The 144,179-nt window shown below is 32.4% G+C and overlaps 2 protein-coding genes and 1 long non-coding RNA gene across 3 annotated transcripts; 1 reads left to right on the forward strand and 2 right to left on the reverse strand.

Moving 5' to 3' along the window:
- Nucleotides 1–9,912: 9,912 nt before the first annotated feature.
- LOC127721082 (ubiquitin-conjugating enzyme E2 H) lies at nt 9,913–38,606 on the reverse strand. The gene is made up of 7 exons (XM_052227768.1): nt 38,451–38,606; nt 33,795–33,871; nt 31,373–31,447; nt 25,268–25,307; nt 18,511–18,563; nt 16,868–16,996; nt 9,913–15,687 (listed from the first exon to the last, which is right to left on the reverse strand). Exons 1-7 carry the CDS (start codon nt 38,501–38,503, stop codon nt 15,569–15,571), a joined length of 546 nt encoding a protein of 181 aa, XP_052083728.1. The 5' UTR covers nt 38,504–38,606; the 3' UTR covers nt 9,913–15,568.
- Nucleotides 38,607–49,742: 11,136 nt separating this feature from the next.
- LOC127721218 (zinc finger C3HC-type protein 1-like) lies at nt 49,743–85,770 on the reverse strand. The gene is made up of 9 exons (XM_052227902.1): nt 85,668–85,770; nt 69,445–69,595; nt 64,768–64,918; nt 62,256–62,339; nt 58,859–58,986; nt 58,099–58,220; nt 53,589–54,333; nt 52,115–52,336; nt 49,743–51,301 (listed from the first exon to the last, which is right to left on the reverse strand). The coding sequence occupies exons 1-9, from the start codon at nt 85,760–85,762 to the stop codon at nt 51,242–51,244; spliced, it is 1,758 nt and encodes a 585-aa protein (XP_052083862.1). The 5' UTR covers nt 85,763–85,770; the 3' UTR covers nt 49,743–51,241.
- A 43,860-nt stretch (nt 85,771–129,630) lies between these two features.
- On the forward strand, nt 129,631–136,424 carry LOC127721420 (uncharacterized). Its single transcript, XR_007991248.1, has 5 exons — nt 129,631–129,760; nt 131,090–131,455; nt 132,786–133,058; nt 133,854–134,101; nt 136,271–136,424. It is a non-coding gene; the product is annotated as an uncharacterized LOC127721420 (long non-coding RNA).
- The last annotated feature ends 7,755 nt before the right edge of the window (nt 136,425–144,179 follow it).

Consider the following 144,179-nt stretch of genomic DNA (forward strand, 5'->3'; position numbering starts at 1 on the left):
ACGGATCCTAAAAAAAGGGATGTAACTGTTGTACAACTAACTCATGAGCAACTTTTTGACCAAAATATGAAAAGAGATAATATTATACTACGGAATAAACATGTTCCACTGTTAACTGATAAAGAATTGGAACAGATAAAACATGTATTTGAAAATTCACCTATTGTATTAAAAAGATACAAGCTGATATTCTTTTGGAATGAAAAGTCTGGCTGCACATACTGGAAAAGTATGTTTCATTTTATACAAGGATTGAAAAGTGAAGATGTGCATACTAGTCATCTTCTATCTTATCTTGCACAATTCGATGACAGAGAAGTAACAGAGATGATGTTTGATAATTCTTGGACTAAAGCAGTATTTGTGAGAGAACCGAGAGAGCGAATATTGTCATGTTATCTAGATAAAGGATTTGAAAAGGCTTTTATGAAGCATTACTTTAAACGCACCCCGAAATCTTTTTTGGATTTTTTAAAGCTTATAAAACAATTTAAAGGTTCCCACTGGGAGCCTCAGGTAAAAATACCGAGGTTTTTATATAAGAATATGATGATTGGCAAAATGTCTGACATTTTTACCTTTACTGAACAGCTTCTTACAAAAATTGGAGCTTGGAATGAAGCTGTCAACGTTTGGGTGAATTCAGAAAAGATTAAAAAGAGAGCAAGGCCACATGCTACAAACGCTAAAGATAAAATGTTTCAATATTACAATGATACCAAAATTCAAGATATAATTTTTGAAATGTATGCTGATGATTATGATGTATTTAACTTTGAAAAAAAATATTTTGACTTTGAAAAAAAATCTTCAGAAACGTTAAAAACACTATTGGTAGATTGATGTGTAATGGATAACTATTTCTTCTTTTGTTGAAAAAAGTTTCATGTTTCTCATGTCAAAATCTTATTTCTAATTGCTTTTTTTTATAATGAAAACGGTCTAACAGACAATTTCTTCTTTCAATTAATTTTGCACAAATATACGAATAACTACATTAACGATTTTAACATTTTACTGCACCAGATGCCCATTTCGACAATCAATGTCTCTTCAGTGCTGCCCGTATCCGAATGATTTGAACTTTCAAAACCTATTACGAAACGACAAAGTTAATAAAGCAATCTACGAACGGAATTTATATTTAAATACATTTGAAATAAATTGATACTTTTATCTTTTACAAAATTCATATTTCAAAGATTCGATCAATTCCAATCTTATTTAAATTCTTTAAATTTCAGTTTGGTCTTGGGAGTTATAGGCATGACAAAATCGTATACCAAATGTAACATATTTTCAGAACTACATCAGTTGTGTTACTTTCCAAGTGTTTATCCTCAGAATTTTCCTTCATTGTGAGTGTTTATGTCTTCATGAAGTATCTATTACTATTTCAATGTAAAACAGTGGCCAAATTCGCCCACCAGACAACACAATATAATTTTAGATTTTAAAGTTACACATGCGCCAGCTGTCTCCCACCAGTTTCCCCACTGCACTAGTCGTTATCAACATTCGCTCACCAGATAACACAAGTCTGCGTCCACACCTGCTATTTTTTTACAACAAAAATTAATAAGCACATCGATAAATATGCACAAAACTTCCAACTGCGGAAAATTTCATAGGCGTCCTACTCAATCTTTTGGAGTTTATGAGTTTAAAAAAAGCATTTCACAAAATTTCTTGTTTATAACAAAAGCTTACTTTTTTCAAGATTGCTTACTAATGTTCACTAAACTAGAGAAGCAGGTATCACTTACTTGTCATATTTAGTAAAATTGATACAATGCAATTAGAATATTTCTGATAGTTAAAATACAAAATATCAACAAATGGGTACACATTGTCATTCAAGGACAAGAACTCCTTGAAGTCGACTGACGATATCAATTATGTTTACTGATTAGTAGATCTTGTCTTTATGATAACTATTGCTATTTATAGTCTCTCTCTCTCTATCTACTATAGTTTCTACTTAAAAATTGGTATGAGTTGTCTTTCGATGGCAATAACTCCTGTAAGGAGTCGTCTTTAAATTTTGGACATTTTGACTTAGTTAAAGATATTGTCCAGCTGATTATTTTTTTACAGTTTTTTTATATCTTCAATAGTTCCCAAACAAAAAAAAATATGGTAGAAAGTTCTTTCAAGGGCATTAATTCAAATAAGGAATCGTCTTATAATTTTAGCCACGTTGACTTTTTGTAGATCTTGTCCTGCTGATCATTTTTGTTGTTAAATTTTTTTCTGTATCTTCTATATTTTTCCAATGTTCTTTAAGGGTAACCACGTCTTTCAAGAGCAATAACTTCTATATGGGATAAAATGACCATTTTTGTCATGTTGGCTTATTTGTAGAACTGTACTGCTGATCATTTGTTATATTTATAGTGTATTTCTATCTTCTATAGTTCCCACAAGAAACACATCAACTTAGTGCAATAACTCCTACAAGGAGTTGTCCGACAGTTTTGGTCGAAATAAATGAACATGGCGTCGTATCCATACGTTTTAATGGTTTGCTTTTTTGAAAAATTTTGACGGACAAACGGACGGACTGACGAATAGACAAACGCTTCCTTAACATACATTTTAAGGATTTGCATTGATAAAATACTTGACGGACAGACGAACGATAAATCTAAAGGACTCCTGTATCCTTGATGCGGGGTCATGAAAATTTCTACGATTTAGAATTTATGATGGTTTCTGTAAATCAAGATATTGAGTTTGAATTAACAATGCCGACATTTTTAATATATCTACAGCTATATTCACAATCTCGATATTTAGAAATCGAGGTATTGCTTTTCAGCTCAGCTTATCCGAAGGATCAAGTGAGTTATTCTCATCATGTCCGTTGTCCGTTAAATTTTACAAAAAAATCTCCTCTAAAACTAAAGGGCTAATTGGAATCAAAAGTGGCGACAATCCTCATTTGGGTATATAGTTAAAATAATGGGTCCGATGATCCCGCTTGTCAACCAACATGGTCGACATGGCTAAAAATAGAACACATTGGTAAAATGCCAGTTTTGTCAATTTCTTTAAATCGTTTCAAACAGAGGATATCTAACAGAACAGAAATGTCCAGAATGATTAGATCTACCTACTGTCTATTACTTCAAAAATGTCAGACGACTCATTAAGGAGTGAACGTCCTAAAAGTACTATTTTTGCCATTTTTCATTATTGCCTACTATTTTGAAAACTATAATAGATAGAGAGAAACATCAAATAGCAAAATTATAAGTGATCTACAAATTTGTCAACTTGGATGAAATCGTCGGTCGACTCCCCTAAATGACGAATTTTATTAACATTGGCGTTTTAGTTATTATCTTGCAAACTATAATAGATAAAGAGGAACTTAAGAAAGCAAAAATGATCACCTCGACCAGATCAACAAAATCGTTAAAAGATCAAAACTTTAGTAGATAAAGAAAACCTGTGATCACCAAGACAAGATTTACAAATAAGTCAGCATAGTAGAAATTGTTAAGGTCAACTCCTTATAGGTGTTAATGCCTTTAATGGTGATTTTACCCATTTTTTTATGTTTTTGAACTATAGTAAATAAAGAAAACTGTATTCAGCAAAATGTGGTATCCAAATCAAGATTGAAAGCGAAACTGTAAACAGCAAAATTTATCACCAAGACACAAGATCTACAAATAGGCCAACAAAACAAAGTTCTTTTCTTGTAGAAGATATTGATCTTGAATGAAGTTATTTACCCATTTTCGTTTAAATGCACTTATAGTGAAATTCTGTAAAATCTATACGATATAATCACATCTTATAACATGTAACAGTGAATTTTTTTCTCACAAAAAATGCTTATTATAAAAATAAGATACAGAATGATTCCCAATTATCTAACAGAAAATAACAGGTGAGGATGTAAACAACTATTATGTTCCTCATTTGGGGCATTTAAGGGTTAATATTTAGAACATTACCTTCCTTGTATTAAATTAAACTTAAAATTCCTGTACCACAGCTTTGTGAAGTCACAGATTTGACCAGACGTCATATTTGACCCTGAATTATCATCAACATCATGTTTTGACATTTTTTTTTATCACAGAACGTTTTAAAACATTTATGTTCTGAATAAAGATAACCCTAAAATGAGATAAACAAATTATAATGTTTTCAGTATATAGATATTGTTAATTCTCATTTGCTCGACATGGTATTCGCCCCCAAAAGCTCTATATTTACTTATATTGATATCACTACACACCAGTAAAAGTCTGAAATGGCCTATATCTGTACTCGACTGTACTGATTTTTACTCGACCAGTCTGAATTGGTCTGAAATTTACTTGATATTACTCGACTGTAGTCTGAAGCATACTTAACAGTCTGAACTTGTACTCGACGTTTACTCGACCAGTACTTAACCATTTTATATGAGTCTGAACCATACTCGACATAGTCTTAACCATTCTCGACCAAGTCTGAACCATGCTCGACCTAGTCTGAACCATACTCGACCTAGTCTGAACCATACTCGACCAAATCTTAACCAACCTAGACCTGTTTTTTTGTATCTATCTATTGTATTTCATCAATTTAGGAACTGCTATACATACATATATATATATACAATGTATATCACATTTAAAAAAAATAAAACAAGATGATCAAAGAAAGTAGTTTCTGGTTGAATTAAACAGATATCATGTAATAATTTAAGTTTTCATCAAATGAATTTTTATATACATAATATCATGTTCACATTGCTTTATGTACATCAAAAATACCAGAACTTTCAACCATTATTCAAAATCTTAAATGTTATTCAAATTTTTTTTATCAAAATATATAAAAAATAGTATATAAAGCAACTTAATAAATGTTCACATTGACACCTTTTTTTTTGATAAACCAAGAGTTTAATATAATAATAAAAGTAATAAAACTTTCATAGCATTCCTGGATATCCTTTTAAAAAAGGAAATGTATTCCAAAGTTGCAGTAGAAATTTATGTTAATTAAATTTAAATATGTTTTGTCAAAATTAAAGACTTGGCATACAAGAAGCACTTTAATAAGGTTTAATTACCTTAGTACAATTGTGTTTTACAGGTAAAAAGAAACTCCTATATTTCCTAAACTCGTGTATTACTTATCTAGTGAATTCAAAAGTCCTTGTGATTTAAGTTTTACAGGATGTTGTAATTTTCAATGGATGTAATTAAAAATGTATTACTCTCTGACCAGGTGTGATCTTTTTAATCAGTGTGCCCCAAGCAGGATGTATTACTTTATAGTTTACCCCTTATCAGAAGAATTTATTCATTTCTTTAATTTTTTATCCCTTTTTAAAATATATATATATATCCCAAATTATATTAAGAATAGATATATTTCTGATATATTAAGATTAAACAATGTCAGTGACTTTGTTGGCTGTTGTTACCTCATTAAAAAGATAGTTATATTAGTAGTATATATATACATGAAACCTATGTAGTTTTATATAAAAATTTAGGAAAATCAAGTTTTGTTTAAAAAAACATATGCCAAACAAAAAGCACATTAATAAGGTTTTATAACCCTCAGTATAGGTGTGTTTTCAGGTAAACAAAGTTGTTCTATTTAACAAGACTCCGACTTTAAAATTAGATAATTTAACTATCTCGATTTGTTAAATCTGAGAATCATGTAAGGATGTAAAAATCTGTTTTTATATATGTATATTTTTTTATTTTATAGTGGCTTGTCAGTTAAAAGGAAAGTTATTTTAACAATTAAAATTATTAAAAGTAGAGGTTATTTGGTCGAGTATTGTTCAGACCTTTGGTCGAGTATGGTTCAGACTGAAAAATGAGGTCGAGAGCTGGTCAAGTATTGGTCGAGTACAGGTCGAGAATGGGTTAAGACTGTTTCAGACTGGTCGAGTAATCGTTCAGACTATTTTCAATAGCAAAGATAAGGGTTAAGTACAAATCAGTACAGTCGAGTATGGTTAAGACTGGGTCGAGTAATATTAAGTAAAATTCAGACCAATTCAGACTGGTCGAGTAAAAATCAGTACAGTCGAGTACAGATATAGGCCATTTCAGACTTTTACTGGTTTGTAGTATATAGTATTGCATCTATTTTCAGAATAGACCTAAGTCTCAAATAGCTGGGTTGCACATGATGTTTCTTAACATCTTTAAATCAAAGTGCTTGTGGGCACTGAAGGGTAAAGATTGCTTCATTTTGCATTTTTTCAAAATAAACCATTGAATTGTAAGTAGATAGGCAAATAATAAATTTGAGCTGAAGTTATCTTATTTGTTGATGATTGTACATTTGTAGTGTCTATTTTTATAACAGATTCATACACCATGAATTACTTATGTATTTTTCAATAAAGAAAGTTTTCTTGACAAGTATGGCAATTCAAATACATATCATATTGTAACTTGAATATCTCATTAATAAATCGAATGACATTGACTGGAGGATCTAAAGAATGATCACTTCACTGCACCATTTTGATTGAACTTTCATAGGTGGTGATAAACCCAGGAAGGTTTAGATATAAGTCAGTACCACAGGGTTTTGATTGCAATTCATACAATCTTTACCAAAAAATGAAGAATGGTCTATACTGAACATTTTAAAAATATATGGACATTTAAATGGGCAAAATGGGTGGAAATCTTTAAACAACTCCATAATGAAAGTTGCACAACCTCAAAAGGTTTGCAAACATTCCGTGATGTTGATAACAAAAATTTTGTAAATATTGTTGAAAAATTAGTCTGAAGTGTAGAAAAATTTGAAAAATTCCCGAAACAATTCCATAATAGCAGGTGCACAATTTCGATAATTGTAAAACTCATTCTGTGAAGTTTCAAGGATCTGGGTTGAAAATTGTAGGACTTGATTACACTAAATTCATTGGTAATGTCTAATGTAAATTTTTGTTGAAAAATTACTAAGTTCCAAAGTACGGAAATAAATGAGGAATGTGTCCATGGGACACAGATGATGCCCCCGTTTGCATATAACGTTATAAAGGGACATAACTCAAGAACAGTAAAAGTGACGCTACCCAAATTCGTACTTTATCTGAGTTTTGTGGTAATAAGCATTGTGTATAAGTTTCATAAGATTTGGTTGAAGCAATACAGAAGTTAAAAAAAAAATCAAATTTTTCTTTGGATGCTTTTTCTTGATCTTGAAGATTAGCTTCTGTCCAAGTTTCATAACAATCCATGAAGGTTTACAAATTTATCATGTAAAAAAAAAAATTATCCCAGACTGTCTGTAAATGTTAACTGTAAAAACGAAGTCCATCTATCAGAAAAATACTAAAAATGAAAAAAACATATTTGCAAAGGTTTGCTTCAGACATTATCTCTTAATCATTAAAGTTTCATAAAACTCTATGAAGGTTTGACAAAGTAATTGATGTGTAAAAAAAACTTTAACCCCAGACTGTATTTACTTGTTAACTGTATAAAAACTAAGTCCATTTATCAGTAAAATATTTTCAAAATTTTGGATACTGTATTTTGGTCATAAACAAGCTTCTATCCAAACCAAATAAATTTCCATGAAGGTTTGACAAAATTATGGATGATTGAAAAACTTTAACCTCGAGACTGAGCCTGAGCCTTAACTGTAAAATAAACTGTTATCACAGAGATATGTCTCGCCTTTTTGTAATTTTGATAATACAAATGTTGAAATTAAAATAGCAATACTTTAACATGTAAGTTATGCAAATATTCAAAGTCGATGAACCATGACTGAAGGTACATGGCTAAACAATCTCCATGGAATGAGATGTGCCAATGCTAATACAACTGCATACCAAATACCATTGACTTATTATAAGTCTTTCCCTTTAAACAAACCTAAACACAAACATTAACTTGTAAACTATGTAAAAGTTTCAAAGTCAATGAACCATGATCAGGGGTGGGGCTATATAATCTCCATGGAAACGAAACTTGCAAATGCCAATAAATTTGCATACCAAATATCATTGACTTAACATTAGCAGTTCATCTTAAACTGATCTAATCACAAACTAATACATTTAGTATTAGGGTGGGGGACCAAATAATCTCCATGGAAATGAGATATGCCAATGCTTATACAACTGCATACCAAATATCATTGACCTAGCACTAGTGGTTCCCCATAAATTGACCTAATCACAAACTAATACATGTAAACTATGAAAAGTTTCAAAGTCAATAGACCTTGACTGAGGGGGCAGGGCCAAATAATCTCCATGGTAATGAGATGTGCCAATGCTAATACAACTGCATACCAAATATCATTGACCTACCACTAGTGGTTCACCATGAACTAGACCTAATCACAAACTAATACATTGTTGACAACGCCGCCGACGCTGGAAACAGCATACCTATGTCTCGCATTTTGACTCCGTCAAGGCGAGACAAAAACTTAGTCCATTATCAGTAAAATATGGAAAAATTGAAAATAAATATTTTAAAAATTTTGCTCTGAATACTTTATTTTGGTCATAAACAAGCTTCTGTCCAAATTTCATAAAATTCCATGAAGGTTTGACAAAGTAAATTTTATGGACACAATCACGAGTTGGTTGACCGTTATGGAATAACCGTTTCACAGATGATATCAGATATGTTCCTTATGTCGTAACTACAATACTCATCCCTTTTCACGAATGTGACCTACCGAATTAGACTATTTACCGGATTTGTAATAACATTAGCAACACGACGGGTGCCACATGAGGAGTAGGATCTGCTTACCCTTCTGGAGCACGACAATTGTTATCAAAAGTGAACCTTGTACTTAATATTTACCATATGGCAAAATTTGGAGACTTTGCTAATTGGCAAAGCCGTCATGTTGTCTTAACACGAGGACAGCTATTATAATAGGATTATATCCTTTAACTTTATGTTCCGCTATATAGATGATGTTCTCTCACTAAATAGGATACTACAAATACAGTCAAGTCTGCCTCATATCTTGACTTACATCTAGAATTTGACAATGATGGTCGGTTGAAAACAAAACTTTACGACAAAAGAGATGAATTCAGCTTCCCAATTGTGAACTTTCCATTTCTATGTAGCAACATTCCAGCAGCGCCTGCATACGGATTATATATCCTCCGATTGATACGATATTCCCGGGCTTGTATTTCCTATCATGATTTCCAAATGGTGAAGTTGAAATCATCCCTTCGTAAATTTTACGGACGCCATCACGAGTTGGTTGATCGTTATGGAATAACCGTTTCACAGATGATATCGGATATGTTCCTTATGTCGTAACTAAAATACCCTTCCCTTTTCACGAATGTGACCTACCGAATTAGACTATTTTACCGGATTTGTAATAACATAAGCAACACGACGGGTGCCACATGTGGAGCAGGATCTGTTTACCCTTCCGGAGCACCTGATATCACCCCCAGTTTTTGGTGGGGTTCGTGTTGCTTAGTCTTTAGTTTTCTATTTTGTGTCTTCTGTACTATTATTTGTCTGTTTGTCTTTTTATTTTTGGCCATGGCGTTGTCAGTTTGTTTTTGATCTATGAGTTTGACTGTTCCTCTGGTATCTTTCGTCCCTCTTTTATGGATGACTGAAAAACTTTAACCTCAGACTAAATCTGAATGTTAACTGTAAAAAAAAAACAAGGTCCATTTATTAGTAAAATACAGAAAAATGAAAATAATCACTTTCAAAATTAAGTTCTGGATACTGTATTTTAGTCATAAACAAGCTTCTGTCGAATTTCATAAAATTCCACGTAGGTTTGACAAAGTTATTGATTTCTAAAAAAGTTTTGAACCACAGACTGAACCTAAATGTTGACATAATCTAGGATCGCTATGTCTCTCTTTGGCGAAATAAGTTTTGCAGGCTCAACAAAAATGACAAGAAACAGATTTTTGTCTTTTTATTTCTTTTTCATATTTTTCTTCCATAGAATAAATATACATAATATCAATAAAGATATAAGACTAAAACCAATCACTCTACATTTCTATATTTCACAGACACCTGTATTATCTGATGGAAATGTTTATATTAGATATATACAAATCTTAAATAAAATATTGCTGGATCCATAATCTGATATCAATAAAATAATTTAAAAGGCTAAGATCAAAGCTCATAAATTCAATAATTCCTGTAGCTAACCAATAGGTATTGTATAAAGGCTGTGTTTTATATAAAAATAAGATGTGGTGTGATTGCAAATAAGACAACTCTCTTCTAGCTGGAGATCACAGGACGAGGATGTAAGGAACAATGGTTTTTGTGAAATGCCCCATCACAGCAACAATTAAAAAGTGTTCACAATTGCTCAAGTAATCTAGGTTTTCCAAATATTTCAATAAAACTAAGTCCCCATTTTATATTTGCCTAATAAATCTAAAGTCTGCAGTTATATTCATTCATGTCAAATAATTTAGAAAATCAACAAATTCTTGGTGACTTCTCAATATTTTTGTAGAATCCTTCAGTTTTGGAAAATGGGTAGAAACTAATCTCAAACATCTATATTGATACATTCTAATTTCAAATGATGTCAAGGAATAATATACATTTCTTAAAAAATCAACATGAATACTGAAAATTCATCTATCAATGTGCTGTTTTTTCTTATCAATAATAATAGTTTTTAATATATTTTTAGGTTAAGTCAACTTTAAACACTTTTTATTTATAAATCAGCATATATTTATTCCGAATTTATAGTATGCAAATCTTTGATTGTTTAAAAATCATTGTAAGTTTTGTACTTCTGTATTGAAATCAGAAAATGGTCCAGCATGAATCACATAATTATCAATATTAAATCGCAACAACATGACCTAATCACTATTGGCTACTCTCACCAAAATATGTATCATTGTAACAAAATCTTAACAATAGGCAACATGACATTAAAAACAAGACTTAACAAAAATAAGGAATTCTCACCAATTTGATACAAAACATTCAACATGGCAAAACGAGTAGGAGGTATTTTTTAAGAATTAAATACATCTGGAAGCTTATATTCATACTTCTATCATAAAATAACAGACATAAAGTATTATTGCTTTATACAGTTTATATAAACTATTGTTGTACATGTTGATTTACTTTCACTACATTGATCAATTTTGGAGAGAAAAAATCATTTTTGTACAAGTTCTCTACTGGTTTCCTGTTTCTACAGGTTTTCTGGTAAAACAGAAACCAGTTCTATTGGGTCACACTTGCAAAATTTATCAGAGAGAAATACTTTAATATCTTAAAAAAATTTTTTTTACTGTAATCAAAATTATTTTAACAAAGCTTCTTATACATTGCTTTCCGTAATATTGATGGAAATAACAATATCATTTATCCAGATGGCCACAACTAATATAATTTCATGGAGGGAATAATGTTTTACAACATATTTATAACCTACTAAATCCATAGACTCTGAAGCCTAAATAAAGAGTCTTTTCTCCTGGAACAAATGTACATTACACAATCTTCTACACAGTGACAGCAAAACAAATGGTATGCAAGCACAAAAAGCAGAGATTCTACAGGAAAAAGCATGAAATTTCATATGACAAGAATTTTGTTCATTTCAATGAAGTTAAGTGTATAAGTATGACTTTATTTTTGCTGATACAAATTTTCATGGTTTGATAAAAAAAATATTGGGATCTTGATAATCTATTCTACCAAGACAATTGAAAATAAATAAAAGGAAATGTGGGGTATTACATCAATGATATAGCAATCTTTATTTATTCATGTTTGTGTTTTTAGTTTTTAAAATAGCTAGGAGTATCTAAAATGTTTGATATCAACATGATTTGATATATTCTACTAATTTGTTGATATAACAATTAGATTCCTTTTTAAAATTCACTAAAAAAAAAGCTTTCAAACAGCATTTTTCCCCTACATCACACGGTCTTTCATGGTATGCGTGTCTTAAATTCTATGGCCTAAATTGCATGAAAAAAAAATCTATTAGCCATAATGTTTCCCCATTCAGCAAAAATATTGTAAACTTAACATGATAGCATGAAAGGCATCTGCTAAAATAATTAGAAATGAAAAACAATTGGTATTGGAAATAAACTGATGATAAATTCCTATGGCTGTTACCTACCATTATTTTAACCTTGCACTTTTGAAAATTTTGATGGAAACAAGATTTAAATTGTTAATAATACAGACAAACCTACCACTGTATCAAACAGACAATTTATACTTTTTTAAGTTGAAATGACCTTAAGCTAAAAAATTCTGACTTAAAAAAAAAAAAAAAATTCTAGGACTTACTCCTCTTTAGTTCATGTCTTACATGATGTTTTACATGAATTACGCAAAAATAATTATTTTCAAATTCATTACCTAATTAATCATAAATTAATAAAACCCAAACTCTTGATTTGCTTTTTCACAACATAACACATACGAAGTTAATATAAGGGCAGTCTTTTTTTTTTTTAAACTTCTATATAAATCTGTTTAACTTTGGTAAAATTCATAACTTTTCATTCTAAACCATGTTTCAAGACATGGTTTGTCACTGAACATAATCAATAATAAGTAAGCTTGACTCAAGTCTAAAGACATTTTTTGTTTACCAATCAGAAACAACCACAGAATTATCCCAGTTTATAAAAAAAAATATACAAATATACTTGTATAACACATCGAAACTCAAAATTGAAAAAAACTACATGATAAATATGATTTCTAAATTCATGATAAAATGAACCAATATAGCTCACATTAAGTCATTTATTAAATTTTCAACTATAAAAAAACATTTACTTCAAAATAACAATTACTCCACATCCATTCATGACCAGCTTAAAATGTGCAAAGACTGTCCCGACTTTTTTGTTAAAATTTTCAGAGATCTTTGTTCTTAGCATGAATAATAATGCTTTCAATGTAAATATTATCATTGCTGTCTAGACATTTTGAGTAACTGAGTAACTGGAACCAGTTCTTTTTTAATGAGTGACAGTTCTATTTAAATCCTAAAGAAAATATAACAGTCTTCTTTTTTCATAAATCCAAGCAGATATAACATTATTTTCCCTTTTCCATATACAATGTCAGAGAACCTTGTTTTCAGAATATGATGTCAAGAAATCTTATTTTTAGAATCTAATGTTAAAGAACCTTAATCATAGAACCTTAATTTCAAAATCTAATGTCAAAGAACCTTAATCATAGAACCTTAATTTCAAAATCTAATGTCAAAGAACCTTAATTTAAGAATCTAATTTTCAAAGAACCCTATTTTCAGAATCTAACAGTTTTGCTTAAATTGTGTATGGGCTCAAACTTCCACTTAAATAAAAGTTCTGGCATAGTATTCAAATATTTAACGATTATCATTACAATATAACTTTGTTTACCTTTTTTAATTATAAAATTGTTATGTAAAAACTGACACAGCTTTTTAATATCAAACCAAAAGACTGAAAATTTTAACAATTAGACAGAACAGCTTTCTGTGAAGTGACATATGAGAGAAAAAACCTGGGAATCAATATTGTAACAAACCAAATTCGCAATTCAAATGTTTTCATTTCTTCTTACTAATATCAAACTTTATATGTGCGGTCAAATCCTCATTCTTCCAAATTTGAGTGATTCAATCTGTTATGTAAAGAGATCAATGTTACACTGTTAGCGCATAATAACATTTTATCAATACATAATCTTTTGTTAAAACTTACTAAAAAAAAATTATGGAAAAAAAGTGTTTTTTAAATGATATCAAATTTTTGTCATTCCTTAAATTTTATCTTCATGTATTTGTTCAAATTAAGTGCAGTAAAAATAAAATAAGCAATATTTGCCCTATCCAATACATCACTATTAAATGCTATTACTATTATTATTTCATTCAATAATTTCTCTTGTTGTTTTATGCATCAAAATTTAGACAAAAATACTGAAAAAAAGTCTACATATCATAAAAATTCATTTCATTAAAATTAAAAGATAAAGGTACAGTATTAACTAATAAAACTTTGTAAAAATCCAAGTTTAAAGTTTAAACTTTCAAATAAGAAAATATTAAAGTTGAAATTATTTCTACCCTTTTCAACACCTGATTGTTTTATTCTAATAATTACAAAGTTAATTTTGCAATTGAACATGTACGTTACTTTGCAAAGTTGAAAGACAAAAATCTTTTAACAGTTTTAAGTTTTGGGGGACATTTCAAAGCACTAGTTCAAAACATTTATCACAGCATAATTATATCAAATGAAGAAATTTAATACTATCCATCAAAGCTTACATAGGCCACACATAAAATATAGTGTTTGCATCAAAAAAATGTGCGAGTCTTCCAAGGAAGGCATGTGATGCCTGTCAATCACCAAATAATATAACTAGAAATGGTGAATTCCATGTTTTTCGTAAGGGGAAACCTCAAAATCACTCAGATTAAAAAATTCAAATAGAAGATGCACGACTTCATATCCTGTAGAAGAATATGTGTATTGTGTAAGTTTGGTGGAATATTGTTGTGCCATTTTCAAGGTTGTTTTGGTATGGGAAACCCCCATTATTAAAGTGTGACGTGGATGACGATGACCCAAGATGACATAAGTTATCCCTATGTTTTCTTTTTTCCTACAACTTTGATGTACAGCGACACAAACATGTTGCTAACTGTGCTCAGAATTTGAAAATTTACAGAAATATTAAACATTATTATTTCAATTTTTTTTTTAAGACTGCTATAAACAACTCAATTTTCCAGGTTTTGTTGTTAGATATGAACTAAAATATAAGAATATTAAAAGGAGTAAGAATCTTACATTTCGTATTACAATTATACTTCATTCAAAACATTTCCTGAAGACCTGCATAACAATTTCCCAGGTTAACATGTTCTAAAAATAACACCAGGTCAGATAACATCCCCTTGTTTATCATTAAAAATGGTACGAATGTTTTCAAAGCACAATTTATGTTTATTATTGATGGATTAAAATAACAGGGAATTTTTTAGTTAGTTCCATCATTATAAAAAATATGCATTTTTGTGCAATTATCAGAAATTATTATTGTTTTATAAAGAGCTTTCCTATATAGGAATTTATATGATTTGTGAAGGTTTAACTGTTAATACCCTAGTGTCCAAAAAATGTTGGTTTATTTCTCAAATAAGAATGGTGGAAGTTGGTTTAATAGAAAAATAAATATATTGTTAACCATTCACAATAACTTAAATTTTTTCAAAGTGAATAGCAACAAACCAAAAATTCCTTATTACAATGCTGTAATGGAATGGAAAAAACCTTGTTCGTGTATAAAAAATCTGAATTTGGAGAAGCCTGCTCCAATAAGATGTCAAAAAACATTTTACACACATTGTCATAATAACAGCTGAAAATAATCTTTCCATCTATCAATAAATTCACCATCTTAAACAACAACAAACAACATATTATATGAAGCAACAAGGGGGACAAGCAATAAACAGCATTTTCACTTTCACTTGGTGTTAAATTTAGAACTGATGCAATATGGGATGATGAAATCTTATGACAAAGCTATGGTTACAGTTCCATGTCTTGAGCTTCATCTTCTGAGAAATCACTCATAGAACTTTCACTAGATGATGACTGGTGTTCATGTTCTCTTAATGCTTCTTCTGTTGCATATTTCTTTACATATTCTGAAAATAGAGAAAATTGTTGTTTTTTAGTAGAATAATTTAGAATCTAATAATATATATAGTACCAATCTTACTGCACCAGATGTGCATTTGGACAATTAATATCTCTTCAGTGATGCTCGAGGCCAAAATATTTAAAAATCCAAAACCTAATACAAACGTTGAGGAGCTATAAGTACCAACAGATTTACACAATTTCACAACAGTCAATTTTTATTAAGACTGATTCATTGTAGGTGTTTAATGCCACTTTTGAATATATCATGGCGGTCAGTTTTATTGGTGGAGGAAGCTGGTGTGCCCAGAGAGAACCACCAAGTTCAGCAAGAAAACTGACTATCCTATTCAAATAAGATTGGATTGGAATGCACCTCTGCCTCATGCAAGATTTGAACTTATACAACCTCAGTGTTGGCATGGTAGTGATACAGTAGATGGACAACTTAAGACCATCTTGCCACTGAGACCCCAGCAGAAGTAAGAGAGTGCCAGGTAATCCCTGAACATTGATAAGAACATATAAATTCTATCACATACTGAATATACATGAAAACTGTGTGTATACTATACAATCTTTCATTAAATTGAAAACAACTATTTACTTAGACGTTGGAACATTCACACTATTTCACGAGGAGTACCACCAAAAAACAATTCTTATCATTTGATCTTAATCCTCTAATAATAAAAAAGAGATTGATTTTAGTGTTTTACTTAAACTGAACCTATATAAATGATAAGGACCAAATTTGATTTAAACTTGTTACGTTAAGTTAAACTTGTTAAGTTATTTATGAGGTTTTTTCTATTTAAAGTTTACAAATGAAAGCTGGGCAATGACAGTTAAGTGGTAGCAATGATCAAAATTGAATCTTTGCCTAAGTTAGGATTAAGTAGAAAAGACCCCTTTATATTCAGTAAGATTAAAAGATAGAATATGTTGCGGAGGTGATTTCAGGTAAGGATCTAAGAAGCATACAAATCTGGTCCCAGATATTTAAAATAATACCATAAGAGACTTTATTGTACTGCTACCCCACTCAGCCATTTTTCTTTTTAGATTGTACTAATTCTAATTTAAATTCCATTATGCTGGATGTTCTGATCTCACAGAAGCTATTCAGAGCTCTATAGCAATTGAAAGTACCAGTAGACAGTTCTAACATTTTTTTCTACAAACCTGCAACCTTCTTCTTGTATTCTTCTGGTTTATGTAAATACATTGAGGCAGCATCACCATTAAGTGGATCGGTAGGGTTAGGGTAAGTTAACAACTGTGGGAGAAAAGACTCGAAGATATTGGACAGATCTGAAAAGACAAACATAAAAGTTAAAAATATTTAAGTACAAATGTGTTTTCATTTTTTGTACTAATCTCTAGATTTTTTATATCGATATTTCAATAATAATTTTATTTCTGATTTTTATATTTTAGACATAACTTTCAAAAAAAGGTTTGCTTCAGAGTGATATAAAATAAATGATGCAATGCTACAGAGACTGGAAACCTTTACTCTACCAAGAGGTATGCCTGTAATGATTTTAATTAAGGTTGATACTAGAGTATAAGTCAATCTACTTGTTAGTGCTAGATCTAAGAAATTTACCAGCTGGCCATAGATAAAAATTTTAAGATTATCAAATATATAATAGGCATTTATTTTTTATTTAAATGTTTCTGAATAAAATGATAATAAAGATGATTTTCTTTTTTAACTTTCTTTTGATGTACAGGTTAACTTTATTTTATATACTTTTTTAAAAATGATAAATTGATCAAATATTCAGCAGAATTCAATAATTCAACAAACAACATGATTCAACTTTGGTCTTTTCTGTGATTGTGTCTGGACCTATGTCATATGGTGTTGTTTTGAAAAACAGACTTCAGCGCCAAAAACATGAAAAAATTCTTATCAGTAATATTTTCATCAGTCGTCACATTTGCAACCAAACAAAATGCATGAATATGATAGCAGTGTCAATTAGTTCCCTTGATAGTTCAGAAAATTCTCATGACTTCAGATATAAAGCAATGATATTAGTAGAGAAAAATTCAATTAGGCCACACAGATGTGTACTTTTACCTTGAGAATATAAGTGATATAATTGGAAGACAAGCAGAGCAGCATTTATTTGCACTTCCACAAAAGTGTACAAGTAACTGCAGAAAATTTTAAGTAAAAATTTCCATTTGGCCAAAAACTAAAAATTTGAATTATGTTGAAGAAAAACTGTTGCAGTTATGCACAATGCAAAGTAGGTACATGTATCCTATATATCATTCCTTATCAATAATGACTAACTTCAACATGTGAAAACCTCAGGAAAACTAATCCAAATCTGTCCAAATACGGAAGTGCACCTCTTGAATCTGTACATGCAATAACTGTCCAAAGTTTAAATAATGTTGCCAGATAACAATATTAGAGCAAAGCATGAGACAAACAAGGTTTGTTTAAGATGACTTTGGCAGAGAAAGAGAGAGAGAGAGAGTTAAAAGAGAGAAAATCTTAGTAATAGTACAATGAACTGGAAATTTACAGACCAAATGTACATTTAAAATTTGCACATACTACCTGGGAAATAGTAACCACAGTGATCTTATGTCCAGCAGTAGTATTACAAGAAACAGATGCTTTGAATGATTTAATTGCCATAACCTTTTTGTCGTTTCTGTACATCATCTTAGAATTTTCAATCCAAGTACACTTAATCAATTCACCTCAGTCTCAAAAAGCCAGATATTTACTTACATTACTTACAAATATAAAATAATTATTTTTAAAACATTATGTACCCGTAGTATAAATCTTATCTTACCATATAAAGCAGTCCATGCTTGGTTAATGACATCTAAACATACAGAGCCAGATCTATAATATAAAATAAACTGTTAACACAAAGATATGTCTCGCCTATTTGTTATTTTGATAATGCAAATGTTGAAATTGAAATAGCAATACTTTAACATGTAAGTAATGCAAATATTTAAAGTCAATGAACCATGACTGAAGGTACAGGGCTAAACAATCTCCATGGAAATCAGATGTGCCAATGCTAATACAACTGCATACCAAATACCATTGACTTTTCATAAGTCATTCCCTTTAAACAAACCTAAACACAAACATTAACTTGTAAACTATGCAAAAGTTTCAAAGTCAATGAACCATAATGATGGGGTGGGGTTATATAATCTCCGTGGAGATGAAACTTGCAAATGCCAATACATTTGCATACTAAATATCAACGAATTAACATTAGTGGTTCCTCTTAAACTGACCTAATCACAAACTAATACATGTAAAAGTTTCAAAGTCAATAGACTGTGACTGAGGGGTAAGGACCAAATATACTCCATGGAAATGAGATGTGCTAATGCTTATACAACTGCATACCAAATATCATTGACCTACCACTAGTTGATCCCCAAAAACTGACCTAATCACAAACTAATACATGTAAACTAAGCAAAGTTTCAAAGCCAATAGACCATGACTGAGGGGGCAGGGCCAAATAATCTCCATGGTAATGAGATGTGCCAATGCTTATACAACTGCATACCAAATATCATTGACCTACCACAGTGGTTCACCATAAACTATACCTAATCACAAACTAATACATTGTTGACGCCACAGCCGGAAACAGCATACCTATGTCTCGCTTTTTGACTCGGTAAAGGCGACACAATAACTACCTAAAATGACAGGACAAAATCGCACAAGCCTTTCTTCAATCTTAAAACCATCTTTGAAAACTTGGTAAAGCTTTTCATTTAAAAGTTACAAACCTAAAAACTGGTTTGAAACTAAACCATTCAATTAGTAAATGAAAACAAACTTTCAAAAACATCAATATTGCAAACTCACTGTATACAAATTTTCCCAAAGCTCTTTAAATATAATAAATGGAGAATGTGTCCATGGGACACAGATGATGTCCCCACTTGCATATAACATTATAAAGGGACATAGCTAGAGAACTGTAACAGTGACACCACCCAATTGGATTTTGATCTGAGTTTTGTGGTAATAGGCATTGTGTATAAGTTTCATAACATTTGGTTGAGGCAAACTAAAGTTAGAGAATTGAAACCAAAAATTCAGCATTTTTTCCATTTGTAAAGGGACATAACTCTAGAAAGGTAAAAGTGACGCCACCTAAATTCAAACTTGATCTGTATTTTGTGGTAATAAGCATTGTGTGTAAGTTTCATACCATTTGGTGGAGGTAAACTTAAGTTAGAAAACTAATTTTGGGATGTACTTACCTATGGATGGACATACAGACAGACAAGGGTAACACTTAATGCCCCCTCTGTGGCAGCAGAGGCATAAAAATAAGGTATGAATGCCAATGAGCCAACTATCTGCTAGAGTTCAAATGAAGTGGATTTATGCAATTATAGAGAATTATAGGGAAAAGTCTGATGTTTATATGTATTTTAAGAAACAAGGTAAAAAAAGGGGAATTGGGCCCAAATTTTAGGAGGCTCCTCTTTTTTTTTATCATGTAATAGGATTAAAACCTTTTGAACTTTTTCAACCCTGATTTATAAGAACTCCTGGATCTGCTCTTGTGTATAATAGTTATAACAAGCATTCTGAGAGTCCCCTACCAATTAAAAATTCATTGTACTGGAACAAAATATGACGAAAAATAGTGAGGAAAACTGATTATTTGAGTGAATTTTCTAATTCCAAGGACCATATCTCTGCACAAAATCATCAGACAAGAACAAAATTCGAAATTTATCTGTAACTTGTCATGATAAAACTATATACCAATTATTAAATAAATATCTTCAAGCATGACGAAAAAAATTAGAGAAAACTGATTATTTGAGTGAATTTTCTAAGTCCAAGGGCCATAACTCTGCACAAAATCATCAGACCAGAACAAAATTCGAACTTGATCTGTACCTTATCATGATAAAACAATACACCAAATATCAAATCAATATCTTCAAGGAAGAAGAAAATAAAATGCTTCGCTGGGCGCAGCTTGATACGACCGCAGAGGTCGAACCCTGAACAGTTGGGGCAAGTATGGACACAACATTCAAGCTTGATACAGCTCTGAATTTGGATTGTGATTAAATATTTGACACAGCATAGGTTCTGACACAGAAAGAATGTGGTCTAAGAACTTCAATTTTTTTAATTTACCTATTATGGTCCAATGTCCAAAATCAAAATACATGGTTAGATTCAGCATATCAAAGAACCCCATATATTCAATTTTTGTTGAAATCAAACAAAGTTTAATTTTGGACCCCAACTTGAACAAACTTGAAAACTGGTCCCATAATCAAAAATCTAAACACATGTTTAGATTCAGCATATCAAAGTACCCCAAGAATTCAATTTTTGTTAAAATCAAACTAAGTTTAATTTTGGACCCTTTGGACCTTAATGTAGACCAATTTAAAAAACGGGACCCAAAATTAAAAATCTAAAAACACGGTTAGATTTGGCATATCAAAGAACCCCAATAATTCAATTTGATGAAATCAAACAAAGTTTAATTTTGGACCCTTTTGACCTCAATATGAACCAATTTGATAGCGGGCCCACAAAATAAAAAATCTAAATACATGGTAAGATTCAGCATATCAAAGAACCCCATATATTCAATTTTTGTTGAAATCAAACAAAGTTTAATTTTGGACCCCAATTTGGACCAACTTGAAAACTGGGCCAAAAATCTAAAATCTAAATACATGTTTAGATTCAGCATATCAAAGAACCCCATATATTCATTTTTTGTTGAAATCAAACAAAGTTTAATTTTGGACCCCAACTTGGACCAACTTGAAAACTGGTCCCATAATAAAAAATCTAAACACATGTTTAGATTCAGCATATCAAAGAACCCCAAAAATTCAATTTTTGTTAAAATCAAACTAAGTTAAATTTTGGACCCTTTGGACCTTAATGTAGACCAATTTAAAAAACGGGACCCAAAATTAAAAATCTAAATACACGGTTAGATTTGGCATATCAAAGAACCCCAATAATTCAATTTTTGATGAAATCAAACAAAGTTTAATTTTGGACCCTTTTGACCTCAATATGAACCAATTTGATAGCGGGCCCACAAATAAAAAATCTAAATACATGGTAAGATTCAGCATATCAAAGAACCCCATATATTCAATTTTTGTTGAAATCAAACAAAGTTTAATTTTGGACCCCAATTTGGACCAACTTGAAAACTGGGCCAAAAATCTAAAATCTAAATACATGTTTAGATTCAGCATATCAAAGAACCCCATATATTCAATTTTTGTTGAAATCAAACAAAGTTTAATTTTGGACCCCAACTTGGACCAACTTGAAAACTGGGCCCATAATCAAAAATCTAAACACATGTTTAGATTCAGCATATCAAAGAACCCCAAGAATTCAATTTTTGTTAAAATCAAACTAAGTTTAATTTTGGACCCTTTGGACCTTAATGTAGACCAATTTAAAAACGGGACCCAAAATTAAAAATCTAAATACACGGTTAGATTTGGCATATCAAAGAACCCCAATAATTCAATTTTTGATGAAATCAAACAAAGTTTAATTTTGGACCCTTTTGACCTCAAAATGAACCAATTTGATAGCGGGTCCACAAATAAAAAATCTAAATACATGGTTAGATTCAGCATATCAAAGAACCCCAAGAATTCAATTTTTGATGAAATCAAACAAAGTTTAATTTTGGACCCTTTTGACCTCAATGTGGACAAAGTTGATAACGGGGCCCAAAAATCAAAAATCTAAATACATGGTTAGATTCAGCATATCAAAGAACCCCATATATTCAATTTTTGTTAAAATCAAACAAAGTTTAATTTTGGACCCCGATTTGGACCAACTTGAAAACTGGGCCGATAATCAAAAATCTAAATACATGTTTAGATTCAGCATATCAAAGTACCCTAAAAATTCAATTTTTGTTAAAATCAAACTAAGTTTAATTTTGGACCCTTTTGACCTTAATGTAGACCAATTTGAAAACGGAACCAAAAATTAAGAATCTAAATACACGATTAGATTCGGCATATCAAAGAACCCCAATAATTCAATTTTTGATGAAATCAAACAAAGTTAAATTTTGGACCCTTTGGACCTCAATGTGGACCAATTTAAAAACGGGGCCCAAAATCCAAAAACTTAATACACGGTTAGATTCAGCATATTAAAGAACCCCAAGAATTCAAGAATAAAACCCCATTGAAATTGATCAAGAAATAAGCAATTTATACGAAGTATCTTCTTTTGCACAATACTGTGCAATTGAATATTTCTTGCTATTGTGCAATACTGTACAATTGACAATTTCTTGCTATTGCGCAATATTGTGCTATTGGATATTTCTTGCTATTGCGCAATACTGTGCAATTGAAGATTTCTTGCTATTGCGCAATACTGTGCAATTGAAGATTTCTTGCAATTGTGCAATACTGTGCAATTGAAAATTTCTTGCTATTGCACAATACTTATTATATAATAATTTACACATCCTGTTTGGTGTGTATCTCCTACCATATCATTATTATTTGCTTTTAAATATTAATCAGAAATAACCAACTTAAAATGGAAAATTTTAAAAGAAAAAAAAAGGAAAAAAAGAAAAAAAAAGAAAAAAAAAAAATCCCCCCCCCCAAATTTTTTGAACCCCCTTATGATTCATCACCCCCAAACTCAATCCCAGCCTTCCCTTTGTGGTATGGTACCTTGCAGTACAATTTCAGAGAGATCCATACACTTGAACACAAGTTATTGTCTGGAAACTAGAAAAATGCTTATTTTTGGCCCCTTTTTGGCCCCCAATTCCTAAACGTTTCGGGCAATAACCCCCAAACTCAATTCCAGCTTTCCCTTTGTGATATGGAACCTTGTAGTACAATTTCAGAAATATCCAAACACTTACACACAAGTTATTGTCATGAAACTAGAAAAATGCTTGTTTTTTGCCCCTTTTTTGGCCCCTAATTCCTAAAATTTTGAGGCAATTACCCCCAAAATCAATTACAGCCTTCCCTTTGTGATATGGAACCTTGTGGTACAATGTCAGAGAGATCCATACACTTACACACAAGTTATTGTCTGGAAGTTACAAAAATGCTTATTTTTGGCCCCTTTTTGGCCCCTAATTCCTTAACTGTTGGTACCATAACCCCCAAAATCAATCCCCACCTTCATTTCGTGGTATTGAACCTTATGGTAAAATTTCATGGAGATCCATTCACTTAAACTAAAGTTAGAGTGCGAAAACCAATGTGTCTTCGGACGACGACGACGACGACGACAACGACGACGACGACGACGACGCCAACGTCATACCAATATACGACCAAAAAATTTTCAATTTTTGCGGTCGTATAAAAAGTGTGGAAAACTGGTTTGCTGGACTGACGGATGGACAGACAGACAGAGTACAAACGTAAAGTCCCCTTCGACTTCGTCGGTAGGGGACTAACAAGCATTCTGTGAGTATTGCCTGGCAATTCATAGTCCCCTACCAGTTAAAAATTCATTGTACTGGAACAAAATGCTAACTTGATCTATAACTTATCATGGTGCAAACTATATAACAAATATCAAGTCAATATCTTCAAGCATGACCAAAAAAAAATGTTGAAAATTTATTATTTGAGTGAATTTTCTAAGTCCAAGGACCATAACTCTGTACAAAATCATCAGTTCGGAACAAAATTCAAACTTGATCTGTAACTTGTCACGATAAAACTATATATCAATTTTCAAATCAATATCTTCAAGCATGATGAAAAATAGTGAGGAAAACTGATTATTTGAGTGAATTTCTAAGTCCAAGGACCATAGCTCTGCACAAAATCATTAGACTGGACCAAAATTCGAACTTGATCTGTAACTTGCCAAGTTAAAACTATATACCAATCATCAAATCAATATCATCAAGCATGACCAAAAAAAAGTGTGGAAAACTGATTATTTGTTCAAAGACCATAACTCTGCACAAAATCGTCAGACCAGAACAAAATTTAAACTTAACCTGTAACTTGTCATGATAAAACAAGACACCAAATATCAAATCAATATCTTCAAGCACGAAGAAAAAAAATGTGGAAAACTGATTTGCAGGACTGACGGATGGACGGATGGACAGAAAAACAGAGTGCAAACCTAAAGTCCCCTTTGACTTCGACAGTAGGCGACTAATAAACTATTTACAAAGAGATATGTCTTGCCTATAAGTCATGCATGTTTTTGGATACTATGGTTCAAAAGTTGAAATCAAAATGGCAACACATGTTAACAATGCAAATCTTCAAAAGTCAATAGAACATGAATAAGGCCAGTGGGGTTGAGCCAAATGATCTCCGTGGAAATGACATGACAATGCTATTTTATTCAACTGCATACCACATATATAAAACCATAAAAGGTTACCTGTAAGCTATATGTAATCTGTGACAAACTTCAACATGTAAAATATGCAAAACATTCATGGTTAATAGAACCAGACTGAAACCAGGGAGGTTGAGCCAAATAATCTCTATGAAAGTTGAACTTGTCTGATCTTAAATATTACTTACACTTCATCTATATTGGGATGAAATATCCTGTTCATAAAACCTGAAAAATATTAACTTTGATTAAAATTGGATTATTCAGCAATAAGTTTAGGACAAAATTGAATCTTATAATAACTAAAAATAAAAACATTTCTCACATATCAACATCTTTATACAATAATTTTTGGGGGTAAGAGGATTGATCATATTTTAATCTTAATGCAAAGGTCTCCAAATATTGAAATTTCAGCAGGGTTTATGTAAAAAGTTCAAATGCTTCATAAACTGTAATACAAATATAACATTGTTTATAAGCCTTTGAATTTCTAGAAATGTCAGAAGATTTTTTTCCTTTAAAATGCAAGAAGTTATATAATTTAAAGACTTTTAAAAAAGTTATATATGACCAAAATACAATTCATTTTTTATTAACATCTCCAAGACTAATTTGTGAACATCTGAAAGATATCATATGTATCATAAATTTACAATACTTAGGTGTAGGAGCCAAAAAAATCAATCATACCATGTTTGTCAAGTATCTTATAATATTAATATATTATATATTATATATTAAATATATATAATTTGGTCAGACATTTTAAATTTAATGGCTATTCATTTTTCTGTGTACAATTTTTTTTGTTAAAAAGAACATCTTTTTTTATCTCAGATATATATTATAACTATTCAATAAGAAAATCATTCATAAATATGGTGTGTCTGAAAGCACTTTTCTTGATTTACCTTCATCAAGAACGCTCAAACTCAAAAATTTGAAAGACAAGGATGTATAAATGGTTGAAGAATTTAGTAGCTTTATAACAAGAGACTTAAAACAAATACTGTGGATTCATTATTTTTCGTTGGATACCAATTTTTGTGGATTTCGTGGGTACAGGTGAACCACGAATTTAAATGTTCAACGAATTCCAAATTTTCCATTGGCCTGTATGCAGACTATGGTAAAACCACGAAATTAAATATCCACGAAAGTGTGAGTTTTTCACAATCCACAAAAAATGGTACCCACGAAAATAAATGAATCCACAGTAACCAAATCCACTCATAAGTATAAAAACTAGAGGCTCTCAAGAGCCTGTGTCGCTCACCTGATTCTACTTAGGTTTTAGAAATCATGTAAAAATAGATTAAAATCATAACAGATACCCTAATAATGATGAAGGCCAAATTTGGTTTAATATTGGCCCTGTAATTTAATCAAAAGCAGAAGAATTTTTGTAAAGTTTACAGAAATTACCAATAAATTCATTGAAATTGTAGAAAATAACTTTATAAGGACAATAACTCCAACACGATGTCAATTGACAATTTTGATCATGTTGACTTATGTGTAGATCTTCTTTTCTTGATATTTTTGCAGTTTACAGTATATCTCAATCTATGAAGATACATGTATTAAGGTCTTCATCAGCAAATCATAAGGAACATTTATGGCATGTTTGGTTTCATTCCATTCAGTGCTCCTCTAGAAGACACATTTGTATGTATTTCCCATAGGGTCTTGTGTTAAACTAAGTCCCCTGCTGGCGGCCATCTTGGATGATGGTTCGGCTACAATGTAACAACACTTGGTCAGCACCTCGTTAGGAACATTCATGCCATGTTTGGTTTCATTCTATTCAGTGGTTCTCTATAAGAAAACACTTGTATGTATTTCCTATAGGGTCCTATGTTAAACTTACTCCCCCTGCTGGCAGCAATCTTGGATGACAAATCAGCTACAAAGTAACAACACTTGGTCAGCACCTCAAAAGAAACATTCACACCATGTTTGGTTTCAATCCATTAAGGGGTTTTCTAGGAGAAGACATTTGTATGTATTTCCCATAGGGTGCTTTGTTAAACTAAGTCCCCCGTTGGCAGCCATCTTGGTTGATGGATTTGCTACAAAGTAACAACACTTGGTCAGCACCTCATAAGAAACATTCATGCCCTGTTTGGTTTCATTCCATTCAGTGCTTCTCTAAAAGAAAACATTTGTATGTATTTCCCATAGGGTCCTATGTTAAACTAAGTCCCCGCTGGTGGCCATCTTGGATGATTGATCGCCCACAAAGATACAACAATTGGTCAGCACCTCATAAGGAACATTCATGCCATGTTTTATTTCATTCCATTAAGTGGTTCTCTAAAAGAAGAAATTTGTATGTACTTCCCATATGGTCCTATGTTAAACTAAGTCCCTCTCTGGCGGCCATCATGGATAATGGATCTGCTTCAAAGTAACAACACTTGGTCAGCACCTCATAAGGAACATTCATGCCATGTTTGGTTTCATTCCATACAGTGGTTCTCTAAAAGAAGACATTTGTATGTATTGTCCATAGGGTCCTATGTTAAACGAAGTCCCCTGCTGGTTGCCATCTTGGATGATGGATCAGCTACAAAGTAACAACACTTGGTCAGCACCTCGTAAGGAACATTCATGCCATGTTTGGTTTCATTCCATTCAGTGGTTCTCTAAAAGAAGACATTTGTATGTATTTCCCATAGGATCCTATGTTAAACTAAGTCCATCTGGTGGCCATCTTGGATGATTGATCACCTACAAAGTTACAACAATTGGTAAGCACCTCATAAGGAACATGCATGCATGTTTTATTTCATTCCATTCAGTGGTTCTCTAAAAGAAGACATTTGTATGTATTTCCCATAGGGTCCTATGTTAAACTAAGTCCCTCTCTGGTGGTCATCTTGGATGATGGAACGGCTTCAAAGTAACAACACTTGGTCAGCACCTCATAAGAAACATTCATGTCATGTTTAGTTTCATTCCATTCAGTGGTTCTCTAAAAGAAGACATTTGTATGTATTATAATTGTCCATAGGGTCCTATGTTAAACAAAGTCCCCTGCTGACGGCCATCTTGGATGATTGATCGCCTACAAAGTAACAACACTTGGTCAGCACCTCATAAGGAACATTAATGCCATGTTTGGTTTCATTCCATTCAGTGGTTCTCTAAAAGAAGACATTTGTATGTATTGTCCATAGGGTCCTATGTCAAACAAAGTCCCCCGCTGTAGGTCATCTTGGATGATGGATCAGCTAAAGTAACAACACTTGGTCAGCACCTCGTAAGGAACATTCATGCCTTGTTTGGTTTCATTCCATTCAGTGGTTCTCTAGAAGAAGTTCAAAATGTAAAAAATGTAGAAGACGACGATGACGGATAACTGAGGCCAAGTGATGAGAAAACCTCACATGGCCCTTTGAGCCAGGTGAGCTAATAAGGAGATGAGGTTTGATTGCCAATGAGACAGCTATCCACAAAAGTTCAAGTAAAGTGGATGTAAGCAATTATAGGCAACTGTACGGCCTTCAACAATGAAGTCAACTAAGTCAAAGGGAGTTGGAACTTACTAATTTCTAAATTTATCAATGGAGAATTGAAGAAAGGGATAAAATAAATCATGTTAGTACCCAAGCTCTGACTAATGAGCTGATGAAACCTTTGGGACTATAAGTTTCAGTGCTAGACAATGAAAAGAACACTTTGTAAACAGTCTCATACTAGTAAATGTAAAGATCACTTTGTAAACAGTCTCATACTAGTAAATGAAAAGATCACTTTGTAAACAGTCTCATACTAGTAAATGTAAAGATCACTTTGTAAACAGTCTCATACAAGTAAATGAAAAGAACACTTTGTAAACAGTCTCATACTAGTAAATGTAAAGATCACTTTGTAAACAGTCTCATACTAGTAAATGAAAAGATCACTTTGTAAACAGTCTCAGTGCTAGACAATGAAAAGAACACTTTGTAAACAGTCTCAGTGCTAGACAATGAAAAGAACACTTTGTAAACAGTCTCATACTAGTAAATGAAAAGAACACTTTGTAAACAGTCTCAGTGCTAGACAATGAAAAGAACACTTTGTAAACAGTCTCATACTAGTAAATGAAAAGAACACTTTTTAAACAGTCTCAGTGCTAGACAATGAAAAGAACACTTTGAAAACAGTCTTATACTAGTAAATGAAAAGAACACTTTGTAACCAGTCTAATACTAGTAAATGAAAAGAACACTTGGTAAATTTCAAAATAATCCATGAGTAAGTTTATAAATATTATAAACATTTCAGACTTTATGTACATGTATAACCCAAAATGTATTTTATGTCTCCAATCTTAAAGTGCAGACATTTAACATTATGACTGATGTAAGCATAAAATATGCACCAATAAAGCAAGGATGTATAATATGTAAATGAATAGCTGTCTATTATATCATGAAATATAAAACATACATACATTATCTAATAACAAACCCATAAAAAATGTATATGATGTTAAAATCAAATACATCGTTACATGTGCAGATTTCATAAATTCTAAAATCAGGAAGTTGTTACTTATAGCAAACAAATATATATATATGTATACATGTACAGCTTTAGTGCCTATTTTTAGCTGTTACTTAATAGGTTAAAAATTATGTCAAACTAATTAGAAAAAAATATATATGGGCTTCCTCATTTGTGTCTGTAGCAGCTTATTTTCTTGTTTATGTTTATTTTTTCAGGATCAATTAAATTCAATAAATAAATTATTTAAACAGAAAATCATTTCTGAAAAGATGATAAAACACTAGAAAAACCCTTCTGTTTAAACATTTGAACAATTTTGTAAATCTGACATCCTGCATGGCTAAAATTATATTTTACAGAAAAATGTCATTATTTCTCAGCCCCAAAACTTTAAGTGTGTTCACTGTTGATTAACGAACATATGTGGCTCAGGCTAGTAGATTGGCAAAATATTTTGGTTCTACAGTAAGAATTGGAATCACAGCTTTCAAAATAAACTTGAACAGTATATTGTAAAGACATCATCAAACTAACAACAATAAACAGCTGCGCCATGAGCGCATGATACGCCCGTCGTCTTGTGTGTGAATTTTTATGCAATAATCATAAATAGTTTCTGACATACAGCGCAACATGCGAAACCCCCCCCCCCCCTTTTTTTTACAAAAAAATCAACATCTCTAAATTAAAATTCTGAATCAATACCAAAAAGTATACAGATCTTCAGATTAATATAACTGAGAAGTGTGTAAATTTTTAAGCAATAATCATAAATCGTTTTTGAGATATGGCGCAACATGTGAAAAACCACTCCCCCTTTTTTTACAAAATACTCAATAACTCAAAAACAAAATTTTGAATCATCACAAAAAAGTTTACAGATCTTTAGATTAATATAACTGAGAAGTGTGTAAAATTTTAAGTAATAATCATAAATTGTTTTTGAGATACGGTGTGACATGTGAAAAACCCCTATCCCTAGCTTTTTTTACAAAATACTCAATGCGACATGTGAAAAACCCCTACCCCTTTTTTTACAAAATACTCAATAACTCAAAAATAAAATTTTAAATCATCACCAAAAAGTATACAGATCTTAAGATTAATATAACTTAGAAGTGTGTAAAGTTTTAAGCAATAATCATAAATCGTTTTTGAGATACGGCACGACATGTGAAAAAAAAAACACACACCTGTTTTAGTTACCAAGTCCTGTAACTCAAAAAGTTTTAATCTTATTTTCACCAAAAAGTATACAGATCGTTTGACCATCATAAGAAACAACTATTTTAAGTTTCATGAAATTTGGATAAGTTGTTCTCAAGTTACGGTGTGACATGTTTACGCTGGACAGACGGACAGATAGACAGACGACATTTGTATACCATAATACGTCCCGTCAAAATTTTGACGGGCGTATAAAAACAAGGAAATGAATCCATGCCTTATTGCATATGATTGTTTCTATTTGGATTTGATATAGGTCTTGAGCTGTTTTTAAAGAATATATGTGTCGAAATCAAAATTCCTAAAGTGTAGAACTCAGGCATACATGGATATAAATAACTACAACTTGAATTTTTTTGTATGAGTATTATAATTTCCATACCAGCAAATATTCAAAAAGTGCTATGTAAAATTCAAATTGAGTTAACCACTTACAAAAGGTTGTATGAGTTAGGGTGTAATATCATATCATGCTTACCAATAGAGGGGGACTTAAATTCAAATTGAGTTAACCACTTACAAAAGGTTGTATGAGTTAGGGTGTAATATCATATCATGCTTACCAATAGAGGGAGACTTAAAAGGGTATTTCTCTGGTAAATCTACTCTCACTTTCCACACTCCTCCTTCATATGGAGCTACAAATACACATAAATAATTTATTCAAATAAAAGATATCAGATATATTTTTCTTGTAAGATATATACTCTGCTACATTTTGTTTGTTTCATACTTTTCCATATCTTAACTTTAAAAAGTCTGCAATGCAATTTGATTTAAATAGATCCTGTGTTCAATCGCTCAAATTGTTTCATGGATCTGACAACGCTTCATTGAACTTTCTGTTCTGGAAATTATTATGTTAACCAATGAATTATTTTACCCCCTCTGAAATTTTAAAAGACGTATAAATTAAGACAAAACCTGAGTTTCCTGTAACAGTCTTCAAATTAAAAGAACAGAACAGTGAAATTAGATCCTTGTAAACAAGCATGGACATAGGATATATATCGTCGCTGGGCTTCAAAAATGTTGTATATGATTTATTTTGCTAAAACTACTTTTTTACACAAAATGGCTTGGCGGGAGGAAATCTCTGATGTTCCAAAATATTATACATTGAGAACAATCAAAACATTTGAAAAAAGACATGTGACAAAATTGCCAATCTCATTTTTTTGTGAAGTTTGCTTCCAAAATGTTGTATGTAAACTTGAAATTGTTGTATAGTGGCTTTAGGAATCTTTAACTTTTACATTTCTTTATTTTTGTGAAAAGAAGGTTAGTTTTTGTGTTATCCAGAAATATCCAAGTTTTTATTTCTCAGCCAGTTACAAAAATGTGCAAGTTCAAATACGACATTTTGGAAACATGCATTTTAACCAAATTTTCAAAGCCTGTTTAGGAGAAATTTTTTTGTTGAAAAATTTGTAATTTACTACATTTTGGAAGCCCAGCTACCATATTGCAATCAAATATGTTTTTATCTTACCTCCAATACATTTCTAGGAACATGATTGGTTAAAAGCAATTGCGTGGTGACCGTGTATATTTCATATGGGGTTAGTAGACGAGGCATAATTCAATACACGGTTAGTAGTGGTGTTACGTCCCTTTACAAAAACAACACGGTGTTTAGGAAAAATCTATATGGTTTCAACAGACGAAGAAATTGATGATGAATGATTGAAATAAATTCCTTAAACACATTTAAAACTAACAATTTGTTATTGTTTGCATTTGTTTTTGTATAGACTAATTGAAGCAGGTTCTTAATACTAAGTACTGAAGACTTGATCACTGTGATAGGCCATTAGTCTAGATACCACATGTTAAGATAGTCGGTAAGATAAATTCCTTACACAGTGTGCTAGTGACCTAATACAATATATAAGGTCACTACCACACTATGTAACTAATAGTATTAAAGTAATCTTCATATACATCTTTAATATTCTAATTAAACTTTAATTTGATACACATTTTTCTTGGAATGTCAGTTAACTTGTATTTTATCTTTAAATACATATTCTATTTATTAATACACAGGTTTGTTTTAATTTTTCATGGATTATCAATCAATCAATCAATCTATACATTTATTGTCAAATGAATTAACCATCTGTGTATTTTTGGGTTAACCTATTTTAAAATGACACAGATCGTTTTATTAATAACTCATTTTTATTAATAATAACATCTATATTTAAAATCTGTTTTTCTGTTAATCAATACACATGGTCTGTTTGATGAATTCAAATATGTAAAACTATCTATTTCGATGTTTTTTCTATTGTTCACAAACACAATCAATATTCACAGTTTTGTCAATAATAAGTTTACTTTTCAACTATTTTTAGGTGCTTTTAAAATATTTCGGAAATTTTAAGTCTTATGAAAAGATACCAAAGAATATTCTACAAGTTTTTATCATTAAAAGAAACTTAGCCATAATTTCAATTCCAAAATATTGGTGACATCTTGCTTGAAGTTATTTATTACCATCAGACCAAAATTAAATCATCAACTCATTTCCACAAAACCAATCTTCTAAAATATATTGGGTTGGCACTGATAGGCCACTACATTTTTTTTAAAACTGCATAAAAGATCCATGTTAGAATGGCCAAAGGCCATATAAAATTTTTTGTTACAAGTAGGTCATCCAAAACAAAAGGCTAACTCCCAATCAAATACTAAAAAGAAAATATTTTTAACATATCTGCAGGCATTACAAAAATAACAAGTTCCAACAACTGTTGGGTTTTGGTACTAAAAGATGGACAGACATTGGTAACATATTATTTGCCAATCTCTGGCAAAGCTTGAGTGGCAAAAAAAGTACATTTGTACAAACAACACTTAATACATCAACTTGCACAAAGAAGGGGTGTAACAATCTAAGCTGATTAAATCTCATGCCAAATAATGCTGACTTAGCTGATAATGACAATGACTTCAGATAAAAGCAACATTTATACTCACTTCCACTAGGTCCATAAAACTTCACGATGAACTCGTTCAATCCTCCTAGTATTGTCACCTCATGCTTGCTTTCAATACTGATGTTGTTAAAGAAAAATTACCAGAATGCAAAACATGTCAAATTGTTAGCGGTAAGAATGATTTAATATCTATAGAGAGGTCAAAATTTAATTTATATTGTTGTATCTCTTAACAAATTATACCATTTCAGAAATTTAACTAAATACGTATACTGATTTGTTGCAATAAATTTCAGAAATTTAAAATGCAGCTCAAGTTTCTTAAAAGGAAGTAACATGAACTAAATAGTTTCGGGACAATGGACATGACACTGCAATAATGCCACACTGCAGATTAATTATAGAATTACTATTCGAAGAATTTAAATATAGAAAAATATTTAACAAGTGACAGAAGAACACCCATTCATATATGACATCACAGGAGTGAAATTATCAGATTTATTTCACATGTGAAAATTTTGGTTTTTATTTCACTGGGAAATCACGGTATTTCATTGCAACCAATGTAATAAACTTTTTTCAAATATAATAAAGTCTTTTGAGAGAAAAAAAAAAAGAACAGAAGACATGAACATTTCAGTATATCTTATGATCAATTCTAATCAATTTTTTTTTTGGAAAAGATCCACTGATTATTGTTTATGTTTCATTGATCTGCCATGATGAAACTTATGAAAAACACAAGTTTAGTCTCAAAGGATTGCAATAAACATGATAAACTCAATTTAATTGGGTTAATGCATTCTTTGTTGTTCTAGCTGGTGTATTACAACAATTGTTTAATAAAAAAATAATATCACTTCACCAAAAAAATACTGCATTGTATTGCATGGCTAAAAGGGAAATTATTTGTTCCAAATTATGCTGAATGAAGCAATCTCACATTGTTAAATAAATAACCAATCAAAATATGATAAGTGGCCAATTTACTTAGTTGTATCTTAATAATGTTAATATGTGATAGATCATGTAACAAATTTTCATGTGTGAATAGATTATGTAATAAATTCTCATGATGCACTTTTAAGTTCTGTAAAACTTGAATGTTGGCTTTTGATGAAGAAATAGGTTGTTACCTTCATAAGAAATTGGGGAAAATGATACATGTATATTCCATTCGTTTATATTTTTTTTTACTTTCTTTGCTATCATTATGCAGAACAACATTTATAAATGGTGGACTTAATAACACTCACAGGAGATTTTTCAATATGATCTTGAATAAGATTTCTGATTCTGTATCTTAAAGTTTATATAAACCATGATAACCACTGTTTTCCTCAGGGCCTATTAGCATCATGGTAACGTGATGCTATATTTCATGAATATGCTGCTATCTGAAAGGATTTTCTTTTAATTTTGTGGTGAATATGATACTATAGTTTCTCAAACAAAAATGCAATTTCGAAATTTCCAGTTTTCAAAGATGTTGTAAGAAATTTGAGGAGAGGATAGCAACTTATAAACGATACCTAGTTTTCTCCACAATACATTGTATATCTAAAATAACACAATAAGATCTTAAAAAAGCACTGTTTCCCTTAAATTACAGAATCAAATTTATCATACATTCTATTATAGAATCTAAATATATAGAACCATGGGACCATTTGCTACTAAACACTAAACAGCCATCCATCCTTTTTGCATAAATGAATAAATTGCCACCAGAACAGGAAATAAAGGTTTCTCGTTACATGAATGTCTGTAGGATCACAGGTGGAAAGTGGGGGAGGGGAAAGAGTTTGGTATCAAAGTTTAAATCATTTATTGTTTACAGATGACATGGAGTCAGTTGAGATGAAATCTGATTGATTGATTGATTTTTGGTGTTTTAACGCCACTTTCAGTCCTATATAGCTTGCTGTTCGGTGTGAGCCAATGCTCAGTGTTGAAGGCCGTACCTTGACCTATAATGGTTTACTTTTATAAATTGTTACTTGGATGGAGAGTTGTCTCATTGGCACTCATACCACATCTTCCTATATCTATAGGCTATTTCATGGCTCCCAGTTTTTATTGGTGGAGTAACCTGAAGTGTCCAAAGAGAACCACAACCTTTGGCAGAAAACTGACAATCCTAGTCAATTAAGATTGAAGTTGAACACACACGACAACTACTAGATTCAAACTCACAACCTCAGTGTTGACAGGCTTAAGTTATACAGTAGCTGAACTTCTTAGACCACTCGGCCACCAAGGCCCCTGTGGTTAAATCTGATCAAATTGCTTATTATGTACTCTGGAAAGTTCAGCCTTGGTGTATTAATCTAGGACACAAAATCTTATATACACACTTAAAAAAACCAAAGCAATAGAAATGTACTTTTACTGCTCTTCACCTAAACATCACAATGAGGCTTTCAAAACAGAATAAAAGCTTGCTCACTCCTCACTGGCCAGTCACTGCTATTTCACAATGACCCCTTGCACCAGTTTTGCAAAATTCTTTGTTCAACATTGATAATACTAAATCTGTGCATTAAAGAACAATAATAAATGATAGATGTGGAGTTTCATGCACAAATTACTGACATACTACAAGCAAAGAAATCCAACAAATAATATCATCATTTGTAGTTGGAAACAAGACTCAAATGTTTTTTTTTTACTTGTTCTGCATTGAAATTATATACAAAAAAAGATTGGAAAGATACCAAGTTGGCAATAAAAACCATAAGTCAAGAAAACATAAAAAAAACCAACACATTAAACCTACATTTTTGTAACACAGAAAAGCTGAAAACCAAAGATTTAGCATCATAAACCCACCAAAAACTCTGGTACGCTGCAAAGGTAAGCAGTTCATGCTATATTAGTATCCCTAGTCCTGTTGCTCATGGGAAGTAAATATTAAATTATAAGTCCCATTTGGTGATTTAACAATCAAGGAAAAGAGGACTGGATTGTAGCTACAACAAGGTGAATATATCCATGCATGCTCATACACGTTTGTGACACAGATTTCCGTAACAGTAAACAAATGGTAAATTGAATTTATTTTAGCTTATGTACAACTTAATCCGGGCTTCTATAGTGTTTATGACTTTGGGATCAGAAATCAACTCCAAAGTAAAGCTGGAGATATTTGAGTGTGACTTCGTAAGAGCCAATTAAGTACTTTGAGCTTGTTTTCAGTAACTGCAAGTATTTTTTTTTACTTTTACCAGTGATTATTTTATGTTAAATCTATTTTACCAGTATTATACAGATAATAACATTTCAATGTTGTTTTTTATTGTCCATTCTTTTGTTATTCCTATTGGGAAAATACATTGATGCATGGTACTTGGGGAATTTAAACCCTATATCTTGGGGATCTAAAGGCAGCGATCTTACAGAATGAGCCAGAGAAGATCTACCCTAACGCAACCACTTAGACTCCTTTTATACTTCCAATTATACAACTCTCTTCCCCCTTTTCTTTTTCCAAGCTGCATACATGTACCATCCATTTGAGTAGCTGACAAGTCCACCAGTGTATAAACCCCAAATTTCTTCACTTGGAACTCTGGCTTGTTACTAACATGTCACAGTCATACCTAATGATCTGGTCATACCTCATGACCCTATCTATTTAACTGCTAGGTACTCACTGACACTTGTATGTAAGTAGATACATGGATGGTCCCTGCATGATTCAACTCCTCAATCTCAGGATCTAAAGGCAGCACGTACTCTAATTACTGACTGAGCTTAAGATGATCTTTGCTAACTCAACCAGTTAGACTCCCTTTATACATGTATCTCCAATTATACATCAGTGACACATCTCGTTACAGCAGTCTTTGTGCTCCACCACAGGCCTGTAAAAATACTTTCGGCACTGTAAAAATCGTCTCTATACAGGCCAACAGGATAAACTAAAATTTTCGTAAAATTCAGCTTCGAGCCTGTAGATTCAAAAATTTATCGTGAAGACTGGAACTTACTTATTTAGATTAAAAGGGAGAGGGATCAGTGTTAACAAATAGTTAAATCCTGCCATGATCATGATGAAAGCTAGGTTCCTGTGTTTTTCAAAGTCAGGAATCTTATCTTAGATAGTGAAATCTTGATGTGTTTTGTTTTTTGCCTGTGAGGGATTTTTGTGTTGATGGCATAGCCTTATCTTAGGCTTAGCCATCATATTAAAGCTCCTTTTCTTTTATCAAAGATCTAATCTCATAAGTGGACTACATTGTAAAGAAAATTGTTATGGCAATTTCATTTTTTTTCTTTATCTATTTAAGAGCATACTTAAAAATTAATTGATACGACACATTAAGTTTTTAATATCTTCGATAACAAAAACGTGAGAACTTTGAGAGTCACACACCCAGCACTTCAGTATTTGTTTACCTGGTTTACATAAAAATAAATTTTGTGTAAACGTGTGTAATGCATGCCAAATCAGGTCATTGAATTCTTTCTAACATATTGTACATTATAAACCTACTTAAAAATTGAAACTTAAACTTTTATTTTGCAGAAAGACTTATTTACACATTGCAAAACTGATATGACTATAAAAGGTAAGTGATGAAATGTCCTCAACGAAACCAAACCCTGGCCAGTTGCTGGCGACTTTTAGACAGCGGAAATATCTCGAAAAATATACACATCGACACAAACAATGAACATCTAAGGATACAGCTTCACAACATCAGTGTCCATTCTTCTCTTTCCTGGGCTTGGTGAAGACATTTCGTTCAATATAACTTATTTTCTGGAAAGTTTTATTCGTCTGCAATCTGTCCTCAAAACAAAAACAACAATGATGGCGGATGTGGAAATCTATGCATGACGATAGGTCACATGGCCATCTTAACTCCGCCCGTATTAGATAGTTATTTTTGTTATTCACACTTTAGAACAATAACTGCGTCTATCAATTTAGTTTAATTATAAAAATTTATTGTAAAATTGCTATATAGAACTTCGATTGTCTTTATTTCTTCAGAAACCGTGAAATCCTAAAGGTCATAGGTCATTATTTTGTTTGACGTTTATCACGTGACAACATTACCACGAGGTTATGGCGATCAGCTGTTCGATGTAAACAAACAATATGCATTATTTTTCGATCAATTTTTTTGAAACACATGGCAGATAGAATAAATGCTGTTATGGAACATGTTAAAATTATCATAAAATCATTTCATTTAAATAGAAATAATTATTTAACATTGAAATCTATAATTTTCAAGGTGTGTTCCCAAATCTATATTTTTCAAGGTTTGTGCGCACGTAAACTTTAACTGGTTTACCTCACTATATGTTGTGCCTATGTGCGGATATTTTAACAATTAATGTGTTGTTCTTTGTTGGGTTTCTTTGTCGGACAAATCATTTCTTGGTGGCTGATGTGGCCTGTTGTACTGTCCTGTATTGTTGGAAGTTCCAGTTGTCATTTTTACAATGGTCAAAATCAAAAGTTACTCCCCTTGCATGTTTATTTTTCCTTTGTTCATTTATTTAATGGTCAAAGGATGGAAACTATACTGAAAGTTTCAGCAATATAGCTATTTTTACTAAGCCTTAAACTATTAAATCACCGAGCCCATGATTGAGCTGTGTAATCTTTCATATTTACAACATTTATCAGTGGATTGATTCAGAGACATATATAGTACCATATATGTCTCTGATTGATTTTGTTTATTTTGTTTTTCTATTTCCATCTCAAATTTCGTACTGAAAGGTGTGGGCTGTTATCAAATTACATTTATCAACATTTTTAAACCATTCAATACTAAAATTAAAATTTCTATTGAAAGTAATTCCGTTTTGAGTTGTTATTGGCTTGGAACTAGCTTTCAGTAACTATGAGTACTCTCATATTGTTACTTTGTATCTTTAGCGTTTTTGTTAGTTGCTTGTTTTGCTTTGTATCGATCTGATAATACTTCCATGTTCTTATGTTGTGTTGTTATATCACTGTGAGTGTCCCAGGTAAAAGGGAGGGTTGGGCGCCCGGAAACATGTTTAACCCCGCCACATTCTGTATGTGTCTGTCCCAAGTGAGGAGTATGTAATTCAGTGGTTGTTGTTTGCTTCTTTATATCATTTTTGTTTTTTAACATAAATCAGGCCGTTTGTTATCTCATTTGAATTGTTTTTCATTTTGTTGTGTCGGGGCCTAAAGTTTGTATTACATATACTCTTTCATATTCGAATTCTAAGAGCTTTTTAATCATGATGGTATGTCGGGGCCTTTTATCATGATTACATATACTCCTTCATATTCGAATTCCAAGGGGTTTAACCAACTTTCTGACTTTGACCCTGCGAGTAAAATAAAAAAAAAAACGGGGGAAATTGACCCTACCTCTTTTCATTCTTATGAATGTTATTGAAATGTTCATTTATAGTACTAAGACTTTAAGTTTTCAATTTTGCTACTAAACGAATTGAACTTTAATTTGTGCAGTTTAAAGTTTTTTACCGTCAGAAATGGATGTGCTTTTGTCGTACTAATGCTACTTACCGGTTTCATATATTCAAATGAAAGCACCCGATGATAGAAAGTTTGATTTTCTATATCAACTTTCCGACTCAATTTAACTTTGAACTAGAAGCTCTAATGACACTGGCCCCTCTCCAACATTAAATACTAGACTACAATTCATGACTGTTGAGCTATTTTTACTTATAACATTTTCTGTTTTCAGTTTCTTTCTATCTACTTTATTTTTTGACCAAAATACAAAAATGGGTAAAAATCGTCATTCAAGGACAATAAGTTAAGAGGACCTACAATTTCGACAATGGAGACTTATTCTTATATGTTGTCTTGCTTATCATTTTTGCTGTTTACAGTTTTTCTATTTCTGTTATAGTTTTTCCAAAAAATTGAGTAAAAATCAATCATAGACAATAGATCCTATATTAAGGGAGTCGTCATGAAGGAACAATAACTCCTATAAGGAGGCAACAGACGATTTCGTCCATGTTGACAAATTCGTAAAACTTGTCAGCTGATAATTTTTGCTATTTAACATTTCTCTTTATTTATTATAATTTTCAAGATAAAAAACAAAAAACGCAAACAAATGGTAAAATATCATAATTAAAGGGAAACAATTCCAAAAAGGAGTAGACCCACGATTTTGGTCATTTGACTTATATTTGAAGATCTTGTCTTGCAGATAATTTTTGCAGTATTAAAGTTCTGTTTATCTATAATATATAGTGTTCAAGGTAATAGGCAAACATATAAAACAATGGTAAATAAAAGAAAATCACCATTTAAGGGCAATAACACTTAATATAAGGACTCGTCTAACAGCTTGGATGTATACGGACAGTTGGTAAATCTCAACATTTAGAACATTTCAGTCCCAGCTAGATTTTCACTATTTATAGCCGTCTTCATGATAATAGACAAAATTTGCATTTGACCCCTATGTTCTATTTTTACCCATGTAGGTCATGTTGGTTTGAAGACGAGATCACTGGACGTATGTTTTAAACGAGATATTCATATGATGATTGAGACCAAGTTTGGTCCATTTGGCCCAGTACAATTAGAGGAGAAGATTTTTGTAAAAGTTAACGGACGACGATCGACGACGGACGCCAATGTGATGAGGAAAGCTCACTTGACCCTTTGTGTCAGGTGAGCTGGAAAAGAAGATAATAAAAGGCAAATATAACAAAAATGTATGCTAATAGGACATCATGCCCCGCTCACACTATGGCACTATTCATTGAACCGCAAATTCTGGGTCAAAACCCTAATTCGGTATATTTTTAAAAGTTCACATTAGAATGAACATGTGTTTCAATTTGATGACACCACATCTTCATGGTAAACTACTTTAAACCAAACTCTAACCTACCGTAGGATTAAACTTAAACTTTGCTGGCCATACATGAGACGAAAGAATGACCGCGATGGATCACAGACCGGATAACATAATGAACCCTTCCTGTCGCAAGTGGGGCATAAAACATAAACATCTTTTTTAATCTGATTTTTTATCTTGCATGATCGTTTCATCCTCTCTTATGTTTTTAAACTATCTATGTTCCGTACAAATAAATTAACCAATGTGAACAATAACTAGAGGCTCTAAAGAGCCTGTGTCGCTCACCTTGGTCTATGTGCATATTAAGCAAAGGACACAGATGGATTCATGACAAAATTGTGTTTTGGTGATGGTGATGTGTTTGTAGACCTTACTTTACTGAACATTCTTGCTGCTTACAATTATCTCTATCTATAATGAACTTGGCCCAGTAGTTACAGTGGAAAATAATTTGTAAAAATTTACAAAAATTTACAAAATTTATGAAAATTGTAAAAAATTGACTATAAAGGGCAATAACTCCTTAAGGGGTCAATTGACAATTTTGGTCATGTTGACTTATTTGTAGATCTTACTTTGCTGTACATTATTGCTGTTTACAGTTTATCTCTATCTATAATAATATTCAAGATAATAACCAAAAGCTGCAAAATTTTCTTAAAATTACCAATTCAGGGGCAGCAACCCAACAACGTGTTGCCTGATTGGTCTGAAAATTGGTTTCAGAGATATGAGCCAAAAACTGCATTTTACCCTATGTACTATTTTTTAGCCATGTCGGCCATCTTGGTTCGCGGGCGGGGTCATCGGACACATTTTTTAAACTAGATACCCTAATGATGATTGTGGCCAAGTTTGGTTAAATTTGTCTTAGTAGTTTCAAAGGAGAAGATTTTTGTAAAAGATTACAAAAATTTACGAAAAATGGTTAAAAATTGACTATATAGGGCAATAACTCCTTAAGGGGTCAACTGACCATTTTGGTCATGTTGACTTATTTGTAGATCTTACTTTGCTGAACATTATTGCTGTTTACAGTTTATCTCTATCTATAATTATATTCAAGATAATAACCAAAAACGGCAAAATTTCCTTAAAATAACCAATTCAGGGGCAGCAACCCAACAACGGGTTTCAGGGCAGTTAGATCTTGACCAGATTAACAATTTTACCCCATGTCAGATTTGCTCTAAATGCTTTGGTTTCAGAGATATAAGCCAAAATCTACATTTTACCCCTATGTTCTATTTTTAGTCATGGCGGCCATCTTGGTTGGTTGGCCGGGTCACCGGACACATTTTTTAAACTAGATACCCCAATGATGATTGTGGCCAAGTTTGGTTTAATTTGTCCAAATAGTTTCAGAGGAGAAGATTTTTGTAAAAGTTAACGACGACGGACGACGCCGGACGACGACGACGGACGACGGACGCCAAGTGATGAGAAAAGCTCACTTGGCCCTCTGGGCCAGGTGAGCTAAAAAAGGAGAGATTTTTTTGTTGTTGCTCCGTGTTGGAAGCATCACTGTGACTTTGAAATGGAGAACAGCAATAAAAGCGCTGTTCCTTTGCCTTTTGTGTTTTTGCTGTGCATGTACTGATTTTGTGCCATGGATGGATACCCCATATATGCATTCTTTTCTATTAATAAAAACATGAGTATGACCAACCAAATTTCAACAAGACAAGACGAGTGTTCACAAGAAGGTTATGTTCCTTCATGATTTATTTAATAGAATACAAATCTGAAATGTCAAACGATTTACCGAACACAAAAACTACAAATAAAGACCATTGTGTTTAATTTTACAGTTTATTTTTTTTTCAACGTGGTAATGGATTGCGCAGAGTAAGGAAATCAATGTTGTGTCAAGCTGTAATGTAGTTCAAATCTTGAATTTTCCTTGAAAAAGTCATCCTGCAATATCTTTTGGAAATCCTAGTTGAGCAGTAAAATGCATTTTTGATACTCCGCTCTTCAAAAAACAACTCGCAGACCATCCTTTTGTATCTTTAAAAAAACTATTTCTGTCATATAACTGTCCACGAAAGCAAAGCGACTTTCAGAAGGAACATAGCTTTCCCAAAACTTAAGAAATCCTAGTAGTCGATTGATTTCGTCAAAAACAGACGCAGTAATCTTACAATAATGGACACAGAACCCGCAACAGATAAAAGATATGTATGTGTACAAACACGAAAACATTAATGACAAAATTGAAATCGAGCAAATATAAGAAAAGTGAGTATGATCAGAAGTCCATTACTAGGGCTCTAGTAATGGACTTCTGGTATGATATAATAAAAGGTTAGTTAAGTTTTTATAAAGTTATCAAAAATTCTAAGAAAAAAAAATCGAACGAACGCATAATATTGAATGAAATAGCCTTCAGTGCAAGAAAAACTGTCCAAATAAAGTTGATCAACAAGGAGAGGTTTATAAAATTATGCCGTTTAATATCCTTGGTCAGTTCGGCCTTAATGAAAATACCAGAGACGTCCAAATTTTTAACCACAATGATGAACCTGGCTGCAATTATAGGATAACGTGAGCCAAACATATATAAATTATGTCGCGTGTTTCATAATAAGATGTGACTGAAGTACTTGATAATAATCAAAAATACGAAAAGGAAACATAATTCTTTTTTAAATTTTGGTTCAATTATATGTTTCTGAGTTTAGTGTGACGTCCATTTTTGCTGAACTAGTATACATTTTTTGTTTAGGTGCCAGCGAAGAAAGCCTCCGGATGCGGGATTTTCTCGCGGTGTTGAAGCCCCATTGGTGACCTTTGGCTGTAAAATGGTAAATTCAATTAATTTTTATACTTTAACGAACATGTATAAAAATTATTGAAAATTGATAAATATTATACAAGCTATCTACTTTAAAAAAGACATTTATGATTTTCAGTATGCAAATTTCAGCTATATGACGTACAATTTTCACGTGGTATTTGACACTACTTCATCTCACTGGACAACTTTTGCTAAAGCAAGTTAAGATCACATTTTTAGCGCTTTTGCGCTTCATGCAAAATATGATGGTCATTTGCTTTCCTTTCGAATCAAATTGAAAGAAAAAACAGCATTCAGTTATACAATATTTTTGTTCACTAGGGGAGCAGCAACTGTTTGCCCTCTTCCAAAGTATCTGGGTTTGTTTCGGCTTTCTATGTTGTATATAAGTTAGTTTATGCTTTGTTTCTGTCCATTAAAATTTCTCATTTCTCATGAAAAAAATTCGTATTCGTATTTCAAAATATCAAGTTCAGTTGTTTTCCAAAGAGTTGAATTTGATAAGGTGGGCTAGACAAACGATACTAAACAACGAATTATCCTTAGTGACTCATCATATGATGTTACAAAGTTTCACACAATACAAAAGGGTCAATAAAATATTAAAAGTTGAGGAAAAAGTTATAATATTATTGCAAAAAACGAAAAATAACAAAAGACAAACAACAGTCTACAAAACACTAAACAAAAACTAAAGACGGAGCAACACAATCCCCACCAAAATCGAGGGTGATCTCAGATGCTCCGGAAGGGTACAACAATATCCTTTTCAACATGTGGCAACAGTCGTTTTGCTCATGAAAAGTACAAATCGGTGATGTCACTATCAAAGAAAAGAGGTCAAGATTGCGGCCAAGACGATTTGAACATATTCATGGTCATCTGTGACACATATTCAAAAGCAGTCAATCAAATCATGATGGCGTCCGTAAAAAATTCAAAGGAATGGCTAACTTTACCATCATGAACCCATGGGCTAGTTACACTCATGGGTTGCTTTTAGTCCACCAGCAGTTTCATCAACCAGTTATATCAAAGCAAAATTATAGAATACCAAATTCAATTTGCTAAACCATATTCATATGGACATTTCAAAACTAATCTCAGGTTGCTTAGCAGTCTGAAAGTTGAAGAGTAACGAATTGTAAATAATTAGGACAGAATAGGATGCCAAGACTCTCTAAGCAACACCTGTAAAACATTGACATATAATCCTTTTCTTAAAAATTGATTCATAAAATGAAGGGATATTCTATCATGCATAAAAGTTGATTTAATTGTCCCTCCAAAAACAATGAGCTTGGTGTCAATCTGAAATTCAAGATGGCCACCATAGGGATTGGAACATATTATTAGTTGAGAAATAAGAATTATACAAATCCTCTGTATTGGAGACATTAGAATCATTCATAAAGTTTGTTATTTTAGTGTCATTCTGAATTCAAAGATGGCCACCACCACAGAAGATTTTACCACACGTTCATGGTCCATGGAATGGCTGTAATCTATATTCAAGAAGTCTTAAAGAGTTCATCTGCATGTCAATACACATATTGTTTCTGAAATTTTTTTATTTAGACATACACAATTGATTCAGGAATGAAACAGTGATGACTTGTAATTGATTCAATGGAGCTATTTTCATTTGCCAACTGATTAGCATTAGGTCTTTTAAAAACTGTAAGTAGCTCGAAGTCATCCTTCATAATTTCTCCTGTATTTATATATCTTTGGCTTTTCACTTTTTTTTCTTGGTCAAGTTTGGGAAAACAACATAATGTTTTATTGTATAGAAATAATTATTGGTTGGTGCTTTCAAACCAGTTTAAAAGCCAGAAGCCTGTAATTCAGTGGTTGTCTTTGTTGCTGTGTAACATATTTGTTTTTCATTCATTATTTTGTACATAAATTAGGCTGTTAGTTTTCTCGTTTGGAATTGTTTAACATTTGTCATTTCGGGGCCCTTTATAGTTGACTATGTGGTATTGGCTTTGCTCATTGTTGAAGGCCGTACAGTGACCCATAGTTGTTAACTTCTGTGTCATTTGGTCTCTTGTGGAAAGTTGACTCATTGGCAATCATACCACATCTTCTAATTTTTATATTCAGAGCTGGACCATATGATATGTGTTTGCTGCTTATATACCAGGTACTCCTTACAACGTTTCTACTCACAATTACTGTAAATTCAGAAATTATTGCGAGGTTTTTATTAATGCGAACAATGCGACTGGGTCAGTATCGCAATAATAAGAACTCGCATTATAATATCTGATGCATATATATGTATGCAGATTTTTCTGAAATGGCAATAATTAATCTCGCATTGGTGTCCATTCTTAAAAAATCGCAATAATAAATGCACGCAATAATTTCTGAATTTACAGTATCATTTATCATGTATGGTAACTTAGCAACATATTTTATCCTTGAAACTTAACCAGACTACTTGAGGGTAAATGAGTTCAAGGTAGACTGACAATTACTAACTAACATGGACTCCTCTAAAACAAACTCAATACAAATTTTGGTTTCCCAAGTTGAAAGTTTGGATATAAATATATATAAATATTTGTAGTTGGTACTGCCCTCATAACTGCAATTAAAGTAATAAACAAGGTTTGTGTTGTCCTAAATTATTGTGAAGGCAAGATAATGATACAGATTGATCGATTGTTGGTATTTAAAGCCACTTTCAGCACTCTTGTTTATATTTGTTGGTGGAGGAAGCCAGAGTGCCCAGTGAGAATCACCGACTTTCAGCAGTAAAATAGGCAATCCTAGGCAATTAAGATCAGAGTCCATCCCACCAACACAAGCAGGGTACAAAATCACAACTTCATTGTTGACAGGCTAGCGATGAATGACAATGAACTACCTTTTGTAGTTTTTCTTATGTTGTACTGTTACACCACTGTCCCAGGTTAGGGGGAGGGTTTGGTGCCTGTAAATATGTTTAACCTCGCCACATTCTTTATGGGCCTGTCCTAAGTCAGGAGCCTGCAGTTCAGTGGTAGTCATTGGTTCTTGTCTGTCAAATTTGTATATCGTAAATTGTTTTGTTATAAATTAAGCTGTTAGTTTTCTCAATTGAATTGTTTCATATTTTTCATATCAGGGCCTTTTATAGCTGACTATACAGTATGGTTTTTTTCTCATTGTTAAAGGCTTTATGGTTGCCTATAATTGCTTACATCCACTTCATTTGAACTTCGGTGGATAGTTGTCTCATTGGAAATCATACCACATCTCCTTATTTTTATACTTAGATTCATCGTCAACAGATGTCCCGACAATGATTCAGAGAGTTTTGTGTTTACCTTCTCTTTTGTGATAACAAGATAAATATAAAAGCTGACTAGAACAGCTCTAGATAATATCCATCTAGTTTGATAACAAATATACTTTCAAACCTAATTACTTTCCAGATATAAATGAGCAACAGCTTTAAACGAAACCTAAAAGTCATCATATTCATATTAGAATTGAAACTAACCATGCAATCAGGATACAATTATCAACTAGTAAATAAATATAGTAGGGTAATTATAAATTTATAGCATCAAGAAAGTTTGACTCTTACAGTAGACAATTTAAGGATGTTTGCTCCTCTTGTTTTTGAATTTTTGCCAGATATTCAGAATTCTCTGATTTTATCTATGTAGTGCCATTAAATTTTGCCTGCTAACCCCTACTTTTCTTTTCATTATTTTATTACATAGTTTAAAAAGCCATATTTGAAAATCTTATAAAATCCTTGTTATTTTTTTCGTAGTTTTAGAAAGAAAAAAGGTGCCAATGCTAAATGTATGAAAAATCTAGAGAGAATCATTTCCCGCCAAATTTTCAATGGCTTTTATCTCAAAAACAAGCACGCGGACCCTTCATTTTTTTCTGCTATTTCAGTTCATATATTTAGATACTTTCTATTTATAAGTCTTTTCAAACAGAGTAGCAAACATCCTTAAGACCTTTTAATATTAGAAAGTATACCATAAAAATAAAAGTAATGTGGCATTCTTTTAAGTGAAATGCGAAATAATGGCACAAAAGTGTACTAGACTTCACTCATACAGAGATTATATTGTTCATATTATATAATTACATGCTTATAAAAGCCTGTAGTTCTCAGCTGCCATCTCCATGCTTTACATTTTTTAGCAATTTAAAAGTCAATATCATATAGCAATTTTATCTTATTGATAAATACTGATATCCCCTTTAATTCATAAAAGACCTAATACATGTGTTTTTGTTCAATTTTAAATAAATGGAGAATGTGTCCATGGGACACAGATGATGCCCCCGCTTGTATATCATATAAAGTTATAAAGGGACATAACTGAAGAACGATAAAAGTGACACCACCAAAATTCAAACTTGATCTGTGTATTGTGGTAATAAACATTGTGTATAAGTTTCATAACATTTGGTAGAGGCAAACTAAAGTAAGAGAACGGAAACGAAAAAAATACAGCAATTTTTTCCATTTGTAAAGGGGCACAAGTCTAGAATGGTTAAAGTGACCCCACCAAAATTCAAACTTGATCTGTGTTTTGTGGTAATAAGCATTGTGTGTATAAGTTTCACAACATCTGGTTGAGGTAAACTAAAGTTAGAGAACGGAAACCAACTTTGGGACGTATGGACGTACGTATGGACGTGTGTACGGATGTACAGACGGACAAGGGTAAAACTTAAATGCCCCCTACGCTACGGTGGGGGCATAAAAATTGATACAGACATGAATTTTAGGGCTGTTTTTCTGCACACATTTTTTACCTACCTTACATTCCTGTTCCCAAATCTCCTTCCCACTTTTTCCCAGATCCTTCTTTTTTGTACCTCCTTTATCCCACATCCCCACTTTTTTAACCTATATCCCACATCCCCACTTTTTTAACCTCCTATATCCCACATCCCCACTTTCCCCCCTATATCCCACATCCCATAAGCGTGTCACCCCCTCTAAGATGGTATATAGCTATATAAAGGATTTATAATCTAATATATGTCCTTGCTATAATATATCAAAATAATTCACATTCATCTATTGCACTAACAGGGTTTTTCAACATGGAACTCAGGCATGTTAAAAAAAGACCTGACATGGATGGTAAATCATTCTGTATTTTCCTAGAAAAGTTTTATAATTCCCATTTCTTTTTTACAGGACGATATTGCAATCTACAATCCCTTATATATCTTATGGAATGCCTTTTCTGTACATACAACTTACAAATATTTAAAATTAGAATGTTGCTTTCACAATGGATCAAATACACATCAACAGTCATTACAGTATTAAAGAGTGTAATAATTCACTAAAAAGTATAGATTAGAAATTTATTGTTGATATCAAAATACACTTCTCCTTCGGAGACAATTTCTACACAAATTGTAAAAAGATATACAATCATCATTAATGCATTGAAATCAATACCACTCCTTAGTGTTTGACATCCACCTCTTGTTTGAAAAGACCTCAAAGTAAAAGAATCTTCAAAGATTTTTTTTTTTCATTTCAGCTACTCAGTACTGTATGTATATGACATCTATGGAAAGTATTACAAAATGGCATCTTTTTTTGAACAGAAAAACAAAAGTAAGTGATGACACTGAGGGTCTTATCTAATAAATTTATAAGAACAGAGCTTTTGAAACCCTGTCCAGTGTTAGACCTGTTCTTTTCTGATTTAAAATATAACCTATGGGAAAAAAAAGGAACGCCTATATATTCCATAAATCTTTTAGTGACTCATAAGTTACATGAAAACAGCACGCCTAGTAGACACTGTAAAGTAGATTAAGAATTACATTTGTGACCTTGACCTGTAATCTTAACTCATGAGTCATGACTATAAAAGTTACATCATCATCCATCAACATATTCACCAACCGTGCAAGGGCTGTATAGCCAGTCAAGGTCGTTAAAAACCTCCATATATATCAACATATCCAAACATTGTGTCGGTATTTAAAATCTTCTATATTTAGACTCAGGGCTAACTACATAAACTTAGACTGTGACCATGATGTTTGTTTTTTTTTGTTCGACATTAAAACCGTAATTATTTACTTTGACCTTGGAGGTACATAGGTAAACTTATCAATCTTTACAACTTGTGTTATGCAATAATGGGCTGGGCATTAATTAATTTTGTAAGCTATTGGATAGGAAGAGGTATAAAAAGTAAACATAAATGGAGTTGATGGAACATTATTATTTTAACATACTGTGTATTTATTTATATTTGTGGATACCAATTTTCGTGAATTGAGGAAAACTTGTATTTTCGTGGATAATTCATTTGTGGATCTGCCATAGTCTATTTACAAGCCTTTAGAAATGTGTACTTCTTTCTACATTTAAATTTGTGGTTTACCTATGTCCAACAAAAATTGGTATCCCATGAATAATAATGATCAACAGTATTCATAATGAAATGTGCTCCTGACTTACAAAAATATTGCCAATTTGCTCCCGAATGACAAAAATATGGCAATAACAAAATATCTGAGAGTTTTTAAATAACAAAGTCATATAATGAAATTGAGATGATTTGAAAAATAGCACTAAATTATGAAATACACAAATGGCACAAGAAATGTATGAAAATGCTGATATACAATGAATTCTAAGCTAAAAAAAGTGTAAAATTGTCAGTGTACAAGATAGTATTTTTTTGTTGCAAATTGTACATACAACATATAAGTATTATGCCTATTTTTGTTTTTTTTAAATCAGTCAATGCTTTTAATTACACAACCCAAAATCAAATCCCTCAAAAGATCCAAACTGCACCAGTAGTAAATGTCTTTTCTGTTAAATCAATTTGACCAGTCTTTCATCAACTTTCTAAGCTGCCTCAATCCTGCTACTGGAGAATGCTGTAAAATACAAAAGAATTTAACTGAAAAATATCAGCAGGTATGGTTATTGATTAGTTGACTATTTAGAAAGACCTAAAAGTTTTTTTTTGGTTCTCTTATGTGTGAAAAGGTTATTTTTCATGAAACAACAAATAACAAAATATCGTTTCCCAACTTTCATATGTATCAAAGTTTGTATATTTTTCCATTTTGACAGGGTAAACCTGTCAGAAGCAGGAAACAAAGACAGATGACATTTTCAAGCATTTTGAAGTACAATCTGCTTCATTTGTTTATCTTTGGAATTTTACACAATTTTTACAAAAATGTGGAAATACATTTAATGTATACTATAGTTGATTACATGCCGATCAAAGGACAAATAATAAGGTACATGTCAACGAGTACTAGAGTATCACTTGGTAGTACAGAGTATTGATTGATTGAATATCTAAATGATACTTGACTAATCAGTTTTCTATTAGGATATTATCCCCTTCTGTTCTTATTTTTTTAATCTCTGATTAATCACAGTTAAAATACCTCAAAAATCGTTCGTTTGGAAATACTTAAATAAGTCTTTGACAGTAAAATTGTAAAATGTCAACTTTGTGAAGTTGAACTGACATTTGTAGGTGAACTAAAATCATATTGCACTATATCAGAGAAAGACTGTTAGTAACAAAGTTTTTAACATTTATCTTAGTACTACACCGAAACCTTTTCATTTTTTATGCTTCCCATTTTAAGTATATTTTTAAAGATTTCATTATTCATTATCATATGATTATGCAGCTAAATAATCAATCACCATTGTTACATGTAACTTACTTGCTTGAAATGTTCCGACATGGAATCTTCCTGAGGCACATCAAAGAAGGATGGACATATTACTTGCAAGACATGTTCCCATGGATAGCTTGTTTTTCCTCCTTCACTTTGGGACACTTCTGAAATCTTCTGTGGAGAGTAACTTATTTGTTCTGGTAATTTGTTTATCCAAGGACACCAATACCTGTGTTCTTCCAAAGGGTTGAAATGATCCTTTTTCACCTGAAAAAAAATTATAGCTTCTAGAATTCTAAACAAATGCTAAATCAAAAATAAATGACGTTCTAACACATAAAAACTTTTTATTTGCATTCTCAATACATCTCTAAATAATCATTACTGTTCATTATTGCTTACTTGACTATCAATGACTATGAAATTTTCTTTTGTTTTTTGTTTGTTTGTTTTCTTTTTTTTTTGGGGGGGGGGGGGGGGGGAGTGAAACATGGGAAAAAATAAGGGCATAGGTTACAGAAAAGATCAGTTGTTGATTCTTCCTTAAAAATTTACACAAAGCCAACTTTGATATATATGTTATATTGAAATATGCAATAAAAATATACCTTCATGACTTACTTGTCGTGATATTTTAGTTCTAATTTTGTGTGTTGTCTGTTTGAGGTAATAGTTCTATACTTAGCCGTAAAAATAGCAAAACATTCAAATTAAAATTAATTTTCGATAGTTTTATTAGGTGGGGGGATGCTTACATCATGTACATGACGATGGGGCATTAACATTAACTATTTAAAAAAAATAGGTTTTCTGCTTTTAGCCAAAAATCAAACTTATGGAAACTCTTTTGAAATCAAGAGATTTTTCATAGTTGCAAGAAAAATGTAAGTTTTTCTTTGTGACTTTCTTTAAATTCATGCAACTAATTCGATAACATCAGTGTTTTCCAGGAAATTTGGATGCTTAATATCATTCATTATGAGCAATCATATGCCATCAAGGATCTTGAAAATTATAAATAAAAAAATTCAGCAACAAGACAATTAATCATTAGATGACAATAATTGATCACGTTGATAAAAATTAACTCTTCAATTAATTAAAGACTGAACAAGAATGTGTCCATAGTACCATGTAGTACACGGATGCCCCACTCGCACTATCATTTTCTATGTACAGTGGACCGTGAAATTGGGGTCAAAACTCTAATTTGGCATTAAAATTAGAAAGATCATATCATAGGGAACATGTGTATTAAGTTTCAAGTTGATTAGACTTCAACTTCATCAAAAACTACCTTGACCAAAAACTTTTACCTGAAGCGGGACAGACGGACGAACGCACAAACCGAAAAACATAATGCCCCTAGGTGGGGCATAAAAATCCTGCAATTTTTCCATTGGTGATAACAGTTGTCTTGTATTGCTCTAAATATTTTAAAAATAATACCAAAGATTTTTAGATACATAATTCTACGGTTCATTCATAGATGAAAATAATTTATAACCATTCAACCTACTATTTTCAATTTCTTCCTTCTAGGCTGGCTTTCTGTGTCCTGTACTGGACATTGACCATCATTCTGGGCAGATAGATTGTTTCTTAAACTAATTGAGTCTTGATTTGTTTGACCTGTCGATTTCAGCGTTAGTGCATCGTCAACTGAATAAGAGTCCTTGCATTTTTCATTATCCCCATCAAGTTTTTCACAACTTAATGTTTCTACACTTTCTGCCTTTGCAGGACTTCCTAAGTCTGTTTTCACCGGGCTTTCCTTATTTTCACTATTGCACTTAACATTTGTATCACCAAGACTTGATTCATATGTATCCATCTCATTAACATGATTAAGATCTTTAACAACACAGCTTGGCTGCGAAAAAATATACTGATTGTCGTCAAATAATAATGGCTGTAATTCAGAACTGGCTGAAGGGTCCAAAAAGTTTGGCTGTGAAAAATTAAATCCACTCTCCAGTGATTGCTGGTCACCCTGATGACTAACAATTGGTTGATCATCAGCTGAATTTCCATTTGTTCCAGTAGCTACTTCTTCATCTGATGAAGATTTACTGTCTGTTTTACTAGATATTTCATCAACTTTAATTCCATTAGTCTTTGTTGAATTTGTTGCTTCCACATCAGACTCTTCACTTGAAACTGAATCATCTATATAACTGTCTTCAGCATTTTTACATGCATAATTCCATAAACCTACTTTTCGTCTACAAAAATGACAAACTATAAGTCCTGTCTTTGGATCACTGAAATAAAGAAAATAAAGTTAACTTGCATAAAATTAGATAATTGTTTTAAAGAGGGTTTCTGATTGAAAAAAGGCCGGAGTCTTTTCTGTCCTAAAAATTGTCAAGTAAACTTCCCTTGAAAAGAGAAATTTTTAGGACAGGAAACATATACTTTAAAAAATAATAAAAATTATGCTTAAAAAAAATTTCTGGACTACAAAGTCGAAATAGTAATATTTATATAATATTCAAAACAGTACTTTGCACACAGTTCATGTATTTACACACCAAAGTAAAAAAAATTGTTTACTTCCTGCCTAAACACTGAATATATGACTTCATTACTAAAAGTTTTTATTGACATGAAACAATAATAAACAAGAGGCTCTCAAGAGCCTGAATTGCTCACCTGTATTTCAGAGGAGAAGATTTTTAAATGTTAGCAAACTTGATGAACAAATTGTGTAAAATTGTCTTTAAAGGGCAATAACTCCTTAAGGGGTCAATTGACAATTATGGTCATATTAACTTTTTTGTAGATCTTACTTTGCTGAACATTATTGCTGCTTACAGTTTATATATATCTATAATAATATTCAAAATAATAACAAATAAACTGCTTCGCCGAGTGCAGCTAGATACGCCTGCAGAGGTCCAACCCTGAACAGTTGGGGCAAAAATGGACACAATATTCAAGCTTGATTCAGGTCTGAATTTGGATTGTAATTAAATATTTGACATATTATAGGTTTCTGAATAAATGTAGTCAAAGAACTTGAAATTAGTTATATGAATTGAATTTATATTCAATTAAAGATTTCTTGCTGTTGTGCAATAGTCCCCAATACTTAGTAAATCTGTTGTCAGACTATAAACAAATAAAGTTCAATTAATTCTCAATGTCATATTAGAAATTTATGGAAATAAAAAGGGGGCTTACATCAATAGATATAAACAATTCACCAAAGTTTCATGAGAATTGATGACAGCATTTTTGAGTTATTGTCCGAAAACTGGAAAATCACCCCTTTTTTTTAATGAATAAAACCCCATAACTCAGAAATGTAAAATGTAAAATTTATAAAATTCTAAAGGGAGCTTACATCAATACATACAAACAATTCACCGAAGTTTCATACGAATTGCTGAAAGAATTTTCTAGTTTTTGTCCGAAAACTGGAAAATCCCCCCTTTTTTTATGAATAAAACCCTGTAACTCAGAAACGTAAAATCTAAAATTTATAAAAATCAAAAGGGAGCTCATGTCAATAGATATAAACAATTCACCACAATTTCTTGCAAGTTGGTGAAAGCATTCTTGACTTATTGTCCGAAAACTGGAAAATCCCCCTTTTTTTAATGAATAAAACCCCATAACTCGGAAACGTAAAATCTAAATTTTATAAAAAACGAAAGGGAGCTCACGTCAATAGATATAAACAATTCACCAAAGTTTTATGCAAATTGGTTAAAGCATTTTTGAGTTAATGTCCGACATGTTGACGACGGACAGACAGACGGACGGACGGACAGAGGTATACCATAATACGTCCCGTAAAAGGGCGTATAAAAACAGCAAAATTTTGTTAAAACTACCAATTCGGTGGCAGCAACCCAACAATGGGTTGTTCCATTCTTCTGAAAATTTCACAGCCGATAGATCTTGACCAATTAAACAATTTCACCCCTGTCACATTTGCTCTAAAAGATTTAGTTTTTGAGATATAAGCCAATAAACTGCTTCGCTGAGCGCAGATGGAAACGCCCACAGAGGTCCAACCCTGAACAAAATGGGGCAAAAATGGACACAATATTCAAGCTTGATACAGGTCTGAATTTGGATTGTATTAAATATTTGACATATTATAGGTTTCTGAATAATTTTAGTCAAAGAACTTGAAATTGGTTATATGAATTGAGTTTATATTCAATTAAAGATTTCTTGCTGTTGTGCAATACACTGTGCTGTTGCGCAATACTTAGTAAATCTGATGTCAGACTATAAACAATTAAAGTTCAATTAATTCTCAGTCATATTAGAAATTTATGAAAATGTAAAGGGAGCTTACATCAATAGATATAAACAATTCACCAAAGTTTCATGAGAACTGCTGACAGCATTTTTGAGTTATTGTCCGAAAACTGGAAAATCCCCCCTTTTTTAATGAATAAAACCCCATAACTCAGAAATGTAAAATGTAAAATTTATTAAATTCTAAACGGAGCTTACATCAATAGATACAAACAATTCACCAAAGTTTCATAAGAACTGCTGAAAGCATTTTTGATTTTTTGTCAGAAAACTGGAAAATCCCCCTTTTTTTATGAATAAAACCCTGTAACTCGGAAACGTAAAATCTAAAATAAATAAAAATCAAAAGGGAGCTCATGTCAATAGATATAGACAATTCACCACAATTTCTTGCAAGTTGGTGAAAGCATTCTTGAGTTATTGTCTGAAAACTGGAAAATCCCCCTTTTTTTAATGAATAAAACCCCATAACTCAGAAACGTAAAATCTAAAATTTATAAAAAACGAAAGGGAGCTTACGTCAATAGATATAAACAATTCACCAAAGTTTTATGCAAATTGGTTAAAGTATTTTTGAGTTAATGTCCGACATGTTGACGACAGACGGACAGATGGACAACGGTATACCATAATACGTCCCGTAAACAGGCGTATAAAAACTGCATTTGACCCTTATGTTCTATTTTTAGCCATGGCGGCCATGTTTGTCGATGGATACAAACTTTGGATACAATTTATAAACAAGATACCCTAAGGAACATTTAGTTAAAGTTTGAAGGTAATTGGCCCAGTAGTTTCAGAGGAGAAGATTTTTAAATGTTAGCAAAATTGTGTAAAATTGTCTTTAAAGGGCAATAACTCCTTAAGGGGTCAATTGACAATTATGGTCATATTAACTTTTTTGTAGATCTTACTTTGCTGAACATTATTGCTGCTTACAGTTTATATATATCTATAATAATTCAAAATAATAACAAAAAACTGCAAAATTTTGTTAAAACTACCAATTCGGTGGCAGCAACCCATCAATGGGTTGTTCGATTCGTCTGAAAATTTCAGAGCTGATAGATCTTGACCAATTGAACAATTTTACCTCATGTCAGATTTGCTCTAAAAGCTTTAGTTTTTGAGATATAAGCCAAAAACTGCATTTGACCCCTATGTTCTATTTTTAGCCATGGCGGCCATGTTTGTCGATGGATCAAAACTTCGGATACAATTTATAAACTAGATACCCTAAGGAACATTTAGTTAAAGTTTGAAGGTATTTGGCCCAGTAGTTTCAGAGGAGAAGATTTTTGAAATAGTTTACGACGACAGACCAAGACGATAGCGACGGACGCCAAGTGATGGCATAAGCTCACATGGGGCCCTTTGGGCCCCGGTGAGCTAATGATGAAAGATTAACTAAAATTCAAAGTGTCAAAACAAGCGAATGATTAAATTAATATCATGCAAATGTTTTTAAAATCATTTGCATTAAGGAATTGATGAAAATATTACTATTGACGCCTACCTGAATTGAATTGTGTATGTTGACCTAATTTTGTACCTTTTGGTCACCAGGTAAATTGTCTATATGACACTCTATGGAAAATTGAAAAGAATAAGTAACTTTAATATTTAATCCTATCTTTCAAAAATAATAAATCAATCATTAGAATAGATCCACAAGTCCAGGCAACTGTTTTTCATCTTTAAATTATTTGTATAATTCGTCTAGAGAGCTTGTTATGAGACTAGTGACTTACCTAACTTTCCATCCAGTAATGGCCATACTAAATGTTCCTAGATCAATATTGTCTAAATTATGGTTTTCTAAATGTTTCTCTGCAGTACACTTCATCTCTTCCAAATGATTTGCTGATAAACCCTGCAGGAGAAAATAATGAAGTTATTAGTTCACACTGTTGATTCAATATTATTTGTGGGGTTCTAATTTTCATGGATTTGTGGGTAAAGGTTAACCACAGATATAAGTGTTCCACAGAATACAGAATTTCTAAGGGCTTGAATGCAGAAATTGTTAAAACCATGTAAGCCACAAAAAGTTTCTTTAAATTATTATATATGAACCCACAGTTCATTATAGGGTCTTGGAAAAGTTTTTTCTTCTTTTATATCATTATGATAATAGACTTTGTATTTAACTTATTTCTCAATTACCTTTGTAACATTCACAAATTTGCTACTTTCTATCATTTTATTTCTACAATTCTATAAATACCTATCTTCTTGTTTTATTTTTTCAAAATTTTGCTCAGTAATACCTTGGAAACAGTTAAAGAATTATTTATCTTTTGCCAATAATGACTTTTGGATTAACTGGTTACATTTAGCAATGTTAGAATTGCACCTGGGATTACACAAGATTTAAGGACAAGATTACAGAATGGTAAAACAGTAAATGAATAATCCTTTTAAGGGAAAAAAGGGACAAGATTGGAACCTTTTAACACTTTTTTGGGGGTGAACAAGAAAACAGTGTTCTTATGTTAGAAAATAACAAACCTTTTCTTCAAACGATTTCAGTGAGATTTCAGGAAGACGACCTTGAACTTTTTGTAGACTATCTATGTATTCTTTTATACAGCACACAAGTTTTTTTCTGTCTTTGATTGGAATATAAGAATATCTTTCTACAAATAAAAAAAAAAGTTTATTATTACTGACACACAAACTCTTAAAATCTGTAAATTCCTATTTGTTGAACTGAGATTAGACATGATTCAAAAAATGGATTCTTCCACCAAATTCTAAAACTGAGGAATATCACAACTGATAATAAGTATATATATACATGAAAAATATGCTCCCACCAGCCTCTTATTTTTACCACCACAAAACAACCATCTGTTTGTTTTGGTATATTTTCAAATTGATTAGTTGGCAACATTGTAATGCTATATATACTAATTATACAGTTGATGAATAACTGGTGTTTCCTGAAGTCAAGAACATACATACTTGTGCAATATGTGAGTAAAATGATTGCTTATAATGAGGAACAGTAAATGGGCTTTGTCACAGATTTTGGTAAAATTTTGCATACAACTTGGGCTCGTTGAATTATATCTGAAAATTGAAAAAAAACTAGATATCATTGAGATGGGAGCTATCTCTGTGGGCCCCGCTGTGAATAATGTGTGGTAAAAATTTGTATCTTTATCATTGGACATGGGGTTGTCAAATGAAGTTTTTGACCTTGACCTTTGACCTAGGAAGTTGTACATAAATTATGACACATCCTCTGGTGTTGGTTTATATACATATCAAGTATAAACTTTGAAATCATAACGGTTCTCAAGATATAGAGCGGACACGATCTTTACCATAGGACATGGGGTTGTCAACTAAAACCAAAGTTTTTGACCTTGATCTTTGACCTAGGAAGTTGTACATACATTATGACACCCCCTCTGGTGTTGGTTAATATACATATCAAGTATAAACTTTGAAATCATAACGGTTCGCTAGATATAGAGCAGACACGATCTTTACCATAGAACATGGGGTTGTCAACTAAAACCAAAGTTTTTGACCTTGACCTTTGACCTAGGAAGTTGTACATACATTATGACACCCCCTCTGGTGTTGGTTAATATACATATCAAGTATAAACTTTGAAATCATAACGGTTCGCTAGATATAGAGCAGACACGATCTTTACCATAGAACATGGGGTTGTCAACTAAAACCAAAGTTTTTGACCTTGACCTTTGACCTAGGAAGTTGAACATACATTATGACACACCCTCTGGTGTTGATTAATATACAAGTCAAGTATAAACTTTGAAATCATAACAGTTCTCTAGATATAGAGCGGACACGATTTGTTACGGACGGATGGATGGATGGACGGACAGACGGACAGACAGACTGATCACTATAGGGCGGCCGCCATTCAGCGGGGCCCTAATAATACCTTTATCTCTATTATTTTCTGAAATATTACTGATTGAATTCTTTCAAAATAGATGAACATTTGTATAGGAAGTATATGAAATCAACGAAAAATGTTCATAAATTTACTTAAAATCATCAAATTTCCAATTTTTACAACAGAGATTTTTCTTAAACAAGAGTGCACACGCTGAAATGTCTCGCCTTCTTTACTAATCATTGATATTATGTTGATAGTCATAAATATAAAGCTTTATTACAACTGTCACATAAACTTAACATTAACCAAGTAAACTAAACATTGACCAATGAACCATGAAAATGAGGTCAAGGTCAGATGAACCATGCTAGGCAGGCATGTACAGCTAACAATTCTTCCATACAACAAATATAGTTGACCTATTGCTTATAGTTTAAGAAAAACAGACGAAAACACAAAAACTTAACACTGAGCAATGAACCTTGAAAATGAGGTCAAGGTCAAATAAAACCTGCGTGACTGACATATAGATCATAAAATATTTCCATACACCAAATATAGTTGAACTATTGCATATAGTATTAGAAAAAAAGACCAAAACTCAAAAACATAACTTTGACCACTGAACCATGAAAATGAGGTCAAGGTCAGATGACACCTGCCAGCTAGACATGTACACCTTACAATCATTCCATACACCAAATATAGTAGACCTATTGCATGCAGTATTAGAAAAAAAGACCAAAACTCAAAAACTTAACTTTGACCACTGAACCATGAAAATGAGGTCAAGGTCAGATGACACCTGCCAGGTAGACATGTACACCTTACAATCATTCCATACACCAAATATAGTAGACCTATTACATACAGTATAAGAAAAACAGACCAAAACACAAAAACTTAACTATAACCACTGAACCATGAAAATGAGGTCAAGGTCAGATGGCACCTGCCAGTTGGACATGTACACCTTACAGTCCTTCCATACACCGAATATACTAGACCTATTGCTTATAGTATCTGAGATATGGACTTGACCACGAAAACTTAACCTTGTTCACTGATCCATGAAATGAGGTTGAGGTCAAGTGAAAACTGTCTGACGGGCATGAGGACCTTGCAAGGTACGCACATACCAAATATAGTTATCCTATTACTTATAATAAGAGAGAATTTAACATTACAAAAAATCTTAACTTTTTTTTCAAGTAGTCACTGAACCATGAAAATGAGGTCAAGGACATTGGACATGTGACTGACGGAAACTTCGTAACATGAGGCATCCATATACAAAGTATGAAGCATCCAGACCTTCCACCTTCTAAAATATAAAGCTTTTAAGAAGTTAGATAACGCCGCGGCCGCCGCCGCCGGATCACTATCCCTATGTCGAGCTTTCTGCGACAAAAGTCGCAGGCTCGACAAAAACTATATGTTGTTGATACATAAATTTCCGTTTTAATGATGTAAAATAATCATTTGGTCATCGAATTCGTTTTTTGTGTATTAACCAATCCGTTACTTGTAGTTAGTGAAAAACGTCAAAAATCAACGTTTTACGGTCTACCGATGACGTTACGATTATTTCAATGTTTTTGGTAAGTTTTCACTTAGTACACCACTTTGAATGATTTTTACCGTAAAAATGAAGTTGGTAACCCTATTATTATTTTACATCATTAAAACGGAATTTTTTGTACAAACAACATAGTTTTTTAAGAAAAATCTATGAACTTAAAATTTGAAATTTGATGATTTAAAGACAAATTTAAGAACTTTTTCGCTGATTTTTTGTGCTTTCTATACAAATGGGCGCCTATTTTGAATGAATTCAGTCAGAAATATTTCAGAAAAAAAAGAGATAAAGGCATTATTTTTTCAATTTTCAGATACAGTTCAACGAGCCAAAGGTGTATGCAAAATTTTAAGAAAATCTGTGACATAGCCCATTTACTGAAACTTGGACCTTTAATGTAAGATTTTCAATATGGCTAATGTTTTTATTTCTCAACATATAAATACCTGGACTTGGATAAGCTGGCCAAAAGCAAGACTTCAGATGTGCATTTCTGAGATTATCTTTTAGCTTCATGCAGCTTTCATGATCTGGAAAAAAGGTTTTGTTACATTATTAAACAATGAATATGAGGGCAATGGAAAAGATGCTTGAATCTGCATTACTTGTACATATGAATCCAGACGTATTCAGAATGTATGTGTTTTTTTATTTAAAACAATCTCTTATTGGTAGATTGGTAGCCTGTGGTCCTTCAATGTGGTGACACAATTAACTGTCAAAGTAGTGATTTCAAAATATACCTGTAGAGTGACCTGTAACTGCTTAAATCCATGTTATTTAGTCTCTTTGGGATAGTTGTCTCATTGGCAATCATAACACATATCCTTATTTTACACTGGAGTACTATTTTTTTCAGCTATTCTTTCCAGCATTTTCCATGTACGACATCTCTAATCAAAATTTTAGAAATTGTTGAAAATTATGCAATATTCATATGTTCTAATATTTTGAAGTTTATAGTAAGCATGCAATTATTTCAAGAGTTCCATATATAATTCATTACTAAACGGTAAGTTTTCTTAGGTATACTTTTAAAGAATAACTACTAAAAATATTGGCTTATACTGTACTTATTTTTTGCAAAGAAATCTATGGAAAATGCTTGGTATTAAATTATATCATAGAATATATTAAATGTGCACTAACATTTGGTTACTCTCAGTAGGAAACATTACCCTCAATGATTGCCATAAAATACAAAGGAGGGGAATTCATCATTTCTTTCAATTTTATATTAGTTTAACAGATAAATGAAAATCATGATATAATCTAGAAACTGTACAGAAATGTCCATTGTAAACTCACTTTGAAATTTACCAAATTGACCTGAAATGACAATTTTACACAGTTCTTGGTAACATCAATAATGAGCCAAGGTCTTTACCAAAGATTTTTTACCCACTACTCTGTATGACATCTTGTTGTAGCAAAATGTAATTTTTGGACATGGCTGATGTCTAAATATTTATTACAAGCTCTCAATATAAGGATACATTAACAGTTTTTTCTGGTTTTGTATTTAAAGAAAGAAGTGTGTAGCCCTAAAGCAAATAGGTCAGGCAAAAATTTGCAAATGAAAATACTGATATCTGACAAACTTTATATGTCTTACAGTCTGTGCCAAACTCTTTTGGTTTCTATCTTGACATTCGATCAGACATTGTTGTAGATTTTGTCTGACCGAACAGATTTTTGTCTGTCCGAAAAAAAATCAATCAATTCAGCTTGTTGTGTTGTTTATGTTTTTAAATGTACTGTGTTGTTTTATGATGATATTCATGGTAAAAATTGCATTTCAGGAAAGCAGTTGATAAATTTATTAAATAAAAATATTTGTTTCAAAGTAATATTCATATTAATAAAACATGACATTAAGACAACCCGTTTATAAAAATTAAATTAAATGTATGTAAAGAATGTATTTATACAAGTTTTGCAGTTTTGCTTTTTCCCCCAGAAAATATTCATTATTTTAATAAATTTAAGTGGCACTCCAAACTCAGCTATTTATCAAATTGAAATCCTTAACTGGCTATAAATAACTAGATACAGTGTAAACAGTACTGGGATTTCCCTTATTTTCCCGCCAAAAAGCACATAGCTGTCAAAAAAGTAAACACACAATTGTTGCATGTGATCATAGTTTGTTTGTAACATTCCTGCTTTTATTGATTTAATTTGGATATAGATATTCAATTTAAGGTACAGTAACAGTCAAGCATTTCCATTTATTGGATAGTTTGCATGCAATTTTTTTAATAATTTTCAACTGGAACAAACTTGGCCATCCGACCTTGTTCACCCATGAGAGATAATGTAAATAACTGCAGTCTCCCATTTAAGTAAATATTTCCTATTTCGATCGTCTTTTTCATAAACTGTTTAGTTTACAAATTCTGGAGTTATTTAATTTGATCACTTTGGCCTTAGGAACGTAACTGTTAAGAAATCTTCCATTTTAGATCATTTTAACTTTTATAATGTATTTCTAATAATCGAAATCTCGTCACCGATGTAACTTATTATTTGGACCAAACAACATCATGGTCATGGGATGAGAACTCTTGAAAAACGTGACTTGATAACTTGACAAATCAAAAACATGCATAGCGAACTCTTGCAAGCGTGACTTGATATTTAGACCAATCAACGCAACGGGATCTCAACCAAATCAATTATCAAATAAGTTATTTATAGTAACAGAACTGAGACAGTGAAAACAACGGACATACGGACCGGAATTGACATATGATTTGACGGACCTGCGTCTTTTTCATCGGTCATGACCGTCAGACCGACGACGTTTGGCACAAACTGATCTTATGAGAACATTTAAAGGATGGTACATGTACATGTATTTCATAGATATATCTCTCTTTGATTTTTTAATTAAAAGTGGACTTGTCATACCTTTAACTTATATATAATACAACTGAAAATATGATTATGAATTACATATAAGACTGTTAGCTCTTTTTGGTAGCTGACCACACAGAACTGCTTTACACCCAACACATTGCAACATGTCTGTTTCTTTATTCTTCCATCCATATCTTGAACAAATCAGCGGAGATAAGTCTAATGGCTTGGCAAACCATGACATCATCTGACATTAGTTAAGAGAAATATCATGTAAATAAGTCCATTTTAATAATAAAATGCTTCGCTGAGCGCAGCCTCATACGACCGCAGAGGTCGAACCCTGAACAGTGGGGGCAAATTTGGACACAATATTTAAGCTTGATACTGTCTGAATTTGGATTGTAATCAAATTTTTGACATAATATAGGTTTCTGACACAAAATATATGTGGTCAAAGATCTTATAAATCCATTGCGCAATACTGTGCAATTGAACATTTCTTCTTGAAACTTTTCAAAAATTCGAAATTTTAAAAATTTTGAAAAAAAAATATGAATCCCTTTAAAAAAATTGGAAAACCCCCCCCCCCCCCCCCCCCTCTTGGAACAATAACCCCAAAACTCAATCCCAGCCTTTCCTTTGTAGCATGGAACCTTGTAGTACAATTTCAGAGAGATCCATACACTTACACACAAGTTATTGTCTGGAAACTAGTAAAATGCTTGTTTTTGGCCCTTAATTCCTAAACTGTTGGCCCCATAACCCCTAAAATGAATCCCAACCTTCTACTTGTGGTATTAAACATTGTGGTTCAATTTCAGAGCAATCGAAATACTTATACACAAGTTATTATCCTGAAACTAGAAAAATGCTTGTTTTGGGCCCCTTTTTCCTAAACGGTAGGGACCATCATCCCCAAAATCAATCCCAACCTTCCTTTTGTGGTATTGAACCTTCTTAAAAAATTTCATAAAGATCCATTCACTTAAACTAAAGTTATTGTCAGGGAAACCAATGTGTCTTTGGACGATGACACAGACGACGTTGACATCATACCATTATACGATCCCAAAAATTCGTATAAAAATAGAAACCTGCATGTTGAATAACTTTAATGTGTTCATTGAAAGCCTGTTGCAAGGGATAATTTCATCCCTATCCAAGACACTTTGTAAGCAATACTATTTTGATACGGACTGAATGTTGTTTGCATCAACACTCTCATGGGCCTCAAAATAAGGAACACATTTATAATTTGTACACAAACAATCTCTATACCATGATATTAAGATTGCAATTTTAAAGGAATTGACTGAACTTTACATCATTTGTGCTGTTCCAAAAGTTAAATCTGTAATGTCTTAAGACGTTAAATTAAGGCTTATAAAGGAGAGAAGCCACACTACAAGTTGGTAGAAGAAAAAATATATTGCTTCGTGCCCATCTAATCAAGACTTTTCCAAATAAATTTTACTGTTTGTTTTTATGTTGTGCTGTTACAAAACTGTCCCAGATTAGGGGAGGGTTGAGCACTAACAAAGATATTTAACACCTCCACATTATATATGAGCTTATCCCAAGTCAGAATTCTGTAATTCACTTTATTCAGAGGTTGTTTTTGGTTCCTATGTATCATATTTGTTTTTCATTTATTGTTGACATAATTCACTTATCTCAGGCAGTAGGTTTTTTCATATGAATTATTTCACATTTTGTCAAGTGGGGACATTTTACAGCTGACTAATCAGTATGAGTTTTGCCCATTTATGAAGGCTGTACGGTATCATGTAGTTGCCTTAATCTGCTTCATTTGGACTCTGTTGGATAGTTGTCTTATTGGCAATCATACCACTCAGTGATCTCCTCAGGCCATTTCAGCGTTGCGGCACCGTGACGCTATAATTATTTTGAGGATGCTATTTTTTCTTGTCTCTATACAGCAAAACGATGCCCTTTTTTTTGAACTTTCATCTAATTACCGCTTGTGATCATAAAAATTATATCACCTTTAACTGGTAATCCCTTCAAGTCGGACAATAGAGGCAATTAAGAGTGATTAAATAGGTGTTAATTGCCCTTTGGGTGATAACTGTTTGGATACGAATACCCCAAGCTGACACTTATGACTTGACTAGTAACACATGGTCCAATCGCAAATTTTGACGAGAAAATGTAATCAGAAAATCATAAACAATTCAATGTTTGCATCATGGCATAACCGTCTTCTAAGAGAAGAAATCAAAGCATCGTTGATGTTGTGATCCAGCCATATTCATAGCTAGTCTGATATTCTTTCTGACCATACTTTTTTCTAAATTTTTTTCTCTTTTCATTTCCAATCTTACTGTAAAATTTCTATGTTATTGTCCAAAAGTAGGGAATTTCGCAATATTGAAGCAAATATAAATATATATACTGATCTTTCAATTTTAGACTCTGTCAGATATTACTTTTGACAAGAATGGAAAGGAAAATCGTCAAACATGTAATATATTTTTTAAATGCCATTAATAATGACAGGTTTAATAATTTCCAGAAAGAGGCCTTATAAATGCAGTTTCTCAACAACAAAAATTAATAACTATTTTTTATCTAAATTGGTGTTCATTCTTCATTAAGAAAAAATACAATTCCTGTATTCAAATCTGAATGTACAAATACCTAATGCTGAGATATTTCCAATTACTGTTAAATAGCAATATAATGGGATATAAATGTAAAACAAACAAATTTTATTGCAGAAAATGCTCAGGTAAGAGTTATGCCATTTTGTTTAATATTTCAACCAAATTTCTGATAATTGTAACTTATTAATTAGAACTTGATTATTGACTTATGTCAGATGATAATGGCACTGATTTTACAAGTAAAATCAAATTTGCTTGCATTTTTTATACATATTTTTTTCATTTTAAGTATTTTCTTTTAAAAAAAAACACATCAGATTAATCATTCAGCTAGCTAGCAAAATTAACAGAATATTTTAATGCAGTGTAGATCAAAATAAATAATACATTTGTAGGTTTACTATTGAGGTCAAGAATGTGTGTATTCAGTTAGGTGTGTAGTAAATTGTGTTTATTTAATTATGTAACATGTCATGAGATATTAACTGTTTTGAATTAAGCCAGGGGTTGTTTCTCATTAATACTTAGTTGAAAATCATGACAGTTAATAATCATTCTGACTCTTACTTGCCTATGGAAAGAATTGGAGTAATACCATTTCAAAAAAGTGTGGAAATCAACTTAGATATATTAATACACATGTTGACATACGTTTCATTGAATAATAATTTACACAAGCACAAGATACTAATATAATACTTTCAAAATTCTTATCAACTGATTCAATTGATGTACAAATACTTTTTCAAATTAATTCATAAATAGTAAATCATCATAAATTTTGATTTAGAAAGGAACTATATGCAAGTGTATATCTAAAATAAAGTCACTATTCGACCAATCTTTTCTTAATTTAAGGGCAAATAACATGTCAAAAGTTTGCAGTTGATGATTAAATTGGTGTAGAAAGTTTCTGCAAGTCATAAAAAAACCATAATTAGTTTCATGATATGTCTTCAACTTAGCATTCTGCACCATCTCCAAAACCAGAGTGATCGCACAGATCCAGCATGGCTGAATCAAAAACTATGCGGGGTACGTCGATGTTGACAAACTGGCTGACTAAACCAAGTTGTACAATTAGGCAATTGTTTACATGTCGTTTTAACAGCAATTTTTCATTTATAAGTAAAGAAATTTAAAGATATAAACGATTTATTTCTTTAGAAAAGAGGTTTGTTCGTATGTTATTTCAAACTAACAACTTTTAAAAGAAGTATTATCTTTCCCTTCCGCAAGTTCCGGTACTTGTTACTCGAGAGCATATATTAAACATTTTGATTTTTGGCAAAATAAGTTTGATACTTCATTAGAAAGTGATCAAAATTGTCTTTAGTTAATGTTTCATCCATTTATTGCATTAAAAGCATCATATTCATTCCTAATCGCTTGTCAAACATTGTTTATTTTCGTTACTTTTTCTTCGACTGCCATTGAATTATTTGTAAAAACTATGGATCGGATGCGGGATTCATCGGAATCGGACCAGCTATGACCAAAATCTGCATTTTTACGATAATAACTACAGACACACAACTGGCACAGCTGACAGAATAATAATGATCAAAAAAGAGAAAACTATGCATTCCACACGCATTAACAGACTATTTGTTAGATCTCCTTGCTAAATGTATTCATTTTGTAAATGCATTGTTTCAATATACTGATTAAAGTAGCTTAACTTTGTTAAAAATATGTATCATTTTTATAAGAAACAACTGGGACTAATACATTGAGTCCCAGGAAATAATGAATTTCATAGACATGATAAACAGAATAGTTTTTTAATTGAAATTTTATTGCTATATGATACTTTCTCTTCCTTTTTGATATAAAAAACAGTCCTTTTTTGTACTAGATATTTAGTTGGTAGTTTCTGACAAGAGGAGAAATATAATTCTGTAACTATAAATGAATATAGAAGACATAAACTGAAACAACTGTTATACTTTAATTGTATTCTCAGTTATGAATTGAACAATATAAACATAACTTAAAGAGAATAGAGCATATATAGCCACGATGCGACAAATGACATTGAAAAGAAATACAGTTTTTTTACGCCAAATATGATGCTATCTAAAATTTCTGGGGAGAAAAGTGGCACTTCTTCTTATTTCATATTGTTAAACATAAAGGATACATCATATGATTCAACCCTCTCGAAAAAAGCTTCCTCATCTTGGGAATCAACATTCTTCCTTTTTTCTCCAGATGGTGCACACTGTGGAATTTCTTTATCATGTGAAGCAGCAACACTGGTCTCCGTTAACTCTTCTGTGAAAGATCGCTTTCTGCAAAAGTAAAAGTATCAATGTAACTGGATTTTGCTGTGCACTTTTTTCCTCCCTGCAGAAGAAGATAAAATTAACAATCACTTGAGCTTCATTTGATATGGTCCACTCAGTGACACAGTTTTAATAAAATGCTCCACTGGGCACAGCTTGATACGACCGCAGAGGTCGAACCCTGAACAGTTGGGGCAAGTATGGACACAACATTCAAGCTTGATACAGCTCTGAATTTGGATTGTGATTAAATATTTGACACAGCATAGGTTTCTGACACAGAATGAATGTGGTCTAAGAACTTAAAATTTTTTAGTTTACCTTTTATGGTCCAATATTCAAAATCTAAATACATGGTTAGATTCAGCATATCAAAGAATCAAAAGAATTCAATTTTTGATGAAATCAAACAAAGTTTAGTTTTGGACCCTTTTGACATCAATGTGGACCAATTTGATAACGGGGTCCAAAAATCAAAATACATGGTTAGAATCAGCATATCAAAGAACCCCATATATTCAATTTTTGTTAAAATCAAACTAAGTTTAATTTTGGACCCTTTGGACCTTAATGTAGACCAATTTAAAAAACGGGACCCAAAATTAAAAATCTAAATAAATGGTTAGATTCAGCATATCAAAGAACCCCCATATATTCAATTTTTGATGAAATCAAACAAAGTTTAATTTTGGACCCCAATTTGGACCAACTTGAAAACTGGGCCCAAAATCAAAAATCTAAATACATGTTTAGATTCAACATATCAAAGAACCCCTAAGAATTCAATTTTTGTTAAAATCAAAGTAAGTTTAATTTTGGACACTTTGGACCTTAATGAAAACCAATTTGAAAACTGGACCCAAAATTAAAAATCTAAATACACGGTTAGATTCGGCATATCAAAGAAATAAATGTGGTCAAAGATTTTACAAATCTAATGCGCCATACTGTGCAATTAAAGATTACTTCTTGATATTTTTCAATATTTGAAATTTGAAAAATGTTTAAAAATTTTTTTTTAACTGTTTAATAAATATTGGAAAACCCCCCTTTCAAACTTTTTGAATCTCTCTTGGATCATTAACTATCAAACTCAATTCCTTTGCAACCATAACAGCCCATTTAAATACATCATAAAGGTATTAAAATAGAAAATGACATCATAGTCATGGCTAGAAATAAACAAAAAACCTTAATCAGCAACATTTTACAGTAATATCTAAAAATAAAATTCCTTTGTAACCATAAAAGCCCATTTAAATACATCATAAAGGTATTAAAATAGAAAATGACATCATAGTCATGGCTAAAAATAAACAAAAAAACCTTCATCAGCAACATTTTATATTGACAAATTTCAAATGGAGTTTATTATACTAAAGTTATTGGCAAATTTCCAATGGAATTTATTAATACTAAAGTTATTGGCAAATTTCCAATATACATAATTTAAAACCAGTGTAGCTGAGATATTCAAATGAGTTTGAATTACAACCCCAATAAATTTGCAACCATAAAAGCCCATTTATATACATCATAAAAGTATTAAATAAAATGCTCCCCAGGGCGCAGCTTGATACGACCGCAGAGGTCGAACCCTGAACAGTTGGGGCAAGTATGGACACAACATTCAAGCTTGATACAGCTTTGCATTTGGATTGTGATTAAATATTTGACACAGCATAGGTTTCTGACACAAAAAGAATGTGGTCTTAGAACTTAAAATTTTTAAATTGGACATTCACCTATTATGGTCCAATATCCAAAATCTAAATACATGGTTAGATTCAGCATATCAAAGAACCCTAAGAATTCAATTTTTGTTAAAATCAAACGAAGTTTAATTTTGGACCCTTCGGACCTTAATGTAGACCAATTTGAAAACGGAACCAAAAATTAAGAATCTAAATACACGGTTAGATTCGGCATATCAAAGAACCCCAATAATTCAATTTTTGATGAAATCAAACAAAGTTTAATTTTGGACCCTTTGGACCTCAATGTGGACCAATTTAAAAACGGGGCCCAAAATCCAAAAACTAAAATACACGGTTAGATTCAGCATATTAAAGAACCCCAAGAATTCAAGAATAAAACCCCATTGAAATTGGTCAAGAAATAAGCAATTTATACGAAGTATCTTCTTTTGCACAATACTGTGCAATTAAATATTTCTTGCTATTGCGCAATACTGTACAATTGACAATTTCTTGCTATTGCACAATATTGTGTTATTGGATATTTCTTGCTATTGCGCAATACTGTGCAAATGAAGATTTCTTGCTATTGCGCAATACTGTGCAATTGAAGATTTCTTGCTATTGTGCAATACTGTGCAATTGAAAATTTCTTGCTATTGCACAATACTTATTATATAATAATTTACACATCCTGTTTGGTGTGTATCTCCTACCATATCATTATTATTTGATTTTAAATATTAATCAGAAATAACAAACTTAAAATGGAAAATTTTAAAAGAAAAAAAAAGGAAAAAAAAAAAAAATCCCCCCCCCCAAATTTTTTGAACCCCCTCATGATTCATCACCCCCAAACTCAATCCCAGCCTTCCCTTTGTGGTATGGTACCTTGCAGTACAATTTCAGAGAGATCCATACACTTGAACACAAGTTATTGTCTGGAAACTAGAAAAATGTGTTTTTTGGCCCCTTTTTGGTCCCAAATTCCTAAACGTTTAGGGCAATTACCCCCAAACTCAAACCCAGCTTTCCCTTTGTGATATGGAACCTTGTAGTACAATTTCAGAAAGATCCATACACTTACACACAAGTTATTGTCCTGAAACTAGAAAAATGCTTGTTTTTTGCCCCTTTTTTGCCCCTAATTCCTAAAATATTGAGGCAATTACCCCCATCATCAATCCCAGCCTTCCCTTTGTGGTATGGTACCTTACAGTACAATTTCAGAGAGATCCATACACTTGAACACAAGTTATTGTCTGGAAACTAGAAAAATGCTTATTTTTGGCCCCTTTTTTGGCCCCCAATTCCTAAACGTTACGGCAATTACCCCCCAACTCAATTCCAGCTTTCCCTTTGTGATATGGAACCTTGTAGTACAATTTCAGAAAGATCCATACACTTACACACAAGTTATTGTCATGAAACTAGAAAAATGCTTGTTTTTAGCCCCTTTTTTGGCCCCTAATTCCTAAAATTTTGAGGCAATTACCCCCAAAATCAATCCAAGCATTCCTTTTGTGATATGGAACCTTGTGGTACAATGTCAGAGAGATCCATACACTAACACACAAGTTATGTCTGGAAGTTACAAAAATGCTTATTTTTGGCCCCTAATTCCTTTACTGTTGGTACCATAACCCCAAAATCAATCCCAACCTTCCTTTTGTGGTATTGAACCTTGTGGTAAAATTTCATAGAGATCCATTCACTTAAACTTAAGTTAGAGTGCGAAAACCAATGTGTCTTCGGACGACGACGACAACGCCAACGTCATACCAATATATGACCACAAAAATTTTTTTGCGGTCGTATAAAAATTTAAACACATCATAAGGCTATTAAAATAGATAAACTGCTTCGCTGAGCGCAGCTGGATACGCCCGCAGAGGTCCAACCCTGAACAGTTGGGGCAAAAATGGACACAATATTCAAGCTTGATACAGGTCTGAATTTGGATTGTAATTTAATATTTGACATAATATAGGTTTCCGAATAAATGTAGTCAAAGAACTTGAAATTGGTTATATGAATTGAATTTATATTCAATTAAAGATTTCTTGCTGTTGTGCAATACACTGTGCTGTTGCGCAATACTTAGTAAATTTGTTGTCAGACTATAAACAAATAAAGTTCAATTAACTCTCAATGTCATATTAGAAATTTATGAAAATGTAAAGGGAGCTTACATCAAAAGATATAAACAATTCACCAAAGTTTCATGAGAATTGCTGACAGCATTTTTGAGTTCTTGTCCGAAAACTGGAAAAGCCCGCCTTTTTTAATGAATAAAACCCCATAACTTAGAAATGATAAATGAAAAATTTATGAAATTCTAAACGGAGCTTACATCAATAGATATAAACAATTCACCAAAGTTTCATAAGAACTGCTGAAAGCATTTTTGAGTTATTGTCCGAAAACTGGAAAATCCCCCTTTTTTTAATGAATAAAACCCTGTAACTTAGAAACGTAAAAATCTAAAATTTATAAAAATCAAAAGGGAGCTCATGTCAATAGATATAAACAATTCACCACAATTTCTTGCAAGTTGGTGAAAACATTCTTGAGTTATTGTTCAAAAACTGGAAAATCCCCCTTTTTTTAATGAATAAAACCCCATAACTCGAAAACATAATATCGAAAATTTATAAAAAACGAAAGGGAGCTCACGTCAATAGATATAAACAATTCACCAAAGTTTTATGCAAATTGGTTGAAGCGTTTTTGAGTTAATGTCCGACATGTTGACGACGGACGGACAGACGGACGGACAGACGGACAACGGTATACCATAATACGTCCCGTAAACGGGCGTATAAAAATGACATCATAGTCACAGCTAAAAATAAACAAAAAACCTTCATCAGCAATATTTTATATTGGCAAATTTCCAATGAAGTTTATTATACTAAAGTTATTGGCAAATTTCCAATGGAATTTATTAACAATAAAGTTATTGGCAAATTTCCAATGGAATTTATTAACAATAAAGTTATTGGCAAATTTCCAATATACATAATTTAAAAGCAGTGTAGGTGAGATATTCAAATGAGTTTGAATTACCAACCTTACACTGCTTTTAAATTATGTTTTGTACTTAAGTAATTGTCTATTAACCTGGAAACCCTTGTTTTCCCCCTTATTCTTTAAAGGTTTGAGCCATAACCCCCCAATGCCATTTCTTACTTTCCAATGGAGTTTAATATACTAAAATTATTGGCAAATTTCCAATGGAATTTATTATAATAAAATTATTGGCAAATTTCCAATATACATAATTTAAAAGCAGTGTAGGTGAGATATTCAAATGAGTTTGAATTACCAACCTTACACTGCTTTTAAATTATGTTTTGTACTTAAGTAATTGTCCATTAACCTGGAAACCCTTGTTTTTCCCCCTTTTTTGTCCCTTATTCCTTAACAGTTTGAGCCATAACCCCCCAAAGACAATTCTTACCATCCCTTTTGGTATGGAAACTTGTGGTATAATTTCAGAGAGATCCATACACCATTCCACATGTTATTGTCTGAAAACTAGAAAAATGCTTATTTGGGCCCTTTTTTGGCCCCACATTCCTGTTGGGACCAAAACTCTCAGCATATCAAAGAACCAGGGCTTCCAAAATTATTTTTAGCCAGCCGGACATTTTATATTTTATCCCGATTTTAATCCCTTAAGACTAAATAAACAAAAGGCAATTATGGTAATCAGTTGCCGAGTTGGCCATCCCAATGATTGATATTAAATAAAAAAACGATATTAAACTTTCTTTGATTCAAATTCGAAGTTCTGACGTAAACTGTTAAATTGGCAGTGCATCATTTGAAGTGTGCAACATCAGCGTACTTATATCTGCCTAAGACTCTTTATTTGTGCAAAATAACGTTGTCAAAAACTTTACTTTCGTTTTTATACCGGATGTTATCTTGACAATGGTAAAACATGGACCAGAGACGGATACGTAAATTCCGTGTACGTTTGCAAAGCGTGAATGAGTGGAAGTAGCTCTTTCTACGTTATTTCTTCAAGAAAATATTCGAAATAAACGTGAGATAAAGGTATCAATGACAATTTAAGCATCTTTTGAAGAAATTAGGATGCATAATTAAATTTCACACCTGCGCACATGCGCACACGTGTACTAGTTCAAACAGAGACATGTCTCTAGGTTCAAACAACGTGGTTATGACGATTTTTCATTTTCACCTTTTTTATTTTTTCATCAAATCATATTTGTAAACGTATTTCTGATAATTTAAATCTTTTTGACTAAATTAATTAGATGCAAACCGCTGAAACTTAAGAAAATAACTTTGAATAGACCGATCAATGTCCGGTTCAAAATAGTTTACCTGTCACCTGAACAGGTAAATTTCAGCTGTTTGACAACTAATTAGCCTTGATTAAAATGAGAAGGTATTAAAGTAGGGGTTGTTTTGATAGTACTTAATGATCATGTCACTTTTATGACCGGAAATGTGTGGCTGTTAAAGGCAAAACGTTGGGTCAAAAAGATCGCGAATTATGTTAAAATGACCGTCTCTTAAAGCCTTGAAAACTAAAAAGTAGATGACCGTTTCATGCTTTGCCCAGCCGGACTTTTACCGGACATTATACAAATGTCCGGCATATATGACCGTTTTGGAAGCCTTGCAAAGAACCCCCATGATTCAATTTTTAATGAAATCAAACAAAGTTTAATTTTGGACCCTTCACATGCCCTTCAAACCTCAATGTGGATAAATTTAAAAACGAGGCCCAAAATCCAAAAATCTAAATACACGGTTAGATTCAGCATATCAAAGAACCCCATATATTCAATTTTTGTTGAAATCAAACAAAGTGTAATTTTGGACCCCGATTTGGACCAACTTGAAAACTGGGCCCATAATCAAAAACCTAAATACATGTTTAGATTCAGCATATCAAAGAACCGCAAGAATTCAATATTTGTTAAAATCAAAATAAGTTTAATTTTGGACCTTAATGTAGACCAATTTGAAAACAGGACCAAAAATTAAGAATCTAAATACAAGGTAAGATTCAGCATATCAAATTTTTGATGAAATCAAACCATATCATTATTATTTGCTTTTATATATTAATCAGAAATAACCAACTTAAAATGGAAAATTTTAAAGAAAAAAAAAAAAAAAAAAAGGAAAAAAAAATCCCAACCCCACAAATTTTTTGAACCCCCCTATGATTCATCACCCCCAAACTCAATCCCAGCCTTCCCTTTGTGGTATGGTACCTTGCAGTACAATTTCAGAGAGATCCATACACTTGAACACAAGTTATTGTCTGGAAACTAGAAAAATGCTTGTTTTTTGGTCCCAAATTCCTTAATGTTTAGGGCAATTACCCCCAAACTCAAACCCAGCTTTCCCTTTGTGATATGGAACCTTGTTATACAATTTCATAAAGATCCATACACTTACACACAAGTTATTGTCCTGAAAATAGAAAAATGCTTGTTTTTTGCCCCTAATTCCTAAAATTTTGAGGCAATTACCTCCAAGAATTGGCAGACCTTTATTCAGTGGGATTTTAACCTTTTTCATAAGTGGGGCGATATGGCAGACCTATATTCAACGGGATTTTACCTTTTTTCATAAGTGGGGCGAGTTGTCATGGATTCTCATTTACCCTGTATTGCATAGCTAAACCCGTATTTGCCGTTTAAGAATCTAACGCATTATAGGTAATATTTTCAAAAGCATACACCAAAATGTTGTGATTGGTTTAAAACGTTCTAAACAATGGAAATTCAACCAATGACCTAACGTTATTTTCAATTTGGTGTACGAACAATGAGATTACCCATAGTACTTTAGATTTCTGAAAAGGTGAATTGCATACCGGGCATGACATCATTCGATGTTGGACATATGACGTCCAGTTGCTGTACTTCCTGGCATGATACTAAATGTAACCACATTAATTAGAATTTCAGAAATATACTTGCAAAAGAAAATGGGTCATTTATGACACTGATTCAGACTAGAAATTTTCATTTTGGAAAATGATCAAAAGACCCATTCTCTCTTCACAAGTATTTTGTTTAAAAGTACATGTATGTGTGTTAACTTTGGTTCAATTGAAATGAGGAATCTATAAATTACTATTCTATAGCATTTGTATTAATTAGCAATACTTCATGTATGTGCATTGATACTTTTCTTAATCAAAATGATCAAGGGTTTTAATAGCAATGTTCACTTCAAAATCCCAATTATTTTGAATAATGCAAATATTAAAAGTGGTGTTCAAACGAATTACATACATGTACATGTATCAATATGAGGTTCCAAATGAGAAAAAAGAAATTTATAAATTACATTCATCCAGAAGAGGGTAGAAAAGAAATTGTGACACCAAATACTTTCAAAACAAAATGAGTCATTTATGACAGATGAGGACTAGAAATTCTAATGATGGATTACTTTTACAAATGACCAGATTTCTCTTTTGATACAAGTATTAAACCTGATGTAGTAGTTATTTTTTTTTTTTTGTTGTTGCTGTAATATGATCCTTGATGTAATATTATTATTTTGTCAGATTAAAAATAAAATGGTGTTATCTGAAATTTTATTCATTAGTATCAGCTTCAGAATTTCATCTCAGCACTCAGAGTAAATTTTGTAGTGTAAAAACAGCCATTTTAGCAAAAGGGTCCACATGAAACTTAAGAAATTGTTAGAGACAAGTGTTGAAGTGAAAGTGCGCTGTGGTTAGCAATACATATTATTCCATTCAATTCTTTCCAGTATGTTTCTTGATAAATCCGCTTAAAAAGAAGGAAGGACAGATATCTTTTGGAACTCTGTTCATATTTTGGTTTAGAAATGAATGATGACAACAAATTTTTCAGTTTTTTGTCGGGTTTTGCAGTGTCGATAGTCTCCATTTTGAAAATAAATATGTATAGAGAATCTACAACGAAAATAATTGGACGAAGTCAGCCAATCGACAGATGTTTGACAAAACTTTATTTATAACATACCGAACAAGTCCGACAAGTTTGCGGGAAAATATCCATCGATCACACCAAGGGCGTGTTTTTTTGTTCTTCGGTAGTGAGCCAGAAGAGGTCCATTTCTGTTTTTTTGAATAGGGAAGATCTTCTGGCTCTCTTCCACCTCTTCTTTTTTGATAGGTAGTTTAGACGGCAGAGTCACATAACAAACATGGCGTCGTTTAGTCTAAATGACATTAATAAATTTGTGAATTAGAATGTGAGCTGTGTTATATTAGAATGTGAGCTGTGTTATATTAGAATGTGAGCTGTGTTATAAACGTTTTTATGGTATGACAGTCTTAGTAGGACATCCCTGTAGGACGATAAGCTGGATAAATATAAGAACTACACGGACAATAACAGTTAAGGGACGACTATTTGATATTCTAGGGAAGGGATTTTGATTGATTGGTGTTTAACGCTAATTTCAACACTAAGTTGGGCTATTCCGTGGTGGTCAGTTTAAATTTATAGATGAAGGATGGGGAAGGGAAGAGGGCATTATTAACTTTTTTAATCTGTCGCTAATTATGCCTATTTTTCAGCTCTTACCAGGCAACCATATTCATATATGAAATCCTCCTGTCCACCACCCCAATAAATGAATAAATATCAAATAGTTTTTCTTCTTATTTAACACAAGTTTAAATTGATTGATTGTTTGTTGCTAATTTTTAACGCCCAGTGAAAAATATGTCATGCATGTTTAGGACTCGGTTCAGGAAAACACGAGTTTAAAAGTCAGGTATATAATATAAAAACGAAGAGATGTATGATTGCTAATGAGGCAACTATCCACCGGAGTTCAAATATGAAGTGGATGTAAGCAATTATAGGCAACCGTAATTAAGGCCTTCAACAATGACAAAACCCGATACTGTATTAAAAGTCGTCTATAAAAGGCCCGACGTGAAAAGTGTGAGAAACAATTCAAACGAAAAAACTAACGGCCTAATTATACATAACAAAATAATTTACAAAATATCAAATATGAGTGGAGGCATAAACCAACGACAACCACTAAACTACAGGCTCCTGACTTGGGACAGGCACACAAAGAATATGGCAGGGTTGATATAAAAACGAAGATTGCCAATGAGACAACCTTCCACAAGAGACCAAATGACACAGCAATTAACAGCTATAGGTCACCGTACGGCCTTCAACAATAAGCAAAGCGAATACCGCATAGTCAGCTATAAAAGGCCCCGAAATCACAAATGTAAAACAATTCAAACGAGAAAACTAACGGTCTAATTAATGTACAAAAAATGAACAAAAAACAAATATGTAACACAGCAACAAACGACAACCACTAAATAACAGGCTCCTGACTTGGGACAGGCACATGACATACAGAATGTGGCGGGGTTAAACATGTTAGCGGGATCCGGCCCAAAGATCGGTACGAGACACACAAAAAAAAACTTACATATAGACAATAGACACAAAGCACCGAAATAAGAGTATTTGCAATTACTGGAAGTTTGTTCAAAGCTAATAACAACTAGTACTGAAATAAATCTCGTTCTCCCAGACTGAAGTATCAATTAGTACACAACCAACGGATTTATTAAAAAAAAAGAAAAAAAAAACCAGTCTGAGAAATGTCTGGTATACATTGTATACTTGCATATGGGTCTCACTAATAAGCGACAAGAAGCGACAAGAAGCGTCAAGAAGCGACAAGAAGAATAATTTTAGCGACAAGAAGACTATTTAGCGACAAGAAAACATTTTTTATTATTAAGATTACTTATTCCAAATAAATATTAAAAAATATGCATTTGATTTTTTTTTAATATATGGGCAGGAATAAATTGATATTTTTTTTTTATTATTGATAGATGAAGAAATTAAACATTTGTGAGGAAGAAAGGGATTGTGTAGTTTTTTTTATTATATTGATAGATAATATGCATTTATCGAAGATCGAGTCGTAACCTTTTTTCCCTTGCCCAAAGGGAAATCGAAACCCTGTACCAAAGGGTTTGTTTGATACTGCGCAGTACCAAAGACGTACAAAATATACTGATTTATTAATCAAAGGTAAACCAAGATGCGTTTCGGATTCTAGCAATTTCACAGAGCACGTACTTTTGCAAGAATAAGACTGAAATGCTGACAATTTACTTTATACAAAACATAAAAGTTGAATGGCTTCAGTCAGCTAGAGCAAAGGAAATGCACACGCTATAAAATAGAAATAAAAACAAAGATTTTTCAACTTTCCTTTGAAGAATTTATTGAAACAAAAACATGAAATATTATTTCCTTTCTAACAGTACAATTCATTGTTCTTGATAGGAACAACATTAGATGTGGCTTCACCCTAATGTTATAACAGTACACACAATGTGAAACATCAAATGAGATTAACGAGGCGCGTGTCCCTTGTTTTATTGCTACAATAACATCCAATTTACACCTTCAACTTTGTACACGCGTCAGACTATACAATAACACGCGCCAGAATATACAATCATTGTAAATAGTGAACACCTGTTGAAAACTCAAGATTGTCATTAATTTCCTTTAATCTTCAATCAACATTAAACTATTCATAAACATGATAAATATCGTTAAATGAGGCAATACACAAAATAAAATGATGAAAAATATTCACATTAATGTTTTCCTCTTGTTTGATTTCAGTTCTTTGTATTTCACAATTTGTGTCTGTATTTTCTGGACAATGATGCACAAATAATGCATTTTGCAAATTTATTATATAGTGTACAAAGAGAGTTTTAAAAACAAATAATTAGATAAATATATTATTGTTCTAAAACAGAAGTAAAATAATTAAGATTCAGCATATCAAAGAATCAAAAGAATCAAAAGAATTCAATTTTTGATGAAATCAAACAAAGTTTAGTTTTGGACCCTTTTGACATCAATGTGGACCAATTTGTTAACGGGGTCCAAAAATCAAAATACATGGTTAGATTCAGCATATCAAAGAACCCCATATATTCAATTTTTGTTAAAATCAAACTAAGTTTAATTTTGGACCCTTTGGACCTTAATGTAGACCAATTTAAAAAACGGGACCCAAAATTAAAAATCTAAATAATGGTTAGAATCAGCGTATCAAAGAACCCCATATATTCAATTTTTGATGAAATCAAACAAAGTTTAATTTTGGACCCCAATTTGGACCAACTTGAAAACTGGGCCCAAAATCAAAAATCAAAATACATGTTTAGATTCAACATATCAAAGAACCCCTAAGAATTCAATTTTTGTTAAAATCAAAGTAAGTTTAATTTTGGACACTTTGGACCTTAATGAAGACCAATTTGAAAACTGGACCCAAAATTAAAAATCTAAATACACAGTTAGATTCGGCATATCAAAGAAATAAATGTGGTCAAAGATTTTACAAATCTAATGTGCCATACTGTGCAATTAAAGATTACTTCTTGATATTTTTCAATATTTTTTTAACTGTTTAATAAATATTGGAAAACCCCCCTTTCAAACTTTTTGAATCTCTCTTGGATCATTAACTATCAAACTCAACTCCTTTGCAACCATAACAGCCCATTTAAATACATCATAAAGGTATTAAAATAGAAAATGACATCATAGTCATGGCTAGAAATAAACAAAAAACCTTAATCAGCAACATTTTACAGTAATATCTAAAAATAAAATTCCTTTGTAACCATAAAAGCCCATTTAAATACATCATAAAGGTATTAAAATAGAAAATGACATCATAGTCACAGCTAAAAATAAACAAAAAACCTTCATCAGCAATATTTTATATTGGCAAATTTCCAACGAAGTTTATTATACTAAAGTTATTGGCAAATTTCCAATGGAATTTATTAACAATAAAGTCAGTCAGGGGTACTACTTGTACAAGTAATTTTTATTTACTTGAAGAAGTAAATAAAATATACTTATACAAGTTAATTATATTGTTTGAATAATCTCCCCTTAATTTTCTAAAAAATTTACTTGTATAAGTAAATTTTTTTACAATCCCACAAAAATTCTCAAGTTTTGAGATGTAAAATCATGCCTTTAATAATTTTCCTCAGGTTAGCTCATAATTTTTGATAAGAGTTCAATGTTTCATCTCATTAATTCAACAAAGAAACTGATTGAGCAAAGATCTTAAGTATTTGCGCAAGGCCTTCAAAAATTGCTCCTTGGGGGCTTGTAAATGAGCAGTGTTCTAAAGATAAAAGACAAATGAGATTTTCATTGTCCATGAAATTACACTTAAATGAATAGTAAAGACATCTGCAAAGGACAGACAATTCAAAATTCTGTTAGAGCAAAGAAGTTCTAAGAATTCAAGAAAAGAAGATAGGATGACTTTTTTACTTGTATAAGTAAAAAAATCTGAACGCCTAAGGGACATAACTAGGCCAAAAAACAATTTACTTATACAAGTAAATAAAATACACTTGTATAAGTATCCTACAAATTTACTTATATAAGTATATTATAATTACTTCTTCAAGTAAATAAAAATTACTTGTACAAGTAGTACCCCTGACTGAAAGTTATTGGCAAATTTCCAATGAAATTTATTAACAATAAAGTTGTTGGCAAATTTCCAATATACATAATTTAAAAGCAGTGTAGGTGAGATATTCAAATGAGTTTGAATTACCAACCTTACACTGCTTTTAAATTATGTTTTGTACTTAAGTAATTGTCTATTAACCTGGAAACCCTTGTTTTCCCCCTTATTCTTTAAAGGTTTGAGCCATAACCCCCCAATGCCATTTCTTACTTTCCAATGGAGTTTAATATACTAAAATTATTGGCAAATTTCCAATGGAATTTATTATAATAAAATTATTGGCAAATTTCCAATATACATGATATACATAATTTAAAAGCAGTGTAGGTGAGATATTCAAATGAGTTTGAATTACCAACCTTACACTGCTTTTAAATTATGTTTTGTACTTAAGTAATTGTCCATTAACCTGGAAACCCTTGTTTTTCCCCCTTTTTTGCCCCTTATTCCTTAACAGTTTGAGCCATAACACCCCAAAGACAATTCTTACCATCCCTTTTGGTATGGAAACTTGTGGTATAATTTCAGAGAGATCCATACACCATTCCACAAGTTATTGTCTGAAAACTAGAAAAATGCTTATTTGTGCCCTTTTTTGGCCCCACATTCCTGTTGGGACCAAACTCTCAGCATATCAAAGTACCCCCATGATTCAATTTTTAATGAAATCAAACAAAGTTTAATTTTGGACCCTTCACATGCCCTTCAAACCTCAATGTGGATAAATTTAAAAACAAGGCCCAAAATCCAAAAATCTAAATACACGGTTTGATTCAGCATATCAAAGAACCCCATATATTCAATTTTTGTTGAAATCAAACAAAGTGTAATTTTGGACCCCAATTTGGACCAACTTGAAAACTGGGCCCATAATCAAAAACCTAAATACATGTTTAGATTCAGCATATCAAAGAACCCCAAGAATTCAATATTCTGTTAAAATCAAAATAAGTTTAATTTTGGACCTTAATGTAGACCAATTTGAAAACGGGACCAAAAATTAAGAATCTAAATACACGGTAAGATTCAGCATATCAAATTTTTGATGAAATCAAACCATATCATTATTATTTGCTTTTATATATTAATCAGAAATAACCAACTTAAAATGGAAAATTTTAAAGAAAAAAAAAAAGAAAAAAAGGAAAAAAAAATCCCCACCCCCCAATTTTTTGAACCTTCCTATGATTCATCACCCCCAAACTCAATCCCAGCCTTCCCTTTGTGGTATGGTACCTTGCAGTACAATTTCAGAGAGATCCATACACTTGAACACAAGTTATTGTCTGGAAACTAGAAAAATGCTTGTTTTTTGGCCCCAAATTCCTTAATGTTTAGGGCAATTACCCCCAAACTCAAACCCAGCTTTCCCTTTGTGATATGGAACCTTGTTATACAATTTCATAAAGATCCATACACTTACACACAAGTTATTGTCCTGAAAATAGAAAAATGCTTGTTTTTTGCCCCTTATTCCTAAAATTTTGAGGCAATTACCCCCAAGAGTTGGCAGACCTTTATTCAGTGGGATTTTAACCTTTTTCATAAGTGGGGCGATTTGGCAGACCTATATTCAACGGGATTTTACCTTTTTTCATAAGTGGGGCGAGTTGTCATGGATTCTCATTTACCCTGTATTGCATAGCTAAACCGGTATTTGCCGTTTAAGAATCTAACGCATTATGGGTAATATTTTCAAAAGCGTACACCAAAATGTTGTGATTGGTGTAAAACGTTCTAAACAATGGAAATTCAACCAATGACCTAACGTTATTTTCAATTTGGTGTACGAACAATGAGATTACCCATAGTACTTTAGATTTCTGAAAAGGTGAATTGCATACCGGGCATGACATCATTCGATGTTGGACATATGACGTCCAGTTGCTGTACTTCCTGGCATGATACTAAATGTAACCACATTAATTAGAATTTCAGAAATATACTTGCAAAAGAAAATGGGTCATTTATGACACTGATTCAGACTAGAAATTTTCATTTTGGAAAATGATCAAAAGACCCATTCTCTCTTCACAAGTATTTTGTTTAAAAGTACATGTATGTGTGTTAACTTTGGTTCAATCGAAATGAGGAATCTATAAATTACTATTCTATAGCATTTGTATTAATTAGCAATACTTCATGTATGTGCATTGATACTTTTCTTAATCAAAATGATCAAGGGTTTTAATAGCAATGTTCACTTCAAAATCCCAATTATTTTGAATAATGCAAATATTAAAAGTGGTGTTCAAACGAATTACATACATGTACATGTATCAATATGAGGTTCCAAATGAGAAAAAAGAAATTTATAAATTACATTCAGCCAGAAGAGGGTAGAAAAGAAATTGTGACACCAAATACTTTCAAAACAAAATGAGTCATTTATGACAGATGAGGACTAGAAATTCTAATGATGGATTACTTTTACAAATGACCAGATTTCTCTTTTGATACAAGTATTAAACCTGATGTAGTAGTTATTTTTTTTTTTTTTTTGTTGTTGCTGTAATATGATCCTTGATGTAATATTATTATTTTGTCAGATTAAAAATAAAATGGTGTTATCTGAAATTTTATTCATTAGTATCAGCTTCAGAATTTCATCTCAGCACTCAGAGTAAATTTTGTAGTGTAAAAACAGCCATTTTAGCAAAAGGGTCCACATGAAACTTAAGAAATTGTTAGAGACAAGTGTTGAAGTGAAAGTGCGCTGTGGTTAGCAATACATTATTATTCCATTCAATTCTTTCCAGTATGTTTCTTGATAAATCCGCTTAAAAAGAAGGAAGGACAGATACCTTTTGGAACTCTGTTCATATTTTGGTTTAGAAATGAATGATGACAACAAATTTTTCAGTTTTTTGTCGGGTGTTGCAGTGTCGATAGTCTCCATTTTGAAAATAAATATGTATAGAGAATCTACAACGAAAATAATTGGACGAAGTCAGCCAATCGACAGATGTTTGACAAAACTTTATTTATAACATACCGAACAAGTCCGACAAGTTTGCGGGAAAATATCCATCGATCACACCAAGGGCGTGTTTTTTTGTTCTTCGGTAGTGAGCCAGAAGAGGTCCATTTCTGTTTTTTTGAATAGGGAAGATCTTCTGGCTCTCTTCCACCTCTTCTTTTTTGATAGGTAGTTTAGACGGCAGAGTCACATAACAAATATGGCGTCGTTTAGTCTAAATGACATTAATAAATTTGTGAATTAGAATGTGAGCTGTGTTATATTAGAATGTGAGCTGTGAGCTGTGTTATATTAGAATGTGAGCTGTGTTATAAACTTTTTTATGGTATGACAGTCTTAGCAGGACATCCCTGTAGGACGATAAGCTGGATAAATATAAGAACTACACGGACAATAACAGTTAAGGGACGACTATTTGATATTCTAGGGAAGGGATTTTGATTGATTGGTGTTTAACGCTAATTTCAACACTAAGTTGGGCTATTCCGTGGTGGTCAGTTTAAATTTATAGATGAAGGATGGGGAAGGGAAGAGGGCATTATTAACTTTTTTAATCTGTCGCTAATTATGCCTATTTTTCAGCTCTTACCAGGCAACCATATTCATATATGAAATCCTCCTGTCCCGGCCCCACCCCAATAAATGAATAAATATCAAATAGTTTTTCTTCTTATTTAACACAAGTTTAAATTGATTGATTGTTTGTTGCTAATTTTTAACGCCCAGTGAAAAATATGTCATGCATGTTTAGGACTCGGTTCAGGAAAACACGAGTTTAAAAGTCAGGTATATAATATAAAAACGAAGAGATGTATGATTGCTAATGAGGCAACTATCCACCGGAGTTCAAATATGAAGTGGATGTAAGCAATTATAGGCAACCGTAATTAAGGCCTTCAACAATGACAAAACCCGATACTGTATTAAAAGTCGTCTATAAAAGGCCCGACGTGAAAAGTGTGAGAAACAATTCAAACGAAAAAACTAACGGCCTAATTATACATAACAAAATAATTTACAAAATATCAAATATGAGTGGAGGCATAAACCAACGACAACCACTAAACTACAGGCTCCTGACTTGGGACAGGCACACAAAGAACATGGCAGGGTTGATATAAAAACGAAGATTGCCAATGAGACAACCTTCCACAAGAGACCAAATGACACAGCAATTAACAGCTATAGGTCACCGTACGGCCTTCAACAATAAGCAAAGCGAATACCGCATAGTCAGCTATAAAAGGCCCCGAAATCACAAATGTAAAACAATTCAAACGAGAAAACTAACGGTCTAATTAATGTACAAAAAATGAACAAAAAACAAATATGTAACACAGCAACAAACGACAACCACTAAATAACAGGCTCCTGACTTGGGACAGGCACATGACATACAGAATGTGGCGGGGTTAAACATGTTAGCGGGATCCGGCCCAAGCCGCCCCCCCCCCCCCCCCCCCATAACGTGGGACAGTGGTGTAACAGTACAAGAACATGTTTGTGAGCGCTCAACCCTTCCCGAAAGCTGGGACATTGGTGTAACAGTACAATATAAGAACAACCTGCACAAATCAATTGCAATTAGATTAACTCAAAAGATCGGTACGAGACACACACAAAAAAACTTACATATAGACAATAGACACAAAGCACCGAAATAAGAGTATTTGCAATTACTGGAAGTTTGTTCAATAATAATAATCTTTTATTCGTAAGCAATACAACTTATAGAATATAAATATTACAAATATTCAATTACATCAGTGAAATATATTTACATTTAAACAATTAGTCAAATAATCATATCAGTAAGTATACCCATATAACAGTACAGCAGAGTATGATAAAATATAACACATATTAAGCATTTATAAATGAAGTTAATTACGTGCCTTCTCGGCCAGAAATAAAAACTTCCCTAAATTGTTAAGTTCCTTTACATTATGAACAGATAGCAGTTGTACGAGTTTAAAATTCGAAGGTTTTCTCCAATAATATGGTTTGATAAATTTCTTTCGAAGTTCATTATACTTTTCACATACTAAAATAAAATGATATTCATCTTCAATAACTTGTTTATCACACATATTACAAAGTCTCAGATGTCTCTCAATATTATAAAATCGACCAGTTTCTATATTCAAACAGTGAGCAGATATGCGGTATTTACAAATAAATGGTTTATAAATATAATTTACAGCATGATCTAAATAAAATTGTAACATGTTGGGATCAAATACATATCTATACAACATACATTTTGGCGAATCTTCAAAAAATGAGTTCATTTCACTATGAAATCTACCCTTTACTCTATCTTTGAATTCAATTAAAAACAAATCCACATTATTAACACCCTGATGTAACCATACATCCTGGAACCCATACATGTATAATATGTCTCTAATTCGACAGGCCCAGTTATATTTGTCGTTTGGTTTTTTATTACATCTCTCAAGCATATCTTCATAACAGCATTTAAGAATACAGTTATCAGTACATAATAACTTAAACCAATATTTTAATTAACATTCGACAATATCTTTCTATAAACATAGGGTATCGTCCCAGCTCACAATAAACCATATAATTAACAGTAGATGCTTTCACCTTTAATATACGTTTTAAGAATTTCATTTGAACTTGTTCGATATCATCACATTTGTGATTTCCCCAAACTTCACAACTATAATTCAAAATACTTGCTACATACGTGTCAAACAATGACAGCATAGTTTCAAAATTAAAACAGTCATCCTGCAATTTACTATACAAACTAAATAATGCTTTACGACCTTGGTTTGCTAATGATTTTTGGGTATATGTAAAATAACCATTATATCTAAATAAAATACCCAGATATACAAATTCATCACACATATCTATTGAATTTCCATTTAAATACCATCTCTCATTTGCTTTAACTTGACCTCTGTTTCTGAATACAACAATTTTTGTTTTTAAGCAATTAATAAATAAATTGTACTTATTAGAATAGACATTTAAACAATTAATCATCTTTTGTAAATCTTCAATATTTTCGCTGAACAATACAAAGCTAATAACAACTAGTACTGAAATAAATCTTGTTCTCCCAGACTGAAGTATCAATTAGTACACAACCAACGGATTTATTAAAAAAAAAAAGAAAAAAAAAACCAGTCTGAGAAATGTCTGGTATACATTGTATACTTGCATATGGGTCTCACTAATTAGCGACAAGAAGCGACAAGAAGCGTCAAGAAGCGACAAGAAGAATAATTTTAGCGACAAGAAGACTATTTAGCGACAAGAAAACATTTTTTTTATTAAGATTACTTTTTCCAAATAAATATTAAAAAATATGCATTTGATTTTTTTTTAATATATGGGCAGGAATAAATTGATATTTTTTTTTTATTATTGATAGATGAAGAAATTAAACATTTGTGAGGAAGAAAGGGATTGTGTAGTTTTTTTTATTATATTGATAGATAATATGCATTTATCGAAGATCGAGTCGTAACCTTTTTTCCCTTGCCCAAAGGGAAATCGAAACCCTGTACCAAAGGGTTTGTTTGATACTGCGCAGTACCAAAGACGTACAAAATATACTGATTTATTAATCAAAGGTAAACCAAGATGCGTTTCGGATTCTAGCAATTTCACAGAGCACGTACTTTTGCAAGAATAAGACTGAAATGCTGACAATTTACTTTATACAAAACATAAAAGTTGAATGGCTTCAGTCAGCTAGAGCAAAGGAAATGCACACGCTATAAAATAGAAATAAAAACAAAGATTTTTCAACTTTCCTTTGAAGAATTTATTGAAACAAAAACATGAAATATTATTTCCTTTCTAACAGTACAATTCATTGTTCTTGATAGGAACAACATTAGATGTGGCTTCACCCTAATGTAATAACATAACACACAATGTGAAACATCAAATGAGATTAACGAGGCGCGTGTCCCTTGTTTTATTGCTACAATAACATCCAATTAACACCTTCAACTTTGTACACGCGTCAGACTATACAATAACACGCGCCAGAATATACAATCATTGTAAATACAGTGAACACCTGTTGAAAACTCAAGATTGTCATTAATTTCCTTTAATCTTCAATCAACATTAAACTATTCATAAACATGATAAATATCGTTAAATGAGGCAATACACAAAATAAAATGATGAAAAATATTCACATTAATGTTTTCCTCTTGTTTGATTTCAGTTCTTTGTATTTCACAATTTGTGTCTGTATTTTCTGGACAATGATGCACAAATAATGCATTTTGCAAATTTATTATATAGTGTACAAAGAGAGTTTTAAAAACAAATAATTAGATAAATATATTATTGTTCTAAAACAGAAGTAAAATAATTAACGACAGGGTAAACGTAATACTTGCTGTTGTACATAATAAATAATAAAATATCATAAATAAGTGTAGCAATTAGATCTATGTTTCAAATTTTTTTCTATCTATTTATTGATAGAATATTAACTTTCTTGTCGCTAAAATTGTTTTCTTTTGCATATTCTTTTAATATTTATTTGGAATAAGTAATTTTAATAAAAAAAAAATATTTTCTTGTCGCTAGATAGTCTTCTTGTCGCTTCTTGTCGATTCTTGTCGCTAAAATTAATCTTCTTGTCGCTTCTTGACGCTTCTTGTCGCTATAAAATTCTTCTTGTCGCTAATAAGTGAGACCGCTTGCATATTGATACATATACAATGAAAATGTTTGAAAAGTGGTGGTCCGAAGGTTTTGACCATCGAAATTTTGCAATAGAAATAATACTTAGGACCAGAAGATTTTCTTCAAGGACCACCAGAGAAAAATGATTTCGAGAACTTTCCGATATCTTTGCTTTATACAAAAATAATCCAGTTTACTTACTTTAAAAAAAAATGGATAGACAAGATGTCCTTTTTGATCATATTCGAGACAAACATTGACGAATTTGTGTGCAGTTTAAGATTATTCTTAAAAATCAAATAGTGGGGTTTAAGCCAGATTTGTCTATCAAAATTGAGTTAGAGGACAGAACAAAGAAAAATGTCACGAACAGAGCACACTTTTACAGTCATGTCTACCGCGGACGTATCTTTTCTATAAAATCATCGTAAACTTCATTTATGTCGTCCAACATAACAAAAATCTGCTATATTCGACGGCAAATTGAATTTTTGTTTTATTGATCTTCCGTAGAATATCTCCAGAAGAGGTCCAGATTCATTTTTTTGGACTCTTCACCAGAAGACATTCTGGAGATGTGCAGAAGAGACCAATAAAACACGCCACAAACGTTGAATAAGCCGAATAACAATGCCGTAAGGCAGAGGCGGATTTAGATTTGGTTGGTTATTTACGGAATCACTGAAGCATGACTGAAGCGGGTCCCCTCTTATGCACATGGCAGTCAGTGCCCCTTATGAACATTTCTTGAACCGCCACTGATATTTGATTGTATGTTTAAAAATTCGACATATTGTTATACAAATTTAAATTATTTGTACATATATGAAGCTGTGACATATTTTACTATAATTTTTATTAAGAGAGCTACCTTTTTATTTTTATGGGGGCTAGAATGTAAAATTTTGTCCTGCATTTTTTTTAGTTGTAATCTGTCCTGCCTTTTTATTTTTCACTCTATTCGGTCCTGCCTTTTTAATTTTATTAGTTTATCCTGACCTTTTTACATAAATTTTCATCCTGCCTTTTTTTTTGCCAAGTTGCTCATCTTGCCTTTTTTTAAAATCAAAACTCCTGTCCTGCCAAGTTGCTCATCCTGCCTTTTTTTACTCAAAACTCCTGTCCTGCCTTTTTTTTCAAATTTCATCCTAGCCTGTGACCCCCATAAAAATCTAATGGTAGCTCCCTAACGATTGTAAGATCTTGAAAGACTTTTTTAATTGATTTTTGTGAAATAGCCAGATAAATTAATTTTACAAATTGAAATACATTGTACTTTATTCGATAAAAGTAAAGCACATGTAATGTATAACATTGCGTAATCCAAGTGTACAACATAACTAATATGAGTTTTGAACATTATACAATCATGCAGTGTTGCCTAGTTTGCTCCCGGGGCATTTATAAATCCCTGAACCGCATCTGTAGTCCTCTGTAGGCATATGATAAACATATACGAACTTCAAAATTTGTTGGTAATTTGAGCTTCTTCGTTCAAAAAAGACCGGGAAAATACGTTGCTCCAATAAGGTATGGTTGAGTTACCACAGACAACTTCAAACCTTTATTAGATTCTTTCATATACTTATAAACGGAGTTGCTAGGCCTTAATAGTTTTCCGTTTGCACAGGTTTGTCTGTACTCGGAGTAAATTCTGTGGTGTTAAACACAGATTTTTGTCAAATAGTTAAGATGAACCTTAATTTCATTAATTTCATCTGCTTTATTACAAAAAAAAAATTAACAAAAATTTATTACATGATTATAGTAAGGAAACTAGTAAAAAGGACAGACAGATTAGTTGTAGAACACTTTCCAGAAGCCGAGTTGAATCGAACTTTGATGTTTTTTTTCTTCAGTTTTTAGATTATATTGTATACGTAGCCAAAACATAGTAAGTCTAGTTTTGATGGGGATGGTAATGTCATATATAAGATTGAAAATGTTCACAAAACTGGTGAATGCAAACTCAGGATCCCACAATACCCCTTGAAGCTAAATTTTCCTTAGGGTAAATGTTATATTTTATGACGATTGATATTCTAAGATCAGCTTCATTTTATACAAATATAAATCTTCTTTCCTTTCTTCTTCTTTTTCTTCTTCTTCTTCAAGTATATAATATAGGCTAGTTGTGCTTAAAAAAATAATTCATGCAATGTAATTGGTAATCCAGAATCATATATGTACGCGTCCATAATATTCTGTCACCAGCAACAATTATTTCAATCAATCTGTCCATATATAATATTTTTGTAACCCTAAAAAAATTGATATATTAATCAACTTCAACAAAAATAATTATGCTATATCCGTAAGCTGAAAAAATACAATGCTCAGCAATTCTGTCATGAGAACATGATCAACCGCTCACCAAGAAAAGTATACACTTTTCAGTAGTATATTTTTTCACTGAATATGGAATTTTCTTTTTGGACAAAATGCATAGCTGATCATGGAAACTTAACAAAAATCACTTTATCTAATCTAAGCTAAAGTAGCTGTTTTCAAAGTGCCAATAAATGTAAATTCCCGCCTGCCTAATTCTATTTTACAATAAATAAATAATAATAGAGTCGTCATAGTGTATACAAAAACAAGAGCATAACAAAGGCTCTATTGCGCCTTTAACCAATATTATTTTTATTTCAACATATTCCTACACATATCACTCCCATTGCAACTCAGAATGAAACGTATGGGATTCTGCACATAGTTCTGTATCATGTTTGAAGGTTGTTTCGCAGTCGATAGAAATTTCCCCCATTTTGCTAACTTTAAAATAGAAGCAAATTCTATGTGTCTCTGAGTCAGCAAATCTGTGTTGACATGAATTATCATTGATATGGTCATAATTATAAATTAACTGTTTACAGAACTTTGAATTTTTCTAAATACTAAGGATTTTCTACCCAAGGAATAGATTACCTTAGCTGTATTTGACAAAACCTTTTTGAATGTTGGGTCTTCAATGCTCTCCAACCTCGTACTTTATTTGGTCTCTTTAACGTTTTTGATTTGAGCGTCCCTGGTGAGTCTTTAAAAGAGAGGCGAAAGAGTCAAATATAAACTGACAACGCCATGGCTAAAAAAGAAAAAGACCAACAGACAAAGTTTTTTTATAACAACAGTACACAAAACACAACATAGAAAACTAAAGACCGAGCAATACGAGCCCCACTAAAAACTGGGGGTGATCAGACGACCAGACGAAACGCGCGTCTTACGTACACAATTCTTATCCTGGTATCTATGATGAGTTTATTTAAAACAGTTTTGATCTTAAAGTACACGTAATTGCTTTCTAAAAGGGAATTGTAGAACTTATATTATATGAAGCCAATGACTTGAAGTAAATCCTTTCATGTTGCAAAATATATACTCTGTTTTACATTCAACTTGTAAAAACAGATAGTTTTCCATGTCACACACCCTTTGAATTGAGTGATTAAAGTTGTTGATAATGGTTTGTCCCTTTGGTATCTTCAGTCTCTTATGTTTTTAGAACATATATCGCCATCAATGTTTTCTCTCTAACATGCGTTAAGAAGACAAAAAGAAATGGGTTGAGCACATGTTCTGAAAAATATGATATAAACATGATTACGATAACAATTTCAATGTATTCGACACTGAGTTGTTCTTTGAATAAACTCAACCAGGTACGCTCGATCAATACACAATGATATTGTAACGAAATGCAAGTACACAAACAAATTGAAAACATTAAAACCAAAAAAAAAAAAAAACATACACAAAACAGCCAAAATACTCTAAGGTTAACTTTTACCGAGGGAATTCCACCTCACATTCTTTTTCCCGTCCAAACTTTCATACACTTCAAATGAACTGTGAATTTAGATATTGGAAAAGAGTGGAATACATTTTATATAATATAAGACAAAAGGATATTTGTCTAATTAATCAATTTATCTTCAGTTCTGTTTAGTGTTCTTCTGCGTGATATGATATAGAATAAGACAGGGTTAGTTTGTAAAAAGAAATCAATATCTTTAAGCCTTTAATTTCAATTATTAATAAGCTACATGCAATGTATGAAAAAAACTACAAAATGAAAGGAGCCTTTATATATTCTGTAATATGGAGCAACATTCAACCATTTTTAAAGAACCAGTTACTTTTCTTGCAGATGAAATTACAGGACATAAAAAACCAACCACGAAGACGAGAAGTCAGTTAAAGTGGAGTGACAGGAATTTACCATGAAACGTGCTCGAAAGAATAAGCGATTCGTGGTTACACACCATTCACTGTGACTGCGTTTAATATTCTGTAATCTATACACAACAATAACCAGACGCGGAGAAAGATTCATAGATAAAAAAAATCAATCCTGTTTTATCAGTTTATTTTTAGCATGGCGATGTGGAAGTCTGCACAGAGCAGTCGAATATAGCCTTAATTTATATCTAATCACGTAGCGGTACCTAAAACATAAGTTGAGAAAAAAATATGTTTTCATACTCTTTTACTTTTACTTGAGAATATTCTGACTAACCTTATTGTTTGTCAAATATTCATTTAATATACATATGCACTAACATTATAACGTGTCACATTTCTATCGTGTTGTTTTCCTAGGACTTTTAAAAAATTAATCCAAATTAAATTATATTTTTTATACTTATTTAAGAAGTAATGAAAAGTGGAATATTCATTTCTTAAAATTTCTGAAAAAAATTCTAAAATTATATCTAACTTCCTCAAGGGGCTTCCTCAATGAACGGACTTCTTGAAAGACAATATTTCACACCTATTGTTGCTTTCAAGGCTGTTTATAATCACTAAGTAGATGAGTTCAGGTTTGTTTAATTAAAGATCACACAGTTATTGCATCTTTGTAACAAGAGATGTAAAGCTATTTAAACACTCACTCGCTTGAGGCAGACATCATTAAGGAGCTCCTCGATAAGACGAATTAGAATCTTAAAATTATCCTTTAACATCATTCAAGTTTATGGATAATGTCCTATTATTGAATAATTACGTTAAAGTTTGGTAAAAATTAAATCAATACTTTATAACTTCATACGTCCGAAGCGCTTTTCTGGATTTATCTTCATCAGGAAGCGGAATATTTGAAGGCCAAGGAATTAAAAAGAACCGAAACATTTGAAGAGTTTTTTTTTTACCAAAAAGGACCTTAAAATTAGCCAAATCCATCTTAGATCAACTTTGCCTGAGGGAGTTGCAATCTTAGTTTCTTTATTATTTCTAAAATTTTTAAACGGAAAATTTTAGAAAGAGATTGTTATAAATCATGTCAGTACCGAAGTACTGATTACTAAGCTGATGATACACTCGGTGACAGATAGTCCTCCAGCAGTGGTATCGACAGGGTCCCGTAAAAAATAAAACAACATGTTATAAATTTAACGTGTCCGAAGTGCTTTTCTGGATTTACCTTCATCAGGACCAATCCAAGCCGTACATTATAAAGCCAGGGATGTATAAGAACCGACCCTGTCAAAGAGCAACTATTTTATTTGTACTTATTTTGATCGCATTGATCACATCGATCTTGAAATAAAGAATATCACATATTCAGTTGATCCTTCTTCATATCATGATTTACAATTTAAAATTGACAAAGAGGGTTCTTTGAGACACACATTCCCAATTGATACGATATTCCAGAGCTTGCATTTCCTGTCATGATTTCCTTGATAGAGGAATGTTGCTTACAGGGAAGCTATTAAACCAAGAGTTCCAAGTGGTGAAGTTGAAATCATTCCTTTGCAAATTTTACGGACGCCATCACGAGTTAGTTGACCGTTATGGAATATCTGTTTCACAGATGACGACGGATATGTTCCAATTGTCATAACCGCAATCTCGAATGTAACCTACCGAATAAGACTTATCACCGGATTTGTACTTACATGAGCAATACGACGTGTGCCACATGTGGAGCAGGATCTGCTAACCTTTCCTTAGCACTTGAGATCACCCCCGGTTTTTTGTGGGGTTCGTGTTGCTCAGTATTTATTTTTCTTTGTTGTGTTTTGTGTACTGTTTGTCTTTTCGTCGTTTTCGTTTTTTGCCATGGCATTGTCAGTTTGTTTTCGACTTATGAGTTTGAATATCCATTTGGTATCTTTCGCCTCTCTTTCACATTAAAAACGATTTCTTTCTTTCCCATTTTCATATTGTGAAATTTTCTTTTCTTGGTAACAATATTCCAGCAGCACCTTCATATGGAATATATTTCTCCCATTAGATACGATATTTCAGGACCTCCGTTTCTTATCATGATTGAAGTCATACCCTTGAAATTAACCTGGTATTTTTTGTGAGTTTTTACAGATACCATCATGATTTGGCTGACTGTTATGGACTATCAGTGTCACATTTGATCTCCTCGTTATCTTCTTTCCTCTTTTCTTTTGATCAACAATATCTTGTCTGATACCAATGAACGTATTGAAGATGCCGTCTAAATATACCAGTGTCAACTGACGACAAACCTACGTATACCGAAGACAGGACATGCATTTTATTCTCAAATACTCATTTTTAGGCTCTTTATTTTTAAAAATCCAGATGTCATCACATAGTTTTCACTTTTGCCAATATCCATTTGCTGTGTGTATGTTTGTAACAAAGGTTACAATTTTGAAGCAAACTCAAGGAATTTCAAAAATATACTATAAATTTAACAAGAACAAGTTGTAACTTCACTATCTAATCTAAATAGTTTGCATAAGATAACTTAGTGATTTCTGACAGTTACAAGTTTAGTGTTTGGCGAAGGTAACGTACCTCGGAGGAAGGTACTGTTGCAGTAAATAAACTTATCATATATACCAGGATTAAGATTTCGTACGCCAGACGCGCGTTCCCCGAGGTTATCATCAGCTCAGTAGTCAGTACTTCGGTACATTTGATGGATCCGGCTATTTTTCTAGGTCCTTTTTGGTCATATAGCTCTTCAACTGTTTCGGTTCTTACATATCCCTTGCTTTTAATATTCCAGCTTTGAGCTTTCCTGCTGAAGGTAAATCCAGAAAAGTGCTTATGACACATATAATTTATAACGTGTTGTTTTCATTTTTTCGGCCAGGAATTTATAATATTGTAAAATGATACAAAGAAATAATTCGTGCATGAGTAGCACAGCATTGATTTTTTACTCTCATAAATGTGTATAAACTTCACTTTATGTGTATGTTACAAGCCTACTATAAATGTATTTTATAGCAATTTAAATCAATAGTGATTATTACTACATTTTCACGTATTTACAATATGGCGATACTATGATATGGCTTTCGTAGTAGTTTGTGAATAGGCAATGCATGAACTTATTGGCCATTGGCCATAACAGATAATAATTATACCCTGTGTACAAATCAGTAGTTAAAAATAGTATATCTTAAAAAGGCATTTCCAGAAAATCAATGGTAACACACACGGAAGTGTTACATTATATACTTTGAAAAGATGGAATTTACAAGTAAGTGAAGTAATATATTTAAGTAAACTAATTAAAGATAACATAAAAATGTCTGTCAATTAATTCAAAAAAAAACTTAACATGCAGTCTTTTATGGGTTACCAGTGCCTTTTGACTAGTTATAAATATGACGAATAATATTTAAGTTTTGACTGGCTGATATAAATTCTCTTATAGATTACCATAGCCCTTGACCATTCGAAGAATTGTTCATGAATTAAGCCAGAGTTAGTCTCAATCACTAGATGTTGAGAATTGATTATTCGTTTTTTTAAAAATGTCATCATTTATTAGAAATTTCAAAATATGTATCTTAGTTAATGCATAATGTAATATGGATAACATTTGAGAAAAATAGGAACACTGAAACACGGGCATTTTCCATACACATTAACTTGGTACTTTATTTGGCTTTTGAACTTTTTTTTATTCGACCGTCATGAATGAGTCTTTTGTAGACGGAACGCGCGTCTTGCTTACACAATATACACTTGATACTTTTATGAGTTTTATTATATATGCTTTCATTATTGATCAAACAAAAGTCAACTTGATGGGTGGATCATGTCATTTAAACAGAAATCATTGAAGGGAAAATAATATCGATAGGTTAAAACTAGTCTCAACAAGTAACATATAGTATGTGGATTATTTTTCCTTATTTGTATAGCTATACAATTAAAAAAAACGAAGTATATAGAATAAAATTATTAATTGAATTAAACATATGATACACATTTTAAACTAATTGGTTCATTAACTACTAAAGTAAATTGTTTTATGTCACATTGCATTATCTAAACAATACCAGCAACGAAGCACTGCCTAACGGGATTGGGATACGATTTGGACTTTTAAATATATTTTTTGTGGAAAAGCTTGTTGAAATCTCCATACTTATATGTATGATATTCAATGAAATTATTATTGAAAAAATGTTATATTGTGCAACTGAATTTAAATTTTTTTTATTGATTTTTATGTTTCGTGAAGCATCAAATAACCTTTAGAATTTTTGATAACTGCATGGATGCAAGGACTTATAATTATATGAATTGTTTTGAACAGATAGTTTACATTTCTGTTTCGCGGTATATGAAGTAAATGGAGGTATTTAGAATACTAATGGGGAATGAATCAAACACAATTTTAATATCCAAAATACATATTGATTGTATGAGGAAGTTGGTAAAACAGTTTGTTAAATGTTCGTAACTATTTTTTTAGCAAATCTTTTTTATATCACATCTAATATTCGCCAGATACATCTGGAATTTTATTATTAAAAATCAAAAAAAAAAATCACAATGGCATTTGATAAAAAGGATTCGATCAACAATGAATTATTACTGTTTATAAAATAAACATATACAAACATTATGAAATAAATAAAACACCAACATTTAGAAACAGTTTGAATTGACGTATAAAGGTAACAGTAGTTTACCGATGTGTTCAAATCTCATAAATCGATTAAGAACATAAATCAATGGAACAATCAAAACCGAGAGAATCGCACTAACCGGCTCCCAAAGGAGAAAACCGGTTGCGTCGATAAATTACGCGTCTACTGCTATGCATGCATCACCTGCCATAGGAATCCAGATTCAGTCAAATTGTCACAATCGGGAATGGACATTATCAGTAAATTACGGATTAGACGACTATCTGGTACATTTGTGTATTTTAGAATCTAAGACTTAAACATGTCGCTAGAGAGTTGAGACACAGACATATTGTACCGCTCAACCAATTTGTGATAGTGACCGTAAAACTTGATCAGTGTCGATTTCAGTCGTTCTTCACCATAGCTCTGTTGGGGCAGTTTTAATCTCACATGATTCATTGACAAACTATTTATGCGCAAAAGACGAAAGCAAAATGATGTACATCTAACAAACACATCATTAGAGATCAAATTATCAACTTTAGAATCCGTGAACTGCTGCAGATATTTCTTTTGGAAATAGTTATCCAATTGATTGATCATATTTTTTATCCTCTTCTATTGAAGGCCATTTTGTTAAACATAAAAAGTAAAATAACAAAAATACCGAACTCCAAGAGAAATTCAAAACGGAAAGTCCTTTATAAAATGGCAAAATCGAAAGTTCAAACACATCTAACGAATGGAAAACAACTGTCATATTCCTGACTCGGTACAGGCATTTCCTTATGTAGAATATGGTGGATTTAAGCTGGTTTTATAGCTAGCTAAACCTCTCACTTCTGAATTAAATTATATTGACAACAATGTGTGAGCAAAACAAACAGACATAATAGGTAAAAACGTCAAAAAGATTGTTTGGATTTGTGAGAATTGAAGGATAATTTTTTCCTGTTCTATGTCGTATGTGATATCAATGTTCATATTCGACATGCTATAAATAATATAATTTTGGAAATACGTGAATAAGGCAGCAATGAACAACAACACGGAAAAATAAGGATGTATCACGTAAAAATTCTCATTCTGTCACTAAACACCATTAGGTTCAATTTTCAGACGTTTTTAACTATTTTAAAACTATATCAAAAAAAGTAAAAATATAATGCTTTCTTGGTACTCTTCAAAGATTTTCATTTTCATTATCTTTATGTAGAAAATGTTTATTATTACACATTTTATTTGCTAGTGTCAAATAAAACAAACTGAAGTATTTTATCTGTAATTGTACGCAGGAGTAAGTGCACGAGATGATACCGATTTATTACACAATGAGAGGAAATAGATATATTTAATAGTGCAAGTAAGTAAATAAGTATTTTTTATTGAAATAAATCAATCAATTACAAAATGAACATATACACGTGATCATAAAATGAGTATATCACCAGAGATAAAACCAACCTAACTTTTTATCTTTCAATTTGAAAGTGAAAGTAAAAGTGTAATTTTCGTTTCTATGAACCTGAAATAGGGATATATAAGCGCAAGTCCGGACATTAATTTTATCATCATTCGCCCTTACTTCGGACAGTTAGCCTATGCTGATTAAATCATGTAGGGATTGAGATCACAGATATATACTTTATTTTAATTTTAATTTTATCAAATTTCATACTTATCATAGATTTGTGGTAATTCGGCAATTTGTTAGTTCTCACTTCGTTACCCATACACAGCTCTCTAAATGTCAAGTTATTTTATCTTTTAATAATTGAATTTTTTATTATTTTTTATTAATCTTATTCTCCCGTTTTAACTCATTTACGTATTTCCTGCATGCATACACGCTTAACAAAAGAAACTGGGGTTCTAGGCGGCAGACGTTTCTATTTTTTGTTTTTTTTTTTTTTCTTTTTATCAATTCTTTAGTATTTACACCTTTTTAGCTCACCGGGCCCTTTTCTCATCACTTGGCGTCCGTCGTCGTCGTTAACTTTTTACATTTTGAACTTCCTCTAGAGAACCACTGAATGGAATGAAATCAAACATGGCATGAATGTTCCTTATGAGGTGCTGACCAAGTGTTGTTACTTTGTAGCTGATCCATCATCCAAGATGGCCACCAGCGGGTGACTTCGTTTAACATAGGACCCTATGTACAATACATACAAATGTCTTCTTTTAGTGAACCACAGAATGGAATGAATCCAAACATGGCATGAATTTTCCTTATGAGGTGCTGACCAAGTGTTGTTACTTTGAAGCCGATCCATCATCTAAGAGGGGAATGACACACTTTTGGGATAAGGGATATAGGGGGTAAAAAAAGTGGGATCTGGGAAAAAGAAGGAAATAAAAGAAGGAAGTGGGATATGACCATAATGTGGGATGTGGGAAAAACCCATAAAAAAAGAAAAAAAAAAGAATGGTGAAAATGCAGGAATGGTCATGATGTGTCTGATTAGTGGTGTCCCCAGTCATGGAGTCGAATACAGCATAGTATATATAAATCTACATTTTTGAATTTGCTGTTTCGTTCTCTTCAGTATGTACAGAACTTATGAAAAAACCCACATCTTTGCCATATCTTTAGTTCACGAATCCAGGTTCTTACTACAAACGCCCTGAAGGATTGGTGCCTTTTAAGGCAGTTGTGAAAATGCCAATAATCAAAGAAATCAAAATCACTCAAGCTGATAGAACACTCTTGGATAATTATAGGAAGAAATATCTGCAAAGCGTAAAACAACTCTCTATTAGACAACAGAACACCAAATTCAAAGCAGGAACACTTCCATTGTATGCATATCTGAAAGAGACACAAAGTGTTGATACAATTGACTTTGAAAAAATGTTGATTGATGAAAAAGAAATTGGTAAACAAGCATCAAATATAATGTTTCCAACTGGAACATTGTTACTTCTGTCTGTTGAAGTGTGGAATCTAATCAACAAAAAAGAAAGAAGGATATGCGACTTAACCATATTCAAAACAACTATAGAAACACCTGTTGGATCGGACGATGTACGTGGGGATATGTTTGTAAATTCTCCAGGAAACCCCTTTATTTGTAAAACTATTAACTGTATGACAATAAGCATATACCATGTGGTGAAGGAACTATATCTGAATTCAGTATATCTGAACTTCTTTACGAGGAACTTATTGGAAAACCCCAGGACAAAAACATCATCGGAGACGAACAGGATTAAGACATCAACGCAGTTATGGGGATAACACAATCTTTCGGGACACGTTATTTAAAAGACTATTTTGCTTAAAAAAATAATCAATGATCATCAATCAATGTTTTTTTAAAATTTATTATTAGCCATTTCAGATCACTTTATATATTAATTATCTTGTCCCGGAAGATTGTTATATCTCCATATTTGTGTTGCTGTCTTCATCGTGTTTGAATTTACTGCTTTTTTTGTACAGGGGTTTTCCAATAAGAGTCAATAAGTTCCTCGTAAAGAATTTTAGAAAAACTAACTGTTTTATTTTAATTCACATTTAGCTTCGCATTCAGAGATAGTTCCTTAACCACATGGTCTATGCTTATTGTCATACAGTAAATATAGTGTTACAAACAGAGGGTATTCCTGGAGAATTCACAAACTTCGTCCGATTTAAAAGGTGTTTGTTCCATGGTTTTGCATATATTTAGGTGGCATTTTCTATGTTTTTTATTGTTGATTAAATTCCATACTTCAACAGACAGTAGTATCAACGTTCCAATTGGAATCATTATTGGTCATGCTTGTACACCAGTAATTATTGTTCATCAATTAACAATTGTTCATCAATTGTATCACACTTTGTGTCTGATATCAAGATTCCCTGCTTTGGGTTTTGTGTTCTGTTGGTTTTGTATTCAGTTAAGTTTTGTGTTCTGTTGACTAAACGGGAGTTGCTTTAAGCATTGAAGGCATTTATTTTCATAGTCATCCAGGAATGCTTTATCACCTTTGGTGGTTTTTTTTCTATTATTTTTTTTCACAAAAGCCTTAAATGACATTGTTTCTTGAGGTTGTAGTAAGAATCTGGACCAGTAAAGTATAGGTAAGGCAAATATGTGTTTATTCATAAGTTCTGTACATACTGAAGAACAAACAAGACAAGAAGACAGCTCTGGATGGCTCCAAATAGGGCATTATGGAAAACCAAAATCTGGGAATTGGGAGAATTGGAAAAAAGTGGGAAGTGGGAAAAATGGTCTAAAAAATTTAGGAAGTGGGAAAAATTTCCCAAAAAGAGAAGGATTTGGGAAATGAACACCCCTGTGTCACCCCCCCCCCCCCCCTATCTAAGATGGCCGCCAGCGGGGGAATTCGTTTAACATAGGACCCTATGGAAATACATACAAATGTCTTCTTTTAGAGAACCACTTAATTGGAATGAAACCAAACATGGCATGAATGTTCCTTATGAAGTGCTGACCAAGTGTTGTTACTTTGAAGCCAATCCATGATTCAAGATGGCCACCAGAGAGGGACTTAGTTTAACATAGGACCCTATGAAAAATACATACACATGTCTTCTTTTAGGGAACCACTAAATGGAATGAAATAAAGCATGGCATGAATGTTTCTTTTGGGGTGCTGACCAAGTGTTGTTACTTTGTAGCTGATTTGTCATTGTCCTTATAAAGTCATTTTCTACATTTTAAATGAATTTATTGGTAATTTCTGTAAACTTTACAAAAGTCTTCTGCTTTTGATTAAATTACGGGGACAATAATAAACCAAATTTGGCCTCAATCATTTTTGGGGTATCTGTTATGATTTTAATCTATTTTTACATGATTTCCAAAACCAAAGTAGAATCAGGTGAGCGACACAGGTTCTTGGGAGACTCTAGTTATTTTTTACGGAGAGGCGATAGATACCAAAGGGACATTTAAACTCATCAGTCGAAAAATAAACTGACAACGCCAGTAAATATAATTATTTCTGTGACTGTATCTTGCATTAATTTGTAGGATCCTTTACAATAGATATTTTAGCTGATCTGTAACAATTCCATCTTCATGCCTTATACATCATGTACTGTATTACGACGCTACATTAAAACTGACGAGGAAAAGTAACACCCGGCCACCGAAAGCTTTATTATGTGAAGCCTAGGTGGTCGAGTGGTCTAGCGCGTCGGATACAGTGCAGGCGATTTGGCGTCACGATATCTCAGTAGCATGAGTTCGAATCCCGGTGAGGGAAGAACAAAAAATTTGCGAAAACACGATAATTGATACATTAAAAAGTTCTATTAGATTTTAAATAGAAATACGCAATATTTCGCTAGACAAACTAGCTTCATCAGGCGTGTGCATCTCTCAAGGTGAAATTGGATGCATGACAAAACAAATATTTTTGTAGCTTAAACTACCCAAAATTTGAGTAAAAGTTTAACATGTTTATTGATGTTCCATAAAACAAATATATGTTTGTAGCTTAAACTACATAAAGTTGGAGTGAAAGTTTAACATATTTATTGATGTTCGATAAATTGTATGAATTTCTATAAATTGTATGATTTCAAGATTATTGTTTTGATTTGTTTTTTAATCTTTTTTCGTCTCTCTCATTGAGTCCATCAGGTTCAAGAGTTCATAACAGGTGCATCCACAATCTCTCTCTCTTTTGTCTTCATTGTGTATCCCAATTTTGGTTTTTCTCAATGATTTTAAATGTGACGTTTTCAAAATCATGCCCTTCTCTTAAAAGATGTCTTGTGATTGGGCAGTTTCTTTCTTTCGTATAAAATGACCGATGGTTATTTAGTCGGATGTTAAATGGTGTTTCTGTTTCACCAACATATTGCAACTTGCAAGTTCCACACGTTAGAACATAAATACAATTTTGCGTTTTGCAATTGGATGTTATAAATATGTTGAATTTTTTCTTTGTGACTGTGCTGACGAATCGGGTTTCAATGTTGGCGACTTTGCAGCACTTACAATTGCCCCTTCCGCATGGTTTATAACCTCCTATTGTCGATATCTCCTGTTTAGATACTTTAGATGTTACTAGAATATCTTTGAGGTTTTTGGGTTTTATGTAAGCCATGACGGGAGGTGATGGAAAAATCTCTTTTAAGGAAGGATGATTATCAATAAGGCGCCAGTGTTTGTGGACAATAGATGAAAGATTTGTCAGGTCAGGATGAAAGCTGACAACAAACGGGATTGTATTTGTCTGGGCCGTCTTTTCTTTGTATTCAAGTAGGTTTGTTCGGTCTTTTTCTTTAGCTTTACCGAAAGCTTCTGAAATGTTTTTGCTCTTATAACCTCTTGATTTAAGTTGCTGTCTGAGTTGTCCCAAACGGTGGTTTAATTTTGATTCCGATGAGCAAATCAGCTTTAACCTGATAGCTTGGCTGTACGGGATGCTTCGGGAACAGTGTTTTGGGTGACAACTCTTCGGAGAGAGAAATTGGTGTTTGTCAGTTTTTTTGGTGTGAAGGTCGGTTGTCATGACTCCGTTTTCTAAAGTTATGGGGGTGTCGAGAAACGCAATTTTCTCATTTGAAACTTCAGATGTGAACTTAATAGATTGATGAAATTTATTACAGAAATCTAGAAAAATCTTGTAGATGTTCTGCAGTTTCGTTCCATTTGATGTCGATGTCATCAATATAACGGAGCCAAGACAAGGGTTTGTATTGTACACTCGAAAGGATGCGTTCTTCGAGACTCCCCATGAAAATGTTGGCAAAAGAAGGTGCCATTTTGGTTCCCATACTGGTACCGTCAATCTGCAAGTAGTGCTGGTCGTTGAATACAAAATTGTTGTTTTCGAGCACTAGTTTCAGCAACTGAACCAGACAGTCGGTAGGGGGATTTTCATCCTTACGATTATTCCATACTTTTTCACAAGCGACTACTCCTTCATTTTTTGGAATATTGGTGTATAAAGAACACACATCCATCGATACCAAAATTGTGTTGTTTGGTAAGGGATTTATTGAATCCATTTTCTTCAAATAATCTGTTGTATTTTGAATGTAGGATGGCATTGTTCTAACATGTGATCTAGGATGGTAATCAACGAACTCAGATAATTTTTCGGTTGGGTGGCCATTGGCAGATACTATCGGTCTTCCCGGAATCCCTTCTTTATGAAGTTTTGGGAGCAAGTGAAATCGACCGGCTGTGCAGGTTTCATCAGAGATTTCCAATAAAATGACTTTACTCGACATAACCGACCTAACTCAACGTATTTCGTCCTATTGCATTGAAGCATGACGGAGGGGAGCATATAGTACTGCAACCAGAGTTAATTTTTTAAAACTTTAATGTTCCGGAAGAACACACACCTAAATTATATATCGATGGAAAGAGGAAAACGTGTACAAAAAGAAAAGTTTGGTCGTAAAATTTCAGAGTGGTCACATTTTTGTGAAATTGGGGTCAAAGGTCAGGCCTAAAAATATCAGTATTACAACCACAAGGACAAAAAGGAGAAATTTTCTGATATTCATTCATTAGAATGCTGCAAAAACGGTTCAATCATAAGCATATGCTGCAAAGGATGTTAAAACGACAAATTTGACTATTTATATGAAGAGCTGCTATTACAAAATGGCGTTAATCTGGAACCTCCTGATTTTTTCCATTTATGACATAGCAAAAGTAGAAGTGGCCTTGACCTTTTTACATCCATCAACTTTCATATTTCTTATAGTTTTTCACTACAGTATATTACAGAATTATTTTCTAAACTATAAAACACCAGTTTATCAAATTATTAAATATTTTTTCTATCTTTGAAAAAAACAAAATTCAAGCGCTGAAACAATGTTTTTAATTTTGCATCTAAAATGATGTGTATTTTGGGAAAATTAGGATCTAGTTATAAATATTGTGTATTTGCAAAGTCCGGACAGATCAGTTATAACACAAAAAAAATCATAGTACACCGAGGCGAATGCGAGGTTAAAAAAAATCATAAGTGTGACATGCATTGATTTAGCGGTTGGTTGAGTGTAAAACAAACTCAGTTTGGTGCATGAACATTGTCTTAGTTGCATTATCCTGGTAAATAAGTGTAGACTCATCATTTTTTTAGGGAAGTAATGAAAAATACAATTTAATGCCAATTTGCTAATGTTGTAATTTAAAATCGGTCAAGACCCTTATATAACTTGTCTTTTAAAAGCTACATACAATAGCTCTAGTCTTCATTATAGAGGGATATGGATCAATCTCTTCGTCATGGTATGCGTATTTGCACTACAACACACTTCCTGTTCATGACACAAACTAGTTCGGTGCAGGACAGAGTTTGTTCAAAGCAAACACCGCTTTTAAGCACAGAGATTTACCTTTGCAGGTACCAATACAATCTTGTAAGTAATCTGATGACATTTGTCCCTTGAAAAATGTTGGGGGTTTATTCATTTTTGTCTTCCCGGCCGAAAATTCAAGCCTGAAGTCAGAAAGCGTTGTTATATCTGGTCTCAAATGAAATAACTTGATGGTCAAACGTTTCTGACTTAACAGTAATATTTCCGATATATCTTAACATGGAGCGCAAAATTACCCAAGGAATATCTGATGTGTTTTCCATATTTTCAGCACAATTTGAAATGTATTTGAAACATTCGGAACGCGAGGAAGGCCTCTCTTACCTTTAGTATAATGAAACAGCCGCCAACGATGATGCACTGTCAGTAAATTGAAAAGTGTTATCTTGACCTCTTTTCACTTTAATCTGATGCAAACTGGAATCAATTGTAGATTGACAAACCTGAAAGTCTGCTTGTGCCATGGAATGAAACGTTCCTCACTTTTAATTGTCTCCGTGTTGATGACTTTATTGTCGGTACCTTTTTATATCAAACACCCACTTGGTGTTTTGAAACAATGCCATCTGGAGAGTAAATACCGTCTTGATTCGGTCAAACTCGTGCATGGCAATGCTTGTCGGGTATAGTCTTGCCGCTGCATAGGAAACACAAAAGCCATGTGAGTACAAAGTTTCTATCAATGTTCGTGACCCATATTCCCATAGTCATGATATAACTGCACGGCCAATCCCAAATGCAATGGGCGAAATGTTGAATTTGCTACAGAAACGATTGATTTTGTAATAGCCATACATTTACGATTCTTTTTTATCTTTAGAGACAACACACGGTTCAGAAGCGCCTTTGTGTGATTTTTCAAAAAAGCGATGCGGGCATCTTTTCCATAAAAGCACCCGACGAAGACAGAGCTTCTAAGAGCGCTTGCGGCAGAGTGAAGTAATTCTTCTTCTTTTAATGTATCCTTGATATCTTCAGACACACCTGGGTGTAATTCTGAAAGTCTTAACATAGACTTCAATTTTCCTGCAGCAGATATGGTATCCCCTATAGTGAGCTCAGAGCTGAACTCTATATTTGACATCCCTTGTCCCTGCTGTGTCTGAATTGTAAGGTGTCATAACAACTAGTTAGTTTGGTCTGGAGTTTGGCAGATGGGTAATCATCAGAGACATTCTTGGGTAAAAGTGATCGGTATATGCCGAGGATGTGCTACATGAGAAAGGCCTATTTATGGAAGAAAATATCATCATTAACAATCGTTATCAATGAATTGAAAGCAAATTCATTTTCTAATTCTTCAGTTACTGTTTTACCTGATTTCACAGGTGTTGACTTCAATAAGTACTTGGTAATGCATGCTGACAGGTAGACTGCTTTTGAAAATAAATCTGTACTCCCATTCTTTACCATGGATAAATGATTACTCTCATTAGCACACCTCAAAAGACTGTCAACACGTTCAGGCGACTCAATTTTGTGAAGTTTTCTATCCTTTTCAAAGGTTTTGCTTTTACACAAAAAACATGTTTTCATATCCAAACTACAAGGGGGAATGGAGGAAACTGAGCGCAAGATCGTATGAAAGTGTCAGGTTGTGAGGATACATGTGGATCAGATTGATCACATATTTGGCTTTCTGTTGTTTCTAATTTGAAGACGCTACAATTTTGCCTTCTGGTGTAAGTCTTATAACATCACTGATGATTCACAACTCGTTCGTCCAAGAAAAGCTGAATATCAAGAGAAGTTAGTTGTAGCATCACCTTGTCACACACCAAATCTCTGCAAAACATCAAAAGTACTTTTTTCCCCGACAGCTTGCATGCATAATAATTGCTCTGAGGTTGAACATTGACATACAATATATTTTTCCACACATTGTCAAGCCTTCTCCTTTTGGGACTAGTAGGAGTAAACTTTACAGGACTTCCACAACTAGTCAATATCCGGAAAAAACATCTTATCCGAAGGATTTGGTTAACTTTTATAAAAAGTCAAAATTTTATCAACAAAAATATAACTTTTTTACAGAAAACACACGAAAGAACTACTATATTTAATCAAATCACTCTTAAAAAAACTCATAATTAATTAACTTATCCAAGAAAATGAACATAATCACATCGAAACTACCAAATTCATTGTGAAGGAAAAAGTAAATGATGGAGCTGATTGACGGATATGAAATTTCCGTAATAAAAAAAGGTATAAATTATGATTTTATTTTTGAGTTTTTGACAAAATTGTTTGGGAATTTGCCCAATGAAATTTGCATGCAGTATCGCAATAATGTACTTTTTCCTCTCAAATGTCAAATACTGTTTTTGAATCATAAGTTTTCTCGTTTTCAGAGAAGAATGCGTTAAATTTCCATCTAAAAACTGCCAACTTTAAGTTTAAGAGTTTTACTCGGGGATGGTATTATATTTATGTCTTCATCATTCCGATGATCCTTGATGATATGTGCATCGAAACTATTTACGAAAAGAGCCTGAAATTTAACAAAATAAATTTGTTTTTGGATTTTAAGGTGACCACCCAAAACCGTAAATTGAGGGGTACCCCATTTAAGGGCTAAAATACAAAAAATGTGACCAAAGAAACTGTTTACGACCAGACGGAAATTAAAATATAGATATTATTCTATCATTTAAAACAATTTGCAGCCGTGTGTTATTCCGGAACATTAAACTCGTTAACTAAGCGCCTTTTTCGAGGTCAGTTGCATTACTAATACACTAAATGCATTTTTTACTCTTTCGACACGCATTTTTTGCTGATATAGACTTAATGTAAAAATCAACCCAAAATACTTTTTTAATCTTTAAATATTTTGTTATTAAATTTTGAATGATTTTATTGACAAAAATATTTTAATGGAATAAGCAAGCTAGCAACTTGTAATCAAATACACTCATCATTTCTTGTCATTTCACTTGACCCATATTTTAGTTCTTCTCAAAATATGAATTTTAAAAACTACCAAGTAAAAATTTAGCATGAAAATATTAAAATAATGAAATCCGAAGCGAGAAGGTTATCTCTTTTTTTGTTTTTATAAGTTTTAACGCTTAAAAAGTAGATTCCAACACACCCGAATATAAAAGGTGTACGCGACTTGTTTTTTTTTTATATTAAAATGATTTTTCTATAATTTAATTCAAGATAATTTGACGTGAGCAGACATTCATATCATTGATACATTTATCAAATAGTACTTTTTAGTCTTTAACTATAATAATGCATGGGACGAGGTTTTTGTCCATGTATACCTAAACGTGCATTCGCAGATACAGGGGGAGAGGGCGTACTCCCCCTTTCGATCGCCAAATAATTTTGAAAATCTCACGTTTTCCACGTTATCTATACAAATGTTTAGTATAAAATCGTCCAAATTTTTTTCGCGTTGCTCCGCTCGGCAGTATAAATTCAATTACCCTTTTTTCAAATATCTTGGATCCGACCATAATCACAAATTGTATAGCACAAACAAAAATTAAATGATTGTAGTTTGACTTTGATAAATACGTTTTAAAAACAACAATGTTTGAATATTAGACATCTCGCACGGGATTTAAAAGTTTAAGGCAACATACTGAATTGGATTTTTGCTGGATTTAGAGCTCATTTACGGAAATGTGATACTGGCGTGTAATTTAATGGACACATATTCTTGTTTCTGTTGTTTTTTTTAATATAAATATTCATTTATTAAGTTATATATAATTCCACTAACAAATAATCATGTATCTTTTACTGATGAATTATCATTACATTTGATAGAAGCTACATATAATCTACTATACAGTTATGAACACTAATGGTCCTTCCGACACTCTATGCTTTTGATATGACACAAGGTCTTGCTTTTCTAGAGTGTTTATGTATTTTTTTACTTAATTTGTGATATGTACAAAAAAGATGTAGTTTGATTGCCAATGAGACAACTCTTCAAAAGAAACCAAATGACACAGCAATTAACAACTATAAGCCACCGTACGACCTTCAACAATGAGTAAATCCCATACCGAATAGTCATCTATAAGAGGCACAAATGACAAATGTAAAATAACTATAACGATAAAACTAACGGCCTAACTAATGTACAAAAAAATGAACGAAAGCACAGCAACAAACGATAACCATTGAATTACAGACTCCTAACTTAGGACAGTCACATCCATACATAATGTGGCGGGGTTAAACATGTTAACGGGCCCTCTTACCTGGGACAGAGGTGTAATAGTACGAAATAATTGACTAATATTCTAGACTGGATAATTATTCTGTATTTATTAGTTGTAGTTGTTTTTAAGATAGTGTTCAGTAGCTGTGAATACTCTAAGATCGGTACATGGAGTTTATTTGGTAATACTAGTAATTGCTGTTTTTGTGCTTCGTTTAAGTCGGACGAGTCAATCCCTTTCTTACTGTTTTAATTGTGAGTAGACATGACCATTTGATATTTCATACTTCCATGATCTCTATTGCTTTTAACTTGGACATTTATAAAACTTGACCTATGTAGCAAAGAGATGCATGCGTAAAATAAGTTCTCGACATCCACTGAATTGAAAGCTCCTGACTTGGGGAAAGCCAATATAGAATTTGGCCTGATTAAACGCGTTTACCAGCGTTCAACACTCTGGTATAACAGCACAATATAAGAAATAAAACCGGTAAGATTCAGTTGTAAATAGCTCAACTAATCAATATTGAATTAAGCCCAAAACAATTACATTTATATGATGAAAGACACAGAGTACCGATCTTAAAGTACGCCCAGGTACTGAAAGCTGATTCTTCCATGTTAAATTACCTGAGAATATTAAACGTATTCAGTTAAATTAAAAAAAATAATATAAGGAGATATGATATGATTGCCAATAAGAAATGAAGTGGATGTAAGCAATGATAGGCAACCGTACGGCCTTCATCAATGAGAAAAAATCCATACCGTATAGTCGACTATAAAAGGAAACAACTTGAAAAATATGAAACAATTCAATTGAGAAAACTACCGGCCTGATTTAAAACAAAACAATTTACAAAAAACAAATATAACAGATATGAACCAACGACAACAAGTGAACCACAGGCTCCTGACATGGGAAAGGCACATAAAGAATGAGTGCTCAACCCCTCCCCTAAGCCTGGGACAGTGGTACAACAGCACGACATAAGAACAACCTGTAAAAACCTTCCTTCACAGAGCTTGGTTTACACATATATACATATTTAAAGTAATTATGAATATAAAATTTGTTTTCAGCCGTGTATCACCTTCACTGGTGATCCTATGCATGGATATGTCGTAGAGTTTAACTTTATATATAAATATATATCTCTAAGGCGAGACAAAAATTAAAACTAAAAATTTTTGCTTACCTCAACCAATATGTTATAGTTTAAGAATCCACTTCTAATTGGACTAGTGAGAGTTGTCTTAATCCAAAAAAAACAACTATGACAATATCAAGCCTTACTAATTAAAAGTACATTTTAAAAAGAAAATTACTGTAAAGACTGAAGTGGCATTATAGTTGTCTTATTTTTTAAAAATGAAACAAGTATTTAAATTGGCATTCTCGTCCACTTTAAATCAGAGATACTTGGGGACAGGACATTTTTTTTAGCCAATTACTATGTACTATAAATTGATAGTTTACTATCCACAGCGGTCAATGTTTATATGCAGATTAGTCATCTATTGCTAATCAGGTACACCTTCCAAATTACAATCTATATAACGAATTGGTTTATTTACATATATCATTTTTAATTACAAAATTCTTTTTTTTAATGTTAGTTGACTTTCATTTGAGAGAAAAGTGTATGTCAACAATTAAAACTGAAAGAAGTACAAGACCTGTATTATTTTTTTTTAAATATACACATCCCTTTGTCGAAAGTTTTCTCTGGGAAATGATGCTTAATAAAGTATGATGCAATCCCAGTTATCAACTTTAACAGAGACAAATTCTGACAAACACTTTGAATTCGATATTTCTGAAATTGCTAGAAAAATCTCTGTCTAATAATAAATACCCACGGAAATTAAATATTATAAAACATTAAGAGACGAAATGAAAAAGGGACACCAATCTGATAACGACAAATAAAAGCATGTCAAATATTAAATAATAAAAGGTTCATTTGCAAAGTATATCGAAAAACAAAATCATGGTCAAAACCAAGAAAGACAACTCAAATCAATCGTATGATAGGTAAAGATACGTGTATATACGTGGTCTTATGACAGTGAAGTATTGGCGGGTATCTGAATAATCACATGATATATAAAAATCATGATTTCTTTATTTTTCATCATCTTAGAAATACTTGATATTGATAAAATTTATCATGAATGGGTTTAATAGTTTAGGAATTCTTAGTTAAAACTTGAGTGACGTATTTAACAAAATTAATAGGTTAGCAATAACCGGTCCCGTTACGTGCGTACGTTGAGTTAGGTACGCATGTCATTTTATTGGAAATCTCTATCAGGGCGTAGATAGTCGTACGTGTCGTCATCTACGTGTTTTTTGCTATTCATATCTGAAAGGACCTCATTTATTTGTTTGCTAATTTCTTTTGTAGGATCGCAATCTAATTGTTTGTAAAATTTGGTGTTTGAAAGCTGACGATTCCCTTCTTCAATGTAGTCGGTTTTGTTCATCACAACAACTGCACTTCCTTTGTCTGCTTGTTTAATAACAATATCATCTCGGCTTTTTAAGTTGTTCATGGCTTGGCTTTCTTGTTCTGAGAGATTCCATATGCGTTTGCCACTGACTGATGATTTTACTTCAGTTTTAATTGATGATATAAAAGATTCTAAATTATCGTTCTTACTTCTTGGTGGATTCCATTCACTTTTCTTTTTAAATCTGGGTCTTCTTTATCACTCTCATATTCAGAATCATTCATTCCGGCTTCCTGTAAAAAATTTTGTGTTGCCTATTAAAATGTTCTTTTAGGCGAAGACGTCTTGCAAATTGCTCTACATCTGTCTCCAATTGCAGGTTCTTAATATTGGCTGGTATAAGACAGAAATTTAGACCTCTACTTAACAATTTTTCTTCGGAGTTGGTTAATTCTGTTGACGACAGATTCACTACTAAATTATTCTCCGTGGGATGTTTACGTTTTTTAAAACGTCTTTTTCTAGGTTTTTTTTTAATAACTCTCTCTTGAAATCTGATTTATATCAAAACTTGAAATTTGCTGTTTTAAACGATCTCTGGTGAATTTCTTTTGTTGCTTGTTTTTGTAATTTTGCCTTTCTATTCTTTCTATATCGGATAATCTTTTCTTGATGAAATCCATGTCTTCGTTAGTAATAGACATTGGTGTTTTAGAAAGCATTTCATTTATTCCAGAATTGATTTGTTTGTAAGAATAGATAGAAAAGTAGAGTAAAAGTTGGAAAAGCCGTAAGGAACAATTGAATAAAGTTTAGTCCCAACGTTTCATAAATCTGAAGGACTTTACACCCGGTGTTTGTAGTGTCAACTTAATATTCAACCCGTTTGGTATTTTGTTGTTATTTAACCTGATAGCTTGGCTGTACGGGATGCTTCGGGAACAGTGTTTTAGGTGACAACTCTTCGGAGAGAGAAATTGGTGTTTGTCAGTTTTTTTGGTGTGAAGGTCGGTTGTCATGACTTTGTTTTCTAAAGTTATGGTGGTGTCGAGAAACGCAATTTTGCAACATGATGTTCAACTTGTATTTTCTGTTTTGTTAAACGTCTTAGTTTGATAAATTAAGTTCTTTGTTCCATGATCTTATCAGGAAAAAGATATGAATGGATTACACAAAACAATATGTGTTATGCGTGTTGCCTGCGAGAATAATATATAATGTCTAAAAATAGCAACAATCAACATCCAATCTATTTAGGCGTGGATCAGTTTGTGAAAATAAACTGATCGATACAGTTACTGAATTAAAATTATATAAATGTCTAAGAATATAACTTAAAACACGCTAATTGATACATTAAAAAGTTCTATTAGATTTTAAATAGAAATACGCAATATTTCACTAGACAAACTAGCTTTATCAGGCGTGTGCATCTCTCAAGGTGAATTGGATGCATGACAAAACAAATATTTTTGTAGCTAACACTACCCAAAATTTGAGTAAAAGTTTAACATGTTTATTGATGTTCTATAAAAAACATATATGTTTGTAGTTTAAACTACATAAAGTTGGAGTAAAAGTTAAACATATTTATGATGTTCGATAAATTGTATGAATTTCTACAAATTGTATGAATTTCTATAAATTGTATGATTTCAAGATTATTGTTTTGATTTGTTTTTAAATCTTTTTTCGTCTCTCTGATTGAGTCCATCAGGTTCAAGAGTTCGTAACAGGTGCATCCGAAATCTCTCTCTCTCTTTTGTCTTCCTTGTGTATCCCAATTTTGGTTTTTCTCAATGAAATCCCCCTTTCAAACACCAAATTTTACAAACAATTAGATTGATTGATTGATTGATTGTTGATTGCTTAACGTCCAGTGGCAAATATTTCATGCATATTCAGGACGAGAACAAATTAACAATAAATACAATAGGTAGGTTCTGTAAGAGGGGCGTCCGGGATTAAGGTCGGAGAAATTAAGACTGCCACGGGAAATGAGGGTGTATTGGATAGGGACAGAAATTTAGCCTTGCAACAGGTCACCTACGGACCCCTCAAAGAGTTGTTGCAAGGGTTCTTAACGTGCAAAGAGCGTGGCACTCTCTTTACACGAGGCATCGGATTTAACGTCCCCATTCTGACCGGACGTGACTGCGAACTTGTACATCCCGCACAGCCAAGCGTACGCCCCACTTTAGCGAGGGTTTTACCGCCGGTCGGAGGAAGACCAATGGTGACCATATTTCTATTCCCCAGTCACCCTTGGGGGCACAAACAATTAGATTGTGATCCTACATAAGAAATTAGCAAACAAATAAATGAGGTCCTTTCAGATATGAATAGCAAAAAACACATAGATGACGACACGTACGACTATCTACGCCCTGATGAAACCTGCACAGCCGGTCGATTTTACTTGCTCCCAAAACTTCATTAAGAAGGGATTCCGGGAAGACCGATAGTATCTGCCAATGGTCACCCAACCGAAAAAATATCTGAGTTCGTTGATTACCATCTTAGACCACATGTTAGAACAATGCCATCCTACATTCAAGATACAACAGATTATTTGAAGAAAATGGATTCATTAAATCCCTTGCAAAACAACACAATTTTGGTATCGATGGATGTGTGTTCTTTATACACCAATATTCCAAAAAATGAAGGAGTAGTCGCTTGTGAAAAAGTATGGAACAATCGTAAGAATGAAAATCCCCCTACCGACTGTCTGGTTCAGTTGCTGAAACTAGTGCTTGAAAACAACAATGTTGTATTCAACGACCAGCACTACTTGCAGATTGACGGTACAAGTATGGGAACCAAAATGGCACCTTCTTTTGCCAACATTTTCATGGGGAGACTCGAAGAACGCATCCTTTCGAGTGTACCATACAAACCCTTGTCTTGGCTCCGTTATATTGATGACATCGATATCAAATGGAACGAAACTGCAGAACATCTACATGATTTTCTAGATTTCTGTAATAAATTTCATCAATCTATTAAGTTCACATCTGAAGTTTCAAATGAGAAAATTGCGTTTTTCGACACCACCATAACTTTAGAAAACGGAGTCATGACAACCGACCTTCACACCAAAAAAACTGACAAACACCAATTTCTCTCTCCGAAGAGTTGTCACCCAAAACACTGTTCCCGAAGCATCCCGTACAGCCAAGCTATCAGGTTAAAGCGGATTTGCTCATCGGAATCAAAATTAAACCACCGTTTGGGAAACTCAGACAGCAACTTAAATCAAGAGGTTATAAGAGCAAAAACATTTCAGAAGCTTTCGGTAAAGCTAAAGAAAAAGACCGAACAAACCTACTTGAATACAAAGAAAAGACGGCCCAGACAAATACAATCCCGTTTGTTGTCAGCTTTCCTCCTGACCTGACAAATCTTTCATCTATTGTCCACAAACACTGGCGCCTTATTGAAAATCATACTTCCTTAAAAGAGATTTTTCCATCACCTCCCGTCATGGCTTACATAAAACCCAAAAACCTCAAAGATATTCTAGTAACATCTAAAGTATCTAAACAGGAGATATCGACAATAGGAGGTTATAAACCATGCGGAAGGGGCAATTGTAAGTGCTGCAAAGTCGCCAACATTTAAACCCAATTCGTCAGCACAGTCACAAAGAAAAAATACAACATATTTATAACATCCAATTGCAAAACGCAAAATTGTATTTATGTTCTAACGTGTGGAACTTGCAAGTTGCAATATGTTGGTGAAACAGAAACACCATTTAACATCCGACTAAATAACCATCGGTCATTTTATACGAAAGAAAGAAACTGCCCAATCACAAGACATCTTTTAAGAGAAGGGCATGATTTTGAAAACGTCACATTTAAAATCATTGAGAAAAACCAAAATTGGGATACACAAGGAATACAAAAGAGAGAGAGATTTTGGATGCACCAGTTACGAACTCTAGAACCTGATGGACTCAATGAGAGAGACGAAAAAAGATTTAAAAACAAATAAAAAAAAAAATAATGAAATCATACAATTTATAGAACTTCATAAAATTTGTAGAAATTCATACAATTTATAGAAATGCATACAATTTATAGAAATTCATACAATTTATTATAGAAATTCATACAATTTATCGAACATCAATAAATATGTTAAACTTTTACTCCAACTTTATGTAGTTTAAGCTACAAACATATATTTTATTTATAGAACATCAATAAACATGTTAAACTTTTACTCAAATTTTGTGTAGTTTAAGCTACAAATTTTTTTTTTTTGTCATGCATCCGATTTCACCTTGAGAGATGCACACGCCTGATGAAGCTAGTTTGTCTAGCGAAATATTGCGTATTTCTATTTAAAATCTAATAGAACTTTTTAATGTTTCAATTAGCGTGTTTCAGTTATATTCTTAGACATTTATATATATATATATATATATATATATATATGCTTCCGCAAATTTAAAGATCTAACACTGTTGGGCTGTTATTTAGACGAATTATGTATACAGAATGTGTTTTCAGCCTTGTATCACCCTCACTGGTGATCCGATGGATAAAATCTGTCGTAGAGTTGTAACTGGTTCAGACGTACTTATGATATAGTTATTTCTGTGACTGCATCCTACATTAATTTGTAAGATCCTCTACGACAGATAATTTAGCTGATCTGTAATATTCCATCTTCATGCCTCATATATCATGTACTGTGTTACGACGCTAGATAAAAACTGACGAGGAAAGGTAACACCCGGCCACCGAAAGCTTGATTTTTGTCGAGGCTAGGTTGTCGAGTGGTCTAGCGCGTCGGGCATAGTGCAAGGCAATTTGGTGCCACGATTTCTCAGTAGCATGAGTTCGAATCCCGGCCAGGGAAGAACAAAAAAAAAAAAATCTATTTTTAGTTCTATTCCTTTCAAGTTAAAACTTAGGTTCCTTGGAAGTGAACGTATAGAAACACAATCATTTTACTTTTACCAACATTAACTTTCAGTTTCCACATAGAACAATAATCTTGTTCTGAGCCAAGTTGCTTTTGGAGATCTGCTGGCGATTCTGCCATCAGCACAGTATCATCAGTATATACAATTACAAATAACTTTAAAGATGTATAAAGTTCGTTTGAGATCGTTATCAACCCATTTAAATTGCAGTTTGATAGATATGACTCAAGAGCGTTCATTACTAAGGCAAAACTAAAAGGGGATACATATTCCCCTTGACGTACACCATTACTACAGGGGAAACATTCTGACTTTCAATCATTATAAGAAATACAAGACTGTGTACCGTTATACATATTTACAATTATATAATACATGTTACCATTCAAATAATTCACTAGCAACTTATATCATAGTCCATCTCACCAAATTATGTTGAAAGCTTTATTCAAAATCAATAAATGAGCAAAACATTTTTTTCTACTTGTTTTTTAGAATTTCAAAAAAGTAAAAAATTATAAACAAATTATAAGTTGTTGAATAGTTCTTACGAAATCCACATTGATTTTCATTCAAGATAAGAAAGACGTCTAAAAATTAAGTTAATCGCTCACTCAAAACTACAGTAAAGTGTTTCCCAAGGCAATTCATAATTGTTATTGGTTTACCATTTTTTGGGTCCATTTTGTCAACTTTGTTTTTGAAAATCGGTCTTATATTTCCACTAAAGCCAACTATCCGGGACAACGCCTGTAACAAAAACAATATTACATAGTTGTTCGTATATATTTTCTGTTGACTTAATATATTCCTTTACAATTAAATCCTCACCTCGGAATGAACTACTCCCCATCGATATATAGTTTGTCTCTGACCATTGTCATAGGTTTTCCGTCCTGTTTCATTGCAGGATGAAGCCTTTTTCTTTGTTCTTCTATTTCAGCCGGAAATTGATCCTGGTTTACCTCGTAACTTGTAAGCATTTTTCAGAACTTGCTCCGATTAAGTCACGACGATAAAGAAACCGAGCTACTCTTGGTCGTGCTCTATTGAGAACTCTCTTTCCGAATCTATGGACATTTTCAAATTCAATCGGGTGTTGTATTTCAAGCTATTCGATCAAGAAGTTTTTTTAGCTTTTGTTCATAGTTTTCAAAATTTGCATACTAGGCTAAACTTTTAAAAATCAAATTGTTTTTCATGGACTTACAATGTACATCTAATATCGAGTCTTTCAGATTTTTTTTTTATTTCATTGAGAGGAACCTCTAGTTTTTGATTTTGCACTTTCTTCTAGCTTGTATTTTCTTGCATATGGTGTATAACGTTTATCGTATTTTTTTACTTTTCCTTGAATATTATCAAAAAGGTTGCTTACACCTTGCAACTCGACTGGCACTCGCAAAGCTATGCGGTAATTTCATTTGTCTAATGTTCACACTCTTGCGGACACTGACAGCATACTTTGGTTAAGGTCATCTATACGTTTGTCTATTTTCGTTCTATTCCTTCAACTCTGGTATCAATGTAAGTTACCACTTTGAGAAATATATTGAATAAATCCATAATATTGTTAGGACCATCTTGTCCAGCCTCAATTATTTTGCGGGTCTCTTCTATCAGTTTACAGGTTTCATCCAGTGACATATTTTCAGAGGTCATAGATCAAATTTACCTACAAAATTTTAATACTGGTATCTATGAAGAGTTTATTAACTATACATACAATTAGTTGATTTTACTACTTCACCTAAAATACAAAGTCTAACTTCATTCAATGTGTTATGAACTGTTTTATGCGTAGCGTTTTTTTCCGGGATATATTCAAGCTAGGTCTCAATGAACAAAGAAAATATTAATACGTGCTAATGAAATGTGTATAAGACACTGCCATGACAACTACTCATTTTATGCACAATATCGTATACTAAAATCACGACATTTACGTTTTCCGAAATGTAATTTCCATATCATAAGTAAAAGTATTCAAACTAATAAATTTTATGGAATGAAAAATCACTTAATGTTGGTTCAATCACGTGGCCTCGTCATCTCTCTTACACTTAAAATATTTACTTCGTGAAAATTCTTGTATACGCATTTGCCTGCTTCTTTTATCATAGTGACTTTTGTCTATGTGGATTTGAAACGCTTTGACGAGAAAATGATTGACATTGTTTATAAAATGTTTCATTTCTCAGTAGGAATTTGTACCGATGATATCATACTAAAGACAAACCTTATCACGAGTTGGTTGACCGTTATGGAATAACCGTTTCACAGATGATATCGGATATGTTCTTTATGTCGTAACTACAATACCCTTCCCTTTTCACGAATGTGACTTACCGAATTAGACTATTTACCGGATTTGTAATAACATAAGCCACACGACGGGTGCCACATGTGGAGCAGGATCTGCTTACCCTTCCGGAGCACCTGAGATCACCCCCAGTTTTTGGTGGGGTTCGCGTTGCTTAGTCTTTAGTTTTCTATGTTGTGTCATCTGTACTATTATTTGTCTGTTTGTCTTTTTATTTTTGGCCATGGCGTTGTCAGTTTGTTTTCGATCTATGAGTTTGACTGTCCCTCTGGTATCTTTCGTCCCTCTTTTATATTATATTTTATTATATTCGACAAATCTATATCTCCTATACCCTCGATCACCGATCACAAAACCAAACAATCAAATTACACTTAAGAATAGGCAAAAGTAGTTTATATCTCGTTAATCTATATATTGTCCCATGCTTGCATCCCTTGGCCGGTTTTGGCTTCGAGTAAATCTTACATAGCCAATTTTACGACGTGCGCTATCGCCATCACTTAATACTTGATTTGTGAAAAAATATATTTTGATAACCAGTCTGGATAGAGAAAATCTGTCATGATAAACAGCCAGAATGTCAAAATTTTTTTTTTCATTTAAACTAATATTTTAGAGGAGTTATTACTCTTTTATTACTATAATCTTTTAAAATTCTATGCACGAAACCTTCACAGTAGGTGTACATCTAGCCACAAACTTCATGAAAACAACGCAGCTTATGCAACACCCTTGTGGAAAGTTGCAGAAACTTCAGTATTCGTTGAAAAAGATTGCATCATTCTTTCCATTTAAAGTATATAAAGTTTGCAGATAGTTTGCAGTACCTTTGGTAACTATAAAAAATGAAAACAACACTGTTGAAGAACTATACGACCAAAAAGCACCTAAAATTAATAACCAAATCAATCTATGGTATCAACACAGTGCTGTGAAAAATGAAAACAACAATTTATAAATATCATGCGTCCAAAGCGTTTTTCTGGAATAACCTTCAGGAATGCTCAAGTCAATGATGTATAAGAATCGAAACAGTTAAAGAGCTACACGACCGAAAATACCCTTAATATAATAGCCTAATACATCTAAGGTCAACTTTGCCTGAGGGTTTCATAATAATTTCTAAATCTATAAACGAACAATTTAGGAAAGGTTTGTTATAAATCAAGCCAGTACCGAAGTATTGACTACCTGGGCCGATATGGAAAAGGCCATGTATTAATCTGTAAATAGAAATAAGAAGATGTGCCAATGAGACAACTCTCCATCCAAGTCACAATGTGTAAAAGGTAAACAATTATAGGTCAAAGTACGGCCTTCAACACGGAGCCTAGGCTCACACCGAACATCAAGCTATAAAGGGCCCCAAAATAACTATTGCAGGAAAACCAACGGTCTAATCTATATAAAAAGTAGAAACGAGAAACACTTAAGAACCACATCAACAATCGACAACCACTGAAACAGGTTCCTGACTTAGGACAGGTCCAAACAAATGCAGCGGGTTTAAACGTTTTAACAGGCGCCAACCTTCACCCTAACCTGAAACAGTAGTGTAACATTACAACATGTAAGCATTTTCCAAAAGCTATTAAACTTTTGAGACATCTAAAATATTTGGAACCTTGGAACGATAAAATGTTGTTGGAAAACACAAACAAGTAATATGCTGTGAGTTAAATATTTGATTTAGTGACATTTTTAAATGACGGAGGGTCGAAAAAAATACAGGGATAATTAGCTGTATTTTGTTTTTATCTTCTGACAGAAACGTTATAGCAGCTTAATTACTGTCAAGTTTATGTCATCCTTTTGGTGGTCGATTTTTAAAATGGGGAGATTATTAAAAAAAAAATAAAAAAAAAAATTAGAACATAATAAGAATCCTGTCATGAAAATGGTTCGTTACAAGTTAAGCTTTTTATCCTTGTTGACCTTGACATCTCATTTTCAGTATGAGTTCGGTAAATTGTTTCCTTTAATTTTTGTCAATCATTTTGCTGTTAAAAATTCACTGTTTTATATACTTAAAATTCATGTTCTTAAGGTAACTTACTAATCTACATTATTTCAGATGCGTAGTAAACATGACATCCATGAATAGATGAAAATTGTAATGAGTAATCATTTGAGAGAAGAAGCAACACAATTATGGCTTACCCTCCACAACCTCCGGGAATTCAAGATATTCCAAATCTAGAATTTGGTATGTTTTCATATTTTTTTTTCTTCATGGAAAGTTTGAACAATATAAAGAACAACCACGTTTTTTTTTGTTTTTTTTATAATGAAAAGTTTATAATTATGTCTTATAAGTGCAATTGGATTTCATTATGCACGAGAGTGATTCACCAGATATTGATCTTAGAAATGCTGCGAAAGCGTATTAGAAAGACGATTCGTATATCATTCAAATAAAAAAGGGTGTTTCGCAAAAGTCCTTGATTTCGGAATTGAAGAGCTGATACTGCTGGTATGGGTATGTATGTAGAGATAAATTAAAGGACAAAAATGGACAAAAGACTGGTACATGTCTAGAACTTTTGTGTGAGACAGTTGGAGTTCTACATGTTAACCTTAAATATATATGATGATACAATACTACTAAATAAATTTCGTTTATCGGAAGTGCTTTTGAAATTACTTTCAGTAGGAACGCTCAAACCAAAACTTTGAAAGCTAATGTGTAATACCTGACCACGTGAAGAGATAAGGACACAAGAGACCTGAACAGAATAGGCAAAATAAACAAAGGTCAATTTTGCATGAGGGATCCGGAGTTAGAACCTTAGTTTCTTAATAAATTCAAAATTCATCAATGGAGAATTTGAGAAAGTTATGTTATAAATCATAAAAGTCCCGAAACACAGACTACTGATTTGAGCTGATGATACCCGCGAAGACAAATGGCCCACCTGCAGTGGTGTCGACCCAGTGCTAAAGAATGAAAATATATTAAACTACACATTTTCATTGATCCCATTTGGTTACACGCAGCCTCTGTTGTAAATACTTAAAATTCGTCAACTTTGAAAATTTAGAATTATAACAGTTCAAATCGCACAGTGCTTATTCATTTGGGAAGTAAAAATACGCAGCCACTGATATTATCACTTACCCTTCGTCAATTTAAAAATTTTAGAAGTATACCAGTTCAAATCGAACAGTGCTTTTCATTGAGAATGTATGTCTATTCAGTCTCTGTTGTAATAACTTAACTTTCATTTCCTGTGAAATTTTAGAATTGTTCCAGCTCATATCGCACATTACATTTTTTTTATGATGCATATCTATGCAGTCTCTGTTGTAAATACTTAACCTGCGTCAACTTTGAAATTTTAGAAATATATATTAGCGTGCTTCGGTTTTTAATTTGTATTACTTTCAAGATTGTTTGTAGTTATATCAGAATAAATTGATAAGATTACATCATACTCATGAAGGATATCTGTTATCTGTTATCCGAAATATTTATTGATACTTGTATTTACTGTTTCCTTTTTTAATATTGGTGTTTTGTACACTTTTTTAGACGTATATATATAATGTGGCTCTTCTGTTAATATTATCATAGAAGTTCAATTCATGACGTTATGGTTAAGATTCCTTAAGAACAGGTTTCTTAGGAATGTTATCACTTCATTACTATTTTATGTGACTTTTTAAAATCTTCTTTTGTGTCTTTCTTAATGATATTATTTTATCGTAAAGAAATATTCCAAAACATATCTATTAGAAATGTGAGATATGGGACTCTTATATATAATTGTTCCTCGCACAATACTTTGATTACAGAACAATGAATTCCTACCATTTTCAGACATGCCTAGCCACTTGGTGCACAGAAAAGTATTTTCTCCAAAACTTCTAAGAAAAATTGAAGCTATTTCATTGGACGAGGAGTTGTCAATATGCGCTATTTTGTAGATGTGAAATGAGAATTAAACGTGACAATCACCTTAATCCTGTCATTATTAAATGGAGTTTGAGTTTTGAATTGCTAAGTTGTCTCATGTTTATTCACATAAAGAAAACGAATTGCAAACACTTAGAGAAGAATCTGAAAAAAAACTAGTCAATAGTCCTTCTCATAAAAATTTAATTACACCTAAAGTTCTATCTATTACCTTTCAGTTCAATCTGCTCTGTCTGCAATAAAGCAACTGCAGCGTGACGCGGAGGATGCACTGAAACACAATGATAATGAAAAAGCTCTTGATGCATTCAACCGAGCAATTCCTTTGGCGATCCAAATCTATATTCCTGAAGAATTTGGAAAGTTACTGTGCAATAGATCGCTGGTTTATTATAACTTAAAAGATTACAGAAGAAGTCTGTTTGATGCTAATCAAGTCCCATTACATTATCCAGGATTTTTCAAGGTATTTTCTTTCACAGAGACACAAAATGTTTTGTCCAAGTAACATTCGTTTGCGTCTCAGCAAAAAATGTTCATTATAATTGCTTAAGTATAAAAGCTATTTAAACTGAATGGATACTAAGTTTGTCAAGGCTTTCAGACATGCAGATTCCATTAAATTATTCCGCATAATTATGGCAAACTGTATTTCTTGATATAATTGTTGATTTAAGAAGGTCTTTCAATGGAAACAATAAAATTGAGAATGGAAATGGGGAATGTGTCAAAGAGACAACAACCCGACCAAAGAGCAGAAAACAGCCGAAGGCCACCAATGGGTCTTCAATACAGCGAGAATCCTGCACCCGGAGGTGTGCTTCAGCTAGCCCCTAAACAAAAACATGTACTAGTTCAGTAATAATGGACGTCATACTAAACTCCGAAATATATAAAGGAACTAAAATTAAAAATCATACAAGACTAACAAAGTATTTCAGGTTATATAGGCATAAAGATGATAAATATATAAATCAATGAAAATGTCGAAACTCAGGATTTCGGTTATTGGACAATTAAAAATGTTTTAAGATTTTGGCTTAAAGCTAAAAGTATTAATATTTGTCTTGTCTTATTTCGAAAAATACGCCAACGTTTCAGTGTTCAGTAACTTTCAGCTCACCGAATATTTTGTTTTATGCAACAAGAAGGAAACACAATATATTTATGTATGACCTGAAACAAAATGTTTTATCCTGTGAAACGTTTGTCATCGGTGTTTGAAAATGAAATGTTAAGGTATTTCAAAAGAAATCTAAAAGATAGGTGACAAATTTTTGGAAACTAATTGTTTTGCATCAGCTTCCAAATTTCTTGCAGCTCGTTAAAATATAATCTTAAACCAAAGTTCTGATATTTGAATTCATTCAAACCTATTTCTGAACATTTGAATCAGATCATTTGAATATTAAAGCACATTTATTCAAATGAGGTTTGTTAAATTCAAAATTAACCTTAATTCTACCAGTTTTAAATCATGTGAAAGTCATAATTTCGAGATTGCACATTGCCAACTCTAAATTTGATACACACAATAGGTCATTAACTTGCATTTGATGGCCATTTTGAAAACAAAACACTGCTTACTCTTACGGAGAACATAATTAAGGTCAAGTAACAGTAAATTTGCCACGTCACAAATTTTATACGATTTTCCATACATCTGCGGTACCTATAAATATAACTAAAAAAAATGCATCTATCTTTTTTGTTTTTTCTAAAATTTTATTTGATAACTTTCTCAAAATAGATGCGCATTTGCATCGAAAGCACATAAAATCGGAAAACATTCTAAAAACTGTCTTAGATTTTTTCATAAAAATTGATATGTTGTTGCTACATAATTTCTGTTTTATTGATATAAAATTATTAAAGGACCACATACCTTTAGCAACACATATGGATTCCTATAACACATTGAGAGAAACAATTGTAATTATTCACATTTGTGACAATACTCATTTCAAAACAAAATAGCAAGATTTACAAATATTTAGTTATAACTTTTTACCTGCACCACAAAAGGCGGAAGCAGGTCTAGTAACCGCTCGATTCCGTCCGTCCGTCTTTCCGTTTGTCTGTCCGTCTGTCTTTCCGGCAAAGTTTTCTGGGTTTCTATGGAAGGGAATGATTTAATATTTGGTCTGCAGCTTTATAATGTTGAGTTGTAGCGATTAAGCAATTTTTACATCTGCCCTGAAGCCGCTTCCTGTTTGCCGATAGTTTGAACTTTTATAACACTCTTTGTACAAGGAACGTTTTCGTCAGAGTGTTCTTGGTTCCTATTGAAGAGAATTAAATACTAGTATTTGGTGTGCAGCTTGACAATTTTGTAGTTTGTAGTGAGTATCGCCGTTTAGCGATAGTTTGACATTTTACAACACTCGCTGTACAAGGACAATTTTCGTGAAATGTTTCTTTGCTCCTATTGAAGGGAATGATTTAAGTATTTGGTCTGCAGCTTGATGATGTTGAGTTGTAGCGAGTAAGCAATTTTTACATCAGCCTTATATATATAGTCACTTCCTGTTTGCTCCAGGTAACGTATTACATCAATTAGTTGCATGCAGCGACGCAGGTTCAGACCCGGTATTGGCCTTGTTTAATTATAAGCAAATATGCGTAAATATTTATTATGTATCAGAACTTCAAGGAATAATTATTATGTAAGAGAGGTTTTTTGGAATAATCATTATAACTGATGAGGTTTCATGTTCCAGGAAATTATTTAATGAAGAAGGAATAAATATCATATAATTTTAATTCTCATGAACATTAGTTATGTACCATTTTGTTCCATGTGGAACGTATATTATGCGGAACAAATATACAGTTACAACTTCACCTTATATTTTGAACTGAAAAATCAGAACGTTGTAAGAAAATTCATTATATCTACGAATTAGAACAAAAGAATCTGTAACTGGAGCAAAACATTCTAAACCAACTCCCCCGAAAGAGGATAAATATCATTAAAATGAAAGATGAAAATTATCATGCTGACCCATTGTTTTTACTAGACTTTAATTGACATGATTAGTTTCTCACAATTTTACTGCTTTACTTTACAAAAAACTTAACACCAAACCAGACGAAAGTGTTCCTCTTTTCAGAGCGCAGGAAAACGACAAAAACTAATATATCTTTAAAATTTAGTCAAACGCAAGAAATAAAAATAATGAAGATATTATCCTGGAATTATTTTAGTGTCTTTTGGTTGGAAAGACACGCATAGAATGGGATAATAAAAGGGGCATAAGCTACAAAAATTTAAAATACTATTCTTTCTGTTTCAACTATTAATAAAAGCGGAATTTTGGAATAATATTTCGTTATAAGTAGTTAGTTTGGCCCAAATTTGTCAAAATAAGCTCCATCATTGCCGATGTATTATTGACTGCAAGTGAATAATTCTACCTCATGTGAATCCGTATTGATGTGAACTTCAATTAAACACCATAGCTTGAGATAAGTTACGTATGTACTAGGCGTGTTCAGCTATTGAAAGGAAAAGAATGCCAACATTGAAAGTGAAACAACGGTGAACCATTTTGTTGACTGATTTGGTCCACAAAAAGTCGTTCTTATACAGGGAAAAAACGATGATTAACATATTTTTTTTACCTATAAAATGAAATCAAACAGACCTAGAAAAATCCAATTGCACGTGGCTGCTATCTTTTTATATTTATATGTATGTTGATAACATGTTATGACTGTCGGCAGTCTTCGGAGGTCATCTCGATGGTTCATGAGATGGCGTCTAGACTAAAATAACACGAAATGCTGATATATATTATTGAGTCCATGCATTGTTAATTGTTTACTTTAGACTTTTTGTAATTTGAATATACGTTTTAGTATGTTATAAATCAAATATGAGAATTTGAGTCAAATCGGTAAACATGAATTTGACAGCTAATGCCCCTTTAAACAAAATTCTGAGTTCATACTTGTGTTTTAAATATATCAAGATTATATAGATAATACTAATGATTGTACTAGAATGTGAAATCCATACCTTCTAAATTCTCCCAAACTTTTTTTATTGTAGGGATATTTTAGACAAGGTTTGGCATACAAAAGTCTGAATGAACCAGTCAGTGCAGTGGCATCTTTTATAAATGCAGTGAATATATGTAGACAAACTGATTTTTGCACACATGTTCTGGCTGCTTGTTATGTAGAACTGATAAAGGTTCTTTGTGAAGTTGAAGGTAGGTTATACAAACATCATGGCAGATCTTTGTTAGTTCTTATTCAATTTATTCACAACCTTTTCAGACTCTTAACGATTTAATTAAAACTTGTCATTTTGTATCAACACCCGTCTTTTGTTAGAGACTTTATGATGCAATGTAGATGTCTTTTATTGATTTGCATCGTAAGATTGGTGTTTCAATTACGTATATCACACACATCCTTTAGTTCGTATTTATAATGTACTTATATTAAATCTGTTAAACCAATTAAAAGCTGTCAAACGAAATACCTTTGCGACAATGATGATCGTGCCTAATTTAGTTTACACCAGTTGTGAGTTTTGCTATTGCTGTTTCCTTAACTATGATTAATCATAATGATTTCAATTTATCCTACGTTATAATTATTAAAGATAAATTTGCTTAATTTTCTGAACAAGAAACTTTATATTCAGTAAATTTACAAGATATGAAGCATTTTTTTTCTGATCTTACATTTATCCAGGAAAGCTTACAATCAAAATTTGACAGAAGTAGAGATATATTTTTGTTTATTTCCAGTAAAAATCCCCGATAGGGACATAAAGCAATGTACTTTAGGTCTATAAGCGTTGCAATAGTGAGGGGTCAAAGTTTGAGTTCCCTCTTTGTAGCCAGTTTTTTAAAACTAAAATATACTCAAAAAGGTATTGCTGCACCAGCAAACTTTCTTGCTCTCCCCACTCATAACCGTCTTCCGATACTTCTGCTTTAGAGAAAGATGGAACCTTTGATTTTTGTAGATCAAAAATATACAGAGTATGAAATTTTAACCAAATATATTTGATACTAGTACATCATATTATCTGTTCAGATCAGGCTCCAAAATAATAATTATGAAACAATTCAAACGAGAAACCGCTTAGCCAACAAGCTATCAGTCTACAAGAACAAAGCATCCTACCAACAAAACAGCCCATGTTCTTATTTCTTAATGCCGCGTGTTTGGTTTGCAATCAGGAAGAGCCAATTTAAAAGTTTTGTTACTGCAAAATTAACCAAAAATATGAGGTGTTATTGATTAAAATTATTTTTTGTTTTGTTTTAATAGTATAATATCAAAACCCTTTTTCATATTTAGTTATTCATACTTGGAAATTAATAAAAAACTTTAGTAATAACAAAAAATATTTTGTGCCTTTGTACTTAATACAAATATTTGCTGATACGTTAAATTTGATTATATATAGCTGTTAGTAGACAATACCTCAATTTAAGACTTGTAATACAATCCGTTCTTGTTAACTATTTACCATCTACAAAAATGTATGCAACAATTTATTACATATATAATTTTTTTCCCAGATATATTTGACTTAGAATCAAACATAATTGATGCAGAATCAAACATAGTCGATCCAGAAAATAACACAGTTAAGGATATAATCCTTCATCAGCTGTCATCAAACGGTCAATGGAAAGCCATTTCCTATTTGTTAATAGGTGCTATTACAGGCGCTGATTCAAAACTTGCAGGAAGTTTCTCAAACTGCGATTGTTCTGCCTTATCAGTTTTGAAGTTGTTTACTGAGACCATAGACACACAGAAAAAAGAATGGGGCTGCAAACTGGCAATTAAACTATTACAAAATGGTGCTTCATTTCAAGAATTTGAGAATGGATTGAAGGGGACCGTTATTCACTTCGGGGTTAACATTACTTTGAAAACAGGTATCAGCATTTTGTAAAGGCTTTATTTCTTGAAACCAACAATGACAGAGTAAAATCTTAAAAGAACAAATTATGGTTGATTGATTAACGTCCAGTGGCAAACATTTCATGCATGTTCAGGACACAAGAAAAAAAAAGAACTGAAAAAAAAGCATTGACGGGTTATTTTTCATTACTTTCTGAAAGTATAAAAATTAGAGTCTCCACAAAAGATCAGAGGACAATGACGTAAGCGACTCAAGGTTATCGCATATTGAAATATATAAGGCCCTGGGATGACAAAATGTGACAAAGTAAGAAAAGATTAAGCTAAAATTATGACAGACAGCAACCAACCACTAGCAATGAATTACATGTTCCTGATTCGGGACAGACGCATATTTTTTTTTGGCGGGATAAACATGCTTATGAGCGATCAGCCGTCTTCTGACAGTGGTGTAACAGTACAGCAATAAAACAAACTTTTGAAATAATTCCACGACAAAAGATACAATATTCCTATCCAAGATAACTCGCAGTTACTGAAAGCTAGTACTAACCCCAATTTCAAGAATAAATTAAATCAATCAGTACAGATAAATTTTGAATGTGGTTGGAAGATGCTTTGATATGTTTTGAAATAGTTTAGTACAAACTCAAACTATGTTGAATATACACATGAACATGAGCGATACATCTTATACTTCACAATGAAATAATTCAATTTGAGTTCCTGGTTTGATAACATTGTATCAAGAATGATCAAAAGTAAAGAAAGGTGACCTCAGATATGTTCCATTTTTGTTGAAACAAATCTGTCTCCTTTTCACCATTATACCATCAAATGCGCGACTTTACAACGGATTATTTACTTGTCATGAAAAATACGGCGTATGCAATATTGGAGCAGTAATTACTTACTCTTCTGGTGCATCTGAGTTATCACTGGGTTCTTTTAATAGGGTTTTTTTTGTTGCTTTTGATTAAGTTTTATCTGATGTATTTCCGTTTATTTTTTTTTTCAATATCTGTGTTGTTTCGATCGATTACAGTTTGTCGGTGATGTATAAATGTGTATACAAAAAAGAGAAAGTTCTGCCTAATGTACGACAAAAGCATTCATAACCCCCTAAAAAGTCATTTAACAATAAAATATTAAAAAATAAAAATAAAAAACTTACACCATGAAATCTTGTTGAACTCTTGTGCTCGAGGAAAGTTTCCATGTAACAAACGTGATGCAAAACTAGTTAATGTTAGACAAATGGATGAGGACAGAAAGACAAATTGATTAACATGATTAAGACAGACTGAAAAAAGACACCAAAATAATGGTCCTTTTTTTCTGCAGGTAATGTTGAGTTTTTGAAATATTTACTATCAACTCATATAAAAACAACATCAAGCATGAATGTCAAACTCAACGGAGATACAGCACTACACGTTCTTGTGAAGGATTTAGAAATACGTAAAACAACTATTGGCGAAACGATCATTGGTCTTTTGGTTAATCATGGCTGTGGTTTAAATATAAAAGACAGTGCAGGAAAAACAGCCATTGAATATACGAGTAAATCTGACCAAGTATTCAGCTTATTACAGAATGCTTCAAATAGCAATAAAGGTAAAGAAATATTTGCCCCTTTTAAGCACAGACTCGTTTTGCATTAACATAAAAGTTTCATATGTTATGCTTTACAATAAGAAACATACAGTTTTTTATTTATATCTATGGATTGATCAGTATTCTTGAAGCACATATCAATTGTAATCAATTGACGAAGTGAAGATCGATCGATGCTTAATGTCCAGCGTCAAATATTAATGTATATTCAACACGACAAATGTGAATTTCATCAGAATACATAACCGCGCTGAAGTACGGTAAATACAGTTTTGCAAAACACTGCAAGCTGAATCATTTTAAACATGGTTTTTCACAAAGAAACAGCCAACTGGAAAATATGTCGCCCGATTTCAACCAGACGAGTCTGTTTTTTTCTTCTCTTAAGTGATGTGTGGCTAGTGAGGAGGTAGCAACTGCAAATTCTAAAATTTTGTTCGACTTGACGGGAGGATAAATCCATGAACTTCCGATCTTTGAATGCTTAAATATTGAATAAAAATCAAAATTTGTATCATTTGATAATGATTGAAGCGAACAATAAATCCACGGAGTCGAGTATTTTCTCAAACCAATTATATACATTGATAAGTATGAATCCAAATGAAAATACAGTAAAATGTATATCAAATTTAACCTTTATTTATTAATACATTGTGGCAGAAGTACAGAAAAAAAATAAATATCATTTTGCATTTTTCATTTCATTAAATACATTCATCGTGCATGAATAAATGATATTTGATTAAATATGATTCAACAAATTAATCAGAATTCCATACATCGATCCTGTAGGTAGAGGAATCAGTGCAAATATAACGAGAATTCGGAAGATCGGAAAGGATGCCCTTCAGGCAGGCAACTTAGATAAGGCACTTGAAATATACACAGAAGGATTAAAAGATTGTTCAGATGAAGGAGACTTCAAAAATGAAGCAATAATGTATACAAACAGGGCAACTGTATATACTAAGCTTAACCAACACGAAATGGCTTTACAAGATGCAGAAAGTGCTATTCAAGCTGATTCATCATGGCATAAGGTATGAACACATTTTGTACTTAAGGTGATACAACATCTCCATTTTTCTTGTAGCTATGAAGAAGACCAAACTCGCGCATTTGCATCTAATGTAGAATAAATACCTCCCCTCTTCTATTTTTCATGGCGATTGCTTTCCATGCACTATAAAAAGTTACACATGACTGAGTATTCATCGTAAATGTATGTTACAGGCATTTTCTAAATTTAGGCATTTTAGAAAATGCCAGAAATTTTTATGCATTCTCGAAATTGCCTGTGAGACTTAGACATGTTATAAATTGACTACTCTTTTCGGGCATTTACCAAATGCCTGGAATAATTGATAGACATTTTGTAATTATTACATAAAATGAAATACTCACATAAACTGAGCCACTGAAAATGAAGAACAGACAGTCTGTTCTATGATAATTACTGATTTCAACAACATGCATTTTAAGAGTTTTAACAATTAATCAATAATTCATCTGAATTATTTACAATTCCCTCAAGCAAAGACAATTATTTGTTATTCATGAAATGTTTGGATGGTAAGATCATTTACACATTTGTCCTGATGGTTTTTGTTTTTGTTTTGTTTTTGTTTGTTTTGTTTACAAAATCATCGTTTGGTGTTAAATCTTGTCTGACCATTAGCACTACAACTATTTTTAGTGAAAGCCTTACTATTACACATTCAGCTCTTTTAAAAAAAAATCTTGATAAAACATGGGTTTTTTTTCAAACAGAACACACAATAATATATTCTTCTATTACCTGTGTTCCCAAAATACTAAAATTAACATAACCATGATTAGATTGAATTACATCTTTTGACTGATCTGAGCGTTTAGAGGCCTTTACATATCTTCATCAGTGTGTAAAGAATCAATAATCTCACGAGGCAGTGCAGATAAAGATGAGCATATCTTTGCATCAGGACCAAACGCGGCCTTCTAAGGTGATCTGTTAATACCTGTGAAGTGTTTTCGAAATATTATCCATCCTAAGGGCTCAATTGGGTAAAGAAATATACTTCACATATCTCACGGTAAAATCAATGCTAGACAGGGGAATCCGTAGGCTGTGCGGTATGTATAAATTCGCATCCTTTTTAAATGGTGATATTAAATCTGGTGTTTCAAGTAGTGATAGTGTCTCGCTCTCTGTACGTTTAGAACTTTTGCACATTTCCGTAGGTATATCTAATTGGCACAGAAATATGTCCTTTCATCAGGCCGATGAAATAACACATTTCTGTGTCAATTAGATATACCATTTTTTCGAGTATCAGTCAAAGTTCCTGTCTTTCATCCTGGTCAATCCATAGCATAACTTAATTAATGGATTTATTATTGATATGTTTCCATCCTGAATAAAAACGAAATATTTGCTACTAGAAGTAAAACAAACAACAATCAATCAATCAAAATAATAAAAATTTTCTTTGCTCCATATAACACACATCTGTTTTGAATCTAGATTTATTTGGTATGAATGTTGTTCTTCTACCGTAAAAACAATTTGAATTAACCTGAAAATTCATGCGTTTTACAAAGTGTCTTAATTTAGAATATGACTGAAAAACATACAATCAACTGTTTTAAGCAGGAACAACTGCAATGGATAAAGGCATATTTAAGAGGAAAAAAAGTGACGATAACGTCCATTATCCTACCGGTTTCACCTTCGATCATCTGGAATAATGTGACGATAGAAGGTGAAACCGGTAGAGTTACGAAACATAAACACCTCTTGTTTTGCATAGGATAAAACATTGACACCAAAGAAGACCACTTATCGAGCTGAAATATTTGCCAATACGATTTTATTACATCTAACAATATTTCACTTTTATTTACTAAACAATTTAGTGTAAACTCATATTTAGTGTGAACTCATATTTAGTGTGAACTTTTCTTTCGTGTGAACTTTTCTTTCGTGTGACTTCAAATTAGTCAGACATTACACTGTTACTTGGTCATGTTTTATGAACATATAAAACGTCCGGCCTCATTAGCCTCACAACATGACATATTATTATCTACCCTATATTTGAAATGACTGAGTTTATTAATGTTCACAAATAAATATGCACTCATGATTAATTCAGTCTCGTTTCTATTATTGACTGATATATGAACAGGTGTAGTAATCTAACAACTTATTTGTAAACTTTGTAATTCAGGCACACTGGAGGAAAGGAAAAGAACTGTATCTTCTGAAAAAATACGACGAGGCATTTGAAACATTCCTAATTTCATTTGAAGTATTTAAGCTAGTATGTGACGAAAAAGATTTAGTTGATTTGATCATCGGTGCTGTCATTGCTTTTCCAAATATACCAGGTATGAATAATGTGACAAACATAGAGTTAAAACCATTGACTGATGTGAACAAAAGGGAATTGTTTCAAAATGCCTAACCCAAAATATAAACAATATAAGACATAGGATATTCTAAAATCGTAAACATATGATAATAATTTCAATGAGCACGAAATCACTGACTCAAATCTTAAACTCAAAGCCTTAATTATATTTTGGTTCTTAAGATGCCGTCTTTTGCATTTTAATCAATTCAGTTCTGTTCAGTTCAATACCCCAAATACGCTCGACATCTCTTATTCCCTTGAAAAATAAGAAATATTATAAAATTACATGTTTGTATCATAAGTATTGAATATAAACTCGTCAAAGTTACCAGGATCAAAATTGTGTACTCCAGACGAATTTCGCCTGATCACACATTCTCTTTTGGTTTATTTTATATTTCACTGTGTTTAAACAAACATAAAATATCTATGTGCTGAAATACCCCAGCTGTTTTAAACCCATGTGAACATAATTGAGCACATGCAATTATTTACACTTCTCTTACTCAATTTAACGAAACCAACACATTTTTACATAACTGGTCAATACCTCTGCCGATGGACTGTCAGTCACCGAGGGTATCATCAGCTCAGTATTCAATACTTCAGTACTGACATGACTTATAACAAACCTTTCTTAAATTGTCCGTTCATAAATTTAGAAACTGTTTAGAAATTAAGGTTTCTATTTATTGAGGCAAAGTTAACCTTAGATGGATTTTGCTATTTTTTTAGGTCCTTTTTTGAAAGAATTACTGATTAACAGTTTATTTATACGTTCCTCTTTTTTATTCTGTTTGTGATATCCCTCACTCAAAAGTATACACAGCTAGAAAGATAACATTATTTTTTCATGAATATAGTATGATAAATATAATTTTTTGTTATAAGAGGTAATGCCTAAAGTCAACATGGTCAATGATAATTTTGTTTTTTAGACAATCTTAAAGCAACGAGGTACGAAAAATTGTTAAACACATCTTTAGTCCAGTTTTGGCCTGACGTACTGAATAGATTGTCCAAAGAGTCTGAATGGAGAGGGATTAGCTATTTGATTTTAGGATTGAGTACAGAAGTTCCATCAGATCATACAGGTATATATATGTAAACATATACGATGCAGTCCGGTAAATCCGCCCACATAAGGCTTTGATCCTATGTATTTCTGCTTAATTATATACAAATTGTATCAAATTTAATATAAATCGATTCACTGACAAATCAACTTTGAGTAGTTTATCTCATTTTCCAAACATATCTGAAATAAATTTTAAAACCAACATAACAAGTGGGTCACCTGTGTTTTTATCGGAAATTTATTTGTCCGGTAAATCCGCCCATGTGCAATCAATATGTATGGAGAGCCAGTTTATCACATATTTATGAAAGGAAAAGATGATCTATTAAAAGACCACTTATAAAGGGATTCCAGACAATCGAAAAAAAAAATTTCAAGTCAGAAACGAGTTTTGTTAGCAATAATATGATTATCGTTAGCTTTAGGAACTGTATTATATATATCACTAGATATTTTCGTAATAAAGGATTTTTCTTTAAAATTTGACATGCAGTGATGAAAAGTACAGTTCCTATGAAATATTCACGGAAGTTACAATAACGGAAGTAAATGGGAGTGGGCGGGTTTACCGGACGGGCGGAATTACCGGACACTACTGTATATGAAGGCTTTTTAAGCCCCCGCGACAAAATGTCGAGGTGGATATTAATTTACTCCTGTCTGTCCGTCCGTCCGTTCGACCGTGTGGATATAGATACATGATTTGTCCGGCTATCTCCTCCTACAGTTTTTGAGCTACAGCTTTAATATTTTGTAGGTTGTTTGTACACATAATGGAAGTGTGCATGTTCAGTTGTTTTTGTCAATATGTCTTTTGATTGAGTTAAGCCATTTCAATTGATATTTTATAGTGTGTCTTTCTATGTTGTGATGTTACACTATTGTTTCAGGTAGGGTGAAGGTTGGCGCCTATAAAACGTTTAAACCCGCTGCATTTGTTTGCACCTGTCCTAAGTCAGGAACCTGATGTTCAGTGGTTGTCGTTTGTTGATGTGGTTCATAATTGTTTCTCGTTTTTTTATAGATTAGACCATTGGTTTTCCTGTTTGAATGGTTTTACACTAGTCATTTTTGGGGCCCTTTGTAGCTTGCTGTTCGGTGTGATCCAAGGCTCCGTGTTGAAGGCCGTACTTTGACCTATAATGGTTTACTTTGCAAATTGTGACTTGGATGGAGAGTTGTCTCATTGGCACTCATACCACATCTTCTTATATCTATGTCCACAGGATTTAAATTTTTTTCAAATATTCTCAAAATGCAAGGTAATTGGACTTAGTCATTTTTTGGTACTAGCTGCATAAACAGATCATGGTTTGTCTAGCTATCTCCTCCTACAGTTTTTGAGGTAAAGTATATTTTGTAGGTTGTTTGTACATATAATGGAAGTGTGCATGTCCACAGGATTTGATTTTTTTCAAAATGCCAGGTATTTGAACTTAGTAATTTTCTTTGTATTAAAAGTCAGAAAGGGGAGATTTTAGATATTCACAAAAACCGGTAGTTGGACTTTATTTCCTTCTCACTTGCTATATAATTGAAAAATGGTTTGTACTTCTTCAGTTTAATATCCTTAATGCAATAAATAAGATTGTCAAATATGTAATCAATATCGGGAAGTTGAACATGGTGACCACTGGAAATAGACAGTTGATTTGGGTGACTACTAAAACTGGGAAGTTGAAGCCTTTTGGCTGGACATTCAGTTCTGCAAGTGTAGTCATTCAGAATAAAAATAAAAGATAGATTATTAAACATAGTGTTAAATTTATAATTTCTTATGATCAGGCGGGAGCATCATTTGTGTCTTACAGACAGCGCAACAATTTCAAGTTGCACTTCAACATCACTGTTTGTCAAATCTAAAGTATATGGAACTGTACTCATGCATATGGAAGAGCAGCAGGGGGCATCGTCCGTATCTAGTTATTTTTTTATTTTTGAAAAGGTTCTGTATGAATTTTGCTTCACATGAGTACAAAAATATGTCGGCCAGTAGTGGTGCACAGTTATTACCAATTGGAATACCGAACTCAACAAATATGCTATTGTTCAAAAAGTTCATCATTTTGATGATATTATCTTCGGTGTATTAGTTGATGGAATCAGTGTAGTCCTTTGTCAAAATGCAAGAATTTATTAGCTAAAACAAGGATCTTTACTTTTCTCATTCTTGTAGAAAAAGCTCTGGTTATTGAGGCGATGTAGTCAATCTTTCAACTGAACATGGGGAATATTAGTGTAAAGCGTAGACAAATCAAAGTTTTTTTATATTACTGCAAAATTGTGTTTAAGAGGTTGGAGTAGATCTTTATAATTTTTAATATTCCCCATCTAATTGACACTGCAGCTTGAAAAAACCTCATCACAATATTTCTAAAGGCTATATGGTTGCAATGATAACATCAAAGGAGTAGGAAATTTGTCAAGTTCAGCTTAAATTAATGTAAATTTAATGAGCATATTTAATACTAACTAAAACCCCAGCATAGTAATGGGCAAAAACATTACCATCGGTCCAATGTAAAAAAAGTCTTCCAAATCTAGATCGAAATCTGGGAGCTTTGATGACCTTCTTTAATATCTTCATCATCCGCTAGGAATTCATTACATAAGAACTATTTTTTTCACTGCCTGTTAATTTTCTAAAATCTTTGAAAGATTATGCGCTTGACATGGGATACATAAATACATTTTCTCCAATATACAGACTAGTAAGTATAATTTATGATGTAGCTCTTTCCCGCTTTTTTAAACCAGTAAGAATGGAACCATATGATGATGAAAATAGGAAATTCCTTCCAGTTCAGTTTTCTATTAATAAAGGAATATACCAACATCAGCAGCGTTCTTCATCACAAAGAGGTAACATAAAAAATTCCACTTTATTATGCCCCACCTACGATAGTAGAGGGGCATTATGTTTTTCGGTCTGTGCGTCCGTTTGTTCGTCCGTCTGTCTGTCCCGCTTCAGGTTAAAGTTTTTGGTCAAGGTAGTTTTTGATGAAGTTGAAGTCCAATCAACTTGAAACTTCGTACACATGTTCCCTATGATATGAGCTTTCTAATTTTAATGCCAAATAAGAGTTTTGACCCCCAATTTCACGGTCCACTGAACATATAAAATGATAGTGCGAGTGGGGCATCCGTGTACTATGGACACATTCTTGTTTAAAAAATCAGTCTGTTCCTATTGTATCCTACATTAACACAAAAACCATTGCACCTAAAGTGTTTAACTATAAGCAAGCATTGCAGAACCTTGATTTAGAATAATACCTACAAAAACACTCTGACATCTGACTGTTCCCACTCGCCTTATATTTACAGTCCCTCTGACCATGTTATTACTGGGGATCTAAACATAATTCAACATGAACATCTCCGAAAGGTGATATATCATGGTGCTAAGCTCAGAGAACCCCAACACATCAATTGGAACCATAACTTCAAACTAATTATGGATTCCATTGAGAACTACGCCAGAACATTGGATAAACGGGAAGAAGTTCAACTTGACAATTTGTCAGAAGTGGTTTAAGCAATCAGGTCTATGATAAAATGTCGAGTAAAAAAGTTAAAAACTATAAGAATGATCGACCAAATTCCGTATTCAGATACAAAGAAGCTGTGAAATGTCTATCATCTCTTTACGGTAAATATGTTGTTGCTGCAGACAAAGCTTCAAATAATATTGTTTTTGTATATAAATCGTACTACTACGAGTGCCTTGTAAAAGAATTTAGAATAAATGGTATTCCCACATACAAAAACAATTATTTGACAAGGATGCGATTTCGGCGAATCATAAGTCCTTCATGGCTTTAATGAACATTACATTGAACGAAAATCTTAGGACTTACCTTGTTTGGATTGGATACCTAAGCTCCACAAAATTCCGGTACATTGAAGGCTCATCTGCATATTCTGCAAAGGAATTGTCTATTAGATTGAAAAAAATTCTGTCCGCTGTGAAAGTTGGTCTTCAGAAATACTGTGCAACTGTTTACTCACGTAGTGGTATTAACAAAATGTGGGTTCTAAAAAACTCTTAAGAAATTCTTTATACCACCATTCCCCATGTGAAATTGAAAAATCGTCTAAGAGAAATAATTCACAATGTTTGTCAATATAAAAATGGTAGCATATGTTATATATTTATTGCTTTGGTATACTTTACAGCATAATTGTTAATAGTCAACAAAAAGGTAAAACATGCTACTACGAGGAACAAGTGATCAGTATGCTGGAGTTTCTTACTGACAACATATTTGTTGGATTGGAGGTAGACTTTTTCAACAAATTGTTGGCATTCCTATGAGAACGAACTGTGCGCCTCTCTTTGCCGACCTCTTCTTATTTTCATATGAGTCGGAGTTCCTTCAGACACTTGTCAAAAACAAGAAGATCAAAGAAGCCAGATCATTAAATTTCGTTTTCAGATATATATTTCAGATATTCTTGCCATTAACAATCCAATCTTTTCTGATTGGGTTTCATTAATATATCCTCTAGAACTAAAATTGATGAAACAACAGAGACACGGCTTCCTCCGCCTCAATTTATGACGTTTACCTCGAATTTGACATAAGCAGTCATCTTAGTACAAGAATCTATGACAAACGAGACAATTTTAATTTTGAAATTATAAATTTCCACCACCTCAGCAGCAATATACTACCCTCACCTGCATATGGGATATACATTTCCCAACTCATTCGGTATTCAAGATCTTGCAGCTGCTACTCAGACTTTATAAAACGTCATCAGTGTCTAAGCAGAAAGTTGAAGAACCAGGCTTATGTCAAAGAACATCTCGTCCTTTTTATAAAAATATTCATCAGAAGATACCAAGACCTTGTTGATAAATATTCCGTATCAACTTCACAAATAATACATGATGGTCTCCAAGTATAGATTCTAGGTACTGACTTTGTTTATCATCTTAATTACGTGTTATAGTGTTCTTTTTATTTGTCTTTGTATATTTTCAACTTTTACTGTTTAAGGTGGATGGGGTGGGGGGTCTTAATTAAAATCCATAGAATTTTTTAATAATTTGTCAAAATGTAGTTTTTATCATGCTTTTTTCCAAAATATAATAAAAAGTATGGTTCACCGGACTTTTTTGCACGCTACAGGTTGTACAAAATTGTCAGATTTTGTATAGATTATGCATGGAAAATCCCATTTTGTGTGATAAAAACGAAACTACACCATAGAATTTTAAGTTAAAATGTGAGAATATAGCTCTTATAGCATGCTTTCAGAAAAGAAAAAGAAAAAATGGGGTCACCGATCTTGTTTTCTTGTTACATATTAAAATAGGTATATTAACAACACTTTCTATTATAAAAATTACTTTATTTGAGTTATCTCCCCTACTATCTGAGTTATCTCGCCTTATATGACAAAGTTGAAAAAAAATGAATCAAACGAAAATATTGCGTTTTTTAGAAAATATAGCCGTAAATATGATAAAACACATAATTTTCTATATTAACATGAAAAGTCTTACACATGAATTACATACTACTCTCAACATTTGCACATTTCATTAAGGATCTAGACCAATTGTTATCTGCTACTTCAAAATCCAAGATGGAGGAAGACACCCTAGCCACTTTAATCCATTTTTGGTAATATCCTTTTGGCATGGCTCGGTGTTTATACATCCCGCCATTGTGTTATTGTGCTATGGTCATTTTTTGTATTCTTGTCTTTCATTTTTGCTTAGGTGCTTTGTCTATAGAGTGTCTATATGCTGTTTGGTTTGTCTTTGTTGACACAGTTGTTTGTTTTTATACTGATTAAGATTATAACACAATGGTGACTGCTGTACCCCTAATTATGACATTTTTACCTATTATGTCCGTTTGTTTAGCTCACACTTTGTTGTCAATATAATGGAATTCTATGCTACTTTCATTTAAATGAGAGGTTTAGCTAGCTATAAAACCAGGTTTTCTACATAAGGATATGCCTGTACCAAGTCAGGAACATTACAGTTCTTTTCCATTCGTTTGATTTGATTGAGCATTTGATTTTGCCATTTGAAAAGGGACTTTCCGTTAAGAATATTCCTTGGAGTTCGGTATTTTTGTTATTTTACTTTTTACTGTATCAATTATTGTGGTGCGACCCTTTTCTTATGCATCCTTGACTTTCAAATATTCGGTTTGAGTGTTCCTGATGAATCAAGAAAAGCGACTCGGACGCATGACGTTTATAAAGTGTTGTCTTACATTTTTCTAGTCAAACATCCGAACGACCAGGCTATGTATTGTTCTTTGTAAGATTTTTGTGAAGTTTAGGTATTCATTATAAGATTGCAGTAGTAGTTTTGGGGTTAAGATTATATTTCTGTTAATGAAATCGACTGTTTAAGAATACGCTCTAGCCTATTTTATCAACTTAGATATGTGAACGACAAAGGCTGGTGGAGATTGGGTTTTACTATTGATGAATGAATGAGAAGCTGACAATAGAAAACTGAATTTTTTGCAATTGCATTAGATCTTCCTGTTCAGTTTGTCCCTTGTATTATCTTCAAGAAAAAAGTTATGAAGCAGTAGCTTATTTCTTTAGTACCTTTAATTTCAAGTTAACAAAGGCATTTTGGATGTAATAAGTACTGTAAATTCAGAA

The sequence above is a fragment of the Mytilus californianus genome, unplaced genomic scaffold (assembly GCF_021869535.1).
Source record: "Mytilus californianus isolate M0D057914Y unplaced genomic scaffold, xbMytCali1.0.p SCAF_1, whole genome shotgun sequence".
NCBI classification, from domain to species: domain Eukaryota; kingdom Metazoa; phylum Mollusca; class Bivalvia; order Mytilida; family Mytilidae; genus Mytilus; species Mytilus californianus.

Coding starts and splice junctions, on each gene's coding strand:
- LOC127721082 (XM_052227768.1), bottom strand. CDS start 38,503: ATGTCTTCACCAAGCCCAGGAAAGAGAAGAATGGACACTGATGTTGTG. Junction 18,564..25,267: donor CATCCCAATATAGATGAAGT/GTAAGTAATATT, acceptor TTTATATTATAG/ATCTGGCTCTGTATGTTTAG. Junction 15,688..16,867: donor ATACAAGAAGAAGGTTGCAG/GTTTGTAGAAAA, acceptor CTCTATTTTCAG/AATATGTAAAGAAATATGCA.
- LOC127721218 (XM_052227902.1), bottom strand. CDS start 85,762: ATGGAGACTATCGACACTGCAACACCCGACAAAAAACTGAAAAATTTG. Junction 69,596..85,667: donor TATGAACAGAGTTCCAAAAG/GTATCTGTCCTT, acceptor TTACTTTTGCAG/AAAGCGATCTTTCACAGAAG. Junction 58,987..62,255: donor GCCAGCTTATCCAAGTCCAG/GTATTTATATGT, acceptor TTTTATTTGTAG/AAAGATATTCTTATATTCCA.